Source organism: Melozone crissalis, unplaced genomic scaffold (assembly GCF_028551555.1).
Source record: "Melozone crissalis strain CALT ecotype California unplaced genomic scaffold, PUWL_Pcris_2 ptg000012l_1, whole genome shotgun sequence".
Taxonomy (NCBI): Eukaryota; Metazoa; Chordata; class Aves; order Passeriformes; family Passerellidae; genus Melozone; species Melozone crissalis.
In genome coordinates, this window is record NW_026535790.1 from 519953 (window position 1) to 660891 (window position 140939).

The 140939-nt window shown below is 49.7% G+C and overlaps 4 protein-coding genes across 8 annotated transcripts; all 4 read right to left on the minus strand.

Moving 5' to 3' along the window:
- Positions 1-6537: 6537 nt before the first annotated feature.
- CUNH8orf33 (chromosome unknown C8orf33 homolog) lies at positions 6538-14639 on the minus strand. 3 transcript variants are annotated; one of them, XM_054270960.1, is made up of 6 exons: positions 14556-14639; positions 10626-10760; positions 9755-10437; positions 8198-8288; positions 7941-8087; positions 6538-7817 (listed from the first exon to the last, which is right to left on the minus strand). In XM_054270960.1, the coding sequence occupies exons 1-6, from the start codon at positions 14569-14571 to the stop codon at positions 7627-7629; spliced, it is 1263 nt and encodes a 420-aa protein (XP_054126935.1). In that variant the 5' UTR covers positions 14572-14639; the 3' UTR covers positions 6538-7626. The 3 variants fall into 3 exon arrangements, with proteins under 3 accessions (XP_054126935.1, XP_054126934.1, XP_054126933.1); XM_054270959.1 differs by lacking the exon at positions 14556-14639 and adding an exon at positions 13204-13877 and having other exon boundaries at positions 8198-8285; XM_054270958.1 differs by lacking the exon at positions 14556-14639 and adding an exon at positions 13204-13877.
- Positions 14640-16002: 1363 nt separating this feature from the next.
- Positions 16003-23235, minus strand: AMDHD2 (amidohydrolase domain containing 2). The gene is made up of 11 exons (XM_054270961.1): positions 22939-23235; positions 22223-22359; positions 21402-21541; positions 21012-21066; positions 20403-20615; positions 19293-19381; positions 18185-18329; positions 17826-17933; positions 17064-17132; positions 16533-16634; positions 16003-16129 (listed from the first exon to the last, which is right to left on the minus strand). Exons 1-11 carry the CDS (start codon positions 23019-23021, stop codon positions 16041-16043), a joined length of 1230 nt encoding a protein of 409 aa, XP_054126936.1. The 5' UTR covers positions 23022-23235; the 3' UTR covers positions 16003-16040.
- A 5645-nt stretch (positions 23236-28880) lies between these two features.
- On the minus strand, positions 28881-39782 carry ATP6V0C (ATPase H+ transporting V0 subunit c). Its single transcript, XM_054271246.1, has 3 exons — positions 39499-39782; positions 30775-30958; positions 28881-29711 (listed from the first exon to the last, which is right to left on the minus strand). Exons 1-3 carry the CDS (start codon positions 39572-39574, stop codon positions 29507-29509), a joined length of 465 nt encoding a protein of 154 aa, XP_054127221.1. The 5' UTR covers positions 39575-39782; the 3' UTR covers positions 28881-29506.
- An 18745-nt stretch (positions 39783-58527) lies between these two features.
- TBC1D24 (TBC1 domain family member 24) lies at positions 58528-93727 on the minus strand. 3 transcript variants are annotated; one of them, XM_054271244.1, is made up of 9 exons: positions 93696-93727; positions 81741-81871; positions 78300-79334; positions 74081-74098; positions 69578-69736; positions 68627-68690; positions 64704-64799; positions 62599-62830; positions 58528-60939 (listed from the first exon to the last, which is right to left on the minus strand). In XM_054271244.1, exons 3-9 carry the CDS (start codon positions 79256-79258, stop codon positions 60785-60787), a joined length of 1683 nt encoding a protein of 560 aa, XP_054127219.1. In that variant the 5' UTR covers positions 79259-79334; positions 81741-81871; positions 93696-93727; the 3' UTR covers positions 58528-60784. The 3 variants fall into 3 exon arrangements, with proteins under 3 accessions (XP_054127219.1, XP_054127218.1, XP_054127220.1); XM_054271243.1 differs by having other exon boundaries at positions 81635-81871; XM_054271245.1 differs by lacking the exon at positions 74081-74098 and having other exon boundaries at positions 81635-81871.
- Between the last annotated feature and the right edge of the window lie 47212 nt (positions 93728-140939).

A 140939-nucleotide genomic window follows, 5' to 3' on the forward strand; every position in this document is an offset into this window, starting at 1 on the left:
TCTGGGCAGGGCCAGGGGCTGCCCTGGATCCCTGTGGGTCTCTTCCAGCTCAGGATGTTCTACTGTACACAGATGAGAGGCACCCTGAAACACTCATGTGGCAGATGGATGATCTCTCCTGAGAGAAATGACACCTTTCAGGCAGGAAAGCTGCACAGGTGTAATGACAGACACCCTCTCTCTACAAACCTCTCTGCTTTGCAACACAACAGCTGCAGCACAGACCTCCCAGAGCAGTGGGATGCAGGGCTTGAGAGGATTACAGACACATCCCAACCGTATTAGCTCAGGCAATGTCATTTAAGGTGTCTGTCACTGCACCATGGCACCCACAGAGATTTAATCTCAGGACTGTTTTAGTCATCCAGGAGGTTTTCAGGGCCGATGATGGGCTGAGGAAGCAGACTGAATCAGGTGATGAACTGAAGGTGCAGAGGCTCTTGCAGCATAAAGAAAACACACAAAATCCACCAGGAATGCACTGCAGAAAGTTTGCTACTCTTGTCAGACCTGGAAAAGTGAGAAGGCCCAGTACTATGCAATAGAAGTGAACCTTGTGCAGATGAATAATCTTTTTTTCCCTCACAACTCTGTCCATTCTGCTGTGCTTACATGAATCTGTGCTGATACTGAAACATCACCATGAGGATTTCCATGGATACAACTCAAAGAAGCTGTGGCTGCCTCAAGTGTTCAAGGCCAGGTTGGATGGGGCTCAGAGCTACTTGGTTTAGTGGAAGGTGCTCCTGCCCATGGCAGGGGTTTGGAACAAGATGGGCTTTAAGGTCCCTTTCAACCCACACTATTCTGTCATTCTGTATTTGGGTTAAGGACAGCACTGGAGATTGCTGACCATGAAGCACTTCCAGCAGTCATGTTTGATCCATGTCAAACTCTGCATACACAATTACAGGCCCATCAGAGTTGGGCAAGCCACCATTAACTTACCCAGTGGGTATTTCGCAGTCCCTGATGACAGACACTCCAGGCATGCTTCTTCTGAACTCCAGTTCTTGCTGTGACAGCACACAGACCCTTTGGAAATGACTCCTGACTGCACAGACCTCCCGCTCCTGTGGGGCTCAAAGCTGGCCCTGTGGCTTTTCTAGATCCATGGCAATGTAAAGGTTCCACTCTTGCCTTGTCCCAGCAGGCACATGTGCTCTGCCACCCATAGCATGTCCTGCACTGTGGCTGGCAATCTATTTTTCCAGCATGTGGGAGGCCCATGCCTCCTTGCCATCTACCACCATTGCTTTCTTGTTGCTTCTGAAGCAACAAGAAAAAAAAAAACCTGAAAAATAACTCTGAGTAAATTTAATGAAGCAGGAAACTCTCTGAGTAAATTTATTTCCCAAATAATCTGCTTACTGCTCTATCACTCTTGCTGTGTGTGACAGACACCCATGTTATCCCTCCTGCACTTCTGAATCCGTTCATTTTTTCCTGTTTTGGCTCTAATGAGAGGACTGCCCAGTTTCCACAAGGACAGGCAGGAAGTGGGAAATGGGGGCGGGGGGAATCTAGAAAGGATTTTTAGATCATAAGGTATAGCAACAAATAGGAGTTCTTAAGAAAATATTAATTCTACCCGACTGGGCAAAAGCTTAGATGAGTCTAATGAATGACAAATAAAATCCCTGTCTGTCCCTGTCTGCAGGGAGGGCTCTGAGCAGGGACCAGCAATGGGACAAGAGGCAAAGGCAGACACTGATGCACAGGAAGTTTCACCGGAACATGAGGAAGAACTTTCTGTGCACTGAGCAAGCACTGAAGAGGCTGCCCAGAGAGGGGATGGACTCTCCCTCACTGCAGATATTGCAGAACCATCTGGGTACAATCCTGTGCCATGTGCTCTGGGATGACCCTGCCTGAGCAGGGAGGTGGGACCAGCTGAGCCACTGGGGGCCCTTCAAACGTGACCTGTACTGTGATTTGTGTGTGAAAACTTCCTTTTTCTAAGCAAGTGAATGTCCCCTGAAGCTAGCTAGCACTAGATTAAACTGTGTGAAAAGTGATCACAGCACCTTTTCTCCCAGTCTGTATTCTGACATCTTTAACCACAGCAGAAAAATAAGCCAACACTGTTACTTTGCAACATGATCTATTTATGCAATGAAAAATCATTGCTATTTTTTTATCTGTAGCAGATCTAATAAAATAGAATCTTCTTCAGTAAATTAAACTGGCTGCTAAATAAATTTGAATTACCAAGTAAACTTGAATTACTCTTCCTGCCTATGTACTTCAAAAAACAGCCACATATTTTGTGTATCTGTCCCTCTACCTCCAACCAGCTGTACTAATTCCCTCAGATAGCTCAGGCAGCTCTGGAGGATTTAGGAAGTTACAACATCCTAGCTCACTGCAAAGGCTGTTCACATCTGTCTCTTGATTGCTTGGCAGGGCACCATTATTGACTGCAAGGTCTCCTCTGCACTGAAGGCTTCATGGTGGTGCTCCCACCTGGACCCAGGAGGTGTTCCATGACACACTGGCACTGGCACTAAGGGATCCATGTCTCAGGAATGAGGAATAGAAACAGCTGCTGGATAGGGAGAAAGTGGGAGAAACAGCTGCTGGCATAAAGTGCCACAGCCTCAGGGAGCTGCCATGAAAACTGTCAACTCAAGGGCAGAATCTGATGCATTGCAATGAAGCTAATAATAAAAATACAGAGGCCTGCATTGTTTCAGCCCCTAAAAAATGGCCTTGGTCAAGGCAAAGAGAATTTTGCAGGTTGCCTTTCATGTTTACAGAGTACACTGCATGATCATTGTGCACAGAAGAAAAATTCCTGAAATATTTCCTATGGCTCAGTACCTCTAGATAAAAGTCTGCAGAGCTCCTGTACTGTACTGGGCCAGACCCTTAGCTGGGAAAATTGGCAAAACACTGCTGTGTGAGGGGAAAGTGGGAGATTTGTAACAGCTGAAGAGCTGCACAATAATTTCCTGAAGTAAGAAATTATGCCTGTTTCTATGGGAAGCAGTAATTTACATAATAGCTACACACATGCATAGATGCCAATGCCAACAGTGACATCTTTCACGTGTAACATGTACACCACATGAGTCACAGAGCTCTCTCTGGAAGACTGTGTAATGTTGAAATCAGCAGGACAAAAATAGGAATGCATTACCTCCAAAATGAGATGCCTTCCTCCCACCTCTTCCCTCTCTGTGTTTCATCAGGATTCACTGTACCAGCCAGGATTAACCCCCTTAGCCAGGAGCTCTACCTTGGCTTGAGTCTGACAGTCATTTTAAGTCTCCTGCCTGAACTTTTGTGTAGCCTGACAGATGCTGAGTGTCCCACCTCCTTTCCTGAGTGTTCCTTAGTTTCTGACATAACATCAGCACTTCTGCAATGGAGGGACTTCTGATCATGGTGGCCATCCCTTTTTCTGGCTTCTGTGTCGAAGAAGACTTGGTTTAGCTTCTCCAGATACTTATCCAGCCCTTCTTGAATATACTCCAGGTGTTTGCCAACATTACTGGGGGAAGAAGAAGTGGATGGCAGGGACAGTTTGCTTTTCCTCTCTTTCCTGGCTTCTTCCACACCTGGGTTTTGTTTCATTAGAAGAAGCATGATGATAATGGGAGATACACAACCCAGACTTCTTCCATTATAGAGGTGACATATCAGGAGCTGCTCATGCCTGCTGATGTACTCACAGGGAAGAAGCCAAATGGACCAAACACTGCCAGTGGTCAGAACTCCCCAGCTGCCAGCATGCACAGGAGGACTGGTGTCAGCAATCAAACCACTGGGGATGCCACAGCTGGATTTTCTAAAGCAACATGTCTTACAAACCTTCCACAGTTCTAAAGATTAAAGCAGCAGAAACAGTGAGGAGCATAAAAATTTTAGGCAGCTTTCTAAAGATTTTAGAAAAATACAAGATCATCTGGCACAGTTCTCTATGGTCTTAAAACAGCATCTCTCCTCTTTTTTTTGTTATGGAGCTGTAAGTTAATTGATCTTTAATTCTCCTTCTGTTAGAATTTTCCAGTTTCCTGAAGTGGTAAGTTCTTCCTCTTTCTAATTCAAAGAAAAGCTAGGATTTCCCTCCCCAAATGAAGATAGTGTGTTATCCTTTAGGAGCGATTGGATGCTATGTCCACAGCCTCAGCATCTAGAAAATTGAAGTGAGACAAGGTAGCATCAGTCACCTGAAACACAGGATCAGATCAGCAGGACCAATGTTGGCTTCTTTCTGGTCTTGGGATCCCTCCTGGGATTCTGTAAATAATTCCAGCAGAACTCTGTAGAGATCCCTTGGAGATTCTTTGTGGGCTGTTCCTTGGTGACTCTGCCCCCTGGTTACTCAGAGATGGGCAGCCCAAGGACCAATAAATGCATTTCTACTGACCAAGCTCAGGAGAAGGGGTTGGACAAATGTCTGATTAGTGCCCAGTGCCCAGGGTAGCAGCTAAAGTGCCAGCAGGGACAGGGCCAGCCTGTGGGGGCGGGCAGGCCATGCCCTGAAGGCCGGGTCTGCCTGGAATGGAATTGTATTTCCTAAGCTTTCCTTGGGGGATCTGTTTACACAGGAGGGTGCAGAGCCTAAAAGGAGCAGAGATCACACCCAGATTTCTGCTGCCTCTGTGTTCATTTTTGGTCTCACCCTGCCACAGAAATAACCCTAAAATTCTTCACTTTGTTCCCAAAAGTGAACCAATTCCCCAGTTTTGATGCAGTGAATGGTCTGAGACAAGTTACAGTGTCTCTGTAACCCTCTATTCTCTTTAGAAGCTGATCCCCAGCTTTTAGCTCTCCAAGACTGATGCTGTGAAGTAAGTTTTGCTCTAGAAGCCCTGTGGAACTTCCCATCCCCTTTTGCCTTGTCTTTAATTCATTCCTGAGCCCACAGCTGTCCTGGATACTTCTGTGAGCAGTTTGTTGCCTACAAGCCTGGGCCTGGCACTGCTGCTCTACATTTAGGTGGCCAGTCAGCAGAGAGATAGAGCATTCCCAGTCCAGTCACCCTGGTGGCACCAAACTCAAAAGTCATGCACAAAGCTGAGGAGAGGATGCAGAAACAGGCAGGTCAGAACTGAGATCAACTTTTTATCAAAACTGAGATACATTCCTTAAAGCAAGAACAGTGGGCCAGAGATGTCCAGGTAGATCAGAATATCTCCCTTCTCCCTCACTGCTATACATCATTAATGCCTTGGGGCATAGACCAAACCTCCAGCCACAGGAACTACAGTTACCAGTAGAGCAAAGCCCTGATCCAAACCTGACACTGCTCTAATAAGGGACATCGCTGAAACCACAAAGAGCACTGAAATCCTAAAGACAGAAACGCTAAAAAGGGGAAAACACAGCATTTAAAAAACATCATTAAGACTGCACTGTGGCCTCTCTAAAAGGGGAAAGGATGGATGGAGCAGCCATGGAATTTCCTAACTTCTAATATAATTGCTCGTTTCCTTTCAAACAAATACAATACAGCAAAGCTTAAAAGTGAAGTACAGACCACTGTAGTTTCAGACACCTTTTCAAGATACAATCACTAATGAAGTGACTTGAGCACATCTGTCAAAAACTCAGGAGGCATCACCCTGACTATAAAATCAGGGAGCAGACAGAAAAAGGTAAAATGCTTTGCCAAGATCCATGGCTGACTTGTGGAACCGAGCCGACACGACACTCAGGAACACCATGTATCACACTGATACATCACACAGACAGAAGTCCTCCAGTAAGGAAGGAACAGAAAAGGGAAAAGGAGCTGGTTTCACAGGTCAGCATTATTCAGACCTCTGGAAAACCAAAGGTGGTGTTCTCATATTAGAATGGAGTTTTCTCTGACCCCTTTGAAGATAACTGCTGGATCGGGTTACACCAAATGTCCACCTCACTGGTATCTTTAGTACAATTGTGAATGCCTAATGAACATGAGTAATTATGTAAGAATGCTTTCCAGAATACTTCTGCAGCAAGGGTTTTATAATATTTCAGCAGCTCTAGCTTTACCTGAGACATAACAAGGAGAAAAGTAACTATTTCCCAGACATCTCCTGCATAATCAGCCAGGGAAGCAAACAGCTGTAGCTCCAAGGTCATGTAGATGATGCTCTTGAATCTCAGTAAACAGCATGAAAACATGAAAAGCAAGACAAGGACATAGCTTTTTATATTAAATGTAAAATCCTGGAAATAAAAAAAAAAAATTGTCTAAGATGGTTCTATAATTCAAAGTAACAGCTGTGCTCCTTGGCAAATAAAGTGTGCCAATCTCGATTTCCAGTTTTCATCTATTGACTTACAAGAGACAAATTAATTTGTCCATGTTTCTCTTCATCATGTATATTACCTGTTTCTCCCCACCATATGTTACCCAGGTTCAGTTTCTTCTTATGCCCAGACAGAAATTCTTTAAAATATTCTTTTTAAATATTTACAATTTAAAGAAATAAAAAATTATTGTAGATGCAACTGCCTGCCATCAGAGCTTAGTAATAAAATTTAGTTTTTAGAGCCACAATCAGGTTTTTAGTCTTTCATAGCCAATGTTTTTCACCATCTCTCAGCATTCCCTGGAATCTGGCTGCACTCCCCATTTCCCACTTTTCACACAGGCTGACTGGACTATAAAAGGCAGGAAAGCACTGCTGCCTAGGGACACCTGATACCATGTAGCCTTTCACAGCATTTCTCTCCCTTCAGCATTTTATATGCCTGGTGGGAAGATCTTCTGCATGAACTTAAGCAAAGGGTTCAGTGACCCAAGCCTTACTGAGTGGAAACACACATTCAAAAAGCCAAAATTTAATACAAATCAAATGGAAGAGAGTCTTCAGGCTGTGACAGTTTATTTTATCACCACCCAAGGCTGGCATGCAGCTAATCTTCCTTCTGAGGCACTAGTGGTTGTAACTGAGCTACTAATAAAGTAAACTTTATTTAAGAGTTGATTGTACATCCTTCCTAGCTGTCCAGAACCTGGCTTCAGCAACAAAAAATTTCCCAGTTTTAATGGAAACAACTGCCCTTACATCTCTGGGCTGGATTAAATCATGATGTGCAGTTTTATTCTAGGTCTGTACCTGTCAATGAAAGAGATGAATGAGCAAAAATGGGTCTCACTTTCCCCCAAAGACCCCGAGCTCGTGCTCCTCCATGTCAGGGATGACACACTGCTGCTATTTGCTGGATGCCAGAAGCTGCATTCACACAGACTTGGGGAGTGGAAGCACTCAGCTATTCACTGCTCTGGATCTTGATTCCAAACCATTCCCTGCTGTATGCATTGCCACCTTGGCTGCTAGAAAGGCTCTGCTCTATTTAAAAGCAACGGGAGAAAGGGAAAAATCTCATGGTATAGAAGACAGATTCTACAGTTGATGTCAATTCTACAGAAAAGAAAGCAGATCCTTCCACACTGCTGAGCCCTTCAAAGGTGCCTTTCTCCAGTGTGAGCACAGAGGAGCACTTATGTAGGCTGAGTTTTGGGGTCATATGCATAGTAGGCAGATCTGATTTAAACTTCCAGATAAGGCACCCTGGAAGAAGATCCGGAGATTCACACATGACATTTCCTACTGCACAGCACCTTTCCACCATTCTTCAGTTTACAGGAGATCTGGCACAGTTTTAGTCAAAGTGACTTTTCTAGAAGAAATTAAAGTGAAATTCTTGGGGAGCTGTGAAATTGAATAAGCCTGTGTTAAGTGTCCTGTGTGACTCTGAAGAGGATTCTGCTGAACCTTGGCTCTTCCTGCAAGCTCCCAAGCACTTCCGGATGAACTGGCCATTCTTGTGGCTGCTTCCCTTCAACTCCACGATCCTGGCAGATTTTGCAGCTTAAAGAGGGGAGAAAAAATAAGAGACATTCAGTCATCTCATATAGTGAGGCCTCAGTCTGCAAAGCATAGGGCAGGATTGAAGCCCTTTCTTCTCCTTCTCAGCATGCAAAGTTCTCCTACCTGTTTCCATAAGCTTCAGCTCTCTGCACAGCTCCTCCTGCATCTTCTTCCTGTAGTCTCCAAACATGGCTCTCATGAGCTGACGCTTCTTCACCAGGGGAGCCTTGTCACTGCGCAGGGTCCTGATGGCCCTGAGAGCCTCCTCAGCTGCACCAAAGGAGAAACAACACACACGTTAGGGCTCCCTGCAGGCTCTGCCCCTGCCTTCCTGCCAATGCTGCCCCCAGGAGAGAACTCTTCTTTACTTCAACACTTACCCTGCTTTGGAGTGGGTTTCTGTGTCTTCAAGCCGAGTTCCAGCTGGTTCACACACCAGTCCACCTCTTTCCACAGCTGCTCATCTGACTGCTATCAACATGAGGCACATGAGCAAGAGGAGGTAAATCACCCAAAAATTACAGCAGCAGTTGCTACACAGGATGAAAGGGAACTCCATAAAGTCAGGACTAGTTGAAATATTATGTTCTGGCAATCACTTAATAGACTTCGTGACATTTTCCCTCTAGTGTTTTTCATCAGATAAACTAAAAGCACTGTGCAAATGTTTAGTTGCAACTCACTGTCTCTATCAGATGGATTTAATGTGTGGCTACTGCTCAGAAGGTGCTGTTTTCTGGAAAGCTATTCAGCTTTCAAAGAAACTTACAGCTGGGATAAATAAACATTAACAACAAAAAGCCCCTATCCTCAAACCTGCACAAAGTTTAAAAAAGCAAACAATGGGCAAAATCAGAAGCTGAGTCTTTCTTCTCAGCTCCTCTGTGCTTGCTCAGCCAGAAATGCATGAGGGACAAGGAAAATGAAGCCCATGGAGATGAAGGAAGCCAAGCGCCATTGAGCAAAGCTAACTCAGCAGTGGGACAGGGAAACAGGGCTGCACCCTGGGACTGAAGCAATTCTTAACTGTTATGTACATGTAAATACAAATGCCCTAACACTGTCTCCTTTTACCTACAACAGCCTCCTTCCAAAGGACTGGAAGGGCTTTACCTGACCTTCAACTCTTCCTATGTCTCTGGTGCTCAGCAGTGTTTATCGGTAGGACTGCAGGTGAAGCAGACTTTTGGATGAAATGTTCCAGAGGCAAATGAACACTCAGTGCAATTTCCTTGTAAAATAATAAGAAGAGGAAGGTTTTGTGCAATCTTGTGTTATAGTATGGATGAGCTGGCACTGTTTGTTAGTAAAACTTACACCAGTGCTGAAAAGTGAAATAAAATTAAGACCTTGACCGCAGCAGAATAGAAGACCTCAGGGTGTGCCTTAATGTTGTGTTTACACATAACCTGCAATTTCAGTTGATTTCTGGCCCATGCCCTACAGAGGAACCTTCTCAGAAGCACCCTTGAGCTCTACCACAGCTCCTTGGCTACACCAGGTGGCAGCTCTGTGCCTTGGCTTTGCTCCTTGTGCTACGAAAGCAATTCATCCTGCAATACACACACGAGCTACAGGGCCTGGCTCAGCACCCACAAGGCACCAGCTTGGCACAAACTAAAGACAGCTACCTCCATTTCCTGGTTTTATTTTCTTAAGAAAACATGGCATCCAGCTCCCCAGGATTAGCTGTCACAAGCCTAACCATGAAATCTTTCAGCACAAATCTGAAGGACCATTAACTTCCTTTGCTCTGGTCAGGTTCCTCAGCTGTGTAGCAGAGAAAGCAAACAGCTGCTGGAACATGTAAGCAGCAAATGTGGTCCTTCAGCTTCCATCTCAGGGCAGTATGCTAATTGTTCATCTGTGCAAAGAGATAAAGTGGCTCTCTAGCTCGAGGGTTTATAAATAATGGGATTCCATCAGCATTTAATTACCTGAGAGGTCTTCTCATCCTGATGGGAAGTATCTGTAATTTTACAGCTGCTAGGTTCCACCTTTGCCTTCCTGCTGGCCTCAGTTTCTTCTGTTTTGTTTTTACTGACAGGTGCTTTTTGCTTCTTCTTTTTTTTCTTCTTGGCAGCTCCACCTCCTGTTGATTTCTCTGTCATTGCCTCATCTGCAGGGGCTGTCTCTGTTTGGGGCATCTTTGATGTGACATGGCTTCTATCCTCTTTGGGTGCATTCCCTGTCACTTGAGTCACCTCAGGCTCCTGCAAGGCTGCAGCCTGTGGCAGACCTGCTGATTCAGCAGGCAGTGAAGAATCTGCTGTGTCCTCTGTATGTTGGCTCCCTGGAAGTAACTGAAGATGAGGACAGTCTTCATCTGGGATGGCAAAGTTGAAAGCAAACCTGGGTTCTTGTCCAGAGGCAGCAAACCTCAAGGGGCCATTCCAGTTCTCCTGCTTGGTGGCTCTGACATTGTTTTGTACCTGCTCAGCACCACTGTCACCCGGGTCAGCTTCTGGGTCGGTCTTGGAAAGTGGAAAATCAAATTGGAAGCTGCTGCCAGGTGATGTGAACAACTCAGGTTTTGCCTCAGGGGTTGGCTCAGACTGTTTCACACCATCTGCAGTCTGCCCCTTGCTTGGCTGTACTTCCACATCATCAGGGGTCATGCCTACAAAAGATAAAGAATATTGTTTCAATACTGGTGTTCCCAGTGAACCAATTTCCTACCATGGAGGTGCCACTGCAGCTTCCACTCTAAGGCACTGCCAGAGAGGTGACTCAATTAATGCTGCACCCTAAGAAATCTACAGAAAAGAACCAAATCTCACCATCCCCCGAGAGACAGCTGAAGCTCACCTTTCTCAATGCTCTTCTGACCCTCATCCATCTTGAGATGACAATCCCCAAACTCATTGCTCATCACTTGTTGCTTCTCTGTGAGAGGAGTTGCAGGGGAGTGCAGGACCTTGAAAATGTGCTGGGTCTCCTCTGCTGCACTCAGAAAACACCAAGAGAGACAAGAAGCAGTTTACAGTGGGCCTTAAAATCCACACAGTGGGATGCTGATGAGTGACTCTTCTCTTAATGTGCTCTGTGTTCACATCACCTCTAACTAATCCATAACTAGCATTCAATTGAAAGGGAACTCCAAGTGCTTCCAGAAGCTCAAATACTGTGAGATGTTCCTACAGAGAGGGAAAAAAATCTTAACTTATTACTGACAGTCGGACTCTTACACTGCAGTAAGTGCACTGCTAATGGCACAGAAGCTACAGAGGGCTTAGCAATCTTTCCTTCAAGAGAAGACAAATTCCAGAACCTAACTCAGTGTCTCTTCTCTGGAAAACTGGAAAAAATCTAAACAGAAGGCATACCCTGAAAAGCAGGACTCTTGCTCTTGCTTACAGACCAGCCTGAACACAAGAATCCAAAGCTTTTGTGTTAGAACAAATTCTCTAAAAAGAGTTGTTCTGTGACAGTGGTACCCAAGACCTCAACTTGGAAGCACTAAATATAGTCTTGCAGTGTTTGTCCCACTTATTTTAAGCCACTGAACAACTTGAGAGTGGTACTGCAGAATGGGAACATCCCACCTCTCCCAGCTGCAGCACCTGACCATCCTCTCAGGAAAGAACCTTCCCCTAATCCAGCCTAAAAATCACCCCCTAACACAGCTCCAGCCCTTGCCTGGGCCCTGTCCCTGGTCACAGAGCAGAGATCGGAGCTGCCCCTCAGGAGGAGCTGCAGCCCCAGTGAGCTCTGTGCTCCATCTCCTCTCCGCCAGCTGAACAGGCCAAGTGCCCTCAGCTGCTCCTCCTCTGGCTTCCCCTGGAGACCCTTCCCCACCTCACATCCCTCTCCTTGGACACTCCAACAGTCACAGACCCTTCTGATACTGTGGTGCCCAAAGTGCCCCCAGCCCTGGAGGTGAGGCTGCCCCAGGGCAGGGCAGGATGGGACAATCCCCTCCCTGTCTCAGGCAATGCCGTGGTGGGACAGAAGTGAGATGTACCTTCACAGCACCTGGTGTCAGGGTCCTGACTACAGCAACTCCTGTTTCAAGGGGTTTGGCTAGCTGCAATCCAGGCCAGTTACACAACAAGAGCTACAGAAAGCTCCAGGGAGCTGCTTCCCTCCTTCACCTGGGAGTTACTCTAAGCTGAGTACCTCATGCATACAGTGCTACAGCCAAACAACTCATTGATTCTGACCCTGAATTCCTGGCTAGATGCTGGATCAGCCTCCTCACCAGACTTCTCCAGCAACTGGGACTCCAGGCAGAGCCTGGGTACCATCAGCAGCACTGCTCAGCTCTCTTGGCTCACACACTGTGCAAAAGGGCTCTTTTCTGACCAGGGCACTGCTTCTGCTGTCTCCTTCCTGTGCTCAGCTCCTGCTTCCCCTCCAGGAGCTGCCTTCCCTGCTGCTGGGCACTGGGGACCAGTACAGGACACATTTCTAACAAAATGGTCAGATCACAGAATAGCTTGGGCAGAAACTTCACAGTTCATCCACTCCTGCCATGTCCAGGACACCTTCCACTATCCCAGGTTGCTCCAAGCCCTGCCCAGCCTGGCCTTGGGCACTGCCAGGGATCCAGGGGCAGCCACAGCTGCTCTGGGCACCCTGTGCCAGGGCCTGCCCACCCTGCCAGGGAACAATTCCTTCCTAGTATCTGATCTAAGCATTATCTCTGGCAGTGGAAGCCATTCCCCCTTGTCCTGTCCCTCTTTCCCTTGTCCCAAGTTCCTCTCCAGCTCTCCTGGAACCCCTTGAGGCACTGGAAGGGGCTCTGAAGTCTCCCCAGAGCTTTCTCTTCTCCAGGATAAACAATCACAACCCTCTCCCACAAGTCTTAATTCTTCCTGATGCTCAAGCACAAGGTGTAGGCACCTGTCAGTCACTGCTCCATCCTCAGGTGGACCAGCAAACCCTCACCTGAGCATCTTACACAGGGTTCACAGTGCTCTGCCAAGGTCAGGTACTGACCAGCAGCAGGACATGTGTCTGCAGCTCTACAAGATCAAACTATGACCTTATAGAATTTTATCTTCCGTGTAATTTTTCCCTGGAACAAGCTTCACAAAAATAAACCTACTGGTGTTTGAGGGCCAGCCATGCTGGCACAGTATTTCCTTAAGATGAAAAACAAAGGCAGAGCTGTAGCAGAACCAAACAAGTCATTATATGGGAAAAATAGAACATGACAAAGAATACAGAAAACAGGGAGAACAAACACTAAATGAAAGAAAGATAAAACTGCTTCCAGAAACACAGTCCTTAAAGCCCAATGTTGTCCTGTGTTTAGAACAAATCCCAAATAACAGAAGAACAGGGAATATAAAAGAGAGAAGAAACAGAAAAACATCCATATCTGCTAAATCACACCCAAGGCCAGAATAGGGGGGATGTGCACTGATAAAGAGGAACATACCTAGTTTGGGGTGCAGAGTGAGATGGAGATCTGCCTCCAGTTGTGAAATGCACCACTCCAGCTCCTCCTGAAACACACCTTGGGGAGCCTTGGACATCGTGTGGGGAAGGCAGAACGATTAGAAGCACAAAACTCTCACCTCCAAAACTGAGTTTTCTGAGGCCTCCCTTCTCACAGGAGGTCAGACCTGGCTTTACATTGGAAGTGCGCTGTGTAACAGTTCATTATACCATAAATCAACACAGCACAGGGACACATGTCCTGTGTGGAGAGCACCAAATGAGCCCTCTGCATTACAAAAATTACAGCTCTTACTAGCAAGAAACCCTACTACTCTCGGCAAGCCAGGACTTCCCACACATTTCTTTCTCATCTTTTTGTCCACCTGTCCCTTTTTAAAAGCCCCAAATGGAAGATTTCTCATTTTTTCCTGAAGCTCAGGCAATGGCATAATGTCTCCACAGCAGGAAATTTCCCTTTAGCACAGCTCTGGTAACACACAGAATTTGTCTTTAGCCTAAACACGAGCCCTTGAGGCCCCATGTGCTATCCTTCTACGCTGGCTGCCTCTTGAAAAGCAGGTGGAAGTTAAGGTTTGCAGCCCGCCTGGGACAAAGCACACTAAAACACGGGGAACGAAAAGAATGCTCAGGATAAGGAGACGAGCAGGGATTGCGAAAGGCACCAGAGCTGGAAAGGAGAACCTGCGGGAGCTCGGGCCCGGTGCGGTGAGAGGGGCTGGGCGCGGGCCGGGCCTTACCTGCTCCATGCCGCGCTCCCCGCGCCGCCGCCGGAGGAAGCGGCCCCAGCGCACCGCCCACCTCCGGTCACGGGCCTCGTGTGCGCCCCGGGAGCGGCCCCGCCCGGGCCGGCACCACCAGCTGGAGCTCGGGGCCCGCTCTGGGCCTCTCGGAGCCCCCCGGACGCTCCGCGGATCCTCCCCCGGCCGCGGGCTCAAGGCGGGCGGGTCGGGCCGTGCTCAGCGCTCCGGCCGCTCCCCGCGCTGCCGCCGCCGTTCCGTCCGAGCGCGCCGGGCCTCACGCCCCAGCGCCCACCTTGTTTGTGCCCCCTGCGCCTCCCTCCTGCTCCCCTGAGCCCCACACTGTGCCGGACACACGTGTGCCCACGGAGCGGGCCGCGGGGATCCGGCGGCGCCGCCTTCCCTGCGCCAAATCCCCGCAGGAGCGCCCACACCAGCCCCGGCCCCTCACAGGCCGGCCTGACGGAGGCCGTGCCAGCAAGCACCAGGGCAGGCAAAAAAGGTTAATACACACCTACTGGTACTGTCTATTCCCATTTCTGTTTTAGATTTCCTTTTGATTATTTAATTTTGTAAATAAAAAGTTAGACACCTTGTTTCATAGGCATTTTTCCCTATTGGATTGTTTCCAACAACAGCCAGCTGATCCCCGTGAGGTCAGTACTGTCACTGCACAGGGTGTGTTGTCTCTCAAATGTTCAAACCATGGAGGTTATAATTTTTCTTGACATTGGCAGTTGATGTTAGAAATTCTCCAAGGCTGACAAAGGGCTCTAAAGTGCTGGGGAATCACTTCGAAATGTTGCTGCTAAAGATTATAAAATGGTACTGGAAAAATAGGTACATTTCTGTCAATCCCAACGTGACTTCTGTCTGCCTTACAATCTCCACCCTCACTGAGACTTGGCTGTTGTCTGAGCCATCTCCTCATTACAAAAAACACCTCAGTGGTTTGAGCCTTAACCAAGGTTGTCTTGAGACTTTATCTCGAGGCTTATTCTGTAGGGTTGAAATTAGCCTCGGCCTTCATATACAAGTGTCCCAGCATCAGGAAAAAATCTGACAGTCAAGTACTGGAGAAGATAATGAGCACAAAATAATGAGTTATCATATCCATCTTGAAAGGCCAGAATCGCACTGCAGTTTTCCTCTCCCTCAGTGCCTGAGCTGGACTGAAGGCTTGTGAACCTGTCACCACCAGTCTGGCTGCATCTCCTAAAGCAAAGTTTCCCATCCATAGCCTGAGGAATGAACAAACCCATCAGGCGATGCAAAGGCTCTTCTTGGTATGGCTGGCACAGAGCCTGCAGAACCCATCCAGACAGAGCAAGGAGTGAAAGGAGCAGTTTTATGTGGTAGGACGCTGTTCATATCTCCAGCTCTGTAGACTCAATGCCCATGCAGGGTAAAGGCACAAAGGACCAGCAATGCCTTGGTATTCCTGGGTTTGATCTCTGCCCTGAGGATTCAGCCCCACAAGGACATTGAGCTGAATGACTGAGCGAGCTGTGGCAGCCTTGCTCTGAGGACTCACGACAGAAGGGCTGTCAGGAGATCCAAACATGATCCTCAGCTTCTGCTTACGCAACAGAAACCTTATCAAGGGAAGAGCTGCGAGCTGAGCTGGTGGAAGCTGATGTCTAACAAGTCATGGCTGCCTGGGAGCAAAGCAAACAGCAGGCAGAAGAATTGGAATGGCTTGAGCCTGCCTCAGGTGCAGAGCAGGTTTGTGTGTGCTGTATAAACTGTGCAAAGGCTGGGACAACTCCTCACTGCTGTCAGATGGTGACAGGAGCACCTGTCTGGGGGCAGGACAGCTGTACAGTCCTGTAGGTCACTCCAGGACTGGCATTCCTTGCCAGCACAGAGCTGCCTTCTTTCCCATCCCACCAACTGAGCACCAACAAATTTGCAGCAGGCATGGCTGTAACTGGAAGCTGGAAAATGCAGCTCTTTGGTATGAGGCTCCTTTGAGAGAGTTGCAGGAAAGAATTGGGAAAAAAAAAAACCAAAAGAGAGAAGTGGGGTGGTTGCCAGAGTGCCAGTGAGCCTTGGAGGGCACTGGGACAGCCCAGGGTCACATGCCCGACACATCCTGTCGCCAGACCTCCTCGCCAGCAATGTACGTGGCTTGCACATACAGGCTGTCATTCAGCATTAGGAAATCTGTGTGGGACAAGAGAGAAAGAAAGCAGCTGTCAGAATGGAGCTGCTGCAGTTGGCTGGGGAGAGCTGAGATCACTGGGGAAGGGTTTCTCCCCACCCCAGGATGGCACTGCAGTGCAATCCTGGCAATGGCAGCTCTGCTTTCTGCTCAGCTGAGATGTGGGGGGCACTCCAAAGGGTTTCCCAAACACCACCAGCATCCAAGGGAAAACCACTGGAGCAAAAGGGAAAAACCACTGGAGCAAAAGCCCAGAGCATATCCCAGGTGGAGCAAGTCTCCCTGCAGCTCCCACCAAAACAGGGCATGAGCATATGCTTACAAAGCAGCCCCTGCTTTGCTCCAGCACTGTGAGCCCTGACACCATTGTCTCCATACCAGTACGTGCTGTGCCCACACCAGTACCTGCATCGGAGTCATAATTCAGTGTCCCCTTTTTATGTTCAATCCCCAGGAGCTGAGCGGGATGCAGAGACGCCGCCTCCAACGCGGTCTCTACCGAGCACCCTTGGACAGAGAATTTGGGAGATGTTAGGGCAGCCAGAGCCCCACTGCCAGAGCAGCCCCAGTCCCCCTGGACAAGGCAACACCCAACCAGGCAGTTGATGGACCCAAGCTGGAACACCCTCAGCACAGCCAGCTGGAGCTGGGAAGGGACATATCCCTACAGGAGAGAGCAGGCATAGGAAAACTGAACACCTAGGGTATGGAGAAGAGAAAACCATGCACTTTTGTGAGGAAGAAGCAGGAGAGTTCACCTCTCATTAGTTCTATTAGTTCCCCCTCAAAAAGGGGGAACTGAGGGCACTGATCCCAGCCCTTACCATGTCTCAGGTGAGAGGGAACATTCCTGGTGAAATGGACACATCTGGCAAAAGCAAGACCTCCTCCTGTGTCAACATAGGGAGCAGCAACTTGTGGACAAGGCTCTCTTACCTGTGGCTTCTTGGAAGTGTCGCACACAAGTGTCCATGGTCGCCACGCTGCCACTCAGGGTCTTTGTGCCTGGGAAGGAACAGGATGGCACTGAGCAGCGCCCATAGCTCACAGCAAGCAGCAGGGCACTAGGGAAGCATAATGGGACGAGAAGTGCAGAAGTCCTGTGTTGCAGGAGGAGCAAGCTGAAGACCCTGCAGCCACTTCCTGCTGGAGCACAGGAACAGGTATGTGGGTGTTATCCCCAGCTCCACTATCAGACCAGCTGCACTGGGTGAAACCAGCTCACAACACAGGCATCTGCTGCCAGAGAAAGGGAATGGAGAAAGGAATGCTCCTTCACTGAAATACCGTCCCAGTCTTCATCTGCTTGGGAATGTGAAACTTAGGGAATTTAGCTAGCAGGAAGTAGTAGTGTTATAATGAAGAAAAGGGACAATAAATATCTCTAAGATTTCTCTGTCCTTACTAATGCCCTGAACCTCTAAGACCCTTGACACTGGGCAATGAAGCTTTCTTTCAAAGATGTTGCAGACAGCTATAACTGGCCAGATCCTCCATGAGGGTGGCACACTTCTCCTCTTTACCAGGAGTTTCATTATCCCCAAGGCCAAGTCACTGCAGATCCACCAGGCATCAAAACCCAAGCGGGTGGCACAAACGCTGCCACACACCGACAGGGACAGCAAGGTGTGCTCAGCTCCTCAGGAATGGTGCCAGTGGCAGCAGTCCCCAGCTCTTCAGCAGAGGGACAGCACTTACCTGCGATGTACGTGTTCAGCCCATCGATTTCCACTACCTGCTGACCCAGCGTGTGCCGACCCGGTGCCAGCCCCATGCCAGCGATTGCATCTGTCACCAGCACCAGCCCTGGGGAACAGAAGGAAAGGGGCCTTGTCAACACTGCTGCTGGTTCTGCTGCACCTCCAAGTACTGTGCTCTGTTGACCCTCCCAGAGAGGAACCAGGTGTCTCCAGCCACATCGCACCAAAGCGAGAGGACTGAGGGATGAGCACATGTGGCTGTGACCTTCCAGACAGCAATGGCAACACAAAGGTCTTCTGGGAGTTGGTACAGTGCTTGGAGTGGCTGGTAACAGTGTGGGGACTGCCATGGCTCACCTTTGGGGTGGGCTCGGTGGGCAATGCGCAGGGCAGCGGGGTTGGTGTGGATGCCATCAGAAATCATGCCATAGAAGACCCTCCGCCCAGCAGGAATCTTGTCACTTGTCAGCAGCCCCACAATGCCAGGGTCACGGTGGTGGAACTGCTCGAGGGGAGAAAGGGGACAAGCTGTGGAGGACCAGGACAACACTGGCTGAGACTTCACTTCAGGGGATGCAGTGCCATCTCTATCACAGTGCCTGGCAGCTTTACCAGGCAAACCTGGGCATGGCCGTGAATCACAGAATCACAGCTTGGTTTGAGTTGGAAGGGACCATAAAATTTATCTTGTTCCAAACCCTGCCATGGGCAGTGTCACTTTCCACTATTCCAGGGTGCTCCAAGCCCCATCCAACCTCACCTTAAATGCTTCCAGGGACAGGACAACCACAGCTCCTCTGGGTGCCAGGGTCTCAGTACCCCCACAGCCAAGAATTTCTTCCCAATATTCAGTCTAACCCTGCCCTCTGACAGTGGGAAAACATTCTTCCTTGTCCTGCCACTTCAGGCCTTTGTCCAAAATCCCTCTCCAGCTCTCCTGGAGCCCCTTTAGGCCCTGGCAGGGGCTTTGAGGTCTCTCTGGAGCCTTCTCTTCTCCAGGTGAGCACCCCCAGCTCTCCCAGCCTGGCTCCAGAGCAGAGGGACTCCAGCTCTTGGAGCACCTCTGTGGCCTCCTCTATACTCACTCCAGCAGCTCCACATCCTTCTGATGCTGGCTCCAGGGCTGGAGGCAGCTCTGCAGGTGGGGTCTCACCTGAGTGGGGTAGAATCCCCCCTTCCCTGCTGCTCACACACAGGAGGGGGTTCTGGGTGCACCCAGCAAGGGCATGTCCCGCTCTCACCCACCAACACTTCCTAGTCCTTCTCTGTGATGAACTTCAAGAGTCGCTACATCCTTGACTCTCTTTCAGATCCAGCAAAAGGAATGTGAAGCCAGAGGTTCAGTGCCAAAACTTCACTACAAAGCATGGTACAAAACCAGCTGGGGAGAACACAGACCCATGGGGAGCAGGAGAGAAAGCCCAAAAGCAGCCCTGGAGCAGGGCAAGTGCCTCTGGGGACTCACCGGCAGCATGGCATTGAAGAGGTGAGTGATGAAGGTTGCTCCGTGCTGCACAGCCTCCTCAGCCTGGGAGAGATTAGCCACTGAGTGACCTGGGAACACAGACCAACCCCTGATTCCTCTGCCCACCTTTCCACTGATTTCCCTATAGGAGCAAAGACACTCCATCACTGGACTATGCTTTTATGCCCACCCTGGCCTGAGGTCTCAGATGGTCTGGACATCTGTCTGTGACCTGGGGGGATTCTGGGAGTGGGTGTTTCACCTGAACTCCTTCAGTATTCACACCACAGCTGTCACAATGCTGCCTTGCTCACAGCATGCTGTCTTCAGGCTGAGTTTGTGGTCCAATGATACACCTTTCTGCTGGCCTCAGATACTTAAATGTTTTGTAGAGAATTATCAGAGGACACCCTCACAACAGTGGGAACTTTGCCAGGAAAACATATGGGAATCAAACTATCCAGAAAGAAACTTCTGTTTCCCCAACAGGACAGCAGCTCTGTGGGCTAACCTTGCCTTTCTGGAGTTCTTTATGTGGCTTTGGGATAAGAGATAGTCTGCTGTATGAATGCCCTTTTCACTTGAGGTTTAATTTAACCCTGAATAACTTCCTCCCTTTAAAAAAAAAAAATCTTCAATGCTCTGAGACAAAGAAGAGTTTGTAAAGCAAAGGAAAAGAAAAATGCAGCCAGTTTAAGTCAGAGGCCAGCCAGATGTTGGAGGGAGAGGTTCCTACACTACTGCTGGTTGAAAAACAGAGTTATCAAACCAACAGTAACCTTTGGAAAATGATTTCGCCTGTCTAAGGCCTAAAGCAGTGGAACTTCAGAGTTTGAACCTTCCACATCATCAAACCTCCACCTAAGACTGCTATTCTTCCCTGTGTTAGAACAGCACCTTGTGCTTACTGCAGGGGCTCCTAAGTCGATAGAAACTTGGGCCCTTGCCGCGACAGACTGACAGCATCAAGCGAGGTCCCCATTTGTGACAGGTCTGTCACATCCAGAATCCCACCCTGTGCAGTTGCATTGAGACAGTGTCAGAGACGCCACAGCCCCAAGGGAGGGGCGGCCAGAGCTCCCCCCACGCCCTGGGTGCCCCGGCCCTTACCCAGGGAGACGCAGATGCCCCGCTTGGTGAGCTCCCGGATCACCTCACTGCTCCTCCTCATTTCAGGGGCCAGGGTCACTATCTGCACGCAGTCCAGGGAGCCGTAGGTGGCAAGCAGGTCCTGGAAAGCGCCTGCCTCAAAGGTGCGGAGGCAGTGCTCCGGGTGGGCACCCTTCTTCTCCTTGCTGATGAACGGCCCTTCCAGGTGGGCTCCTGTCAAACAGGAACAAAGAACCGTGACCCTTCCTCCCCCTGCCAAGGACCAAGAAACCTGCTGTGTCTACTCTGCTCCAGTCACACCCTTGCCATTTTTCTGCAGCAAAACACATGTCAGGCGACTGTGAGCTCAGCACAGTGAGGATGCAGTGCTGGCCACTGGCCAAGCCAAGCCACCCCACTGCTCCAAGGGCTGGAGCAGTGTGTACAACAACAGAAAACACAATAAAAGCCAGGCATGGACTAAGGGACAAGGTGGGTCTGTGCCCACCTGTGCATCCCTCCCACTGAGGGTTCCAGCCCCTATTTGTGCTCTGTAACTTCTTTCACCTCAACCATGAACAAGATAATTGCCCATCTAGAGTAGCTCCACAGAGGGACAAATCCACTTACCCAGGACTCCTGCTCCATGGGCTCCACCATTTCTTACACTGATCTGAGGGAGAACCTAGAGAAAGGGGTTTGTCAGACATGGCAACACAGATACAGCCCCCCAGCCTCCAAATGTCAGGTCTGCAGGGAGATTTGTAGCTGGACCACTTGGGACCATCACAGCCCATAAAGGAAAGGCTGTCTCCAAGTCTTAATGTGCAGAGCTTGCTTGGGAGACGTGGCTGTCTCAGCATTCTAAAGGCTGAGGGCAAGAAACCCAGGGTAGAGTCCAGCTCCTCACGCCCATGGCTTCTCTGCCCTGGCAGCTATCCCAGTCTTGGCCTACCCACCTCCTGATACCAGCTTCAGTTCCTGATCACCCTGCAGATGGGAGAGGAGAAGGCTCCTTACCTGGTGGTACACAGATGGAGGAGAGGTCACCAGGGTGGGACAGAAAGAGGTCACTCCATGGGAGAGGATTTTCTGACTGACCAGGTCAATACCTGATTTGAAGTCATCTGTAGCCAGAGAGAAGTCCACCCCAAAGCCTCCTGCACCACAAACAAAACAGGGGTGAAACTGCTGCTTCCCCAGGAGTGTGCTCCACCCAGAAACACTGAAGAAAGACTTTGTGTGAGTGGAGGGAGATGTTCCATTTGTAGGGTGCTGACACAGAGGGCTCCACCAGCACTTCTGTCCTACATTCCAAGGTTCCACAAGTACAAATCTCTCCATCACTGCCCTGATTAAGTGCTCTTTCCCATAGCATCCAGTGTTTTGCAAGCATAACCTTTTTATTTTGATGCAGGGCAAAAATGTGACAATTCCCAGCCGAAAAGGGAACTGCCTACCAACTTTAGCTACCATAGAACAAGCCCCTCTTTCCTTCTGAACAGAGCTGTTGCTGTTAATTGTTATTGTTCCTTGCTCTATTGTTATTGAAGTCTTGCCCTCTCCTCCCACATCCTGGAAAGTGTAGGGCAGGGATCCTGCATGTGCAAGTGCAGGGTAAAATATAGATAAAAATGAGTTCAGAGGAAACCCTCACCTGGCCAAAGGGGATCACTTACACAATAGCAGCTACCATAGGCAAAATTGCTCTTTGTCATTGGTTGGGTGACTAACACCTCCCCTGAGCAACTGAAACGTGGCCATGGGCAGTGGGGCTGGGGGTCAGGGATGGACAAACCCGGGACGCCCCCAGTCTGTGAGTGCATGTAGCTTCACTGTACCATTGATCTGGACATCGATGAAACCTGGGGCGATGATGCTGTCCTTGCAGTCCAGCTGGACATCAGCAGAGCCCTTTTCGTCAAAGAAGAGCTTCTCTGGGTTGAGGATCTTCCCCTCTCGCACCCACAGGTCCTCCCTAGAGGGACAGTCACACACACCAAGCTCTGGTGCCATCTGCAGCACACGGAGCAGGTGGCTGTGCCCCAGCGATCCCGAGCAGAGTGCATCCCACCGGCAGCTCCAGCCACGGGCTCTGCGATGTCTGCCAGAGCACAGCGGCTCTTTCAGCTGGGACACAACGAGCAGCCCTCTCTGCCTGGCTCTGGCTCTACAAAACTCACAGGAGTGGGATTTTCATGGGCTGCCCCTCGGATGAGGTGGTGATGATGGCCAAAACACCAAGGGGCTGGCAGAAGAGGCAAAACAACAGGGACCGTACACCGCAGCCACCCCATCTCCCTCCAAACCCGGCAGAGGGGACACGGGACGGCAGAGCGCGGCAAGGGGAGCGCCAGTAGCCGGTGCACAAGGGGAGCTGGGACCGTCCCTCGGCACTGCAGGGCTCAGGTCAGCTCGGCAGCCTGTCCGGCAGCCCCACAGCCCTGGCACCCACAGACAACACGACACCCCCAGACAGCCCTGGTACCGCCGGCCATCTCGGTACCCCCGAGAGCCCCGGTACCCCCAGCCACTCTGGCGCCGCCGGTGCCCTCACCTCTGGAGCCGGTGCTCCCTCAGGATGCGGCAGTTGGTGAACTGCACGATGGGCGCGTCCGAGACGGATTTGTTGGACGGCATCGCGGGGCAGCGGGAGCCGGCGGCAAGCGCGAACCCCCTAGCGGCCGGCGCAGGGGGAAGGGACCGGGAGTGGCGAAGCAAAGCCAGGCCCCGGCTCCGGTGCGAGCGGCTGCCGCGGGACTGGACAGCCGGTGAGGGGCGGAGGCACCGGAGCACCGCCCCCGGGGCAGGCGGAGGGTGAGCTCCCGCCCCTGCCCGGCGCTCTGAGCCGACGCTGTGAGGAACAATCCCCACGGGGCCGGGCGGGCGGGCGCCGCCGCGGCACGCGAGGAGCGCCGGCCCGGGGCGCTGTCCCAGCCCGGGGCACCGGGGCCGGGGGCGTGGTCTGGGCGCGGCCTCGCCCCGCGGCACCGCCCACCCCCGGTCACCTGAGCGCGCTGGCACGTGCCGGGATTCCCCACCCACCCTGCGGCACGTGACCGGCCTCAGAGAGCCGCCATCACGGCAAGGGCGCCGCCATCTTGAGAAGGGCGGCGGCGGAAACCCTTCTCGTGAGACCCCATCGTGAACCCGTCATGAGATCCCATTGTGAGACCCCTCCCGGAACCCCCGTCATGGGATCCCATCGTGAGACCCCATCCTGAGCCCCCGTCATGGGATCCCATCGTGAAGCCATGCTGACACCCCATCCATCGTGAGACTCCATCCGGAGATCCCCATCCTAGACTCCATTTTGAGACCTCTGAGAACCCATCCTGAGACCTCCATCCCAAAATGCCCACAGTGACACCCTGGGGCCCCCAGCCTCTGTGTACCCGAGGGAAGCTGACAAGGCATGGTTCCACTCAGGTGATGTAGGCTCTAGCACTGCTGCTGAATCTCTCCTAGGAAAGAAAAGTGATGGGGGATGTAATTGTGTATGAATGTAATATCCCTGTCTGGCCTGGACTTGGATTTTTATTAGGTTTTGAGCCATGCTTATCATTCCATGATGTCAGTGCTTACCCATGCTACAAGCCGCTCCTATTGTCAGCAGGATGCTGGGGAAGGGGCCTGAAAGCAAGAGATGGGAATGATGCTGGTTGAGGCTGGGAAAACAATGTGCAGCACTGTTTTGGGAATTTGAGACTGGTTTTAGGCCACAGAGATGCTCCAAAAGCTGAACCCCTCTGCTCTAGAGCCAGGCTGAGAGAGCTGGGGGGTTCACCTGAAGAAGAGAAGGCTCCATGGAGCCCCTTCCAGGGCCTAAAGGGGCTCCAGGAGACCTGGGGAGGAACTGTAGACAGGGGCCTGGAGGGGCAGGACAAGGGGAATGGCTTCCCACTACCACAGGACAGGGTTAGATGGGATATTGGGAAGGAATTGTTTCCTGGGAGGGTGCTGAGGCCCTGGCACAGGGTGCCCAGAGCAGCTGTGGCTGCCCCTGGATCCCTGGAAGTGTCCAGGGCCAGGATTGACAGGGCTTGGAGCAACCTGGGATAGTGGAAAGTGTCCCTGCCCATGGCAAGGGGTGGAACTGGACGAGCTGTAAGGTTTTCCTCATGAAATTATGCACATCTGGGACACCCAGCACTGTATTGCTGGGAACGATTTTTAGCTTCATACAGGTGGAGGAGACCCCAAAATCAGAAGTTGAGAAGATGAATTCTAAAAACAGCGCTCAGCCCTGCTTATCTGTCTGTGAAGAAGAAAGGGCCCATCCAAGCTGTTAAATCGAATTTGGATGTCAGAAGGCGTGTATAGCACCCAAACTGCCTGTGGCCAAACAGGTCCCTTCCCCAGGAACACACAAGTTGACAGGGCTGTGACAGTGACTCGAGCTGGCAGTGGAAGAGACACTGAGGTAAAGGCAAACACCGACTGCAGAGATAGGAACACCCACCATAAATATCCTGCCTTTGAGCCCACCTGGAGCAGTGACAGAGCTTCACCTCAGAACCCTTCAGCCACACAGATCCTCAGGCTGCCAGTCCCAAGCCTGGATTAGTGCTGAGAGCTCCTGTCTGTGCTGCTGGGAGAAGAGAACAGCCTGTGCCAAGCAACGGGCATCTGCTCCTGGAGGCTGCAGGTATATCACCCAGCCCAGCTTATGGCATGTTCTGCTACAGTCTGAATCCTTTGGATGTTCTCCCTTTATTTCTCAGCATTAAATTAGCCCTGTCTTGCATTGCCAATACTGCACACTCCCCTAAGAATAATTCCATGTTCTTTCTCTCCACTGCCCCAGTAACAGGCAGAAGGAATCACAGGCTGTAGTTTTGCTTGCATTTTCTTTAGCAAACGTGGTTTTTTTTCTTCAGGTTGAGTTATTTTTAATCTGGCTCAATTCCCAAATCAGGTTCACCGCCTGGCAGCAAGAGCAGTTGTACCTGTGCACTTGGGAGGAGCTGGGAGCACATGGAGCAGCTGCAGGAGCAGGGCAGGGGCCAGCACTGCTGCTGCATGAGGGCTTCTTGAAATATGGCCTTGTCTTCTGATTTTCACAGGCATTCACAAAGATGTGTAAGAAATTGTCCCAAGGCACACAGGAGCCATGGAGGCTGCTTAGAGCAAACTGCCAGTGCTGGGAATATACATGATTTCCCAAGATTTGTCCTCAGCCTACCTCATCAGACAGCCATTAGAAGAGAGTGGCTGAATTCACTCTCTGCCACTCAAGTCACCCTCTTCCCCTCTGCCAAAAGCAAAGGAAGAAAGCACAGGTGTAACAGCACAGACAGGACAGTTCAAAGTGCCAGAAAAGGCTCTGGAACTTACACAGTCCCTGCTATCCCCTTGATGAATCCTGAAGAGCCAAACCTGATCCTGTGTTGAGGGCAGCCTGTCCCTCAGCAAAAGGAAAACGGGAAAGACACGCCACCAGTTCTCCAGGAGCTGCACCTGCCCAGCTTGTCAGGGGTCTGTAGGTACCTTATGGGTACAGTGTGGGTGCCAAAAGCCTCGGCCCCTAAATACTGTAAGGTCAGGGCAGGATTTTTCCCTGTGTACTTTTGTGTTGTGACACAAGAACCAGCTTGGCTGAAAACCACTGATACAAGTTGCAAAGCTGTGTCTCTCAGGAGCTCACTGAAGAAAAAAATAACAGCATCTATTAGCTTTAACAGGAACAAAAATGGAGAAGCATTTTGGGACAAAATCCTTTGACCGTGAAACAGAAAATTCCCATTTCAGGGCAAGTGGCATTGCAAAGATGTGCTCTGGGTTTAATTTAATCATGTCAAGAGAAAAAGATAGTTAATAGCTGTAAAACTAAGGCCAGAGGTTGCAAGTCCTGTGCATCAGAGACAAGTAACTCTCGCCTGAGCACAGTGATGGTTTGGACAGTACAGCCAGCTGGAAACATCAGAATGCCCTACAATCAGTATCCCGTGGCCAGCCTGGGAAAGAAACAAGGTTTGCTGAGAGCTGCAGTCATTAGCTCTGCTGTTACTCTGTAATTAAAAACAGCAACTTCATTTCTGGGATCAGCTTCTCATAACAAGGTCTTTATTTCTCCAAAGCTTTTCTTTTCCAGGTTACTATGCTTCTCTGAAGCCACATCTCCCCAGGAACGCCAATCTCTGAGCAATCAGAGATAAAATGCTGGTACTGAAAAATGCTTCTCCAACAGCAGCGAAAACAAAAATTGCTGCCTTTGGAAAAAAACAAACAAAAAACAGTGTGAAAGGGTTAACAAAGAACAAGGTCAGCAGGCTCTGTGGAGGCATTGTCTGTGCTGGCAGCTCTGGCATCTGGTCCTGAACCTCCCAGAGCCTGCACTGACTGCGGCTGGCCCTGTCCCTGTGGTGCTGCTGCTGCAGAGGCCCCGCTCCTCTCCTCTCCTCTCCGCAGGGCTGACTCACTGCAGCGCTCCCAGCCACGCACGGAACACAAAGGCACCATGGCTGTGCCGGCACTGCCACCCCCTTCCCCTCCTCCAAACCTCCACCGAGCCAATCCCTGCCAGCTGGGACTGCCCTCTGATCTGCCGTGCTCCTGGCAGTAAAAGACTTTCAAAAACCCCAAAGGTCCCTCATCTTCTTAATGCCGCGAGTCACTTGAGAAACGTGCTGATGCAATAGAACCAGCAAAGGGCTTGAAATGGGAGTTTCCAGCCGGGAGTCATCACAGAGGATTCAGAGCATCACATGTCATGGCTGAGGCACTACAGACTAATGTTAATCTGACTCTGGGTGTATTTACAGGTACTTGGCACAAAGTGATCCTCCCCCAATCCATGCTCACCCCAGCTCTATTCTTCTTGCATGGGTACATTAATGACTAAGGTTTCACGTTCTAAGGCATGAAGCAAAATGCCATTGAAAGGATTTTCCCTGCACTGGTTCTGGTCCTATTAACTGCCTCTACATGATGCCACCAACTTACAAGGGACCTTAAGGTACCTTGGAACTGGGGGGCTTTCAATTGCTTATTGCTTTTGAGATGAGAGCACTTACCTGCTCTCTTAAATGCAAGACTGGCAGTAGGGTCCCCTTACAGAAGCTAGAACCAAATGTTAAGCATATTTGCAACCCCAGACAGGGCCCTCTCCTATCCTTTCACACAATTTGACTTGCCAAATTCAATTCCTCTCAGTAGAACTGCAGGCTGGATGTAGCATCCTCTCCAGAGCCCGGGATTGGGATTCAGCCCTCAGCTGCAAGTTGTCACACTGCACCAGGAAAGCTCCCTCTGCAGTCAGTGTGAGACAATCAACCTACAGATTCCATAAACATTTATGACCCCTGGGGAAAGCCTAATTTCAGAGATTTAGTCTACTTTTGCTGATGAAAGGAATGACTGAAACCATTCAGGTCGGGAATGTCTCCTTCTACCATCCACTGCTTCAGCAGGCATGCAGGATTTTCCTTCAGTCAGCTTACACCTTTGTACAGCCCCACCACCATCTCACACTGCCACAAAGCAAAGCACTGCCCAAGCAAAACCAGCCCACTGAGAGGTGACTGCATAGAGATCAGTGTTCTAGCAAACAGCAAAAAATAAGCCCAGTCTTTGTAAATAATTACTGCTGACCCTGATGGGACAAGCAGCTCATAGCTAAAGTCTCCTGAATGCCCAGAGTGTGCACACAGTGGCCCCAGGCCTGGGCTGGGCAGCACCCTTGCCAGGTTAGAAGCTCCAAACAGCTTCAGTGAATTCCTTCTGTTCTGGCCACAGCTCTTCACGGTACTTGCACCCCTCACTGGACAGGCACCTTGGTGAAACACATACATGTATTTTCATTCCCACCCAGGTGAAACATCCCTCCAAATACATCAGCTTGGTTTGATGCCAAAGGCACTGCTAGCACCAGGTGTCTGAGAAGTAACATTTTGGCTTTGCCACTGAAAGGGTCCAACATGTATTTCCCATATAAGCTTGGCAGTACTCAAATCCTCTGGCCAGAGGAGGCTGCTCCAGCATTCAGCAGCTGCAGCACCAGAATCTCCCAGCTCAAATGGTCCTGTGATTTATAAGATAAAAATACAAGTTCTTGACTGAAGCCATTTTGTTGATGAGACTATTGTTGAGGTACTTCAGAGGCAATTACTATTCACAGTACAGCTTCCAAGCAGCTCAGCTTCTGCAGGGCCAGCACAAGGACAGGCTGCTTGTTTCCTGACAAGGCAGCTCCTCTACAGGCTGCAGCCTGCACGTCTCTCCCTGGCCCTTGGCACAGGCTGCAGCTCCCTGACCCCTGGTCACAGAGCACCACACTGAGCCAGGTGAGATCAGGGTGAGCACAGCCCTGCATCCCTGCTCACCAGGAATACGGCCCATGGCAGCAGCTGGGAACCACAGTGCCACAGCCCAGGAGAGCTGGCAGCATCACTGGCATGCTGCCCAGTCACTTCGGGAACCTGCATGCCTCAAGAGACCTCACCCTTCCCAAAGGAGCAGCAACAGCTGGAAATCAGAGCCAGGGACTCGTTACAGCAATGTAGTGAGGAAGTTTTATTTGGAAACATGGTAGAAGTTTGTAACCCAACACTGGGTGCACGACTGATGCCGGAGCATACGCAGTTACTATTGAAACACGGGAGTGTTTCGGACAATTGCTGTAATAAAACACAAAATTCTCATACTCCAATACCAGGACACTACAGCAATCTTTAGAATCAAAATTACATCCAAGGAATTCTCTGCACTTACAATTTACCCCACAGTGTAATCTACCTATATATAAGATTAATATATATAGCATGGGAAATTGAAAATCCTTGCTCCATAGATGTATGAACATGTCAAGTCTTTTATAAATAAACATCCAGTGAAGAGAAAAAATTACATTTCTAGTTCATATTTATACATAAAATACTAACAGCAATGGGTGGAAAATTGCACACGGGCCACCCCAAGCCATGCAGCAGGCCTGGAGCAACCCATCCAAGTTAATATTGAAGTACACACAGGACAGACGAGTCACTAACATATATTGCGCATTTACAAGAGATCAACTACCAAATTGGGACAACTGTACACATTGGAGAAACCATTTTCATTCTGGAGCTTTTTTTTTTGTTAAACGTAGATTTGTTACATCTCTTTACATCATACCGCAACATTTACTTCGTGGAGAGGATAAGGGCAACAATGAGGCCATACAGACCCAAGACTTCAGCAAAGATCAAAATGAGGATCATCCCCACAAATAACCTGGGCTGCTGTGCTGTGCCCCGGACACCTGCATCGCCCACGATGCCAATGGCAAAGCCAGCAGCCAGACCGCTGAGACCCACGCTCAAGCCAGCGCCCAGCTGAAGGAAGCTCCTGTGGGACAGAGATGGAACAGTTTCAGTGGCAAGGAACAAGACACCCAGTCCTAAGCCCCTAATTCTTTCAACAAGCCCAATGTGTCTCAAAGCAATGCTTACTGACACTCCTAACTCTGATGCTTAAAAGATAGGCAGCAGTGAAGGATCTTCACCTGATGTTCATGTGAACATCGTGGCTCATACACAGAACTGAGTTACTGGGTTCATCTGGCCACCAGCAGGCTCAGTATGCTGTGAGAACAGCACTTGCAGCAATGCCTGTCCCACAGTACTTTGCAGCCTGTTAGTAGCTGCTCATCTCCAACCTTCAGCCACAGCACATTCAGGTGTCTTGCACTGCAGAAGCTGGGCAGGAATGGTCTGTTTTTCCAAGAAGGAGAGCATCCTGTGGAGCAGTCCCTACCAGTGTCTGCTCACCTGGTAATTGCAAAGGACCATTTGTATCTGCTGTTTTAGACCATGTCTTGTTAGGCCAAGCACTCTGCTCACAGGTACAGCCTGTACAGCAACACAGATACGTGTCACTTCAGCAGCATTGTTTAATTCCAAGAGGGCTCAATCACACCAGTTCCAGCTGTTTTCAGAAGCCAAGAGCAGACTAAATTTCAGACTGTAGCTGCTAGAGGCCCGAGGTATAGCTCAAGGATTGACTTACCACAGCAAAAGCAATATTAATTATTTACTTGCATCTCCCAGGCAACAGCAGATCTGTTTAGAGAGTTTTGGAAACACCTGTGCATGCAGGTCTGGAGTCTGGCATCATGACACAAGCTCTGCCTCCTCTCCCAGTGCTGCCTGTACATGGTTGCTTCCAAGCCACAGCCCCACCATATGAGCAGTGGGACACCCAATTGATCTGTGACAGCCAGTACAGCCAACTCCACTGGGGCTGAGGCATCTGACAGGACAGCTGGAACCCAGCCCATGCTCTAAAGCCTAGCCAAGCACATTGAGCACTGCCAGCCCTTCCAGGGGCCTTGAGCCAAAACCACCCCCACACAGAGCATCAAACAGTGACAGGACAGTCTGAAACAGAACTGCCAGATGCAGCAACTTACTTGAATAGCGTGATTTCAGGTGAGAGGGCATTGGCAATGAGCACTGCCACTACAAGGCCGTAGATCGCTATAATACCCGCCATGACCACAGGGATGATGGACTTCATGATCAGCTCAGGCCTCATGACAGACATGGCTGCAATACCTGTGCCACTCTTTGCTGTTCCATATGCAGCTCCCAAGGCTGGAAGAGAAAAAAAATGCATTACACATATCCCCAGATACCATTTCTTTCACTAGGCTGCAGTTAGAACAGCTAAGTCAGCACAAGGAAGGATTGTGCAAAACTAACACAGTCACATGACAGCCAGGAATACTCCCCTAAGGGATGAGGAAGTGACCTACCCAGAGTCCTACTCCAAAAAGGATTAAGAGGTGCTGTTCAAACACAACTGATAGCAGAATATCTTCCCAGGCCAGCTTCACAGTGGGGCACACCCCCAGCAGCCATCCATGCCCCTCCTTGGGGCCAAAATCCAAAGTCCCAAAGGGAACTCCAGTGTTTGTGTCCTCCCAGAGCCCACACTGCAAGGCTCAACAAAGCACATCTGTTTACCCCAGCAGAACACAGCTGAGAGCTGGGCCACCTGAACCGAGCTCAGCTGCACAGATCTCCTCTGTGGGGCCCATTCTCCCACAAAACCCATTTGCCTATGCTTTGGCCCTGGAGTTAAATGTGCCATTGCAGCATCAGACACACTGAGAGAGAAATCAACTCAAATATTACTGCTCCACATCATTCATTGGAGAAAGGCTCTGGCACATGGAGAGTGTGACCTCACCTATGAAGGATTCTGGTCTGAACACTTGCCAATCCAGCCACTGGACTTGTAGTTTATAGAGGACCACAACCACCTTACACCTAAGGTTTCCTCATCATCTCTGTCAACACTTGAGCATGCAGAGACCTACACAGGATGATGGGTTTATCACCTGCACCAGAGACCTGGAAGAGGCCAAAGCACTATCCCTAAGTAACTTCTGCCTTGAAAACTTGGTATAAGGCTCACAGAAACTTCCTCAAATACATCGTTCTTTGATTCTGCAGTACTTGAAAAGACATCATTCCTTTCAGCCTTACTGGGGAGTACTCTGGAACTCCACAGCTTCCTACTGTATTCACCATCATCCAGAGATGATATGCATGTCAACTGCCAGCCAGGAATAAGTCCCTGAAGCAGCAGAGACAGGCATATGGAAGGGCAGGCAGTCTCCTTTTCTGACACCATCAAGATTGCCCTCAGAGGTCAATCCTATTAGGCAAGAAAATGTTCTTGCATCTGTTCTAAAACACTGCTGGAGTCCACTTAAACTGTGGGCATGTAACGTCTTTGTACTGTTCTGAGACCTAAAGTTACATCTGCTCCACCCACAGAAAACCAAGGTTTCTCCAAGGGAGAGCTGCTTGTTCCACAAAGATGTGTCACTGCCTTACACCAGTATTAGAGCTTGAGATTGTGCACCTTGTCCTGAAGAGTTGCTGGGAGGTATTTGGGTACATGCTTCCCTGCTTCTCACTCAGCACCCCCATAAAGCCCATATTTAGTGTAGTCATCATCCTGGCTTGGCACTAGAACCCCACACCATTCATACAAGCAGCACCACTGCACTAACACAAGGTTCATTCTCAGAAGGAAGTTCAGTTTTAGTTACAAAACCCTGAAGGGAAAGTCTCATTAACTACCAATTTGTTCTGTGCTAGCAAAGCTCTTGAACCTTGACTGGCACCAAGTGATGTAAAGGGCTATTTTGGGCTACTCAGAACTAGAACCCAACTTAGGAAGCTTGAGCCAGGAGCAACTTCAGGCTGCAAATATCACATGAACCTGGATATTAGCACATGGACCTAATCAGCCATTTCAGTGATGGCTCTGTTTAGGGTGTAGCTCTTAGGAACTCTAGAAAGAAATCACTGACTTGAACCAGAAAACCTTTTTGTTGGACAAAGCACCTTCTAAGAGCTGGAACTAAGCCTGAATCCTGGTTCCACTGTCTACTCTGTGTACAGAATTTAGCAGAAACCACTTCTCCTGTCTGCAATCTTTTACAAACCTCTCAAAAAATGCAGAGGCTTATGAGGGAAGTTCACTATTTAAAGTTTTATCACTTCCTCCAAAAGCATGAAGCTACTTGGGGGTGTTGCAATTAATGCAGTGATGGATTAGAGAAGGTGATTTTGTAACCCCACTTACAAGAAAGTCAGCTTGCTCAAGCTTTTGTGGAGGGGCAGTGCAGCACGAGTTTGTCAGCTCCCAGTTAAAATCCCAGAAGAGGCCAGATCTTATGCCTTGAATTTGTTTTAAATACAGTTTGAAAGAAAGCCTATCTTTACCAGTCTTCACATGACAGTCTTAGATGTCACTGAAACTCTACTGAACTCCCACTGGTGGCCACACAGAGCTTCAGAGCTTGGCACATCTGCTCCCAAGGAAGCCTTCACCACCACCCCACCCAAGAGACATCTCCAGCACCTTACAAGGCGGCTTTACTAGTCTGGCAAGTAGTCCTTGCATCTTTGACATTATCACAGTATTACAGGGAAGGTGGCAAAGACAATACCTGCTTCCCACCATGCCTCCAAGTGGCACAGCCACTCAGTTTTGGGCTACAGACACCCTGGCCAATGTTCCTCCACACCTTCACCTCTACCTTGCAGCAGCTCTAAAACAACTGAAGCACATATAACTCATATGCTACATTTAAATATCTCTGATCAATTGGAAGGATGTGTTTTCCAAAATCTTGCTAAACAGAGTTTGAGGAGAGCTCTGTGGCAGACACTGGAAATGGGGCAAGAGCTGTACCTCTGCTACACACCAGGACTCTGGGTTTCTGTGTCAGCTCATCCAGCTCCTTCACCTCTAACATACAGGCCAAGCAAGCTCCAAACACTACCTTTAAAGAGGCAGACCTGTCAAAACATTTACCTGGCAGGTCAAAAAGCGCTTCACCTATCTAGTTCACCAGAGACAGAATCCATGCTGGTCTCTAACCAGGAATTGTGCCATTTAGAAGTTCAATGATGTTACAATACAGAGAAATCGCAATGCACATCACTCAAGACCACCTACTCCCACTAATCCTTGTTTCAGAGGTTAACCCCCTTGTGAAATACCTGATTTACTCCTTGAACTCACAGCCCAGAGTTGATTTATGTACTGCTCCTGGGGGCAAAATGCCCTCCCCTCTGGGCTGAGGGTATGCTGCCTGGCACCTCCCCCTATCTGTCCCTTTGACAGTGCTAGCAGAGAGGGTGGGGCTGCGCAGCTCCAGGATCAAGTATGAACCAGACAGGCTCTTGCCAGATAGGCTGCAGTGCCAAAGACTGAAGCCTGGTTGTACTCTTGCCACTGCCACAGCTCCACAGGGCTCCGCCCGCATCCTGCTCGTCAGATCAAGGGCAGTCCCAGCATCACAACCAACTGCTCCAGCTCCAGCAGGTGACTGTGCTCACTCAGGGCACACATCAAGAAGAGAAACCTTGCAATTAAATCAGATGCAAGTCACTCCCTTGATACAGAAGGAGGCTGTGAGGAGCCTTCCAAGTTCAGAGATCTAGTAGCACAGATCCAGTTTCACCAGTTGATATACTCACCCAGGCTCAGAACCAGCCACATGCACTCCAGCAGCATTTGGCCCATTCAAGGCCAGGGATTCCTCCCACATCCCACCATGGTGAACCAGATTTCCACACTGCATGTGAGAGATTTGCAGAGCACTAACATGCAGAACTTGCCTGCATGAGAAGTGAGCTAGTAAAAAAAGCCACTTTCCAATTAGGATACCACTGGTTACTATCACAGCAAGCATGAAGGACCATTTGGGATGAGCACTTACATCTGGAGCCTTTTAAAACTAATCATTATCAAATGGGCTGCCCTCTGCAGTAGGCAGGCTTCCCTGGGAGCAGACAGGCACCAATTCACCAACATCTATTCATCCCTGAGCAGGCTCTTCTTAAAAGGCTGGAGAAATGTTCAAGGTGACATCCAGGTGAAGCACAGTCCTTGCTCTGCCATAGCAGAAACCTGGACACTTCCAAAGAAACAGGCTGCTTCCCACAGGCTGGCCCTGCCCCCTCCCACCCCACCACACTCAACAGCTCCACCTCAAGTTACAGTAATGGATACTTCTGGAAAAAACCTGCTGCTCTGCCCAGGTGCAGCTGCACAGAACAGACCAGCTTCCTTAGGGGAATTGCACTGGAGCCTATGCAAATTCTCATCACACTGGCTGAAGCCTGTTCCCCGATGAAAACCCCAGGAGTAAACAGTGAAGCTGCTCTACAGGAAGCTGTAAGCTCAGAACCCTTTAGTGAGTCACCTGTTTCAGGATTAGGGATAACTTTTTGTTCTTCCATAATGTAATGAAAGGCTGCTAACACTGTCAGCTTACTGCATTATCAAAATTCTCCAAGACTGGCAGGCCTTTTAGTCTTGGGTCAATACATCTGAGAACTTAAAAAACCACCAGCTCCTTGAGACATTGCTGTAATAGCAGCAGTTCAAGGAAAAGAAAGGATCTGCCAGCCAACTGTCCAAGAGCTGCTTCAACTGGCACTCTGGATTGTCACACAGAGCTCTTTGATTTTTTAAGTATGGTAAAGCACTTGGCCTTGGAGCACAGGCTTGTCCTGCAAGCTGCAAAGCCCACCCAGACACTCAATACATATCTTTATCATCAAAGAGGCTCCCTCACAACACCTTCAAGAGGACCCACTTCACAAACCAGGTGACCAGTGTACTCCAGGTACCGACTGGCAGAGCAGTGTGTTGCACCCCTTAGCAAGACCCCTTTCTAACCAGCAGGTCTCAGGGGAGCTCAGAACACTCAGCAGCACCCACAGCTCTGCTGCCCCATTGCTGTGGCACGGGACAGCCCCTGCCTACACCCAGCAGACACTCCTGTGGCCACAGCAGCCTGACCCAGAGCCTCTGAAGGAAGTGAGTGCAGCCAGTTACGCTTCACTGGAGAAGCACACACTGCTGTAAACCACTGCTTCAAGGAGCACCCAACAGACTGCTCAGGCTGGGATGCTGTTCACTTTGCAACATCTGTGCACAACCAGTCAGGCTCTGGAGATGGAAGAGGCCAGTTCTAGGAAGGAAAAAAGCTGACCAAGAGGTCCTGAGGCAGCTGCTCCCACCACAGGGGAAACACCTGCAGGCTGTGTAGTGACTCCAGGGTGAGAGGGATCCATCAGGAAGCCACAGTACAAACTGCAGCACAGCTGCTTAAGCCATGTTCTGCAGAGCCAATGGTTTATAATGATGATCCATCTCATTCTCAGTGTTCCCAAGACTGGCATTTACTGAGAGGAAATGCTGCCCTTGTTGAGACGCCTTCCCTCATTCTTAAGCAGTAGAAACATCGCCTACCTCACTTCTGTTACAGCTCTGAGGTCTCAGCCATCCACTGCTTTACCTGCTGTAAAGGACAAAAGCTTAAGCTAATCTCTACTGCAGACAGTCTGGTAGTTCACACACCTGCCCACATCACATTTGGAGCAGAAAATTACCTTGAGCTGCACTCCATCTTATTTTTACCTGCAAGCAGCTCTCCTGTTCCACCTCCCCACCTCTCAGACAGTATTTTGAGAAGCACAGGTGCCAATTGCCTTTGAGGATGCAAGCTGTTTACAGTCATGATGTCTTCCAGAATCAGACTGTGCAGGGCTGTCAGCTGCACCAAACTACATGTTCTGAGCCAGCTATTTCACCATGGAGGTCCCTTAAAAGCCAACCAACTGCTATGAGATCTAAAGCCTTAATTTAAAACAAAAGTACTATTTCCCTGCAGCAAAAAAAGGACTAATTCAACACTGGTGGCTAAAGTTCTCTTCAAGAAGAATCTTCCAGCTGCTTGGCAGTGCAGCAGGTATTGAAGGCACTGAATGCCCAGCTGGAGTTCAGGCCTAAGGACAACTCTGCTCAGCATGGAGCTGTCACACTTGTGACAGCTTTGCACAGAGCACCAGCACACACACAACCAGACAGCTCTGCCCAACACCACACTTGTCCATTCTGGTGTGCTCATATCACATGAAAAAGCTACAATAACTTAATCACTCAACAGTACCTGACCCACCCCATGGGAAATAAGGAACTGCAGCAGTGAGAACAAGTTGTAATCTGCAAATAACCAGACAGGCTCAAAGATGGCCAAGGTCACAGCAGCCTGCTCTTGTCTCTGGCTGACCAGAACAAGTTCTGCTATCTATTTACCATCAGCAAGTAGTGCTCACACAGCACATAGGACTGCTCCAAGTCACTTGTTTTCACATCAAACCACCCTGGACAGTATAGAACCTGAACATGTTTACTAGAAACATATCTTGGAACTACAAGCTCCACAAGAATGTGATCTTTAGATATAGCATGAGTCAGATATGATTCACTGCACTAATTAACACGGATCCAGGACAATTTTAGAGTTTTAACTGCTTGTCCAGATTTAGCTCCTTACTTCAAAATCAGGGTTTTTTTAACAACTACCATCAGAACATGCTGTGATGCAACATGCCTGTTACAAAAGCTACATAACTGCAAGTTTCAGTTTATCCTCTGTTGACACCTCTGCCTTATTGCCTTAAAAATACAAACTGCTTCACTGAACAGCCACACCTAAGAAATAATTTCCCATCACCACTATCTATAACCTGTTGTCCAGCACCTGAACCCATCCCTGGCCCTGGCAAGAGCACCTGCATGGCTCAGACCTGCTGGTATTACAACATCAGAGGTCAGGATAGACCTCTGAACTCATTGAATCCAGGCAGACTAGACAGATTCTGCATCAAGGACCTCTCACAAAACAGCTGCAACACCACAGACACCAAGCCTTCATCAACAGAGCTCATGCACTGACTTTGCATTCTCCTACCCAAACCTTCCCCCTGCAATCCCACAGCACCATGCTGTCATGCTGCAGCTTCTAGGAAAGGCTTCTCTGCTGGTTCAGACACGCCAGCACCACTCCAAACTCGTGTTAAAGAGCTGACTCAAGTCTGCATCCCTCACTGATGTTTCAGCTGAAGCACACTCACACGTCACTAACATGGTGTCTAAAGCCACACAGCCATGTTCTTTTGCTTCCAAAAGCCATTCTGCAAGAGGAAATCAGCAACTCCTTCCTTGGAAGGAAAGCTCATTATTTAGGACCATTTTGCAAAATGCAGTGAACCATTGACTATTTTTTCCCAACAAGTAACTAGGTCTTAGTTTCTTCCTCCATTATCTTCAGTAGCCAAGAGGCAGGTAGGTCAGCAGTCCCAACTCTGGTTCCTGTGGCATTTCAACCACTGACTTTCAGGAAAATTTTTACCTGTCAAGAGTGAGTACAGTGTCTGAAATGCAAGGTGGCAGGCCACTGGCTGCCCTCAGCATCAACATCTGCATCCCACCACCATGTACGAATTAAACACACCTAACCAAGCTTTTGTTTTATCAAAAATGTAAGTCACAAACATGGCTGGTGTGGAACCAGTCCATGGTGCCCACACCAGCATGGCTAGACAGCTTCATCTCAAGCACCAATTTTAATTCACTGTCCACTTGGCTCTCTGCATGATTTCACCTCCCACATGCATCAATTAAGAGCAGCTTCCCAAAATCCATCCTGCAGACCCAGCCACCATCCTAGAGGCCATATTAACACAATGGGATCCCAAGCACCTCAACAGCACTTAGGCAGCTTGAGCTACGACCAATTCAGGACTAGAAGGGAGCCAAAGACCACTATGTTCACGTCTGTGGAGACATGGGCTAAGGCTTCAGAAAGGAAAGCTAGATTGGTTCCTAATTGTTTTATGCCTAATTATTGTGATACCTGCATTTGGAAAAAAAACAGCTGAAGCCTTCCCATGTTAGATTCAAAAGGGAACAGCAGGTCTGCCCCCACCAAAGAGCAGCAAACGCTGTGCAGGAACAGCAGTCACCTTCTGTAGTTTAACGAGGCTCTGAGAGACAACGTGTTAAAGGATGGCATTTCTGGTGCAAACCAGCATTTACAGCCCCTACATCTGAGCTCCTTCAGTGGGGAGAGCAGTGCCGCAGGATGACCCAATTTACACCGCACTGAGCTCGCTGCCTGGAGACGCAGAGGGAGGGCCATGGAGCGGGGCTTCCCCGTGCCCGGCATCCCCGTTCCACGGGGCAGCTCGGAGCCCGTCCATCGCCTGCAGGGGCATTAACGTCTCCAAGGCGGCCTGCCCGCCAAACGACCGCACATTTATGTTTAATCCCGTTAAAAACCGGTCTTGCGTTATCCGGGGAATGGTTTAGACACCACGTCCGAGTCACAGTGGGAGAAGCGCCGCCGCCGCGGAGGCCGGGGGAGGCAGAGCCGGCGGAGGCAGATCCGGGGACTCCGCGGGCAGCCGGTGCCGGGGTACGACCCCCCCCAGCCCCGGGGGGACCCCGGCCCGCAGCTGCCCGGGGGAAAGGGGGGGGCGGCCCGGGCGGCACCGCCGCAGTCACGTGGCCTCGGGGGCTCCGCCGGCGGTGACGTCACCGGCACGGACCCTCCGCTGCCCCCGAGAGCCCGGATGGAGCGGGGGAGGGGGTGGGGGGGCGCCCCCAGGCCCCAAGAATCCCAGCCCCTGCCGGCGAGGGCGCCCCGCCGGGGCAGGGGAGCGACGGGGAAAAAGAAGCCGCTTCCCCCACACCGCGCTCCCCCTCCTCCCCACCCTCCCCCCGGCCCCTCCCGTTGCCGGTCGGTGCTCACCGCTGAAGACCATGGCGGCCGAAGCGCCCATCACGGCGAAGAAGGAGGCGTACTCGGGGCTGGCGCCGGAGGACATGGCTGCGCGAGCCGGGCCGGGCCGAGGCGCCGCTAGAGTCGGAGAGCGAGAGGGCGGGGGAAAGGCGGAAAGCTCCGCCGCGGCGCCGGTCCTCGGCGGGCAATGCTCGGCCACAAAATGGCGGGGGAGCGGGCGGGGCAGAGGGAGCCGGGGCGGGGGCGCAGGGAGGGCGGCGGCGGGTCCCGGGGCGCGGAAGCTCCGTCCCGGCAGGAGTGGCGGCGGCGCGCGCGCTGCGCCCTAAATACGGCCTCCGCAGGACAAAATGGCGGCGGCCCGCCCGTCACGTGATCGCACCCACCGCCCCCGCCCGCCCCGCCCTCGGCGCACACCACGCGCGCGGCAGGGGGGACGCCCGCTCGCGCGCTCCTCACTGCTCCTCCCCGCGCCCCGATCCCGGTTCCGCGGCGCGGCCGCCGGTGAGGTCAGCGGCATCCGGGCTCCCCCGCCCGTCCTCAGGTCGCAGCGGCGGCGCTGGCTGCCCCGCTCTGATGCCCTCCTCTCGTTCCCCCCTCTGCGCCGCCTGGTTGAGCCCGTCCTGCCCGACGGCCGCGGTCCGCTGAGCGTGATTCAGCTCTCATTAGCATAAGGGGCGTGCCCCGTCACGGCCCCGCCCACGCGGCGGCGGCCTTGCCTCGGGCCGGTGATGTTCGAATCGTGTCCGTGTGTCCTGTCCCCCTGTCCTGTCCTCCTGTCTGGTCTGTGTGTCGTGTCCCTGCAGCACCGCCCGGGCCGTGTCCCGTCATCTGACCCCAGGGCGCGGCTCCTGCCGCGGATCCCCATGTCCGTGTTCCGGTGCCGCATCCCCCACTGTGCGTCCCGTCGCCATGTGCCGTGACCCTGGTGCCATGTCCCGTGTCCCATGTGCCGTGACGCCGGTGCCATGTCCCGTGTCCCATGTGCCACCTGCCCTGTGCCTTGCCTGCGTGCTGTGCCCCCTTTCCTGTCCGGCCCTGTAGCCTGAGCTGTGCTCACCTCTTGTGAGCCTTCCACGAGGCATCAGCTGTGCCCGTGGGGCAGTGCTGGCCTGGGCTCCCCTCTAGGGCCTTCCAGCCCCTGCACTCCACATCTTCCAAGGGTCCAGTACCAGCAGCATCTGTTGGAGTTCTACTGCCGTCCCATCCATCGATCCTGCTCCCTTGGATGTGACAACCAGCCCCTGGCCCATCCTTTTCCCCAGGCTGGAGGTGAGCGGGTGGGCTGGGTCTGAACCACGGTATCGTCCCTCCATAGGCTCTGCCACCTACTCTCTCCTGCAGGCGCTCCCCTGAGCCAAACCCATCCCAAACCATCGCAGAGGGAGGCTCCTACAACCCATCCTGGAAGGGTGACTCATGCCATTCTGTTGCCCAGGGTTTGGGGGGTCATTAACAGTTCCTGCTGCCACAAATCTGGCTGAGCTTTCCGTGTCCCAAAACACCAGGTCTCTCAATTACTCAAGGGCCACCTGCCTTTTCCCCTGTGTTGCCACTTTTCTGGCCCCCTCAGCCTTGGTAGAGCCCACAGGGAGGCTGAGGACAGGATTTACTTTGGCAAATTCCTTGCTGCTGCTTGAGCACAAAGGGTCCTGGCACTTCAGTGGGCAGAGGTGGCTGGCATGTGCTGGGGACTGGCAGCAGGGCATGCTGGTTCTGAGGGGGAGACTGTCACCAAGTCTTCATGGGGACATCCAGCACATACATGGCCCATGGCAGAGGTTGGCTGGAGGCACAAAGAGAGCAGTGGGCTGGGAGTCAGCCACGGAGGTGGAGCCTGTCCTGAGCCCTGGCAGAGGTGGCTGCAGGGGCTGTGCATCCCATCTGGGAGCACACTGCCACTGTCACCACCACCACTGCCATCAGCACTGCCACCATCATAACCACCACCAGCACCACAATCATCATCACTGCCACCACCAGCACCACTCCCCCCATTGCTGCTTTTCTACAGTGGGACATGAACTTTTTCAGTGTGGTCATCGTTGTCATCGCTCTGTGGTGGTGGCTGTCACTGCTAGCAGTGTTTCCAGCAGCTCAAATTTAACCTTTCACTGTCACAGGACAATCCCTGCCTCTCGGCTCCAGAGCAATTGGTCACTGAGTGCATTTCTCACACCTTGGGCCACTGGCAGCATGAGCAGTGTGCTCACCAGATTTGGGCTGGTGAGGGGAGGTGGGGCTGGGCCTGTGGTGCCTCACGCCACCCTGGTGCTCAGGTCTGTGCCCTCCTGGGCTGGGTCTGGCCGTGCTGCCACCAGCCCTCACCTGGAGTGGGCATCTCTGCCAGCACTGTGCCTGGCCTGGCTGCAGTGAGGGGGCCTTGCAAGGGGCAGAGCCCAAAGAGAGTGCCGTGGGCATCCTGGCTGGCAGGGATGAGCCCAGATCGCCGCCCCACGGAATTTATCTGTGGGTGATGGCTGCTGTCGTGTTGTTGGGCAAGAGCCTCAAAGCCCCAGGGACACCAAGAGACTGGAGCAACACCAGCAACAATATTTGGAGCAACACCAGCAACAATATAGGGCCCAGGGTGGTTTTACGGGCCCCTAAGGGCTGCTCTTCCCCCTGTGCCTGTCCCGGGGGGCAGCCCTGGCGGCCGTGGAGCGGCTCCGTGCCCGCGGCGCTGCCGCCGCCTCCTGCCGTGCCCCTCCGGCCGGCGCTGCCGCCGATCAGCCGGGCCCATCCCCGCCGATCACCGGCCACATCCCCGCCGATCAGCCGGCCCCATCCCCGCCCCAGCTGCCAGCGAGCTCCGTCCCGGCCCACAAAGAGCCTCCTGTGGCCGGGCGCTCCCGAGTGGCGGCGGCGGTGCCGCTCTGGGGTGCCGCGTCTCCGCTGAGGCCGAGCAGCAGCGGCGCCCCAGGGCCGAGCTCCCTCCCTCCCCCCTTAGGAGCTGCCGGGAGTCTCCCTGCCCCCGCGTCATGCTGAGCCAAGCCCTCCTCTCCTTCCTTCTCCGCCTCCCATGCTCTTCATTCGGGACTCCTTCAATGTCTCCGGGTCTCAGTTCTCCAGCACTAAAGGTCCAATAAATTGTTTGGGTTTCACCTGAAATTGCTGATTCACAGCGAGGATATTTTTTAAGCTCTTGGCAACAAAATTTCCTTTCAAAACATGGCATTTTACATTTTCCCTGCGGCATGTATTTATTCAGCCTCCTCCTACCCGGGTGGAGCCGTGGAGGTCATGGTGGAGTCAGTGTGGTTCCCCCTGCACATGGGTTTGCACAGAGGGGAGCTCTGGGTGCTGGAAATGAGAGCATCCCCCTCCTTTCACCCATCCGGGGGTGCCCAGCCCTCCTCACTCTCTCCACACCCCCTGGGCTGCCCAGGCCGATGGATGTGTGTGCCAGGCACATCTCATCCTGAGATGCCCGTGAAGCCACGCTGGTGGCCCGGGTGATGGTGGAGTGAGGCGACACAGGGATGCACAAAGCCCACGTGGGCCAGAGGAAGGGAAGGACTCACTGGATACCGGTGACAACAGCACGTGTGACCTCTCTGGGCTCCCTGTCATGCCTGGTGTGTTGAGCAGGTCCCCAAGAGTAACTGGAGTCCTTCCCAGAGCAGGGCTGTTGGAAAGCACCGTGGCATTCCCAGCGCCAGCAGCATGGCAGCTGCAGGTCCGGCAGCGATGGTGCCCTTGGCTGGGGGCTCTCAGTCAAACCTGGCCCTGTTCTGGCCCGGTGGTTGCTGCACACAGCCAGCCCTCCCCGGGATGTCACTGCCCCCTGCCACCCCTCAGCAAGGACACCAAGGCTCTCAGGCCAGTTCTGCTTCTGCCTTGTGGAGCTGCGGGGGTATTTCTTCCTCAGGGAAGGGGCAATGGGAGGAGGAACAAAATTCAATGCAAACTGGGAGGTGAACACAACATCAAAGGCAGAGGGCCAGAGCGTGGATGCAGAAGAACCCAAATGAATTCCTGTTCCCACAGCAACCAGCTCTCACCCCCTCGCCAGGCGCTCGCCAGGCTGGCACCAACACGCCCACGCTCACCAGAGGGACGTGAGGGTGGCACCTCCAGAGCTGCCTTTTCTTTCTCATTCACCCCATGGCATGGCATGGCACCACACCACACCCAGCCTGAGAGGGATTTTGGGTTGCCCGTTCCCATGCCAAGGAAGGAGCAGAGGATGAAGTGGGCTTTCCAGCAGGTGCAGGGGAGAGGTGCCACCACCTTTTGGGGGATATTTTCTGAGTGGCCTCGTGGCAGATGACTTTCCTGCTGCCCTGGGCCTTGTCTGTGCATGGACCAAACACCCTGGAGAGCAATTTCAGAGAGCTCCAGCTTCTGTCAGCTGCTTCCAGTGAGCAGGAGCTGGACACTGTCTGCTCCATGCTACATATGGGACTCCAGGGCTGCTGACCTGCCCTGATCCAGCTGGTTTTTGGCAAGTTGGAGAGTTGTTTAGCAGGGGATCTATTTCTAAAAGCCATGGCAATGCTGGTGGTTTTGCCCATGTCATGAAGCAAGGTGGAAGGCATCTGTGCAGCCAGCTGGGAGCCCCCTGCCCCTGCAGGACAGCTCTGGGTACAGAGATGCCAGCGTGGAATTGCATTGTTGCAGGACAGACAGGGAATGCTCTGCCCCCCGGGTACCATGAGAGAATTTGTGTTAAGGTGTTAAAAATGCATCTCAGTTCAGGACAAGCCCAGGTGGGCTTTCGGTCTGGAGGTCTGATGGACACAGTGGAGCTGAGCTGGTGCAGGGATTGGAGACGAGAAATGCAGGTCTGGCAGTGGGTGCATTGCTCAGGGCCTCGGCAGCAAGCGCTGGGCAGCCACAGAGCAAAGCCTGTGGAGCATTTCCTCATTCAGTGCCTTCTGCAGTGTCCCACCGAAACCACAAGGCAGGAGTCACGGCCCTGGGGCCCGGCTGCTCCTCCCTCCCCAGCTCAGGACTTTGGGCCATTTGCAAAAGGAGTTTCTCTTGCTCTGTTTGGGTCTTAGTTAACTGATGCCCACCCTGAGTTGTTAATTCTTTCCTGGGATTTCCCTGGTGCTGGACTTCCAGATGAGGCAATCAGGGGCCTCCCATCCCATCCCATCCCATCCCATCCCATCCCATCCCATCCCATCATCCCCATCTGCCCTGATCTCTTTCCCTTCTCATCTTTTTGTCCAGGACTTCCCTACCCTATGCACACCCTCTGATCTTCCTCTTTTCCACACCACGCTTCTGTGTGAGTGCAGCTGGGAAAATATCTGTGTTCCTACAGTTTCTTCAGCTCCTGGGAATGGTGTGGAGAGAAGCTGGGGTTTTTCTGCCATCCTTTTCCTGAAATGCCCTATCCAGGACTGCACACTGCGTGGGGCTGGTCCTCATCCTTCTTTCCACAGGGGATCCATGCTGGCTCCCAGCACTCAGCTGGCAGTGGGGATCAGCCCAGGCTTCCCACAAGGAGGTTCTGCCCATGATTTGAAAATAGCATTTATTTGCTCTGGGTTACCATAGTTACTGGTGGAAGACATGTGGCTCCTGCTGTTGGGTTGGGACATTCTCTCCATTATGGCATCACTGTCTAGTTCCACCTTCACACATGGAAAAGGCAGGAATTTCTTGGGCATTGGGTGGGCTCTGCATGGGATATCCCCTTCCCCTTTGGCACCCTTCAGCAAGCCACTGGCTGTACCTGTGGTGCTGTTGGGGATTTTCGGTCCCCAGTCCCAGGGTTTCCCAGCACACAGCCTGTCCCTACACTGCATCTGAGAGCTCTTGGAAGCAGACACTGAGACCCAGCACACCAACCTCCCACCCTTGGCTTTTGGGCAGCTGGTTTGCAAATGGGGGCCTGGAACAGCTGACATATCCTGGAGAGGCAGCTTTGGAGGCATGGGTGAGATGGGCAGGCAGCGTGGGAGGGATGCTGGGTGGCTGGGAGCCACACGTGGGCTGTGCTCCAGGAATCCCTGCAGAGACACCAGAGAGGCACAAGCCCCGTGCTCGGGTCAGCCTGCACTGCAGCCCGCCAGCCACGGCTTTTTCTTGCCAGAGGCTTGGGAGTGCAGGCACTATTTGTTATCTTCCCACAGCCATGGCAGACATCACCCCACAGAGACAGCCTGGAGCTAGCCTGGAACGCCACTGGGACTCTCCTGTCTGTGGATCTTCTCCTGCTGCCCTGGTGTCACTGAAACTGTGGGAAAAACAAAAACCCTCCAACAATATAGTAGGAGTTCTTGTAGAATATCTGTACTGTATAAGTGGCCTTGCCCCGATCCTAGTTGTTCTAAATGGGCTGCAGCTGTGATGTCCCTAATTGGGTGGCAGCTGTGGCTAGTGAAGATAACTGGGATAAAAGGGGGTGGGTTGGCAGTCAGGGAGAGCTTTGGAGGAGCCCTGATGAAGAAGCAGGAACAGCACTGCTGTGAAGAGCTGTGTGTGAGAAAACCACCCAGAAGGTGTGGGACTCTAGAAATATGATAACAACACAACATTTTTATGTTAGACAGTCAAGGCATTATTTCGTTATCTGGCCAGGATGTACCACAGAAATAATCTCATCTACGTATTGCCTGGGTATGCAGAGAGAATAATTCCATGACACATTCTTTTACAAGGTTTTCCCCAAAATTTATATAGTCAAAACCCATAGAGATGCACTGTTTTGAAGTTCTTTGGTCCAGAGTTGAGTAACCCCCAGTATTCAGTTTCCCACTGGATCCCAATCTCCTCACCTCTGATGTTAATTAGATCTTCATTCTTTGATTTTTCATAACTCCTTTCCAGAGGAGATGTCTGGGGTAGGTGTTGGTAGATGGCTGCTGATGTTCCCCTGATGGCCTTTTGTCGTTCTGGGTATCTATGGGCTACTCCAAGTCCATCAGGCCTCATCTAGAGAAACAATGACCTGGAAAGAAAGCTTCAGTTCCCTTCCCCAGGGCAAAGGTGAACAAACCTGGCTAAAGTTATATAAAATATTTTTTAAACTGGTATGTTTTCCAACACTGGGAGCTGCCCTGGGAACATGGGGAGAGGAGCACATTGGGGACGGGATGTGGCAGGCCAAATCCAGGCCCAGGGTGCCACAATCTTTTTGAGGATGGAGCTGCTGGCAGATGCTGAGAATAGGCAGCCACAGGGCACCAAGGAAGGGAAGCACGATTTTGGGTCATTGCACTCAGTTTTGGGGAGAAAATCCAGGTTGGTGAGGGCAGAATCTTTCTGCTGGCGGGGTGGGAGCTGCTTCAGAACCATGTGCTGTGCTGCTCCTGAGCTGGGATAGTGCCACGGCTCTGCCCTCGCAACCTGCTGCTTCTCTGTGCTGCCAGCTCTCCCTTGGCCTGTGGCCCTGGCAGGTAGGGAGGCAGATAAGCCTTGGCTGGCAGAACAGCACCTTCCTGCAGAGCTGCTGGGCACGAGGAGCTGAGGAACCGCTGCTGTGCGATGCACCAGGGCTGGAGTCTCTTCTCCCCTCCCTGCCTGGCTCAGCACATATCAGAGTCCTCACTACCAATTGGCAAATTAAATCCAACCCCTCTGTGTGGTATTCACGTATTCTTTGAACAGAGAGAGACACAATTCTCTCTCCCAGGGTTTTTCTTGGGAAAGGCAGTGAGAAAGCTCAAAGAGAGAAGAGAAAACAATTCTTATCTCTACTTGCTGCTCCTGTTTGGCACATGTGGAATGTGTTATGGAGATTGTTTACCGAAAGGGATTTGTTAATTGGACTCTGGTGATGGTTGTTTTGACTGATTGACCAATTAGGTCAAAACTGTGTTGTCACTGTCTGTAAGGGGTCACAGGTTTTTCTTTAGTACCTCAGTAGTATGATATAGTATCAGTATAGTGTAGTATAATACAGGATAGCTATAACAGAGCAGTTGTTCAGCCTTCTGAATCATGGAGTCTTTGCACGTTATTTCCTGGCTGGGGGTTGTCCTGCATCGACACCTCCGCCACTTCCCAAGTGTTCCTACACAGCTGCTGTGCTTGTGCTCCTCCTGCCTTGGCTCCTGCACTCTGACAGAGCATCACCTCTGGCTTGCTGTGCCTGCCGGCCTCTCCTCCAGGTTCCCATGCCTATGGACCCCTCAAGAGCTAGAGATGAAACTGAGATGGTGTTGGTGCCAGTGGCAGCTGTCTGGGAGCCCCTGGAGCTCCTGTCCTCTGCAGTTCATGGATGCAGTGTTAGCCCCCCGCACTCTCCTCCTGCACACATTCTCCATTGGGCTTGATTCATACACTTGGAGAAGGATATTTTTGACTGGGCAAAGAAATTTGCCAAAACAGGGTCAGATTGTCCGCAGCAATTGTTCTGTTCATGGGTTGGGGTGACCAGTTTTTCTGCAGAGGTATTTCTGGGTGTGGGTGCTGGCAGTGCCCCAGTCTCACTCTGCTGCTCAGGGGGACCACGGGAGCTGTGCTCCGACCCCTGGCAGCCCCCATTAGTTCACAGTGGGGCAGGGCACCCCACGGCCTCACCTCCCTGCCCCACTATTGGACAAAGGATGTGGCAGCCAGTGCCTTTCCTGGCCGTGTCCCTGCTGCCCAGGACACTCAACCTAAAATATTGCGAGTGAGCCGACTTAACCAGCACTCAGTTACTACTTTGTTTGAGGAAAGACAAACTGAAAGGCAGAAGGAAAGTGTTATTCCCCTCTCAGAGTGTTGTTCCTTTGCTCAGTTTGCTGGGGAAAATCGCTCCTGGAGCTGCTGTTGAGCAAAAAGGCACGAGACCTTTTTATTTTAAGCATAATTTTTGTGTTTCCGGGGTTTAGTGTCTCCCTTGCGGGCAGTTCCTCTCCTCCAACCCCCTCTGTGGAACGAGAGGACAGTTGGCTGATCATGGGGACCAGGTGACATCTGCTTGTACGAGCCCCGCCCGGGCAGGCAGCCTGGTGCCCACCGGCAGCTGCAGGGACCAGAGCCTGTTTCCCAAAAGCATGAGCACCTCCTCTGGAACGAGCAAGCTGGGAAGGATCCAGACTACCAGAAAGCAGAAAAAGCTGCGTCAGTGAGAGGGAGTTTCTGTTCCTCTTGGGTTGGAAGAAATGCTCACCCACACCCAAAATCCATATCCTGAGACCGGGCACGCTGGTCTGAGCTCTCAGGGTCTGCCCTGTCTCTGGCTTCATGTGCTGCCTTCTCCCCCAGGCCTCTGGAGACCAAAGTGCTGGTGCCTGCAGCCAGGGACATACCCAGCCCCAGGAGACAGAGACGGCATTTTAGAACTGCCTTGGCAGGATGAAGAAGAAAAAACCACAGATTTCAACACCAGCCCAGCCCCAGGGGCTGGGATTTGTCTCACTGCAAAGGGGGCTGAGCCCTGAATGTCTCTGGCTGCAGGCAGCAAAAGTGGGGGCTGGATGCACTGTGGGACCTCAGTCTGCGGCTGCTTCACCTCTCTCCTGTGTGCCAGAGCCTGACTGGGATTTCTTCTGCCCAAGCTCATCATTGACCATGGGTGTGGCATCCAACACCTCCTTTGAAGGAAGCTCCATCATGCCTAGTCAAAGATGGCCTTATTCAGACCTGTTGTAGCAAAGAGAACACACCACAGGGAAATTCAGAGACCCCCAAAGGCTCCAGTTCAAGTTTCCAGTAGAGTGGGGGGCAGCTGGTTACCTGCAGGTTCCTGCTGGCCACTTACACTTGTGTCAAAGGTGCACCCCAGGCCTCAGCCCATGACCACCACTGCTGGCAGGAGGTGTGCTGCCCTTGGGGCTGAAATACCCGAGAGAGATGATATTTGATAGGAGAAATTACTGTGTGCCATGGACCTGTTCATGTCAATGACACCAAAGCAGAAGATCTGGATAATGACCCCAGGGTTTCCAAAGCCCAGTCCTCTGTTTTCTAGTGCCTTTTAGGCTGCCCATCTGTCTTGTTCTCGGCTCTTTTAATGGCCTGGAAAGGCTCGGGATGGCCTTGGGGCAGCCCGCGCTCCAAAGGACGAAAGGAGTCTTCAGGTTTTTCGGTCTTCAGTGTTGTTTATGAATTCTTATCTACAATATTTTCTCCCGGTCCGACAGAGGTCCGCACAGCATGTCAGCCATGAGCACACTGAGAGCCCTCGGGGCGGTCACTTATCTTTATACCAAAACCTACATGTAAGATATTTACCTATTCTCCCCAATACCTTTCACCCTTATTGACAAGTGCACATTCAGTAAGAACCAATCTCAAAGTGCCACCACCACCACAGAAGATGGATGACAAGAAGAAGGACAGGACACACCCTAATTCCTCCATCTTTTTCCCTAGAACCCCCCTGTACTGAGATTCTAAAACCTGTGTTTCACACTATAATTAACGTATCCCTTCACCATTTATCCCCGTGTGATCCTCCCATCCTCATACAGATGTCGTCTCCCATGCAGGATCAAAGTCCAGCCACCAGACACTTCTGGCAACATTCCAGGACCCCTGAGCCCCCCAAGGGTTGTCTCAGTGACTCTGCACATCAGGACTGTTGTGCTGAGTTCCCACACCCATCCATCATGAAATTGTTTAGGTTGGAAAAGGCAGCCAAGATCCTTGAATTCAAGCATTACTCTAGCTTGGCCAAGGCTACCATTAAACCTTGTCCCCAGATACTCCAAGCCTACTTGTTTCCTGAACACTTTCAGGAATAGCAATTCCATCACTACCTGAGCAACTCTGCCAGTGCCAAACCACCCTTTCCATGGAGTAATTTTCCCTAATACCCAATCTGAACATCCTTATAGGTGGCCATTGAATCTTAGTATGTATTGTATAGATAGCCTTTGAGCCATAGAAAATCTATGTATTGTATAAGTGGCCTTGTCCTGATCCTAGTTGTCCTTAATTGGGTGGCAGCTGTGGCCAGTGAAGATAACTGGGATAAAAGGGGGTGGGCTGGCAGTCAGGGAGAGCCTTGGAGGAGCTCTGATGAAGAAGCAGGAACAACGCTGCTGTGAAGAGCTGTGTGTGAGAAAACCACCCAGAAGGTGTGGGACTCTAGAAATGTGATAACAACAATGTGATAACAACACATCCCTTGGCGCAACTTAAGGTTGTTCCCTCTCCTCCTGTCCCTGTTCCCTGGGAGCAGAGCCCGACCCCCCCAGCTGTCCCCTCCTGTCAGGAGCTGTGCAGAGTCACAAGGTCCCCCCTGAGCCTCCTTTGCTCCAGGCTGAGCCCCTTCCCAGCTCCCTCAGCCCCTCCTGGTGCTCCAGCCCCTCCCCAGCTCTGTTCCCTGCCCTGGACAGCCTCCAGCCCCTCCATGTCTGTCTTGTCATGAGGACCCAGAACTGATCCCAGCACTGACCCCAGCACTGGAGGTGCCCCAGCAGTGCCCAGCACAGGGATGGTCACTGCCCTGGGGCTGTGGCCACACCATGGCTGGTACAGGCCAGGTGCCACTGGCTACTCTTGACCACAGGCAGCTGTCATGGGCTCTGCAGGCATTGCCTACTGCAGAGACAGCTTCAGTCTGGGCTCCTTGCTGGGGCAGAGCTGCACTAATCACTGAGTTTTGCAGAAGACACAGCCAAGATGGCAAAGTTCAGTGGCTGCAGATGAAAAGGGCAAGAGCATTTGCAGATGACAAAAGATCATACAGGGATGTTGGTTCAGAAAAGGGGAAGAGGGAGAGGAGACTGAGTGGAAAGATGTGGGGGAGATATGAAAACAATTGGTTCCTCTTTCTACCATATCGCCTAAGTACAGCATAGAAATTAAAGGGCAGCATATGTTGAACAGATTAAAAGAAGCTGATTTTATATATTTTATTTCTTAGTTCAGAAAGTTTGTGCATTCTTCAGGAAGCCAGAGGTAAGGACAGACATGGCACGAAGCCCAGGGAACAATAAAAGTGACAAATAAAACAATAAAAGCACTGTGTTTCCCAGCACTGCTTCAAGGGTTTAAAAAAACAAGAGGTTTTACAGTGAGCACAAAAGCAGCTCTGTGACTCCTTTTGGGAAAGGAGGAAATACCAGCACCTTTAGGCCCTGACGGAAACTGGAGACAGTGGGATGAGTGCAGCCACACAATGTCCTCACAGCCTGGTCCTGCACTGGACTCTCCCCTTCCAAACACTCTCCTCTCCCTGGAGTGAGAAAGCAGCTGGGCGCTCTTGGTGTGTGTGGGAAAGGGAGGACACCTCCCTGCAATACGCAGGAACCGTGTTTAGATTGCAGCCCCATATCTAAGATCAGGACAGGGAGCCTCCACCAAGCCAAGCATCTCAACCAAATCTCAGTTTGGTCCATCTTCCCTCCAGGATACACAAGGCTCTGTCCTCACCCATCCCTCACACTCAGCTGGCTCCAGGCTGGCTGAGCCCAGAGGCGAGGCATGGCCTGCACAGTCTCAGGCCTTTTCAAGGAACAGCCGTTTCTTCCACACACAGATTTTTTCCCATCAGCTGACACAAGTCAGGATCACAAGGGGAAGCTGAGCTCAGGAACAGCTGGTTATTTCAGAACGCCTGTACATGTGTATTAGTAATATCTGCTGAGGCACTGGCTCACTGGAACAGCCACGGCTTGTTCCCTGGGCACTGCTCATCCCTGTGGTCCAGCCCTCCCTCCCCACTTCCATGCTTGCAGGGAAACTTCCCAGTGCTGCAGCAGCCCTTGGATGGAGATCTCTGCATCTCACTGGGAGCTGCAGGCTCCGAGCTCCTGGCTGGGTGGGAGGCAGCAGCTCCATGTGCTGGATCTCACCAGGCAGCCCTGGGGATGGCACAGCCGGCAGGAAGGGCAGTGCGGAACGTTTGGGATTGGGATATGGGGATTGTTGGCCCCCAGGGGCTTTCACGACAGATCCATCCGTGGTGGCTTTGGTGACGGTGAGGGACCAGCAGTAGGGAGGATGGGCTCAGGACAAGCCCCTTTGGAGAACACCAGGGTTGTTTGGGGCCAGGGCAGGGGGCTCCACAGGGGACAGTGGCTGGCTCCAGGCATCAAGGGGGACCTGTTGGATAATCCCCATTTCTGCAGCCTTGGGAAAAGGGAGACCCTGATCCCATGCATAAGGAGGGACAGAACTGGTCCCACAGCCTTGACCAGGGGAACCGGCATTGCTGTGGCAGTGCCTGGGGCCACAAGAGCTCACTGTTGGACATGACTGCTCCTGCCCAGAGCAGTGTGTTTCTGCAGAAAACGGCCCAGAAATTCAAAACTTCCCCATTTTCCCTCTACCATGTGCTTGCAGGGCAGCTCTCCTGCCTGGAGGGGTATGTTCATCATGTGCCTTTCATCATCTCTGGCAAGTGGCTTTTCACACGGATTCACATCCCCGGATTTCACATCAATGCCCTTCTGAAAACCTCCCAGGCTGGAGGCACACAGAGCCTGGGAAGGACAAGGACCTTGAGCAGCCATCTCCCAGGCTCTTGTAACCTCTAGTTCTCCTCTTCAGTAGGGTTTAAATATTAACCCCCTAAAAACATCCCCTGCCTGAGAAAACCAGTGTGAAGGCAGGCCTGGAGCTGACTGGAGCGTACCCTTGTTGTGTGTACAAGGAAACACAGATCCAGCGCCGGTGAGCAGGCTCCGGCTGCCTGAGGGACGGACCACGGCAAAGGTCACGAGCAAATCAGGCCAAAAGCTTCTGCCTGGCGTGCATTTGTGCTGGTTTACAGGATAAGAGCCTGCCCTTCCTCTTTTGGGCAGCTCTGGACCCTCTTCTTTGTAAACATCTCTCAGGACAGCCCAGGAGCTGGGACTGGATCTGACCCAGAGGGAGGTTGCTGTGACCCAGGGAATAGGCTGGAGCAAACATCTGCTCCCATAGTAGCACATTTCCCTCCTAAATATGAGCTAGAAATGCTCCCCAAGAGACTGGTCTGAGCTGGAGGCGTCTCCAACATTGTGAGAGGGTTGAGCACAAGGCAGGCAGCTGGTCTGGAGAGGTGCTCCCACACCTCCTTTGAAAGCCCCAAGTTGCCCCTGCCTCCACCCCAAGGCTCTGTTAAACACATTAATAAGATTTCCTCAGTGAATCAGTTATTCCTCCTGTGGTTTCCACTTCTGCAATTTCAAAAATCTGTTCATGAGTCTGTTATTGCTCATTAGGGAAGAAAGCCATCCTGAGGAGACCCACATGCTGAGGAATTCTGGGAGCTATGGCTCAGCAGTCCTTGAGCTGAACTGCTGAGTTCAGCTTCTCAGCTGGAGTCAACCCTGGGGCACAACCCATGGTGGGCTGTGAGGAAAGCCATGACTCTGGGAAATACTTTGTCCCACAAGAGCACAGCATCCTGCAGGAGCTGTGGCTGGTGCTCTGGAGTGCAAAAAAAGCTTAATGAACTTGAGAGAGAGGTTGTGCTGTTCATTGGGCAGATCCTTACAGAAGCATCCATAATTATTTCTGTGAGCTGTGGAACTGCTGAAATCCATTCTCCTCTGGCTTTGTCTGAAGGGTGGGTGACTGGGGGGCATTCTGCTCCCCAGCAGGGCTCCAGCCCCACCACAGCCAAGCAGTGCTGGAATTCACTGCCTGGTTCTGTGGAACAGGCAGCCAAACCTGGGGAAATTCAGATCTCTGAGACATTGCTGCCTCTTTCCCCAACAACTTGGTCTGAGTGGGGCCATGGGGGAGTCCTGCAGCATTTTGGCTGTGGAGGCAGTGAGGAAGCTGCCTCCACTGCTGTGCTGTGCCCAAGGGTTATCCTGCTGTCCAGCTGAGGGTACAGAGACACAGCTGGTCCTGGGGGTGCCAAGGGCTGAGGCAGATGTACCCCTTGTGCCAGCTGGCTGCTAGAACCCAGACTGCAGGGCAGCACAGTCCAGCAGGAGCCGCACAGCCACTGGCTTTGTGCTGCTGGAGCTGGCAGGGCTAACCTCAGGCAGGTGTGATTTGCCATGCAGGGAGTCCATGGACAAGATACTGGCCTGGATGTATATAGTAGGAGTCTTAGTAAAATCTATGTATTGTATAAGTGGCCTTGCCCCGATCCTAGTTGTTCTAAATGGGCTGCAGCTGTGATGTCCCTAATTGGGTGGCAGCTGTGGCTAGTGAAGATAACTGGGATAAAAGGGGGTGGGCTGGCTGGTCAGGGAGAGCCTTGGAGGAGCCCTGATGAAGAAGCAGGAACAGCACTGCTGTGAAGAGCTGTGTGTGAGAAAACCACCCAGAAGGTGTGGGACTCTAGAAATATGATAACAACAATAGAAGATAGGACAGCTGAGAGCTGTGGCAGCCTGAGAGTTTGGACTCTAGAAATATAGCAACAATATGAATACAACAGATGTACACCTAGACCCAGCTCACCAGTGATAGCTTGTGGAGTTTCAGCCCTAAGCCTCCCTTGAACAAAACTGGACAAGTTGTTGCTCTGCAGGATTCACAGTGAGCAGCCAACCTTGTTTGAGTTGTGGTCTTTCTTAGGCTTGAATTAAGAGGATCATCAAGCTGAGTGCCAAGAATGGTGTACTCAGACCCCTGCAGCAGGTAAGAATGCAAAAGGAAAAAAAATGTTCTAGGAGAGAAATTGGTCAAGAGCTTCTGAGAGTGAGGAAGCAAAAATGGGTCTTCACATAAACCCAGCGAAGTTTAAGGAGGAGGATTTCAGCACGAGGAGGATGTTTAAGGAAGAAGAACAGACTGTGCCCCAGCCACTGCCGGTGGGAGAGTTCTGGCTGCAGCCAGTGCTGCTCTGGAATGCTCACAGATCAAAAATGTGTAAATTTATGGGACACAGGATCCAGCCTCACACAGACTGGGAGGATGGGGTACTGATCACTGCCTTGCTGGGCTTGCACTTTTCCCCATGGGATTCCAGACCTGGCTCCTTCATCTCATGGCTGAGGGATCGGGAGGACGAGCCCAGTCAGAAACCCTTCAGTCAATGACATGTGGAGGGCACAGCTGTAACTCTGGAGGACATTTAACCATGGAAAGGGAGGTGACTCACCATGGGGCCATGGACTGAAGCTGTGTCAGCACTGGGAGGTGCATCCCCCGGTTCAGGACAGTGCCAGCAGTCCTGGGGCCTTATCTACCCTTGCCCAGCAGCAGGCTTGCAAAGCAGGAACAAACAGGCTCCACTTTTCCCCAGCTGAATTCTGTACCCAGCTCCACCCACGAGCTGTTTGTGTGGTCATCAGTCGGCAGCAGCCTGTCCCACCAGAGTACAGACAAGGAGTGGAGCCACGACCCTCCCAGAGGCTCAGGCACAGCCCAAAGCAGTGCTTGGGAAGGGCAATAGCAGGGCAGAGCTGAAAACACCCAGTTTTCAGAGGGGCTTGAAAAGGCAGAAAACCCTCTAATTTGCTGCCAGAGGCAACGTTGTGCCACAGCTGGTTATAAAACATCTTTCAAGGAAGCAGGTATCTCTGAGACATTTACATAAAAGCCTGTACAGAAAATCTAGAAAAAAAAAAAGCACAACTGACAAACATCAGGCTCTTCTCACACTATGGCAGCACAGCAAGACACAGCACAGCCTTCCTTTCCCACTTCAGGCTCCTGTAGCTGCTACCACCCCTGAGACACCATCCCGGACCTTGCCACCTCTGTGCTTTCTGGGCAGGACACCAGGCTTCTGCTGCCTGATGCAATCAAGCACATTCCCCTCTCAGGTCTCAGTCACTGGGTTTACGGCAGCTGCAAGGTCCCAAAACAGCTGCCTGAGCTACTCAGCTCCTTACTATCCCTGACTTACACCTTCCTGCTGCTAAGCACCTTCATGATTAAGTTTACAGATTTCAGGGGAGTTGTAAAATTCTGTTTTATGGTATTTAAGGCTCAGGTCACCTTTGGAAACCATGCAAAGAAAGCTCTTTAATATTGCGAGGATAGATCTACTGGTGATGGAGGCACAGGACCAGGCTGAGAGGAACCTCTAGTGGCCACGGGCTTCCTGTGCAGCAAACCTCCTGGCATGGTAGAGCTGTCTGGAGAATTAATCCACTGGGAATTGCTTCTGCCAGCTCAGCAATCCCTTTTCCACACTGCACTGCCTTAAACCACAGCTCTGCTCTTGGAAATGTACAGCAGCACGAGGTGGACAGATTTGGGTATGAGGTAGATATAAGGGGGTGGGACTATTTTTGAGGGGAAATACCCAAATCCCTTTGGCCTGACAGCAGTTTGTTTAAACCCCCAAATTTCGTGGAATTCCACTTTTTTCATTTACATCCTTGGCCACCCCATGGTCTGATTGCAACTTACAGGTGCTGGTGGCCAGAGGACACCCCTAACCTCCATTTTAAACCTAGGCTGGGCTGGAGCAAACCATGCTCTCTGGCCCTGCAAAGGGAAGAAGGCTCACGTCAGAATTGGCTGTCTAGAGACTTCAGAGTCAGTCTGACACCTGATCTCAGGGGAAGTCTTGTAAGATCTGAAATGATCAGGAACCATGATGTCACCACCAGACCACAGTGAAAGCCTTGTCAGAGAACACACATTCCAGGGTTTGTCTTGGTTTCAGGGTGCCTTTTGCTATGAGCCCTACAGGAAGGAAAAGACAACAATAAAGGACAAAGCCAGCAGCCTCCACAGTCAAATACCTTTAATACCCAAGATTCTGCACAGTGACAAAAATACCATTGACATAGGGCATGATTCCAATATAGGGTAGAAAACCAACTCGGCAGCACATCGCCACTCATCTGAAGAAAACATCACCCCAAATAGTACACACATTCATTCTGACTCTGAATAGTCTGAAATCCATGACAGAGAGCTGCAGAACAGCCAGGTGCCCACGCCTCAGCTGTACCCAACAGCCTGACTCAGTGCCACTGGCAGGAACCGAGCTCTCGCAGTGCCACAGCTGTGGGTCAGCTCCTGACTGTGGCATCAGTGTCCCCATGGGCACAGGAGATTATGCTCCACAGAAAATGAGGATGGATTTCCAAGGGCAAAGGTGCACAATTTCAATACACACACATGAAGAGCAGTTCATAGATCTGCACGTGTCACCCCTCTGTGGCTCACCACAGATCTCTATTGGCATGGTTTAACTCTTCAAAGAACAGTACTGGCCCCCACTCCATTTTGACTTCAGATATGTCATCAGAGAGGAAAGGAGAATTTTTCCCTTCCCTTGGCTGATTTGTCTCTATTAACAGGAGGCTGATTAACATGCTGCATCAGAAAAAGGAGTGTGGCAAAGTGCAGGAGCTGCAGGAAAGACATCTCAGGTGCAGTGAAGTCTGTCCAGCCTGCCTGCAGCTGGATACAGTTGCCATGGTCTGCAAACAGTTTGGTTGCCATTTACAGTGAAGTCAGGTTTCTGATGTCAGGAGTTTCTAATATTTTCTGCCTTCAAGGAATATGACAAAGCAAAAAGCAGCTTTCCAGGAAAGCACAGATGCTCTCACAGAACTGTGGCAACCCCAGCTTGCAGGTCCCAGCCCAAGCCCATCCCATAACTCTGGCACTCTTGCTGCTGCCAGATCACAAACAGGATCACAAACAGGGATTACAGCCTACATCAACAGGTGTGCAGAGCTGCAACTAACAACTGATTGAAGCACTTGATGGTTGGAGTACTTGAGATAACTCCACTTTCTGATAAGGTGTCCATTGTAGCCATTGTCTTCAAAAGCAGCCTATGGCCTCCATCTCAAGAGTTTTGCATGAAACAAAGGGTCTGAACTTAGATATACAGTTAGTCAGCAACAACTTAACTAAACAGACAGGAGAAATGCCTCTCTGCTACTGGAAAGACAACCAAGTCAAAATGCTGCTCTTCTAAGGTGTCTCACAAGCACACGAGGAATGATGGATGAGGACTTGCACGTGACAAGGAATATCCATTTTTACTGAACACAAGGATTGTGTGAAGTTGCTGCAGCACTGTAGAACTGCTCTCCCTGGGTTATTGCTGCTTCTTGCTCATCCAGGCTACTCCAGTTCAAACCACACAGACCAGTCCCACATGGTGGCTGTGGCAGGGCAGTACTTCACCAAGCCAAACCAGTCCCAGGCCTGCTCCTTGGATCCTCACACTGATATCCTATGATGAGTTTCTGAGGAACCAGGAGTTATTTCAGATTCTAAACACCCAAATCTTGGTGCTCTGTGCACCAAGAACAGAGCAGGGAAAGAACATGTTTCTGAGGAATGTTTCTTAGGTATGGCTTAAGATAAGGTTTTGACATAGTTGCACCCAGCAGGGATGGGAGCGAGGAAATCCCATCACACTGCCAGATGCAGCCAAGTTTTTGCAGATAAAATTATTTGGAGTAGAACATTATACTCCCACAAATCCTACCAACACACAGCTCCAGGGAATTTCTGACAACAAGCTGGAAATTATTACTATTGTGTTTTTGAGTTGCTTTTTGTTCCCAAGGGCACCTCCTCAGACAAGCACAAAACAGGAGATGCAAACCAAACTGAAATCCCACCTACACTAAGTAGAATCTATGCTTTCTGAGTGATTTCTTTTGTCTGAGGAAGCTTGTGGGATACCTGCAAGGGCAAAGGGACATGGGTGGCTTGGAAAAATAGAAGGCAGCATCAGCCAGTGTTTGCAAAAAGCCAGATACGACTGAGTTCTTCCACATCAAAACATATCAGTATAACTGAATTACCTCTTGCAGTTCAATCAAGCCTATGGTAAACCTGGGGAAAGACAACTGGGCAGAACTCACTGTGTGGGAAGGAGAAAGGGAGGCCCAATGCTGACCCTCAGACAGGGTGAGAGAATCCAATTGCAAATACAAATGGTGCAAAAGACATCTTAAACTGTTCTGCACATAGGCTAATTTTTCAAAGAGTTACTTTGACAAAACTTCAAAATGGCACCTTAAAAAGCAAATCTTATTTTTGCCAAGTTTATTCACATACTCTGCAAGAGGCAACTCTTTCCCAAGCCATGAGGTGCTGTCATGGCTGGCAAGCTGGACAAGCCAGCATGACCAAAAGCTCACCTCAGACCTCTGAATATGAATGTGACCTTGTCCAACCTAGCTTTTAACATTATTAAATTTTTTTCTTTTAATGAACTTCAAGCTTAAGTAGCAATAACATTAAGTAAAAATCTCACTCTACAGCAATTTTTTAGATTGAACTGTTTAGAAAATCAGCAATTTCTCTTTCCCTTCATTTTCCCTGTTGTGATAAATCTTACTAGTGAGTTACTCACTGAAGCTCTGAGCATCCTGTTGTATACTGTGGACTACTCACTGATGTTTATGTATTTGTGCTTCATGTGGGAGAATTTCCACAACAGATAGTGCAATTTTTGGATAAAGACTCCGGGGAACTGTCTCCAGACACAGGGCATGCCTGCAGAGAATGCAGGAATGCTCAAGAATGAGCAAAGCCTCTTTTCATCGCCCAAACCCTACCAGAACATACAGGAAGAAAACTGTTAGCTTCTCAGGAGGGATCTCATCACTGGGAAGACATCTGGAGAAACAGTGTTGCCTCTAGTTCTCCTGAGGAATCCATTCACTCCCAGATTTGCCTCCTGCCTTCCTTTCTTTACTTGGGGGGACAGGATTAAGTTCCCACTATCACCAGGTCTAATTCCCCAAACACACAGAGATATCAGCACAGTCATTTTCAGATTTAAAGCTCCATTTCAGTTCCCAGGAAAGATGAGGAAATGAACACTTCTGAGCACTGCAGATACTCTCTGGCTTTCAGCTGCCTGACACAGGGAGTCACTCAGAAGTCATCATACTGATATGGAATAGGAATGTAAACAAAATCAAGACTTGGACATATCACTGTCCAGCCTGGATGCCTTTCTCAGAGGCAGACTGCTCTAACATATGCAACTGGAACATGTCAAAGGTTTTGGTACAAGAAGATCAGCAATCACGGTTCTGGTGTGAATGAAAAGCTTCATAACTTAATGGTACTGATTTGTCTATACAACATCTGCTCATAGGAGGGCAGCACTTTTATGAACTACTCTTCTATGTCAGATCTGAGGTCACCAGTGCTCCCTGTGAGGAGACATTTGATATTCCTGGCTCAGGCCAGCTACTGGTGCCAGTGGCTCAGAGCTCTGCAGCACAGCTCAGCCAGGGCTGTGCCTCTGAGGAACTGTGGACTCAAACCTATCCCATGATTAGGGCCTGTATCCATCTAGCATGGCTCTGAATTCATCACATTTTCATTTTTACCAACAGTCCCTGAATACAGATCTCTAGAGGTAAAGGGACAAACACTTAACCAGATACATTACTTCACCTTGATCTGTCTTAAATAAAGTAAGAGTAAACAATTAGGCCTGCATCCAAGTGCACCACTTAGGAATGACTCACAGCACTGAGCCCAGCAGAAAGGATGTTCTAACTTAGCTCCTGTATCGGAATGTACCTTGGACAACTGAAAAACTAGCTGATCAATGATAGTCACATCAACCATTCATGGTGTCCCTGAAGCCCCACACTTCCAGGATGGAGATCTGGAAGCTTTCAGAACACAGTGGCTGGTTATTGAAAGTGTTGCAGTGGCTGGTTCTCCCGTGGTTCAGATCTGCATCAAGGTACAGAGCCTGGCCATCACCACCTCCTGGGAAGAGACAGAGACAGGGTAAGGATATCTCCACATTTCTTGGCATGGCAAACAGCTGTACAAATAATTTAGTGCTTTTCCCATTGGGAATAACTGGAAGCCCTCAGTAATGTCTGCTTGCTGTCTTCAGATGTAACAGTATAGGATCAGATGTAGAGGCTTTTAATGATAATATCAGAACTGAATGATTTCTTTCAATGGTGATAAAGAAAAGTAATGCAACTCAACAAGAAGAAAAACTACCCGCATTTGAGATTTGTATTTCAGTGCTGGAGGATATCAGAAGCTACAACTTCAAATTTTTCTCCATTAAAGGAAAACCAAATAATTCTGTTAGTAGTCAAAAATCAAAGCTGGGAGAAGAACAAGATCAGTAAGTAACAGCACTGGCTTGGTCTTCAAAATAATTATAAACCATGTACGTGTTAAAAGCATTTTGGTTATCTGTGGGTCTATGTCAAGGTTCACAGAGCTTTCAGTCAGAAAACGCAGAGAAGTGAAATAAAGTTAGACAGAAATATGTTAGGAGAACAAAAAGGAAGATTCCCTATTGCTTATTGGGCAACCATCAAAGAACAGTTACTAAAGCCATCTGAAGAATCAAAAGGATGGGAATTCTGGTCCACAGCTGGAGCTGTGTACAACACTCACTTCCATGTATCTCCTACCCAAGCCTGTATATCATAGTGTAGCATACAGTAAATAGAAGTGACTCCCTTACCTAAAGCTGGTAGAAAGAGCTGGTGGGACACATCACACTCAACACCTCCCTGAAAGGAGGGTGGAACCTGATGGGGGTCGGGCTCTGCTCCCCAAGGACCACGTGACAGGACAAGAGGAAAATGCCTCAACCACCAGGGAATATTTAGGTAGGATATTGGGAAAATTTCTGCACTGAAAGGGTGGTCAGGCACTTAAACAGGCTACCCAGGGCAGTGGTGGAGTCACCATCCCTGGAAATGTTCAAAAGCCATGTAGAAGCGGCACTTGGGGATATGGGTTAGTGGTGGCCTTGGCAGTGCTGAGGAAATGGCTGGACTCGATGGTCTTAGAGGGCTTTTCCAACCTAAACAATTCCATGATTGTATGATTAGAGCACATGCTGCCAAGTGGGAAACCAGCCAACACTTGACATTACAGAGGAAATTATAGGCCAGTTGCTCTCCTAACAAGTGTCAAGTAAAGACTTTTGGGAAAATGACAACTATGATTTTAGATCTGTTCCTTGTAAATCCCATTTAAGTGACAACCTTACTAAGAAGATTTTTGCCAAAGTCAGCAGCACCACAGATCCAATAAAGTTCCCGGAGAATTAACATGTTTTATAGCTGACTCTGTGTTTCAAAAACCTTGATGAAAAAGTAAGGTCCTTTTTGAGAATTACTTCTCATTGTGAATTAGGCAGTATGAAGTAATGGTATACTTAAAGCCACGAGTTACTCTCTTCTCTAAAATGCTTGTATGCAGTTTTTCCCACAGAAAATCTGGGTTGAGAAATGATGTCAGGTTTTGGGCAATTTTATCTCTACCTGTGGTGATACCGAAATAGATAAAGGGGTCAGGCACCATGTTTCCATGGTACATGTTTACCATCTATCTAAGGTGGACAGGAAGAGATGGGGTAGGATCTGTGCTTGAATTCTCACACGGACTCACCTACAATGATGCACTCACTGCTGCCAGCCATGAACATGGAGGCTGTTTTGGAAGGCAAGTTGAAGTGCCTGGCTGCTAAGAAGGGAGAAAGGCGATCTGAAGGATCTGAGGGAATGCTGCTGGAGGAAAGGGTGGCAGAAGCTGGCTGGGCATGGTTTTCTGTCTCTGATCCAGAGGCTAGTTCTGGGTGTTTTATGATCACCCACTCGTAGCGTTCCACTTCTGGCTGCAGCTGCAGAGGCAGAAAAGGGCAGAGCTGACATTAGTGCACGCACACTACACAGAGTTCTGCTCAGAAAAGAACATTCCAGCACCTCAGCCTCCACCTGCACAGTCAGCAGTAAAGCTTGGCTCAATCCTTCTTTTAGGCCAGATGTTATCCTTGATTCCTTTGCTTTTTAGGTGGTTGAAGAAATGATGCAATAACTCCTGCGTTACCTTACTACATCTCTCTTCTCTAGATCATCTTTCTCTACAACTGCATGAAAGGAGGGTGGAGTCCATTGGGGTAAAGCTCGGCTCCCAGTTAACAAGAGACAGACAAGAGGAAATGGCTGCAAGTTGTGCCTGGGAAGGTTTAAATATTATGAAAATTTCTGCACTGAAATGGTTGTCAGGCACAGGCACAGGCTGCCCAGGGAAGGGGTAGAGTGACTATCTGTGTCAGTTTTGCACACCCTGGTTCTTGATAGTGGGGAGGCCACAGAGGTGGCTTCTGTGAGAAGCTGCTGGAAGTTTCCACCATGCCCAGCAGAGCCAATCCCTGATGTCTCTGAAGATGGACATGCTGCTGGCCAAGGCTGGGCCAGTTAGAAATGGAGGTAACACCTCTGTGATAACCAAGGAGGGGGAAGGAGGCGCTCCAGGTGCTGGAGCTGAGATTCCTCTGCAGGCCGTGGTGAAGCAGATTGTTCCCTGCAGCCTGTGGGGATCCACGGGGGATGCAGAGATCCACCCACAGCCCGTGGGGTCCATGGGGATGCAGATCCACCCACAGCCTGTGGGGGTCCATGGGGATGCAGATCCACCCACAGCCTGTGGGGGTCTGTGGGGATGCAGAGATCCACCCACAGCCTGTGGGGGTCCATGGGGATGCAGAGATCCACCCACAGCCCGTGGGGTCCATGGGGATGCAGATCCACCCACAGCCCGTGTGGGAGGTGCCCAGGCCAGAGCAGGGGGGTACTGGTGGAGGCTGTGAGCCCCTTGCAGACCTGGTGGAGAGAGGGGGCCCTTGCTTCCAGGCTGGAGCAGCCTGTCCTTGGAGGAGTGCACCCCGTGGAAGAGTGACCCACGCTGCAGCAGCTTGGGGAGCACTGTGTGTCTGTGGGAGGGGCTCATGTTGCAGAGGGCTGCAGGGAGCTGCTGCTTGGAACCACAGGGATTGGAACCACACTGCAGAAGTTCATGGAGAACTGACTCATGTGGGAGGGACCCCACAGCATTGCAGGGGAAGGACCCCTCTCCCTGAGCAGTGGAAGAAAACCTGGGCTGATGAACTGACCAAACCCTCCAGGCCCTGTCTCGTTGCACTGTTGGCGGGAAGGAGGGAGGGGTTGGGGGAAAAGGTGTTTTTAAGGGCTTAATTTACTTCTAATTTTCCTGCTCTGGTCTTGTTAATTATAAATTCACTCTATATCTCTAAGTTGAGCCTGTTTTGCCTTTGGAGTGTTTTTTCCCAGTCCTTAACTCATGGACCCTTTGTTAAATTTTCTCTCCTCTGCCCAGCTGTAGCAGGAGAGGGTGAGTGAGCAGATTTCATGGGTGCCTGGCATTTAGTCAGTGTCAAACCACAACACCATCCTTAGAAGTGTTCAAAAAATGTGTGGATGTGGCACTTGGGGACATAGTTTACTCATGAACATGATAGTATTTCTGGGTTGGCAATTGGACTTCATGATCCTAAAGGTCTTTTTCAACTTTGATGATTCTATGATCTTTTTAGAAAATGTTTTGTGCAAGGGGAGAAAAAGAGTCACCACAAAACTTAAAAGTAAAATTTTTGCTCCACATAATCCAGCCTCTTGAAGTGGAAGGGAGGTGATAGCTAAGCAGTACAGTTGTTCTGTCTTGGTACTGGGCAGCAACAACACAATTTTACTCACCCTAAACACAAAGCACTCCCCTGTTCCAAAGAAACTCAGCTTGTTCCCTCCTCGCCGGCGCTCACTCCAGTCAGTGGACAGGTAAGCCCCACAGACCTGGCACAGACAGCACAGTCAGGCTTCCCATTGAAGAAGAAAGTGTGCTAAACCCACTGATACTGACATTTCAGAGAGCAAAACTGCAGGCTTTACTTCAGTTTGAGTTTCAGAGTTTCTACACCAGTGGATTAAAGCAGCACAAGCACTTATATCTAAAGACAGATTTAAGCTGCTTTAAAGCTGTTGGTTACCTCTAAATCCCAAGAGTGTCACAGATTATTTCATACCTCTGATGCCTGAGAAATTTTCTAAACACAATTTTCTAACACAACCTCAGGCACCAAAATATAGATCACTCCAGGCCTGTACAGCCTGACTCCTACTCACTCACTCTGGCAATCACAGCAGCAGAGCTGTCCCAAGTTACAGTATGAGCAGCTCTGCCTGAACACTTTTTAGTCAAACAGTGGCCTTGGTGGCTTTCTTACATTTCAAAGTACAGGTTAAAGCCAGCTCAGCTAAGCAAATGCTGAACTAGCTCAGATATTTAGGGCATCCACTCAAACCACATGGGGGCCTCTAGTCTCCAATAAAGAGAAGCACCCTTTGAGGGCTGAGCTGGTCTCTGCAGTCTTGTGTTTGCACTAGAAGCTTTTGCTACCAGCAACACACATCACTGCCATGTGCACACAGAGGAAACAATGAAGCTCCAAAAGTGGGATGAAGGCATCTGTGCTTATCCCCCCCTAGAAATCAGAAAAACAATTATGATTATGCAGAATTGTTCTACGGTACATTTGCTGTTTGGCCTCCACAAGCATTACAAGCAGAGCTCCTAGGACAAAATTACTGAAGATCAGATTTCTTTTATATAGATAAATCTGTATTTAGATTTAAATGTAAATTCAGATTTAGAATTAAATGTAAATGATCCAGAAGTCCATTTGATGTGATATGCCTGATGGGTATGAGAGGCAGAAAATCAGACGGCAAATTTCCCTCATTCTAAAAGTTTACCATAGACATACGAATAAAGGATGAACAACCCTTTGCAAAACCCCTCCAAATCCATAAGCATGAAAAAAAATCCAAATTTTTCTCCTAGTTTTTGTTTGTTTGTTTGTTTGTTTTGGCTAATATATGGTTTTTTGAGGGGTAAGAAACAAACCATCCTATAAAAAACAGAATCCCTTACAAAGCCAGACTTTTGACAGGTTCCAAAACAGGAAGCAAAAGAATTGTTCCCTCCTCTACCCTTCAGACACCAGGGGCATTCCATAAGCCACTGGCATCTCAACCCAGGCCTGAATGGATATAAACCACATGCAGAACTATGAAATGGCCTGGAGGGTGAGCATTGTGTAGATGTAAGTAAGAGTAGAAATGGGCCTGTTCATGGACAGCCATCCTGCAGAGATATAGTAACTGCAGATGAGGAGAAGGCAGAGGGGCTTAACACCTTCTTTGCCTCAGTCTTTAGTGGGGAGGTGGCTTGTCCCCAGGACAGCTGTGCTCCTGGGCTGGTAGATGGGGTCAGGGAGCAGAATGGGCCCCCTGTTATCCAGGAGGAGGCAGTCAGAGAACTGCTGAGCTGCTTGGATGTTCATAAATCCCTGGGAGCAGATGGGATCCACCCTAGGGTGATGAGGGAGCTGGCAGATGAGTTTGCCAAGCTGCTCTCCATCATTTACCAACAGTCCTGGGTCACTGGTGAGGTTCCAGATGACTGGAAGCTGCCCAGTGTGATGCCCATTCACAACAAGGGTGGGAAGGAGGATTCTGGTAACTAGTACCTCAGTACCCAGTAAGGTAATGGAACAGTTTATACTAAGTGTCACCACACAGCACTTACAGGATGGCCAGGCTAGCAGAGCCAGCCAGCAGGGGTTTAGGAGGAGTAGGGTGTGTCTGACCAACCTCACCTCCTTTTATGGCCAGGTGATCTGCCTGGTGGATGAGGGAAAGGCTGTGGATGTCGTACACCTGGACTCCAGCAAGGCCTTTGGCACTGTGTCCCACAGCGCACTCCTGGAGAAGCTGCAGCCCAGGGCTGGGACAGGAGCACTCTGTGCTGGGCTCAGAACTGGCCGCATGGCAGGGCCAGAGTGGTGGTGAGCAGTGCTGCATCCTGCTGGCAGCCAGGCACCAGGGGTGTCCCTCAGGGCCCTGTGCTGGGGCCAGCCCTGTTCAGTATCTTTATTGATGACATGGATGAGGGGATTGAGATTTTAATTGGTAAATCTGCAGACAACACTAAGCTGGGAGCGCGCATCCATCTGTCGGAAGGTAGGAGGGCTCTGCAGGGAGACCTGAACAGAGCCCACAGGGATGGGCAGAGTCCAGTAGGATGAAGTTTAATCAGCCCAAGTGCCCAGTCCTGCATTTTGGCCACAACAATCCCCTGCAATGTTTTAGTCTGGGCACGGTGTGACTGACAGTGCCCAGTGGAAAGGGACCTGGGGGTCCTGGTTGGCAGCCGGCTGAACGTGAGCCAGCACTGAGCCCTGGGCCAAGAAGGCCAACGGCTCCTGGCCTGGATCAGGAATGGATCATCCTGTACCAACAGCCTGTGGCAGGAATGCTGTGGCCAGCAGGAGCAGGGGGCTCATCCCCCCCTGTACTCAGCACTGGGGAGGCCACAGCTCGAGTGCTGGGTCCAGCTCTGGGCCCTCAGTTTGGGAAGGACATTGAGACGCTTGGGCACGTCCAGAGGGGGCAACGAGGCTGGAGAGGGGCTGGGAACACTGAAGCCTCTGAGGAACCACTGAGGGAGCTGGGGGTGCTCAGCCTGGAGAAAAGGAGACTCAGGGGTGACCTTATCACTCTCTACAGCTTCCTGAAAGGTGCCTGTGCTCAGCTGGGCTCTTTCTCCAGGCAGCACTGACAGAACCAGAGCACACAGTCTCAAGCTGCACCGAGGGAAATACAGGTTGGATATTAGGAAAAAGTTTTTTATGGAAAGAGTGAGAAAGTTCTGGAATGTTCTGCCCAGGGAGGTGGTGGAGTCACCATGCCTGGATATGTTTAAAAAAAGCCTGGACGTGGCACTGGGTGCCAGGGTTTGGTTGAGGTGTTGGGGTTGGGTTGGACTTGATGATCTTTGAGATCTCTCCCAACCCAGTAATTCTGTGTGATTCTATATAGACAGGAATAAAGACCAGAGTAATAAGCAGGAACAAAGGCTGCAGTAACAGCTTAATGTTAGATAAAGAATATTTAAAAGTCATGTACAGTGGCACAGACAACAACACCATTACAGGAAGTTCATGTGTGCCCTCCTTAGAAGGTTCTGGGAAGACTTCTTGGTTAGTTATTAATTTTTTAAACAAGCATGTTGCTGTTTTCACATTATGCTGTCCAATATTGTCACACACAGGAGCAGAAAAAAGGGACATGTGCACTCCTCCTCAGGTTCTCAGAGCTTTTTTGGCTTATTTTTTTCCCAATCAAGAATGAGATGAACTAAGGCTTTTGTTTTCACATCATGTAGTCCAACAGTATTCATACCATTTAAATTCTGCTACTTTCTTTCCTCATATCCTTGAGAAAATGAAAATGTCTTCTATGAATCATAACTTTAGCACAAATCCCACTCTGTCCCTCTGGTTCTGCATTTCAGTCTGTCCAAGAGCAAAATGAGTTACTTTAGTCCATCACCCCACACTATTTGCAAGAGAAAAAGCAGTTAACCAAGACCTGGTTTGCAAGGTCTGCCCAAGAACACAGTCCTATAACCAACAAATAGAATAATTTAAAGCATGGATTCTTAAAAAAACCAAGCCAAAGCTTGCTTATTCATTTTATTATAAACAGCTGTGTGTTGCAGCACAGCATTACAGACTGCCCAAACACCAATTTAATCACTTGTCTTTCGCCTCTCTCACCTCTTTCGCTGTTGTCTTGATGAGGAGCAGAGTTGGTTCGTGTCCCTCGCTGTGGGAATAGAACCTGAAGTGCAGAGCACAACAAAGTGAGCACTCCACTGCCACCAACTGCAGCTCCTTTCCTCCTCAACGTCAGGCACTGCCTCCTTCTCCAACTGGTGCCATGGCAAAAAACCACCTGAAGACTGAGAACATTCCTGCAAATACTTTATACAGTCCATGTAAATAATATAGCTGAGTGTAAGTGAATACTATCAAGCAGTTGCTCTCTACTCAGTCCCCTGTACAGTTTATGCTCTGAAAAATAACTAGAAGCTTACCTAGATGAACTGCAGCCTTTTACAGCATTTTGAATTGAAACAACCTAAAAGATTGTAAAAGCCTAGGACTGACGACCATGTTTGAAGGGCTTTAGGTCCTGAAGGAAATTAATTGAGATGCATTCTCTTTGCTTGCTTTTGCTCTTCCTCACAGGCATATAAGGCTGGGAAAGCAGGTCACTCCCTGCCTCAGTACCTGCGGATGTCAAAGTCATTATTAGGGGCTATAGGGTTATAGTGTTCCGTACCAGGTGCAAGGACAACTCACATCTAGTTTATCTCACTTAAAAAAAAACCCCAATCATTCATAGGTAATTTCCAGTTTCCAGTTCTCTTCTTCCTTGGGTCAGTATGAATGTGGTTATCTATCAAAAGTGCCTGCAGAATCTGTGAACAGATCCAAGTTTGACTTTTCCAATTGATCTTGAACAGTTTAAAATATTATGGCATAGGAAATATCCCAGTCAAATGCTGTAGGCAACAGGAATTTGTCACATTTATATTCCATCCTTAATGATATTCCTCAGATCAAATCCTGACTAAGCATGGGCTTTTTGTCAATCCAGCAAATACTTCCTCAGTTGCTCCTTTCTGCCCTACAGTAGAGAAGAGAGAGGAAGGTTTTCCTTACCTGCTCAGACTACAGCCATGTTCTAAGGTGGTGAAAAGCAGGAGGGGCTGGCAGAGTGCAAACCGCTCTGGGATCCAGGACCAGATATCCCGCATCTCCTTCACACTGACAATTTCTGATTTGAAGTTCTCAGCATGAACTGCCAAGTGCACATTCTGCCTGAGAAATACAACACAAAACACCAAGAAGCAATAATTTAACAAGTTTCAGATTACTGAACTGAAACATGAGAAGACAGCTGAATGCTAACAGACTCCAGGATATAAATTATTGGTCAAAGCTCCAGTCCACAGAGTTAGGTGGTCGTGACCTGGTGAAGGTAATAAACTACTGCAATTTAACATAATCCTCAGAGGCAGAGATCTGGCTTGACTGTATTTTCTATTCCTCTGTATGGCAGCTGTGGCCTGCACCTTTACACACAGAGGACAAAACACTGAGCCACTAAAAATTACCATGGCCTTATATTTGTTGTTTTTAATTCTCTCTGGCACTTGTGTTTAAGCACAGAGAACAGAATACCCAAATAAACAGACAGGATCTGAGAGGAAGGGGTAGCATTTTTTCTGCCTCTGAAGTCCTGCCCATATCGTGTGACTAGAGAATTCCTAAACCCCTCAGAAACTTTAGAGGAATCAGTATTACCAGGGTAAGCAATTTTAATCCAAGGCAAATATTTGAAGCTTTTGAGAAGTTCCACCTCTTGGAAACATATAATTACCAATGACTTCCACTTCATTATGAAACAAACATGTTCCTGGGATCATGGTTACAGATGGAGCCACTGGGAAGGAAATCCCTGTACCCCCCAGAAGGGTCTGATACAGTTAGGATTGATTCATGGCTTTTAAATAGGTAAAAGGTAACAATAATCACCATCTTAACCAGTCTTCATTTCTCAAATTAAACAAGCATGCAAACCTAGAGCATGGGGATTAAATGTTATTTGCTTCCAAGGTCTATGTTAAATGCTTAAAATGCAATGGAGACAGCCAAGGACACAGAATTTACACAACTCACTGAATTACTGGGCAGCCAGGTGTTAAATAAAGCTTTATTCGTTTGCTCTGCATGCAAGGGTTTGGGTGCAAGTATTTGCGTATTTCTGATGGGTTTTTTTGACAATTACACATTTCTTTTCTCTCAGTTTGATGATCATGAAGGGGCCCTCAGTATTGTACATTTGCATGGATCTGGATACCTTAGCTCACTCCCTAAAACATACAAAAGATATAAACTTTTTATTTTTCATGCTCATAGTACCAAAAACTCAGCAGCATTTGCAATGCAGAGCAGTGCCTGCTAGGAGACACTGGGAGCTGCTTTCTGGAATCCACTGTAGGCACCTTGGTGTCAGCATTTTCAATGAAGTGACTATTCATTACTGCTTATTTTAACCAAATGAATGAAATCAATCTTTGCATTGCTACCCTGCATTATTTAATGCAAGGAACTTCTGTGGGCAGCTATTAGGCAAGCTGTAATTATTTATGGGTTTTAATACTTACAGTATCACTGACTAGGGACATTATTTATACTTTTAAACACAGCAATCTGAGGCAAAGGAGAGATCCACTGAAACAAAGTAGGGACTAAGCCTTGAACCTCATGTTCAGAATCTTACTTCAGGTCCCATCGTCTGTGTCCTGGCAGGTCTGCAGCTAAAACTGACATCACTATGGAACAGAGCTGAGAGACTAAGACTTGGTTTCAGCTCAGCAGAAATTAAGATTTTTACTCCCTCCACATTTAAGGAATTAAAAAATATTCAGGGCAGTCAACTGTTTATTAGAATGAATTTCCAGGAGGAAAGCAATGGTGATAAATAGGCTAAGACTTAATAATACAGATTTAAATTTACATCTCAAGCAAGCCTCAGAATTATTTGTGTACCTGGTCTGTACATCTTTCACATTTCTGTGAACTGTTTGGGCAACTAAACTCCAGTTCTTTTTTCTACAAGGCTCTCACTCAGACTATCTTTGCTTTTGTACTTTTTCCTTCTCCTGGCTACTATAACCTGCTGATTTAAAGACTTTACTACCCAAACCCTTCTCGAAGCAGCATTCTGAACACATCTCTTTCAGTACTCTGTACCTTCCCACAACTCTTTAATGCAGCCAGAGTATCAGCTGTTCAAAGAGATCTTTCTGATTTACTAGAAAGAATTTACCACTGTATTAACCATTTAAAACTGTACCAGGCATACAGTTCCTGCCTTTTGACTATCACGGTAAATAATTTTCTATTTAATGGCACCATCTAGTTAAACCAAAGAACATGGTCAAAGAATGTGAAACAAAATGATGTGTTATCTCCCAGTAACAAATCCCAGCTGCAGATGGTTGAGACTGAAACCTGACCCTGTGTTGAGAAGTGGCCACATACAGCTTGCACCTATCAAACCAAACTCCGTGCTGCTGAGCAAAAATATAACTTTTCTGGGGGGAGTTCCAGATTGCAACTAGTTACAAGTATCCAATCTCTATTAATTGCAACTAGTTACAAGAATCTAACCTGTATTAATTCTCTTCATTTTTAACAGTATTTATCTAATGACACTGAAAATCATCTCCTTCACTTTGGTAGTTGCTTTTCAAAGCAGTAAATGAGTGAAAATGAACAGAACACAAGTGGGCTATGAAAAAACCCAAGTGTTTTGGCTTTTATTCACTGAGGAAAATTCAGTTTAGCCTTCACCACTCCACTCTTTTCTGGGTCATCTGTGAAAACATTGTAGTTTGAGAGACCAGTAAATTTGGACAGCATTAAAGTCTACCACTAGGACTGAACAAATTCAGAAGGTCTTACCCTGCATCAGTGTTTTCCTCAGTTACTGGGATTGCTATGACAACCTTCTCTTGATTGCTGATGTTAGAAAGACTTGTTCAACTGCTATTATTCCAAGGAATTAGATTTGAAAACCAGCACAATTACTGTTTAATAAAGCAGCATTTGCTAATTTAATAGGAATGTTGCTTTTGCAGCTATTATCATTAATACTATGTGCTTCAGAGACCTCAAAACTCCCAAAGGTAAAGCCAAGGTTGAGGACCTGCAGTGGCACCTGTCAAAGTGGATGTGCCCTATATTATTGAAAAAATAAAAAATCCCCAACTCCAAAGATTACTCACTGAATGGCACCTTCCTTCTCTACTCTGGCTTGGGTCAAATCTTACAGGAGATGCATTAACCTTGAAATCCATTATAATTTCAGTGAGGGCATAATTGTGTGGTAAAAGGAGATTTCTTTTTCAGTCATAAACAGCTATGTAAGTAATTTGTGATATATAAACCTGAAACTTAATCCTATGTCCAGATCAACGTCAACAGACATCCTGCTCTCCCTAAGTCCCCTCAAATCCAAACTGCTTCCTAGCATAAATCAAGGCTTTCTGCTGCTTTCAGAACAACCTAACTGCAAAAATAATACACAGATGCTGAAGATTTGCTTGACTGGGATTAACAGATTTTTGATTTATCAGAAGTAAAATCCTCAACACAGAAGTTATGGTATGAAACATGCTTTGCTAAGTCTCTTAAGGTGTTCTTTCAAACATGAAAACATGAGGAAGTTAACTCCAGCTTTGATTTTATAAATTAGTACAGATGTTAGTGTGCATCACTCACTAAAGTTAACTCAGGGCACCTGCAGCAAGGCCAGAGGATTCCCAAAGGCATGAATTTAAACCCAAACATCTCTGGTATTTAATACTCACAGGGCAGCCTTTCTCTTTCCAAGTTCTCTGCTTATCAGATATCACAATCCATTCACTGGGTTTCATTCTTTAAGATTTACTTTTCAGGCCAAGACTTGATAAATGACTTCATTAACCATTAATGCTCTACGGCTGAGTAACTCTGACCTCCTTGACACAGAAAAGGAGTCTTGTCTTGGCTCTAAAAAACCCCTACCTACTTAAAAGCAAATATAAACTACTGTGAATAGAGACAGGTCAGTTTTAGGAGTGTGCCTAGTTGGGGTCAGTCCAAAAATTTTCCAATTAACTGCAGAAAGCTTCCAAAGAAGATAAAAAGTTGACTCTATTTCACACCTAATGCAACAGCATATACCAGGTTTGGAGTTGGGATGATACCTAACAGCTCTTCTGAGCCGTTGAGATGTTTAAAAAAAATGACATTTTTTTCTTCCAGAGTAGAAAGGACCATTATTATAAAGGCCTTTTATAGCCATAACCATAATCCCAGCATGAACTTTCTCCATGTACAGTACTCTTTCCCACTCTGGAAAACACAGGTGTATTTATTGCTGTCTGAAGTGCTGTGCCCTTGGGCCCACTACCCCTTCTCTCACAGCTTTGCAGGTGCTATGAACTAACTTTGCAGGAGGGTATTCTGGAGATGTGGCACAGCAATCTGGTGCTCTGATTGCTGGCCTGCTTCTCCTGCCCAATGTTAGCAATATTGACCACCTTGGGAAAAACAACAAGCCAAAGACAGCAGGAATGAGCAAAGTGCAGAAACTCCAGTGTTTTAACCTACCTTTTGGGAGTTGCAAGACTGCATACAGGAGTGGTGCAGTGGAGATGGAATGGACAGAAGGAGAACATACAAAGAGAAAGACAAAAAAGATAGAAAAGATCAGTGACTTCCTACATCCATGACAAAGAGAGTGAAAGGAGCCTGGAGAGAAACAAAGCAAGGTTTGATTTGAGTCATCAAGCACTGAAAAATAATCAGACGGGTTAAAACATTTCTATTCTATTTTCTCCCTGTTTTGTTATGTGATGGGAAAATAAATCATCTTCTCCTTGCACAGGCCAAACACAAGTGGAGAAAAGAACTGACTGGCACCCCATGGAGCACTGGAGAACAGCTCACTTCTCCTGCACCTCCATCTGACCACACTGGGATCCAAACTGAGCCAAACCAAACTCCCAGCAGCCCTGTGCCTGGGGACATTGAGAAATTTCAGTGGCTTTACAAAGGTAGCCAAAAGAGGGTGAAAATGTTTCAGTGACAACTCTGCCTGGCATAGCAGTAACTACTGGCTTTATCTGGGCATATTACTGTATTTTGCCTTGAAAGCATCAATGTTGTGAGAATTTCCCTGCAACATTTAACACAGCAGGAGCTTTTGCAGCATCTGTGGTTGCTTGATGCATGTTTTCTTTTTCTCTGGTTTATTTAAATTATTTATTTATTTTTTTAATTTAAAGCTCTAATTCCAATTTAAACAATATACTCAAGGATATTGCAACTCTCCTTAACTTCCCAAAAGGAAGACACAATGGAGGAGTCAATATTTTGTTACAAGTTTCAAATACAAAGGTCTGAACTGCCTCTAGTGTGACAATCCAGTGGCTAAAGACTTTGAAATATTTGAGACTGACAGGAAAATACTGAAGCTGATTCTAAACCAAGCTGTGAGTCTAAAAAATTAACCCTTGGAAGAGACCAGGGGGAGCTTTACAGGTATGCAGACACATGAAGGAGGTTCAGCTAACATTTATGTCATCTTTTAGGCTGAAATGTACTGAGTATGTATTGCCATGCCATGGAATGGTAACTTTGCAACCACTGTAGCTAACTCAGCAACGCAGCTGGCTGGAAGATCCTACTACATCAGTGGAGATTTAGAGAAAGTGAGACTGTGTGTCTAGGACACCAAATTCCAGATACCACACTCACTGATCCAGGGGACTTTGAGAAGCCACCTCTCTTCAGAGGGCAGTTCATACAACTGTCCAACAGTTCTGAACTTGAGAGTTCAGAAATGGTTGGGAGAAGTTTTCTGCTGTCAGAAGCCTCTGGAAAAACAGAACATGTACTACTTACCTGCACATACATTTGCACTTGCCAAGATGCTATTTTTGTTCAGATTAATATATTGGTGCCTTTTCTATATCCATCAAGAGACCTTTCAGCTAAGCTTTTTATGAGTATGACTTTTACTGTCACATCAGTGCAGAATTTCATTTACTGGTTTCAGAGTTAGTTCTTCCTCCCCTTATTTCTGAGAAGGGCTTGTGATTTTGTAACAGTTTCTTGGATCTGTATAGTCACTCTTCCATGGTACTTTCAAAGTTATTTTTTCTAATAGTACATGAACCTGCCACAAAACAGGTCAACTCCTACCTGTGAGTACTACACTCTTGATTTCCAGGAGGCTTGCAGTTAAATTTATTTAAAAAGTAACCTGAAAATAAGACATATTTCTTCCTTGCTCTGTTAAAACAGCTCTGCAGTCAGGCACAATGTTCTCAGCTGTGACAGTGTCTTACACTAAAGAAACTGCTGAATTCACAGTACTGGGCAGCATCAAATTGACATTTCATACAAATAATATCATATTTAAGAATCAATTTCCACATTTCTTTGGGTATGTTTCTTCCAAGTAATTTATCAGTGCTGGTTTTATCATTGGAGCTGCTGAGAGCTTCCTCTGTGCCTGGTAAAACCAATCAGTGAGCGGTGTTGAATATTGGCTCTTAAACCACTAGAAAGCTGAACATGCCTCTGTGAACACCGATGTTACAAATGAAAAACGCCGGGAATTCTCTCTTTTTCTCTTTTGGCCTGGAGCAGGTCACAAGGGCAGCCCGGCCCCTCCCTGTCTCGGCTGGGCCGGGTGGGCTCTCCGTGGGGCCGGCCCCCCATCGGCTGCCGGCAGGGCCAGGGGAGGCCGCGGGGCCCAGGCCAGGGCTGGAGCATCTGCTGTGACTGAGCCCTGCCCCACCGCCAGCCCCGGCTGAGCTGGGCCCTGCCGGGCCCCGGCAACGGCCCCGGCCCGGCCCGGCCAAGGTTCTGCTGCCGTCGGGAGGAGAAGTCATGGCCCTCCGGCCGTGCTGCTGCTGTGCTCTGGCCTGGCTGCTGAGATCCTGGCCCTGGCCCAGCGCAGCGCGGCCCGGCCCGGCCCAGCCCAGCCCATCCCATCCCATCCCAGCCCGGCCCATCCCAGCCCGGCCCGGCCCATCCCAACCCGGCCCGGCCCAGCCCGGCCCGACCCGACCCGGCCCGGCCCGGCCCGGCCCGGCCCAGCACGGCCCAGCCCAGCCCGGCCCATCCCGGCCCGGCCCATCCCGGCCCGGCCCAGTCACAGTTCTGCCAGCCTCAGGTGAGCACCTGCAGGCCCCGGGTGAGACACTGACTCTTTCAGTGCACAGATGAGACTTGCAAACCTTCAGTCCTCCCTCAGATGAGAGGAAAGGACAGAGTGAGAACATGTAGAAGAACAACACAAAGACACCAAGGTCAGTGAAGAAAGAGTCAAGTCCCAGATGGGAGGGATGAGGAGATGCCTTGATCTTAGGGCTGAAATCCTCTTGTAAAGCTATGGAGAAGGATGTAATTGATACATCAGACTCCTTTTCCCTGGGACTCATTGAAAAATATGGGGAGATGAACCGTTCAAATTGTAGATATGAGCAAAGGCCTCCAAGCTACAGTAACCTGTGGCATTCACATTTTCTGGAAAAATTCCCTCGCCCAGGATTTTTCTCCTGAGAAACTGAGAAGCCTCAGAGAAAAAGGAAAACAATAATTATCTGATTTGCTTCTCCTGTGTTTTGCTCCTTTGGAATGTGTTTGGAGATTGTTGACCCACAGGTGATTGATTCATTGGTTTCTGCTGTGAGTTGTTTTCACTCTTTGGCCAATCAGGGCCAAGCTGTGTTGGGACTCTGGAAAGAGTCATGAGTTTTCATTATTATCTTTTTAGCCTTCTCTAAGTATCTTTTCTGTATGCTTTAGTATAATTTAGTATAGCATTCTTTAATATAATACAATAGTAAGCAGATGTTAAAGTAGCTATGATCCTATGAGAAGCTTGAACAGAGAGACAGGGAAAGAAGAAGAAGACCTCTGTTCCTAGAGATGAAGATGATCTCAGAGATAGATAAAGAAAACCTTTGCTCTTGAACAGCTCATCCTAAAAATAGTACACCATAAACACAGCTGTGGGAAAAGCTGTGAAAAATGGGAAGGACTTCACCATCGCAGATTTTCTGGGTGGCTGCTGTTCATGGAAATTAAAAGCCACGAGAGAACTGTTTTCTTGTGGAGAAGTCTCCATAAATTGACAAGAGGGACTCCTCTACCTAAGTGAACTGAAGAAAGACTATTCTAGAAGTGATAAACTGAATTGTTTCTGTATGTTGTGAGTGGGAAATAAAAGGTTGTAGGGGGGAAGATAAGTGTTCTAATGGTTTTATTCTGATTCTTATTATTCTTTCTTTTAGTTACTGTTAATAAAGCTTTCTTTACACCCTTTTGAAGCTCTGAGTCTTCTCTGCCTTCCTCCTAATCCTACCTCACAGCAGGAAATAAGTATATTATAGTGGGTGCACTAGCATTTAGCCAGCACTAGACACATTACATTAATTGGTGTGTTGGTCAGGAAATCTCAAACTGGCAAACCAAAACCACTACACCAACTTTGCTAAAATGCCTTTTAGTTTGGAAACTGCTTATGAAACACACTTTTGAGATATGATACTTGTAATTAATGTATACCCATATAAATTCATAATTGAGCAAACTACAAGAAACTTCTGTTCCTCTTGTATCATAGTACTTAATTTTAAGTTCCCATTACAATCCCAGCAACAGTTGATTTTGGAGCTGCTGAGTTTTTCTGCAGAGAAAGTGCATCAGCAGACACCAGCATGCACCAGTGGAACTTCCCCACCAGTCAGCCAGGACTGCTCCCCACACTGGGAAAATTCAGGAGATTGCTCAGGTTACCTGTGCTGAGCCCTACCTTTTCTGTTTGACCGTGATGCCCTTCTGCTGCAAAGCCTTCTCATTGGCCATCTGCAGGAGCTGGATCTCCTTCCGAGAGAACAGGCGGATAGCAAAGGCTTTTTCCAGCAGCCTCTCCGGGGACACCGACTTGGCGATATCCCTCACAAAGGCTCGGATGTCCTGCTGGATGCTGTCAGACTCCATGGGCTGCCCAGCTCTGACTTTGTGAAAGAATTTCAGAAGAGCCAGCGCAACACGATAGAGAACTTTGTACCCCTCCACCAGGAAGACGTCAAAGATGCGCGCAACGTACACCATGGGGAGCTCTCCGAAGAGCCACCGCTGCCAGTCTGAGTACACCTCCAGCACGTCCTCGGACACTGCCACCATCAGCTTGTGGGCTGCCTGGCAGTACTTGTTCACCAGGTCCCCGAAGGTCATGCAGGAGGACTCAAAGGCCAGGAAGGTCTGGTCGATGAGCCGCTTGGATGGGTCATTGCAGGCCAGGATGCGACAGACCTGCTCGAAGCACTCGGCCTCGTCCTTGCTGTAGTGCAGGAGCAGCGCGGTCACCGAGGGCAGCGCCGGGCAGAACGAGATGTCCGGGAACTGATTGGCGACGCACAGGATGATCTTCCTGACGGCCCCGACGCCCTCCGCGTTCAGGCAGTACGTGGGGATCAGGCTGTCGTCCACGAACTCTGGCAGGGGGAGGGAGCTGCTGTTGCGTTTTCCAACGATCTTCCCCACGATGTCCCGGTACACGTTTGCATCTGGGGTCACTGTACGGCATGGGATGTTGCTGATGAGTTTGTGGTACACTTTGGCTCTCAGAGAGTGGTTTTTGGCCCAATAGCCCTGCCGGGCGAGCTGCTTGAGCTCATGTAAGTCTGTGCAGGTGAGCTCTTTTGTGTCCTGGCTCTGGGCACTCACATCCATTTTGTCCCAGTCCACAAAGCGGCTGTACTCATCCATGGCTCCAGGAGAAGCAAATCACATAAATCATGAAAACTGAGACTTTAGTAAGTCATCGATGGACTCTTGGATTTTTCTGCAAAAGGGAAGTAAAAAACCAGACATCTGAGTAACAGATAATGTCTTATTTTCTTTATGAACCCAGACCTGTGCATACTTGTTCCTGCAATGGCAAAACTGTTTTCTAAAGTAAAGAAAGTTAAAGATGCCTTTTTATTTTTAAGCCAAACTTTTCTTCCATTCTGTCAGTAACTCCTACTGCAGTAATTGATCAAAGGCCAGCCAAGACGCTGATCCTGAGGACATCTCTCCAAGAAATTAATTTCCCTAACTGAAAGTCCAAGCTGAGGCATGGACCTTTACATTAACATCCTACTTAAGTGAACAGAAGACTCCCATTGCAAAAAAAATATTGAAAAGTATGTTCAATTTGCAATCTCTCTTTCCAATTCTCTGGGGAAGTATAAAGTGAAACTTATACTAGAAGGATGCAGTCTCATAGGTAGTGTATGCTGTTCTCAGACAGTGTGGCCACTGAGGAGATACACGGTGCTCCTACTAACCACAGCCACGTCCTCTAAGTAATTTCTTTGTAATAGCACTTGTGTGACCACATAGTCACCGAGATTAGCTTGTTAATCTGGTACAATTTTCTTCTTCCATTGGATAAGATTTCTTCATGGAAAGAGTGGTCAGACATTGGAACAGGCTGCCCAGGGAGGTGGTGGAATCACTGTCCCTCAACAATGTTCAAGAAGCATCCCTGGAAGCATTCAAGAAATGATGGGATGTAACACGTAGTGCTCTGATCTAGTTGACAAGGTGGTGATTGGTCAAAGGTTGTACTCAATCTTGGAGGTCTTTTCCAACTTTAATGACAGTGTGCAGCTGTACAGTCAGCCAGATCATTGCTAGTGCCAGAAGAGAGACTTGTGCAGGACAAGAACTCTGCTTCCAGACTGCAGCACAGGGTCAAGTCATTTTCAAACACCTTCATTAAAGCACTTAGATTTCCTAAGTGCTGCTCTGGATGCTGGCCATGCCCTGTGACAGGGACACACAACAGCTCTCCCATTGGAGATGCCACAGAAACCTTTGTGACAGCACCAGGAGCTGAAACATCAGGTTCTGGCCTCTAGTGCCTTGTGCCAGGTTTACCTGATCTACCTGCTGGCTCCAGGTTCAAACACACCTGTGTCTCAGCAGAGAGCATGGCTGTCACCACTAAAGCCTATATCCAAACCAGCTTTAATCAGCCAGTGCAAAGCCAGAAGGGGATGCACAATAACCTCCACTATTGCAGCAGCTCTGCTGAGTGCTGGAACCTCTGCCCATGTGCCCTCAGTGTCCAACTGAAGCTGCAAACACGGCTGTGGAAGCCGCACACTCTGCAAAGGCAGACAATCCCTATAAAATCCAACAGGCCCATAAAACTGTTCTGTCCAATTAAGATGTTACATAGCAAGGTTAAAGCAATGAAAATATTTACTGAAAGGCCTCCAAAGAACTCTTAGCCATTCCAGTATTGATAGACTGAAAAACACATAGAACTTGACCTTTATTGGCATGGTCTTCCATTCTGGAGGCCTTTGAGCCTATAAGGGAACTTCTAATGCCCTGGAAGAATCTGCCACAGGCTTTGAGAATGCCTCACTGCTTAGGGTGAGACAAAAAGGTTTTTTCCCATGGTGCTCTGCAGCACTATCCTAATTTACCTCAGTTTTCTATAGGTCATTGCCCTCTGCCCTGCCCTTGAAATGCCCCTGACCCCATACTTAACCCAGGACACTGCATTGCTTCGTTGTCTTCTGTCCCTGGACTCCTCCAGCATGACCCTACAATAAGCCTTGCTGGAACTCTATACAGACACCTTTTCCATCTTTTTTTGCTGACCTATCTGTGGTGTGAGTGTGGACTGAGGAACTGTCTGTGCCTGCCTGAGCAGCTTTCTCAGAAGATGCTTTCAGGAAGGTAGCAGCAAACACCATCAATTTTCCATGCTGCTACATTCCGTAAATCAGGTGCTTTAAAATTATTTGAAGCTCTTAAGGAAGATACACCATCAAGATGAGATCTCATCCTCATAGCTGCACCTTTGGAAAAGAAATCAAACATTTTGCCTGAAGCAGCCATAGCAGCCAATCCAGACAGTTCTAGATTCTGAGTGAATGCTAACCAGGGTATTTTGGAATCACATGCTGAAAGTCCCAAATTTAACTCCTCTTTTAAAAGTTTGGCAGCAGCATGCAGGAGCCTTTCAGAGAACGCTTTTGGATGGCTCTTCTCTACCATATTTAATTCAGGGCTTTTTTATAAAAAGAAGACTGGTTTTAGATCATCATTCTTACAGTGTAAGAGCGATACAGAAATGCTCACCATTTCTTTTTGTTGCATTCTTCCACATCTAAAGCCAATTCTCAGGCTGTAATTAAAGGAGGCAACACATAGTCCTGACTCCTGTTCTGAAAGTGAGATATCTTACAGGGTTCAGCTGTGGGGTCTCCGTGAGAGCTCAGCATGTGTTTCCTGCAGATCCGGTAACAGCAGGACACCCGTCCATCGCAGAGCCAATGTCAGCTCCAGGGAAGTAAACATTTTTCAGTAATTCTCCACCTGGGAATCACAGAAACATTCCTTTTTAATTCAAATCCTAAAATAACGTCCTTTTGTAGAAGAGAAATTTAATCCTACTTTGCAGTGGCAAAAGCATGGGAAGATGAACCATTCTGTTCCTGGACATTTCAGCATAGAAACTATCCCTGCCTTGTGCTCGCTGGTGTCTCCAGCATGCTACCTTCTGCCATCATCCCTTGGGAGCTCCTTAGATTTGTATTAGGGAGGGTTAAGTAAAATGTTCATCATGCAAGACAACTTCTAAGACGCCCAGATTCATTTTGGCTTTTTCTTTTTTCCCCTGTAAACCTTCTTCTCCTGTCTTATTTCTTAAGATACACAGGCATACTTAGAGGCTGCATCAAACAGACATTTTTCACTCTAGCAATTATTGCCCATTCCAGGAACTAATGACTTTCATTAATGTGTGCTCTTGAAGCTCATTGAAATCAGTGGCAGTCAGACTGCCAGAAGTTTTAATTTGAGCTCACACTTTGATACATTTTTTGGCTGGGATAAATCTGTGGGGTCTGCAAGTAGGTCTGGCTGCTTATACTTTTCACAGGTCTAGATGTTGCAATAAAAAGTGACAGCAAAGCAATTGGGCATTGTCAGGGCTGCCAGAGCATGACCAGCTCTTAACTGTGCTTGCAAAACCAACAGAACTTGTGTGCTCCAGTGTAATGGTGCATAGCTCCTGATACCTTGCCAGCAGCTACTGTAAGCCAGCAGGCCTCAGACAGGGAGGATTTACTTGCCACAGAAGAGCCCAAGAAATCTCAGGAAAATTCCAGCCAGCCTTCAAGTCCTCCTCAACCCTTTCTGAATTGTCCTCCCCCTCTCCTGTGAGGCAAGTTCTCTCTCTTCTGGTAAAGGGCAATGTTTAACTTTGGGCTGCTGGGAAGAGGAGACAGAAGATGTCACCCTCAGCAGTCAAGAGCCAGTGAGTCAGGGCTGTCTCCTGCCCACCCCTCCCACCACAAGGAAATGAGCAGGCAGTACAGACTTGTATTTGGAGGGAGGCTGGAGTTTCAGTTAGGGGTAAAACTAGAGGATGGCTGTGTGAGAGTGCAGTTGTGCCACAAAGTCCCATACTCACCTGAATTACCTTGCTTACCTCTCATATAAAGGAAGGTAAGACAGGCAGAAGAGAAAAAACCATTTCAGAATAAAATGTAGATATACAGATATGGCTATAGGCAGGCAGAGACTCATTTACTGCCTCTTATTGCAGCAAACCACTTTCCCTCCTGCTTTAGAGAAGTCAACATCATGTTATGGTAAATGTCCCCTAACTGGAGACAGGGACAACAGGATGGGTGAGTGCCTGAACAGCACAGAACTGAAATGCACTCCAGTATGAGTCGGCATAGAATGATAAGGGCATTGGATAAAGTAGCAAAAAGAAAAAAAAAAAAAAAAAAGGCATTATTTGTAACAACCATAGAAACACAGAACATTCTGGGTTGGAAGGGACTTTAAAGCTCATCTCATTCCACCCCTTGCCATGGGCAGGGACACCTTCCACTATGCCAGGCTGCTTGCTTCAAGCCCTGTCCAACCCTTCCATGGATCCAGGGGCAGCTACAGCTTCTCTGAGCAGCCACAAAACTTTCAAGTTCTGTACTAAGAGTAAGCAGTCATTATCCTTTCTAATCAGACTGACTTTAAAAAAAAGCAGGAATTAACATAGAAGAACAGAACCAGGAGAAAGAGCTTTCTTCTTAGTACCTACCCTGCAACTGTAGATTGTTAAATGTATTAGTTTTTAACTGAGCTCTTCAGATAAGTGCAATATAAAAAAAAAAAAAAAGGCAATACCCAAGTGAGAAGTAGAACCAGAAAAATGCATACTGAGGATCTGCCAACAATGGCTGCAGCACAGGCAAAAGCTTTTTCAAGATTAAGTTTAAACTCTGAAGCAGGCAAGCAACCATTACAATTTAAACTCAAGCAAAGACCACAGCAACCTGCATGATTTTAAGTCAGTGACTGAATTTTCAGGAAATATTTAGCTTGCTATTCTAGCCACATTTTCCATTTCATTCCCTTAGCTCTCCCCATTGTCTTTTGGCTGCTTTCAGAAGACTGCTGAAAACTGTCTGAATGTGTATAAAACACACAGCAGTGAAGCCAAGTGTGACAGGGAAATTCCCATACTGTCTACAAAGAAAATTCTAAGGAAGTGTTTAAAAAATATCAGAAAAAAAAGATTTGAATTATTACTTACTTTCAGTATGGGGAATATAAGCTTACAATTTTACTAAAGATAACATGGCTGAGGGGAAGTTCAACAATTTTATTATTTAGAATAATTATCTTATTATTAAAGGGGTTTGTTTGTTTTTTCTTTACAAATGCAGGAACTAGCAAACTGAAATATCTGAACTAAAACGAACTCAGAGGGCAATTATTTCTTTCAAAGTGAGAGCACATAAAATACTCTACAATAATGACATATTCACAGTCTAAACTTCTTAGAAATAATTCCAACTTTGGCTGAAGCCTCCAATTACATTATTTGATATTGCTTTTAATAAACATAAGAGAGTGTCCTAAAAACCCAAGCAATGATTAATCAGGAGATCCTGGTTCCCCATTCCATTTAGGTATTCTTGCAACTTTGTATTCTGAAAGTCTGCTTACAGCTTAAAAGATTATTAAAACGCTTATTTTAACCCAGTGTAGTTGCTCTATAACAGGAACTACCAAATTTGAAAATTACATTTTTCATCTCATGCATGAGCACTTACACCACCTTGGATTTAGCTCTTTGCTAAGTACAGATACAGTTAGGTACTGACAACCAACATTTTGGCAGACATTTTTTTAAGGTTCTAATAGAAAGCCATTTTTCCTTTTTGCTGCCCTTCAAATCAAGAGTAACATAATCCTCCAGACCTGCTGCGTATCCTTTGGTGTTTATATTTCTGACCAGTGTTGTAGGCATGGAAAAGACTCAAATTTATTCTTTTTCATAATCTTGTGCAACTAATCCAAGCAGAAGGCACATGAAGAGATAATGAGAACTGCTTCCTCAAGACTGCTTGCTACTAGTCCTTTTTCCAGTAAGAGGAAATTAACCCCAAAGTCTGAGATGAATTCCATTCTTGAGGGGTACTCAATCACCTCTGAGATGTTTGCTTCATAAAGAGAAGTCTGACAGAAGCACAAAGCAACTCAGCAAGGTAGTAATAACTGCAGAACAAAAGCCAAGTGGCAGGCAGCTTTTCTCTCCTGCCCCAGTAATTCAGTGCATCCTGCAGCTTTCCCAATGCTGGACTTACAGCAGCACCCTTGACATCCCTGCTACATGGATTTGGGAACAAGACTGGACATCACTGTTCCCCCTGCACCCAAACACCTCCTGATCACAAGTACTGTACAGCACCAACAGTAACTTTGCCTCCCCTCCCTGGTGCAGATGTGTCACAGACATCTTTTCATAAAAATCCTTTCTTTAGGATTTTTCCCTCTTCTGGAAAGCTGAGGCCCCAGAAAGAGAATGTAAACAATGGTTGTCTGCTGCTGTGGAATGTAACAGGTGCACCTGTGATTGGCCCATGTGCCATGTTTACAATTAAGGGCCAATCAAAGACCAAGCTCTCTCTGGGACAGAATCAAAGAGAGCTCTCTTGTTTATTCATTCCTATTCTATTCTTAGCATAGCAAGCTTCTGAACTTTTCTCTCTATTCCTTTTAGTATAGTCTTAATGTATTATATATCATGAAATAATAAATCCAGCCTTCTGATCATGGAGTCAAGATTCTCGTCTGTCTCTTCACCCCTGAGGAACCCTTGCAAGCCCGGTAACACAGATGCGTTTCAAAGCTTGAATTAAACACTCCATTTAGCATCAGAAAGCCACCATCTCATGTCATGCAGTGTTTGGGAGCAGTGGCTGCATTGTGCAGTGATGATCCCTTCCAGCAGAGTACACAGAGCTCGATGGATTGCTTTAACGCGGTTAAATGCAGTTCGATCTCTCTGTGCCCTGGGCACTCTGCACTCACAGGCTGGGTGCCACGATACAATTCCTGACAATGTTCTATTACAAGTTTAGCAATAGTGTGATAGCAAATTATTAGATGCTTCCTGCTGGGTTTTTGATATGCTTTAAGGACAAAGTCCTCTCAATTTCCCAAGTAACTGATAAAGACCTGATATCACAGCACTCTACAGGGCAAATACTTTTAGGCATTTAGATGATTTCTCTTGGGATATCATCACTGTGTATGAAGCACAGTAACAGAGTTTGTCCTAGAATCCCATGTGTTCTTTCTTAGGAACATACTATCACCCTCTTAAACAATCTAAATTATCTGTAATTAATTTGTTGTGCACTTCATTAAAGTTCAGACGCACATTCAGACCCAGCAGCTCCTTGCTGCTGGGCAGGTAAGTGATAATAGCATATATTTAGGAGAATGTGTATGCCATAGAATGATGGAACAGTTTGGGTCAGAAGAGACCTGAAAGATCATCTCATTCCACCCCCTGCCATAGACAAGGCCACCTTTCACTATCCCAAGTTGCTCCAAGCCCCGTCCAACCTGGCCTTGGACACTTCCAGTGATGGGGCAGCCACAGCCTCTCCTGGGACTCTGTGCCAGGGCCTCGCCATCCTCTGAGGAAAGAATTTCTTCCTAACATCTAATTTATATACATCTCATAGCTGCAAGCACTTATAAAGCATCCCCTCCTTCCCATCTCTGGGTTGGGATGACACAAGCACTTCTGATGTCCAGTCCCTGTGGGTGCTGTGAGCAGTAAGATACCAAAAAGGCACACACAGAACCAAACAAGATAAAAGTCTGGGGAAAACCACAACATATTGTTGTTGAAAAAATGCAAGAGGAAAGAAATAGTTAATGGCTCCACAAAGGTTCAAAAAGGCTAAAGAGCAGAGCATTGTAAGAGGATACTGGAGGCAAACGTTATCAAAGCCATAGATCAGTAGCTTTCTCTCCTGCCTACACCATAAAAACACTCAAGGAACAAACAGCAAAATTAAAGAGAGGGTAATTCCTACCTTTTTTCCCCTCCAGATGAAAACTGCTCTTAACTGCAAAACTATCTTACATGATGCATTAAAAATGATCCATTATAAAAAAGATATCTGCCAAAGTAGTGCAAAAAGATCAATACAATTTTCTGACTACATAGTCTGAGTTTTCCTTTTGGTCCTCCCAAACTGTAAGGCTGAAAAAAATCCTTCATGTTGCGCTAATTATTTGTCTTCCCTCGGTTGCAAAATCGGAAATAACTCCAAACATGTATCCCCTCAAAGCAACCTCTGACTCTGAACATACAATCTTTGGTCTTATTATTTTAACTTTCCCATAACACTTGTATCTTTCTCTGTTTGGAAGTACAGTCAACTACACAGAACCAAAGACAGTGTTGACTGTCAGTGATAAACCTGATATGGCATCAAATCCATAAACAATAATACAAATCCTTTTTCCCTCTCTGTTGCAGTGGATGCTGTCAGTTTGACATCTACCACCTTGAGACTCTTTTCCACTACATTTACTGGCAGAAAAACATATTTAAATATCTGTTGATGATATGTTCTCCTCTCAGACACAGTGACTGCATTGGTTTCTGTCAAACACTGATTTATTCCTTTCCTCTTATCTAAACCAGAGGGTGCAGGAACATGTACTTTACAGGGACATGCAGCCATGTGTTATTTCTTTTACATTTAGAGTTTCTTCAGGTCCAGAACAGCAGTTCACAGCATGAATGGAAACACAGGTATATTTTTACAAGCAGAAGACACAATCTGAGATACCAGGAAAGGGCTTCCCTAGGAGAGATGTTTGCCAAGAAGCCTTTCCCAGTGCATGGCAATATATTGTATATACACACAATATAAAAAATACACATGTCATTTTTAAAAACTAATGCTCAGAATAATTTTCCCCACAATAATTATACTTATCAAAAATACACCCACACAGATGACTGCTGGACATTCTCTCTTGAGAAAGGTTCAAAATATGAATGGTGCCACTTAAAGTCTGTTAAGGAAACCAGCCAACATCCCAATTCCCCATATCATCTTTAAAACAGAACAAAAAGACAGTTTAGTCAAAAAAAATCAAGTATCTGTGTGGATACTTAGCCAGTTTAATTCTTCTGGAAAATTAACTGATAATACATGTTGATACTGTTTAAGACCTCCTCAGTGCAACAACACATGAACATATAAAGCCTTGAGGGGCAGTGCTGGAGAGCTCAAGGGGTACCTAAATTGGGAAAGGTGTGGATGCAGCTGTAACCCTGGTGTGACAGAGCACACAAATCCTTAACCATGCTGAGCATATGGAAACCACTACACACACTTCTTGTTTGTGTGGTAAGCAAATGGAGATGTACACTTCATTCCTGCCAACAGTTATCCCCACAACGTTTTTATTCCAGGGGAGATCTGTGCTCCCATAACTTCAGGCAGCAGCTAAAAACAGGGAAGGGAAACCTTATTAGCTCAGAGTATTTCATGATTGTATACATTAAGTATAAGGGCACAGCAGTTTTCTCTTGGAAAGCAAAAGCCAATTTACAGTAAGATGAGCCTATAAAAAAGAGTTAAAGCTGTCATTTTAGTCAAAATTTCATTTTCTTGCAGCCCTGCAAAACCCTACAGATTTTTTCCTTTCTTCTGACCTTGCTCAGAAGAAAAGCTTCAATAATTTGGTATGCCCTGTAATGGACTACCCTTTCCTGAAACCAAGTGTAGATTACCCTACGCAGGGGAGATATTCAGACACCTACTACACTTTGCAAGCAAAGGAGACCCTAAGCTCATCCAAAAGCTCCACTTTGGGGAACTGGAACAACACATTGCTTTATCTTGGTACTTATTTCTGTCATCTTTCTAAACTTATGCTCGATTAAAATAATAGCAACAAACACTTCTGTGTGGCAGCAAAGGTACAGAAACAGCACCTTGTAATGAAAAACTGATGAGTATGAAATCCCACACTAGTCCTGCGTTACTTTGATTGTGATTTCAAAATCACAACAGACAGGTTGCCAAGTTTATAATCTTACTATTAGTGTATACTATACTGCTAATCTTCTAGTCTTTCTGTGGAGAGAACTTTGGGTGACTGGCCCTGTCATAGAGTTCAGAATCCAGGGCACAGGTTTTACAGGAAGGTTTGCTGTTGAGGGTGCTCTGTACCCATGTGCTCGCTCTGAGGAAACTTGAAGGCATTTAACACACCTGACACACTGTTGGGGAAGATGAAACAGGAAAGCCTTATAAATGTGATTGTCTGGCAAAAGATTTTGAGACTATAGAAACTATAAGTGAGATTGAAATGAAAGCAAGCTTTGAGATCCCTCAGTTACTGAACAACTGGAAAACAATGGTGTGGCTGCCGAAGGTAATCCCCTTTTGATGGAACAACACCCTCTGCTTGCAGACAGGCCCAAGGGTCAGAGTAGAAGAAGGGGCTCAAAAAGCAGTTTATAGGGTTTAAAAAGTAACACAGTATGGTGATGTAATGATTCTTATAGGCTGTATGTAAATGCTATAGGATTTTTATCTTGTACTAGATTGGTTAGTGAGAATTAGAATATTCAACACAGAAGAAGATTTGTATTGTAATGGGAACCTCACTCTCTTACCCTCTCACCCTCTCCCCCCCTCTCTTCTCTCAGCCTGCTCTGAGCTGTGGCTGCAGCTCCCAGCAGGGCCCTGCCCCCAGGCCCTTTGCAATAAACCCCAAGTTCCTGACCTGGCTGCAGAGATCTCTGTCTCCATCCCACAAGGCACCTGCTCCTCTCTCCAGTGGCACTGCCCCGGCCAAGGGGCTCCAAGTCTCTCACCTGGAGGATACAGGCATACTGAAATGTAAACCAGGAACAGAGTCCTGTCTCCACATCCAGGTTAGAAAACAAACATTTTCTTTATAAAATGAAGATATTACAGAACAAAACTATTAAACAAAAAGAATCCCAAAAGTCCTCTGCCACTCAGACTGAAGTGCTTTTATTAACCCTTATCTTAGAACTTGTGACTGTACGGATCTTCTTATAACTTACTCCCTTCTGTTTGGTCTGTTTGTGAGGTGAAAAATAACCTGTAAAAACTAGACTGTTTTTTCAACAGTGCACTGGGCAGCACTGATATGCATCAGGTGCACCACTGACCTCCACAGCTTAAAAAAAAAATTATCTGCATGCATAGCTTCAACCTTCATTCCTGAAACTGTGCTGTAGAAAACAAGGTGACAAACACCCTCACCAAAGAGAACAGCTAAATAACCACATTATTAAAGTGCTTGCAGCATCAACAACTCATTTCAGTCTCTAAAATCACAAGCAGGATTACTACTTGGGGCAGCTGTGTCAGAAATACTTTTAGCCCCCCCTATTCTCTACAGGATGTACAAAGTCCACATTAAATAGGCAATCTCTGGAAAGTGTCTCTCCTCCAGGGACTAATAGGTACTTGCTGCACAGGTACATGATTTTGGAATTCCAGCTCTGCAGTGTTTGGATCACCAGTTTTGAAACAAACCCAACAAACCCAACTACACTCTGATGATATGCAGTGCACTATGGGGTTAGAACAGCTGATTTGCTGAGAGTTGGTATCTGGCCCTTGTCCTATTAGGTAGAAAAATTCAAACTAATCTGAATGTTATTTTTCTTTTCAAAATGTTGACAGCCAGCACAGCAGATTTGGCAATAGCAGTACGAGTTTTCTGAAACACAGGCACTACACTTGTACTTGTGGAAGATTTATTTCTCCTTTGTTTTCCCCATAAAAAATAACAAAACAATGAAGTGTTGAATTTTGGCAGCTACACCTGAGTTACACTTATTTGACAACATAATCAGGAGAGGAAGAAAGGATTTTACACTGACAGAGAGTAAGTTTAGATTAGATTTTCAGAAGAAATTCTTTCCTGTGAGGGTGGTAAGGCCCTGGCAGACACAGAGAAGCTGGAATCCCTGCTCCTGGATCCCTGGAAGTGTCCAAGGCCAGGCTGGACGGGGCTTGGAGCAACCTGGGACAGTGGAAGGCATCCCTGGACATGGCAGGGGGTGTAACAAGATGGGCCTTAAGGGCTGTTCCAAGGCAAAGCACTCTGTGGTTCTGTGGTGATGTAGCTGCCTGCACCTCAAGCATCATTCAGCACACTCCTTAACACAGACATTGGCAGTCACCCAGATTTCTCCTGAGTCTCCTTCACAAGACACTGGGAATCAACAGCTCATGGTCTTTTGCAACATTTCTGAAAGTTCAGGCAATTGTTCTCTAACTGCAGAAGTTTAAGCAGGAGGAGAAACAATGAGTTCTGTTAAAGCCTAAGAGTATGAACACCGCAGATACAAGCACTTCCATTAACACCAGGGATTTTAAAACATTTGAGAACAGAACAGGACCTCACCAGCACATATCCCCACCAATACATGTGGACTCCAAGCCAGTCAATCATTAATTATAGTGCAATAAGATCTACTTTTGTATCAGGTGACTGGTCAAGTACCAAAGCAGGAAATAGCTCAAGAACACCATTTCTGCAACAAAACCTACTGCACCTCCATTCAATTGTGTCAGACTTTTGCAAATAAACCTGAAAATAAAGGCATCCCCAAACAAATTTGAGAAAAATTGTAGTTCTTTAGTCTTGATTCAAGGCTGTACAGACAGAATAAAAGGAGCTACTTTTCCTTCAGACCAGTAACACAGTTTATCAATTCTGAGTGGTAACACAGACTCATCTGTGCCTGAGCATGCAGCCACACAGCCCAGCAGCAGCAGTTCCAGCTGCCTCTCCAACCTGACAGGGAAGGCAGGGGGAGTTCTGCAGAGCCAGAAGAACAGCAAGGACCCAAGCTATGGCATGTTACCAATAACTGCTGTCACTGCCTGTATGTCTCTTCAGCACTAAAGCAAAGGCACAACCTAAACAAATGCCAGACAGTGCATACAACACAAGCCAACAATAATGCCTAAACAATGCAATATCAGACTGCAATAACCGTGGTGTTGGAGGTGGTGAGACACCCATGCAGGATGTACTGCTTTGCTTGCCTTAAATACACGGACAGTTATTTTAGTACAGGGATAGCTTCTTTTCCCATTTTTCTTTACAGTCCAAATAACAGGGGGATCAGAGGATGGAGGCCCTTAAAGATTTCCGATTAGCAGAACAAATAAGCAAATACAACCAAAGGGAGAAAACAAAGATCACAAAAATAAGGAGTGAGCTGGGAAGAGCAGAGGTACTTAAATATGTGATGGATCCACAAACAGCCTGCTAGAAACATTTACTTGGCAGCACTTAATCATTAACAACAAAAACCCCCAAAAGCCCCAAACAAACAAACAAACCCCACAGAAACAAAGAACAAAACAAAAACCACAAAACCCCCACCACCACTACCAAAAAATCTCAAACAAAACAAAACAACAACCCTCTCAAAACAAACAAACAACAAATAAACCAACCCAAAAAAAAACCAGGGAGAAAGCTGTTTTTCTTTGAGTTAAAATTTCTGGCCATGGGAACACCTGCAAACTTTCAAATATTAATGACACAAAAGACTTTCAGTACAAGGATTCCCAACAGCTAATTATTGTTCAATACTATCCACAGCTGTTTTGAAAAATACAAAGGATATAAGTATCAGGTATTGCTTGGAAGGAACAAAAAGTTACTATAAAATGTTGCTGGAATCCTTGAACTACAGTTATCATTGTTGTTCTTGAGTAACCACCTCGGAGAAGTCTTTTGCAACAGTCTAACAGCTAGTGATAACAGAGAGAAGGAAATTCCAACACCAGGGAATTCCCTGTTCTGGTAATACAGTGCCCTAGATATGATCCATGTTATTTCTATGCTCTGGGTACTCCTGTATGCTCTGAAAATCCTACTGGGATTTCCTCTAAGCCAGAAAAGCTTTCAGATGCTCCAGCTTCTTGTAGGAATTGGATATAAAAACACAAGGATTGAGATAATACAGTTAAAGGAGAAGGTCTCACTGTCCTCTCCTCACAAGCACCTGAGACGTGTCCTCCCTCCTGCTGCCCTGGGACCAGAATCAGCATCAGCTGCATCCACCCGGCCATTGCTCGCTTGCTCACAGGCCCAGAGAGGCTGGGGAGCATTTTGGCAGGTCCCAGCCAGCGCTCTAAATTTGGTGTTTGGTGGCTAACAGTGTGCCAGCCCAAATATTCCAGCAGCAATTTTCACTGAAGGATCGGCCGGAAAGACTAAGGTGAAAACAAACTCTCAACAAAATTCTACTTTCATTATAGAAATTTCAAAAACATTGAAGGCGGAGGCTGCAGAAGACAAGAGCTAGGCTTAGCGAGCTCTCCCTGCCGAGACTGCCCCGCTGCGGGGTGGGCTGGCAGCCTAGGCGTAAACTCTGCGCGCCGGGGGAGCCCCACCAGCGGGCAGAGGATCCTCAGGCACTGCCCGGCACCTGGGGCTCGCACAAGCCATTCGAACATCTTCCAGCCCCTCCACGCACCGAGCCAGCCCCAGGCGCAGCCCAGAGCCCCCAGCGCCCGGTCACCGACAGCCCCGGAGGTTCCGCCCTGGGTTCCGGAGCCCACGCCCAGACACAGCGGCCGGGCCGCGCCCGAGCCTCCCCCGCAGCTGCTGCTTGGTCTAGAGCACAGCCAGCGACCCGCGGCCCGGACACGGGGGCCTGACGAAGGCCAGTCTCGGAACCGGCCCCCTCCGGCTCCCTCCCGGCCCCTCGCTGGAGGATGCTGCCGCTATGCTACCGCCCGACACCGAGCTCCATGCCCCCTCGGTCGACTCCCGGAGCCGCGCTCGCCCTCACCGCTCTCCGCCGCTCCGGGCCGCGTCCGGCGGGACCGGGGGCGCGAGCGGCCCCGCGCCTGCGCAGAGGGCGCGGCAGCGGTGGGACGGGCGCGCGCACGCGGTCCAGCCGGGCCGGGGCAGGCGGGAGCGCGCGGAGCGTCTGCGGCCCTGGGGCCAAGCGGCGCTGTGGGGAGGGGCGGTGAGGGGTAGTGAGGAGTAGTGGGGACAGTGACGGGCTGTGAGGGGTGGTGGGGAGTAGTGAGGAGTAGTGGGGACAGTGACGGGCTGTGAGGGGTGGTGGGGGCTGTGAGGGACTGTGAGGGACTGTGACGGACTGTGACGGACTGTGAGGGGTGGTGGGGGCTGTGAGGGGCTGTGAGGGGTGGTGGGGGCTGTGAAGGGCTGTGAGGGGCTATGACGGACTGTGAGGGGCGGTGGGGGCCGTGGAAGGCTGATGGGAGCTGTGACGGACTGTGAGGGGCTGTGAGGGGTTGTGGGGGCCGTGAGGGGCTGACAGAGGGGTGGTGAGGGTGGCTGTGAGGGGCGATGGGAGCTTTGGAGGAACAGGAGGCTGTGAGGGGTCACAGGGAAGGACTGTGAGGGGAGTGCAGGCCAAAATTTAGGGAGTGTTAGGGGTGACGGGGACTGTGAGGAGTGATGGGGGGCAATGTGGGGCAGACACGGTGGTTGTGGCAGTGTTGTGATATGAGTGTAGAAATTTGGTGGAAAAGAAACCCCTTGTTAGCCAGCTGGTTATTAGTGATCAGAGAGGGTGAGGGTAGCTGGGCTTAAGCTCTTATTATAACTTGTTTGGTGCTATAAGTGGTTGCGTTCAATAGGAACTTCCATGAGCACAGGTTCTCAAACAGGGCATGTTCAACACTGAGTCTGGTAATGTTCAATAAGAACTTTCACCATCACAGATTCATGAATGGTGTGGTTTATTGAAGCAGCAGAAATGCAAGGGGGAATGGAAAGGGAGAATAACTGTAAGGTATTCTAATAAAGTATGCTTTAATTAGATTTTCAGAAGAAATTCTTTACTTAGAGGATGGTGAAGCCATGGCACAGCGTGCCCAGAGCAGCTGTGACTGCCCCTGGATCCCTGGCAGTGCCCAAGGCCAGGCTGGACAGGGCTTGGAGCAAGCTGGGACAGTGGAAGGTGTCCCTGCCCATGGCAGGGGATGGGACTGGATGAGCTCTAAAATCCCTTCCAACCCAAACCATTGTAAGATTCTATGAAATAATAGATTTGGAATTGCCCTAGATGGATGCACTAGCTGTGATAGAGTTCTAACAGTAGCAGTAGTATAGTGTTAGCTCAGGTAATAATAATCATAATCATTTTATGTAGAAGCTTACAATGAATGCTTGGGAGGAGGGAGAGGAGACTAGTAGCCCATCATCTGTTTCTGAGGTCCTTTTGGGTCTTCCTCCTAACTAGGTGAAATTTTTACCCTCCTTATATACACCCCAATCTTATCCCCCTCCTCCTTCTTCTCATATAGCCTGATCTAAGCAGAGAGCAATGTAATACTGTAATATATGTGAGATTAAGGTACTTAATGAAGGTAATTAGCATATGCAGGGTTTGTTGGTTTTTTTTTTTTTTTGTGGTTTTTGGTTTTTGTTTTTTTTTTTTGTTATGGTGTCCTTCGAAGTTCTGGTCATACAACTTTGTTCTCATTTGCTTCATTCTTCAGAGCGAGAGCAGGATCATTGCATCTCCACAGGACCTGCTCCTTCAGGGCCTTTCGCATTCACTGTAGGTATTGAGCCTCAGCCCTTGCTTGGCTCCTTGGTCATTATACTACAGAGAGCAGGGCTGTGTGAGGAGAACTTGGGCTGTGCTTCTGCCCTGGGGCCTGGGAAAGCTCAGCACAGATGTTAGAAACAATTGCTGCCTTAGGAAAGCTTTAAAATCTGACTATTGTGTTCAGTAACAATATGTTTTTGCAAAGCCTACAATGGCCAGGACAGAAATTGGTTCGTTTTAAGGATGAAGGATTTCCATAGTGTTTATTTGACTTGGCTTGGCAGCAATGCTCTGTTTACGACTGGATAAATAACTGCCACATTAAAGATTATTAACTAGCTATGCTTCAGTGGCCAATAAAGCACTAATCTTTTATATGGTGTTGTATATGTACACAGCTTGGTATGGCTGGATCTTGCCAAAGAGATAACAAATTCCTTACCTGGAAGTTTTACAATCTAAAGGAAACCACAAAGGACCACAAAGAAAGTACTAAACATGATAATGAAACATAAAATACACAGAGGACTTGGAGCCATTTGCAGCTGCATTTTAAGGGTCTTAAGAGAGTGTTTTATATTTACCTTAAAGCTCCTGAGCAGAGAGGCAAGATAAAATCCTAGGTTTGGGTTGGAAGGGACCTCAAAGCCCAGCCAGTCCCACCCTGTGCCGTGGGCAGGGACAGCTTCCATTAAACCAGATTGCTCCAAGCCCTGTCCAACCTGCTCTTGAACACTCCCAGGGATGGAGCAGCCACAGCCTCTCTGGGCAACCTGTGCCAGGGCCTCATCACCCTCACTGAGTAAACCTTCTCCTAATAGCTGGTCTGAATCTCCCTTCTTTCAGTTTAAAACCATCCCCCCTTTTCCTGTCACTCCAGGCCCCTCTGAAAAGCCTGTCCTCACCTTTCTTGCAGACCCCTGTTAAGTCCTGAAGACAGACACAGCAGCCACTATGCTGTGCCAATTGGTCAGTGGGGTCTTGGGCTGTGCTGTGCCCCTGCCTCTGCTGGTGGCCAGGCAGGGCAGTCCTGAGCCCCAAACTGGGGGAAGCAGTAAGCAGTCCTTGCAATGGGCTTCATTTAAGGCTTCCTTGTGCCTGGCTAATCTGCGGACAGCAATGGACTCGTGTCATGGAGCATGACAGCCACTTCCAGAAGCTGTGATGAGAAATCGTTTGTTTATCCAAATATAAATTGGAATAAAATACCTTATTTTATATTCACTTGTGTTTAATTCTGCGGGGCCCTAAAGGACATTCCACACATGTAAAGCATTATGTTCCTTGTGCTAAATGAAGCTGAGCTAGCAAGGAAAGCAGGTTTAAAAGAGGATGAAAGTAGATGGAGAGGTGTGAGGGCAGAGATAAGTGTGGGCAGTATTTTGTAGGAGGATGGAAAACTTTCATCTGTCTTCAGTATTTATAGATCTTTTCACTGTAATGTGTGAGATGTATTTTGCATACTTGGGCTCATGGTGCCCCTCTGAGGTAAAGCAGCACTGCTGTTCTCACCTCCCTCCCAGGAAACTGCAGCAGAGACAATGTGTCACATGGGGAAAAGGAAGCTGGGGATTGACAGGCTTTGGAAAAGCAGGAGCAGGCACAGGGAGAGGGACCAGACTCACAGAGTTTCTCTCCTGAAACATGAACCATTATTGGAGCTGAACATGCTGTTTAGCCAGACAGCTGTTCTCAGTGTTCTGAAAGTAGGAAGGCTCTCTCCGAACTTCTGTCCTCATGCTCAGTGGTGCCTTGTTGAGAGATAATTTAGGAGTATAATGGTGACTAAAGCCTCTGCATTGCCTGGTGTTTTTACCTAATTCTGGTACTCTGGGTGCAGTAGGGGGATAGAGTTCAAGGAGGCAGAGATAAGATAAAGGCACAGAGATAAGATCAATGTGGGGAAATCTTTCAGGAGAGGGTCCTGTGTGAATGCATGATAAAAGGAGACAGCAGTCTGTGGATTTATGGTGAAAATGGCAGATGATACAGTAGAATGGATGTGAAACTTTGGAGCCTGCGTGGCTGTATGAGTAATCTCCACCAACCTGTGTTCAGGCTGTTGGACTGTCTGTGGCTGTGAGAGGGTGAAGGCCTTGCTTGAGTAGCTGGCTGATGTCTGGTGGAAAACATGTTTGAATGCATCCACTCCTCTTCCTGGAGGAAGATGTTCATTGCTGGCAGCTTTACAGAAGCCAGGGAAAGCCAAGGCTCTCTAAGTCCTAAACCCTGCAGTCGTTCAAATAAAGAGAAAGACCTGGCTAGCCCCTGGGCATGGAGGGCAGTGAGTCTATGGAGGCTTTTGATGGATGAAAGAAGGATCTTTGTTTATATCTAACTACTTCCCAGAGGTTTGAAACACTTTCACATAGCGTGAAATAAAGTAGTTCTGCAAGTGCAGTGTTGGGTGAAGCCTGTGACCTTTGTGCTTGTGCCTTGATGGTGGCTTCTCTCTCTGTTCTCTGAAGAACAAGTGAGCTCACACTGAACCATTCCTTTATGTGGGAATGCTATTCCCCCTGAACATACATTTTCCAGAACCTACAGCAACAGAAATTTCTCTGCTACGTACAGTTGTATATCTCACATTTTCTTATTAAACCAGGTTGGAGCTACAGACTAGGCACGGGATGCAATGGACGCCTTTTGACAGAGGCAGTGGAGGGACTGGAAAGCTGGATTGGGAAATATGAAAGCAAGAAAAGAAAAGCAAGTGAGGAATGGCTAAGCAGATGAAATTATCCATCTCATGAGACCTATCCTCGTGTGTGTCCAACAGCCTTGGAGAGGAGATTTGCACTGGTAAGGTGGGCAGAGGAGCAGCTGGAGAATCATCAGAGAATGCCAGGAGGAACAGAAGGGTCTTAGGCCCAAACCTAAGCTGGGCTAGTAAGACAGTGGCTTTGCTGGTCCCGCAGCAATGGGATTTGCCCTGGGTTGCTTGCATGGGAAGCTGATAAGCCTCGGCAAAGTCTGACCTCCTGTGGGTAAAACTGGGAATTACTATGGGATAATTAAGCAAATCTTTTTCCTATCACCTGCCAGCATCTTAATGAGAGATTTGCTCAGTGGTGTGGATCACTTCTCTTCCACTTCCAGCAGTCAGATGTGGTTCTTCCCCTCTAGATGAGCTGCTGATGTTACTCCTGGCAATGAAGGCGAGGCCGATGGTCCCAAAACTGGGAGAGTGCTGGTGGATTTTTTAATGACACAAAAGGAATGTGGTCACGAAGGCAGCCAAGCATTTCCCTGTCACTGCAACAAGAACTCCGTGGACACTGTGTTTTCCATTTGGTTGGATGGGTTGCAGCCAGCTTTCCCTGTTTCTTTGTCCCTTCCCCACATATGGCAGCTCCTGCCTTTTAGGGGTGACATTAGTCACATTGTACCATGAAAGGTCATCTTCTGGCACTGGGCGATCCTCTTGGTGTGGAGAGGGGATTTGTGAGAAAGGAATTAGCAGTTTCCCTTTAGGATTACTTTAATCCCCCTCCTCCATGAGGAGGCTGCAGGGATGTGTAGTACATTCCCAGCATATTACACCAGGTATTCCAGAATGGGATGTTGCTTGTTAGGATCCAGCTTTGGCTGCAGGTGCTGCTGTGGTGTTCCACACCTGCAAGGATCCAGTCCACAGAGATTCTTCTGGCTATTGGGCACCTTCAGAGCACTCTTACCCACTCCTGACTCTGGAGGACGAGAGTTCATTGCAGAAGGATATTGCACATGACAGTTTTCCTCCCCCTGTATGATGCCTGCCTGATGACCTGTGGGATCTTAGGGAATGACTCATAATCCAAGGGCTTTTCCTGGGAAAGTGGCTCTGAAGGAGTTTGATTTATTCCAAGTGCAGGTGTATCTTATAAGCACCACGGACTGTTGGTCAGTCACATGCTACAGACATGGATAGATAACTAAACATTACTTAATTTATGCCCTGCACTGTCTGTGATGTTGGCTTGATCCTTTCTTTCCCCTGCACTCTGCCCCACCAGCTCAAACACAGCACTGCCTTTTTGCAGGAGGCTCATTGCCTTTCATCAGGCAAAGCAGGAACTTTTTTTTGGAACTGGCACCCTCATGGTATTGTGCTTCTGTCTGGGCTGCTGGCTCTGGGTCTTCAGGGTCTCTGGTGCATTTACCTCATAGTGTGATTGAGCAGCAGCAGTGAGGGACCTGCAGAGCTCACAGCCAAGGTGGCTGGACAAGTAAGTTCAAAACCAGGCTGTGATCCCATGGATCTGCTTTTTAGTGACCTGAGAATAGGCTGAAACTCCCTGGGTGAAGGATTAGAGTATAGTGCCCAGATAGCCTCTGCCTGGAGAGGGATCCTGTCTGTCCCAGCCAAACAGCCAGGGCAGGCTTAGCTCTCAAGGGGGCTTTACACCAAAATCCATGGCACTGGGTGCTCTCAGACCTGCCTGTGTTCTCCTCTAAGGCAAAGCAGAACCTTCAATTAGTGTTTCCAGAAGGTGTGAAATAGAGCTGGAGGAAAAGCAGGCTTGGTGGTGCTCTGGCCCAGGCCTGGTCCTTGCAGCCTTCGTACCTGTGCTGGAGCATGAATTGCTACTCTGTGCTGGTGCCCCTCACCCCTCTGCAACTCTGTTTTCATTAGTGTGTGCTCTTTGGTTAAGGACCCTTCTCACTTCCAGCTGAACAAACACTTTCCATCGCGTGTAAAATCCAGCTTGGTGCTAATAGGCGTCTCCCCCACCTTCCTCCCTCCCCTTTACCACCTTTTCTGCAGTTGGCAGGACAAAAAAGTGTCGCTATTACCTGACTTATTATCAGCACGGGACTGTAATTTATGACATATGCTTGGTAGAGTGCCATGCTGAAAACATTTATGGCCCTCTTTGAGTCTTGCGGGGTGGTGGGGAGGGCAATGGCTGTGGAGGGGAAGCCAGTTGTTCCACCCATGCAAAATACAGCACAGTCCAAAAGCTTCCTCTGCCTTCTGACAGCAGCACTGTGGGCAGTAGGCTCAGCACCCTGCTCTGATGTCAGTGGGTTGAGACACCAGTGCCCAGAACAGATGCAAGATTTTTCTCTCCTTAGGAAACACACAGTTTCTCCCTTGGGAAATTTATTGAATTCCCTATCTTTATTGCTTTTAGTCCTGTACAAACTTACCCCTCAGGCAGGATCTCAGAACCTGCCTTCCTTGTGTTCTTCATACAAGTGTCACCTGTTCTTTTCTCCCCTGGCTACAAGTCCGTGTTCTCTCTTGGGAGGGTCTGCAGCAGCTGCCCTATCTGCAGCAGGTCAAGCACAGGAGCTGTGAAAGGCAGGCATTACAGCAGCACAGCTGCCCTCCAGCAACCAGATTCACGCTCTGTCTGAAGGAAACAACCTGATCATTTGGTTCTCCATGTCTGGATTTGAGCTGAAAGTGTGGTGTGGAGAGAAGGGGGCAAAGGAATTGTCATTGCTGTAGGTGGGCAAGATTTGAATAGCAATATAAAGGGCAAGGGAAAGTCGTGGCAGCAGTGACTTTTTTCAGTGACTGAAGAGAGACTTAAGAGAAATGAGACTTTATATCCCACTCTTGAGATGAGTGATATCAAAATTTGGCATGGGAAAGAGTTTTTTACACTGGGCTATTTGCTGATAACTGAAAAGTTAATGTTGACTGTTGGGCTCCTCTCAGGAAAACACCATTGCTCATATTTCAGAGGTATTTGGAGCTTGGCTGTCTGGTCTGTCCACTTGTTGTGTTTCAAAGGATGGGAGTAGAGATCATCCAAAACATTTCCCAGTTTCAGGAGCACACTTTCCCTGAAGCTGCTCAGTTAGAAGGAACATTTGCTTGGCCTGCAGTGAGGCGGGCTCTCTGTACACTGTGGGGAAGGATCACATGGCAGTTTGTCCTCTTTCTTTGGTTCAGGCTTTGCCAGCTTCTGGGTGAGAAGTAGGTCTCTGCAGCCCTCTGCTTCAAAAGTGCCATGTGTGCATTCAGGTAAAGGAGACGTTCTGGCTGGGCTCAAGTCCTGGATGCTCTCTGCTGCTTGCTGTTTGAAGGTTTGCAAGATAAAGCCTTGAGAGCTGGGTGACATAAGATGTGTGAAGCCCACAATGCCAAGCTAATGCTGCTTCCAGAGTCATCATCTCTAGCTGCTGTTATTTCTGGATGTCTTGTCCAAAGGGTCTCAAGGCTGAAGGTTTGGTCTGGGAGAATGCCTTGAGCTGGAGTTGCTTCATTCCTACTGTGGTTGGACAGAATGTGTGTTTTGGATGGCATTTATTTCCCCAAACAGCAGCTATGTAGAAGTTTGCCATCTGGTGTAATTTTGTCCTCTGAGTTCCATCTGTCCTGTGCAGTGGGGAGAGACTGAAGCCTCCCGTGAGTGAATCAGCTCATTTTGTCTTAAGCACTATTAGGTGGAGCAGGTTGCTCTGGAGCTGGTTCTGCTTTTTCTCACTGGAGCTTAGATATTTAGGTGCCAAACTGGGTGCTAAAATCAGAGATGAAAACCCTCACTTTCACTTTTTGTGTGAGGGAGGGCTGGTGAGAAGCTCACATTGTCTATGGGGTCTGAGCCACCTTTAAGTCTTGTTCTGTTGACTGAGTCCCATAACAGACACCCCATAACCAGGTCAAATCTCTGCCTAGAGCCGAGAAAGAGCCCCCCTTTCTCAGATGGTGAGAAGCAGATGGATGATGCTGGATCCTGCTGAAAATGGGGAAGAACCACACTTGAAAGGTTTCTCAGTGTCCTGCAGAGTGAAAGCAGTTTAGCTGACAATAAACCTCTGCTGGGTGCAAGATTATTCAATGGGGAAAGGTGGGGGGAAATGGCAAAAAATGGCAACCTGTCTTAAGAGAGTTCACTGTATATGCACCTGATAAAAATCATAACTTGGGATTGGCTTTCTTCTCTGCTTTCTTGGCTTTTGGCATGCGTAGCCAAGCTCTGGCAGGCAGGGCAAATTTCCTTCTCCCTAGGGTAATTAAAAAAGACCATTTCCCCATTTAAAGAGTGGGAGGGAGGTGAGGATGGAAAGGGGAGCTGAGCCAGGCAGTGGGCAGGCCCTGCCCACACTGCTGCATGAGTTAGCAGAGCCATGGCTCTCCCACCCCCACCACTTTTCATGGCGTTAGGCACGTGGGATTGAGGGGGGCTGGATGGGTATGAAAGCAAACACACATCTGGAAGTTCCTCCAGTTAATTGGGCAATTATTCATACCATTCTTGCTGGAAGCAGCCTGCTACTGCTGAGCCAAAACCAACAACAACAGACTGTGGGCATACTTCATCCCTGCTTGGAGCGGGAGGCTCGTGTGGCAAGGTGGGGCTGCAGAGGGCAGGTTAAGCAGTGAGCCCACTGCTCCTGGGCTGCTCTGCTTGGCTATAGAGGTGTGTGGGGAAGCCCTGGAGACCCTGATGTGGTGAGATGCTTTCTAAGCACTTGCTTCACAGTGCATGTGGGCCCCAGGTGGGGAGGGGGAAGCTGCTGCTCTGGAGCAGCATAAGAACCCAAGTCAACCTGTGTTGGGTTTTATTAGGAGCTTGGCAGACTGTGGTGTTGGTGAAGGTAGTCCAGGCCTAGCTATGCTCTGTAGCACTTTACTCCTCATAAATAATGGATTCACTGCCATTTCTGCCCAGCTCCCACCTGAGTGAGGCTCTGGCAGCTCATGTTCACCTTTTCCATCCCTCCTCCTTTACCTTTCTCACATCCTTGGTTCCTTCTTAGTCTGACAGCAGTGTCTCTGGATGTCCCCATTCCCTGCCTATTTTCTGGCACAGATGCTGTGTAGGTGAAGTTCTGAGGGAATGCAGAGCTAGATGGCCTTGTTCATTCCCCAGGATTTGCCTGTGGGATGGAAGCTGGGAGTGACCACCTCAGTCTGAGTGGCTTTCCCTATGACAGAGTTGACAGACCTCAGCAGATCCTCAGGGAAATGATGTTCAGGAGTACCCTGACGCCATCTGCCTTGAAGAGTTGTCTCTCCTCCTTCTCATCTCTATATCTGGTGGGATCACTTCTGAGGCTGAATTCTCTGGGATTGCATATCAGTGTGACAGACCAGATCTTGAAAGCGTTTCCCTGGAACTGTTGCTGACTGCTCTTTGAGGGCTTTGCCATTCCCTCCCTGCTGCCAAAGCCCACAGGAAGCCTTCCCCTTCCAGCAGAATCTCTTGATTGATAAAAACAATCCCCTTCTCTCAAACCGTGCCTGCTGCACAAGCTGGGGGTGCTGCATTTGGCCCATCTGCTTCCCACTTTGCCTGAGAGCACATCTCTGGCACTGGGAGTCTTTGTGGCAGCCTCAGAAGTGCACGCTGTGCTGGGCTCCACCAGCATAATTGGAGCCAGCTCCAGCCAAGCCCAGCTGGGATGTGAAAGGAGAAGAATTCCCGTGGTTCCTTCTTCCTTGTCTTTTTCCCTCTGCCACGAGATGGGTCTTCTCTAAAGAAGAAATTTATTGCCATTAACTCAAGATCTTCCTTAGGATAACATAAATCAGACAGACAGTTTGGCTCCAGGACGAACGTGCAAACGTAAGCAAGGCTGGAGTGGGTCACGCCATGGAGCCGTTGAGTACAGCGTTTTCTCCACAGCATCACTGGAGTAAGTGCTGTAGGAAAAGGCTGGAAACAATGCATGCATGGCATGTGCTATCTTGCCTCTTCTCTGATGGTCCATGGATGTGGTGAAATGTTTATCTAGTGGGTGATCAGCAAATATTTTGTATATTTGTTTGTCCATTTTTGAAGTGTCTTAGATGGTGCTAACTCAGAAAGGCTTGGGGATGTAAAGTTCTCTGCATGAGCTTTAGTAGTGGTCTACAAAAGTACTGTGAGGACATCTGAGCATCAAAAAACACTGTAGAGAGGGGAGCATGATTCCCAGTTTTACAGGAGGGAGTGAAGAATTTAAATGACTTATCCAAAATATCAGTGGGAATCCTTAACAGAGTGTGGTGTTGAAACCAGATTCTCAGACTCCTGTGACTGTTCAGCTTTCCTCTTTGATAATCACCCACACAGAGATCTAAGTTAGGATTGGAACTTACCCTCGAGCTAATGCAGAAATAAACCTAACTGAAGGGAAAGCCTTCCTTACTGTCCAGCTGGATGACTGTACTGTAGAAGGAAGACATTGCCAGGTGAGAGAGGCCAACCAACAAAACCTGCTTTGTCAAGGATTAGGAAATGGAAACATTGCTGAGGGTCCAGCTGAGGAAATACGATTCTGAAGGTGCTCAGAAAATCAAGATTTGTGGTGGAAAACCGTTTCAGGGAACAGGAGAGAGTTAGGGACAGGATCTGCTGTTCAGCCAGAAGGGAGAGGGTAGAGCCGCCAGCCATGTGAAAGGGATAGGAAAGGTAGGAGGGTATGTGGAGCTGGGCACTGAAATGGAGCAGCTGAGATACAAGCACCAAGGGACAGTTCTCGCTCTCACTGAAGGGAATGGACTGACTCCCATTGACGTCAATGAGGGCTGAACTGGGACCCTTGCGAGAAATATATTGAACACAGACAAATCCAGCAAAGTCAAAACAGATGATGCAGGCTGCTTAATACAGTCACAGGGAGCTGATTGCGAAATCTCCTAACAAGGCAGTTCTGTCAAGCAGCCATCCAAGCCCAGTAGGCTCCGGCCTAGGAGAGGAACATGGGAGGCAGTGGTCCTGGAGAAGGCATACCTAAGATGGAAAGCTGAAATGGCGTGGTTGCGTCCTCACCGTGCTTCAGCATATCCCCACTTGCCACCTTGTTTGTGTGACCTTCTCAGCTATCTTACTGTATTCCAGGTGCTTTTTCCTGAGCTTCCCCTGTCCCACCAATGAAGCTGTTCTGAAGCTGGAGATGTGGACAGACTGGACAAGTTGTCAGAGAATACACTGCTGTACCTCAGCTGGCAGTGGGTGGCAGCTGAGTGTGCACACGCCTAATCCATGGCACATGCAAGTCAGTTCAACTTAGCCAACGTGACAGAACCGCACTAAGCTGGCTGAAGTGACCTTATTTGCACGGACTAAGCAAATGCACATGGACTGTAACGCTGACACGCAGTAACCGCTTACCGCGTGATAGCCGGTTCCTGTGCTTGCGCTCAGCCTCTGACTCATCACCCCAAACTCTTCCCTTGCTGTGCTTCCCAGTCCCTTGTTCCAGGTTCCCAGTGCCTGGTTTCCTCTGCGTCAGGGACGTCTGTGATCCTACCGCAGCCCCGTGTCTGTCCAGGGAGTAGTTTTGGCAACTCTCCTGCTCTGCTCCATGGAGTCTCAATGATCTGCTCCAGATTCAGGCTCTCCCAGTCCTCTTCTGAGGGTACTAAGCCAGCCAGCTCCCTATGGGACCCCAGGTCATGGCTCCCCTCACTCCACAAACCCTTTTCAGCCCAGCAGGCCTCCTTGGGCACCAAGACCTGCATCTCCTCCATCTTTACTTTTGTTCCCCACTTGGAGAAAGCAGAGAGTCCAGATATGGCTCTACCCTTAGAGAGCAAGAAGATGTGTAGCACTCTAGTGAGGTCAGTGGAGAGATCTTGGCTGTATCTTCTCTATGGCACAGTGAGAATTTGGAAAAGTTGATGGAGTTGAAAGGAGAGGGCAAGATGAAGTTACTAGTGTGGAATATGAAGCTGAAAATATAAGGAGCTGAGTTTCTGGATGCTCCTGAGGATGTCTCATCCTTGACCAAGCACCAGTTCAGGCTGAAGAGCAGAGACTTCAGTGAAGCCACACTTACTCTACACCATGTTGAAACAGAATTCAGTCTATAAAGATCCATTTCCCCTACACCTGGAGTTGTACTACAGTAGTAGCTGTGTTATGAAAAAAGGGACAGATCTAAATTAACTGATTTGTAAGTAGAAAATTCAAAGGAATGGGAGCAGAAGTGGAGACAGGAGAGCGCAGGAATGGAGACAGGCAGGGGGCATTGTTGCTCTTAAAATAGTCCTATACTGTATGCACAGTTTAGATGTTTTGGGAAGAGTGGAATTTCACTTTTGATTCTGCATGGATAGACTGGACTGAAACTTTACCTTCCTTTTCACCCTGGACCCACTGAAATAGCGGGATCTTGTACAAGGACCAGCTTCCTTGATGTGCAAGTTTGGTGGGGAATCCGAGAATGTACACAGGGACAGGTTATCTGCAGTGGGCATTGAGGCATTGACTCAACTTTCAGGAATGAAGTGAGCAAAGCCAAAGTGCTGGGGCCAGCAGACAAGAAAGACACCAAGAGGGGCCTCTTTCCACTGTGCCAGATGCAAAGTAAAGGCTACGGAAAAGTGTGGACTTGCTGTATGCTGGGGCAGAGGATCTAGAAACAAAGGGCATGAAAAAGGCAAATATTCAACACCTTTTTGATACTGGTACCCATAATGTTTAATGCCCTTTTTAATGGCTTAGAGTGCACTCTCAGCGAGATTAGGGACAACCAGTTGATATCCCCGAGGGTACAGCTGGTGGTCAAAGGGCACTTCACAAGCTGTCCTCTATCCTGTGCTGTGATAGGCATTTCAGCGCTGATGGCCTGGCATTTTCTGCTCCCTGCACTGCTTGTTTGTTTCTTGCTTCCGTTTCAGGTAGCTCTCTTTTTTTGAAGATGGTGGGAAAACATTCCTTCTCTAAGTAAGCAGCTGAAGGGACTGTGTTAGACTAGTCACACCTCAGTGAGTTAATTTGCACTGTGAGCCATAGTTTTATGTTTGTGGGTTCTGTGGGCCATAGTTTTGTGTTTGTGGGTTTCCCACAGTTACAGTAGGACCAGGATGTATTCACAGCATTGTTACATGTAAGCTGCTGCATCAGCCTAATGCACTTCTGCCAAGGGCTTGCCTCTGTGCAGTGAGGTGGGAAAGGACCTGGATATGAGAGGAGGTGTGGGCTTGAAGGAGCCCTGCTCCATGTTAGTTCTGCAGCCACAGCCTGGCACAGAGCTTCTTCCCTCTCCATGCAAACTGGCACATGGGAACTGTGTCCTCAGAGAGGAGCAACCTGAGTGGTTCACCCTGTGTGGTGAGGTGAAGGTGTTTCTGGAAGCACACAGGAAAGCAGCAGCATAACTATCTCCTTAGCTGGGCCCAGCTGTACACCAGTATAGGCAATACTGTGTCTTCTGGAGTGTATCTGGAACAGCCTCCTCCATCAATGTTCCTACTTTTCCTTATTCATGAGCATATCATAAAGTGAGGTGTTATTATTAATAAGACTCATTTTTCTCTCTCCCGCATCTTTTTTTAGCAAACACTGCTCCTCTCCACGTTCCACAACTCTTTACCTCCCCTGGATATCTGCATGGGTATGTTTATTGATATGACAGCATGCAGCAGTCAGCGCTGCCAAAGTCAATGTGTCTTGTGTCTGTGGAGGATAGGCTGAGGCTGTCAGCTTTGTGTCTCCAGAGAGAAACCAAGACTGTTTGTTGATTTTGCTTTTAGCTGGTGTTAGATAAACAGTGAAATTGTATTATTTTTGTGCTTCTTCCTATGACCAGCTTAAGCACTGTAGTGGGCACATCAGTCACTGACATCAATTGTTTCCCCTGGATTTTGTTCTGAGTGTTTGGTGAAGCTTGGAGAAAAAACACCATTATCTTTGAAACTCATCTGGAAGGGTGGGAAAATCATGACCCTTATGCTGTTCTGGGGCCTAGCCGTGGTTGATGCTGCCTGACATTTTGGGGTGCTGGTCTCACAAGGTGGGGGGCTGCTTCTGCCCATCAGATACAGGTGTTCTCAGTCATTCTATTTATCAATGTTAAAATTCCTGTTTTATGGTGTTGACATCCTCTGTGCAAAACCAGAGGCAGAAAGCCTGAGCAGCCTATTCAAGAAAACCTTACCTCCCAGGACTTTCTTTTCTCTGGTGGATCCTCTAGTGTTCTGGAAAGTGTGAGTCCTGCCTAAAGATTCTGCATGAGTAGGTGTTTGGGGAAACTCTGTGTACTCTTTTCTGGTGTCTGATAGAAGCTGAGCTCTCACAGCAGCTTTCTGCTCCTCCTGTGCAACTGGTAAAGAGAGGAATCCCATGGCACAGGTCGAGTCAGAGCATTGGCTTCTTGATGGCTCAGTCTGATTGGGTGAAATTTGCTGATGGATTCTGAGCTGTTGGGGATGGATGGACAAACACAAACAGCATGATTGCTTAACTTTTATTTCCATTGGAAACCAGGCTGAAGGAGTCAGCTCCACTATTCCCTAGGGAGTTGCTCGTGACCAAAAACATTGCAGAGGTCATACTTCCTGGTACCTGCGTGGGATCTTTTGTTGGGGTAAACTCATTCTGTGCCTTTGGAACCAGATGACAGATCCTGATATGCAGCAGCTGGCCTGGAATGGCAGATCCTGCTGCACCAGGATTTCAAGGAACAGGCAACCAGAGGAGAAAACTGGGCGAAGAAATGCCTGGTCTTGGGCTTCTGCCAACAGAGAGCAAGACCCACTGACACAGTAGGGACACAGAAGTAAGACCAGTCATCTTCTCAGGTGCTGGGGCCTTTTAAAGTGAGTATGCTGGCCCTGGTAGAGTGGGCTTCTCCAGAAAGATCCTTCCCACTGGACTTCAGCAAGCAGGAGGATGAAGATGTTGGGAGAGGTGACTTGGGCAGTTTTTGGTCTGATTTTACTTAGAACTTGGGACTTTTGTTTGTGGTACAAATGTAAAAGTTGGAGCCCAGTCTCCCTCTACAGCACAGCAGAATCAGAGAATCTTAGAAACCCCTGAGTTGGAAGGGTCCTACAAGGATCATCAAGTCCAACTCCTGGCCCTGCACAGGACAACCTCAACAATCTCACCATGTGCCTGAGAGCCTTGTCCAAATATTTCTTGAACTCTGAGAAGCCTGGGAATGTGACCACTGCCTGGGGAATCTGTTCCAGGGCCCAGTCATCCAGGGGGTGAAGAACCTTTTCTTAGTGTTTGATCTAAACCTCCTCTGACAAAGCTTCATGCTTTGGTTCTACACCGTGTGTCAACAAATTATGCCTGATCAGCAGGATTAGAGCATGCCACAGTTTCTTTCCAGGCTTTATGTCCAGCTTTCCTTCCCACAAAACTCAGCAAGGGAGAGGGCAGGTTAAAGAGTTTGCAGCTGGTGTAAATGATGGTTTAGCACAGACAACATATTCTGAACCACAAAAATGGGGAGTGGAATTGCTGCTCTGATGTGATTCAAGGCTCTTTAAGAAGAACAAGGCTCTTTAAGAGATAAGGAGACCCAGGCAACCTATCCTTGGAAAGGTAAACAGAACAATACAAAGTTACTGTTATTGCTGAGTTAGGAAGAACAATTGCTGAGAGCAACAAAGGTGTTTCTAGACAAAGAACTGCAAACATTTTAAAAGGGAGCCAGAATAAAGAGACCATGAACAACTGGGCAGGCTGTGACCTCCTCTGAACCTGAAGGAGGAGCCTGGCAGAGCTCCCAGGCACATCATCTCCACATGTCTGATGCTCTGCAAACATCTGCCCGGCACCTTGAGGTCTTGCTAAAGGCAGTGGTGTAGCACTGTAAGTCTAGGACAGTGCCTGACAGCTCAGCTCCTGCTGCCTGGGCTGACTGACTTTGGCATTGAGGGGGATGGATGACTGTTATCCTGCTGTGGAGCTGTGATGTGATTTGATTCCCACAAAATACTGGTGCTGAAATATGTTTCTGGGTCCTGAAGTTTGGGTACAGCTGCTGTTTCTTTGGACTGTCTCACTTCTCAATCTTCATTACAGAAGTCCTCATGTCACATTGCAGCTGACTCCCTAACATAATACCCTTGGAGGCAGCAAAGATGAAGAGCTGAAAGACTTATGTTTACATTACAAAAAATACTCTTTCTGGCTTTTTGTTTTCTGTCATGGCCAATCACACTGCCAGTCTCCCTTTCCCAGTTCTTCTCATGGCACCTAGTGAGATTCTTGAGGTTGTCCTGTGCAGGGCCAAGAGCTGGTCTTGATGACCCTTGTGGCTCCCTTTCCAACTCATGGTAGTCTATGGTTCTGATTTCTCTACCCCTCTGTAACCATCCATTGCCCTTCTGCCCCACCCTTCATCTCCCCCCCTGCAGCCTCCCTGGTGCTGTGATGCCATGAGGGCAGATCTGCTGCCAGTGGTGGATGGAGATGGTTCGTGCCATGCCAGCTCTGTCTGTGGGCTCCTTGTGCAGTGCCTGGCTGAGTCTCTGCACGTTAGCTCTGTGCATTGCGGTCATGCAGCTCTTTGTGAAGCTCCTGGTTGCAGTATTCCATGCATTTCCCACTGAGTGCAGCACCCATGCAGTCATGGATGGCAGCTGGCAGCAATGTGCCAAGCAGAAACAACACATGAACATGTCAGCTCTGTCTTGTGGTGGTTGCCCCTGGGTGCTTCAGAATAGCCTGGCCCTGGAGCCATGTGTTTTCCATGTGGCTCCCTCTCCTCCCTGAGTGGGTGTACAAGGCAACCTCTGGAGGTGCCTTCCACCCTCAAACATTCTGTGCAGTAAGAATTCCCCCCTGCAGGGGAGGACGTTCCAGTATGGGGGTGGCATGGCACCTGGGGCCTGTAGGTGTGGGGTGATGCTCTCCTGCTGGGGCAGGTAGTCTTGTATTCAGACTCAAAGAGGAGAAGTGCAGTGAGTCTTGTACCAGGAAATGAGCTCAGGGAGCTGGGTACTCAAGTGATAAATTGCTGGAGTGTGTAGATGTGTGTCCTGTAGCCCTGTGGGGACCTGGCCTGGAGACCAGGAGCACTTTAGAAACAAGACAGCAAAGATTTGCCTAGGGTCCATGGAGCACAATCTCAAGAAACCAAATGTTTGCTTTCCTAATCCTGCTCCTCAGAGCCTTGGCTACCTGAGATGATAGTGTGTGTCTGTTATTTCAGTCAGGCAGGCTGAAACACCCAGAAATTATAAGGTTTTTCTGCAGAACCGACCTGAAAATCTTTCTTGGAGGCTGTATGTACACCAGCCTGCCATGGCAAAAGCTATCTATGTATGAAACCATTTTCCAGAAGAGTGGGAAACAGAGGTGCTGAGGTAAGTTGCAGGTTCTCCCTCTGAAAGCACTGTCCTTGCTGTGGATTCTATGCTGTGCTGGATGACAAAGTTTCATGGTATTTATCAGGATCCTTGCACACCTTGTCTCCCAAGGCCACTGTTGTAATCTGACCTCAGTTTCAGCATGCCTTCTGCTTCCCTGAGGATGTGCCTGAGCTGGCTCTTACATCCCCTGCAGTTGCTCTGAAATAGGTAGGGAAAGACTGTAAAAGGGGCAGAGAGGTTCACTGGACTGCTCCTTCCCACCCTCCAGATAATGCCACTGAGACTGCCTAGAATGTTTTGGTGCATGAACAAACTTCTGCAGCAAATGGCAGTGAGGTGAGTGATGCTGGAGGCCTCCTTTGTGATTTCAGGGCAGAGCAGAGGCACCCTTGGGGCTGAGCCTGCTATAGGCTAGCTCTCTGAGTATGCACCTGAAGGTGCATCCCCAGGGTAAGGACAGGATCCTTATGCTTTGCAAACCCTTTCTGTTTGTGGCTGAGGACACCCAGGATTGAAATAGAAGGACAGCATAATTATGTCATGTGGCGCCTGATGTTCACACTACATCATGACCTGACCCTGCCTGGAGTCTCTACCTGCAGGCAGAGGTTTCCCTTGGTCGCAGCAGCTCTGCTCTGTCTCAGATGCAGCTGACTGTGAGCAGGCTCCACCCAGGCCGTGCTTCCATCAACACCTCTGGCACTGGGGCTGCCCAGGGGAGCTGGCGTGGGACAAGCACACACAGCCAGGGGGTGTCTGCAGCCCTGCTCGCTGTCCATCCTGACATGGTGCCCTCACTTTTCTTCCCCCACTATGGCTCTGTTGTGAAACATTGACTGCCTTACACCAATGAGACAGCCAGGCTGCAAGAGACAGCAAAGGTTTTTTGTCTGGTCACACAGGGCTCAGGTTCCCCTGTGCTTACACACAGCATTATGAGCAGGACACGGGTACAGTGTCAAAAGATAAAGATGTAGGGATAGGAGAAATACTAGGAAGAAATGGCATCATCCCAGAGCAGAGAGAAGCAAAAAATTGTTACAGAGAAGACAGTGAGGAGCTGCTTCAGAGGAGCCTTCTGCTGAGCTCTGAGGCCTGGTGCTCCATAGGCCAAGTCCTCAGCCAGTGCACAGATGCAGGCATTGAACTGCACAGGGACATTGTGAGGTGGCTGTCCCCCAGACCTACACCCACAGCTGGGGACCTGCACCTTCTGAAAAATGTTCCTGCTGAGCTCTCGGAGACCCTCACAGCACACCTGGCCAGGGCTGGTCAGGACAGCCACAAAGATCCACCCTGGCATAGGAGCAGGGCCTCAGGAGGGAGCAGCATTTCAGCCACAGTGCTGGCAGTGGAGCCTGCCAGGGAATTACTGATGATTGTAGAACTAATCTGAGATGAAACACTTTGGATCAAGACCACAACCAAAAATATTTCGAGTTGGATCAAACTGATCCAAACAAATCTGTTTGTTTCCTGCTTTCCCAGCAGACAGTCAGTCTTAAAGGTCACAGAACTGAGAAATGTGGCTGGGCACAAGTGGATTTTCCTTTAGGAAAATTACAATGACAGCAAATTCCTGACCAGCTTTGCCCTAAGGGCAAAGAAGGGGGTGATTCACCTCTCCCAATTTTAGATGTCTTTGTGAGGAGCTGAGACATGGAGCCCTGGAACTCAGAGAGTTTTGCATCTCCAGCCAGCACAGAGGTCCCCACTCCCCAGGGGACCAAGGCCAGCAGAAATGATGGCTGGTCTCCTGCATATTCCTGCATGCTGACTGGAGGCTGCCCTCCAAACTGCTGACTTTTGGGAAGTGGGAGCCTTTCCAAGCCTTGGGGACTGTTGTTGACATGGCGTGAAGGTATGCAGACAGGTTGAGGCAGAAAGTGACATGAACAATCAGACTTATCCCTTCCGACAACTGCTTTTTTGATAACTGCCTGTATTGTTAGCCAGCGTCAGCCAGTGACTCAGAGATGGAAATGTGCAGGGACAGGCTTTGTAACTGTCCCAGCTGCTGGGTCCTCATTCTTTCCCAAAAGCACGGCCCTGATACCCCGATCCACACCCCTGTGGGCCCAGCTCTGGAGCAGCTGATGGTGGCAGGAGCAGCCTGAGGGCTGCTTTCCTTTGTGGGTGTCTCACTGCAGGCACTCACGTTGGAGTGAGAGCTGCTGGCTTCCACCTGAGTGCAGGTCACTGATTCAGCCCGAGGGCTCCCAGCTCTGTGCTGTGAACTCACCTCAGCATCCGGCTGATCCCCGAGGTGACCTCACCCACCGGGTTTTTCCGCAGGTGGGATTGCCCCCGGAGGCCGCAGAGCTTTGGGAGAGCGCAGCTTTGGTGCTGGCTGCTCCCGCATGGCTGCTGCAGCCGGCCGTGTGTGGTACCGTGCAGCTCCGGCCCCGTGCAGCTCCGCCCGGCGCGCTGGAGCGCGGCTGTCCCGGGCAGGTGTGCTGAGGGGCGGGCCCAGCACAGCCCCTCGGCAGCCAGGGATGCTGCTGCTGCTGGGGAAGCAGTGCAGAGGCCAGACGTGTGCGAGCAGCTGTGTGTGTGCACGTAGCGCTGTACACAGCAGCACCCTGGGGTACTTGGCCTGTGTTCCTTATCTCTGCTGCTGTCCTGTGTCGAACTGATGCAGGCTAGCTTCTAAACTAAGAATTTGCCCTTCAAAGTCGGTAATGTCACTTTAACTCACAGAGCACTTTTAAGATGCTCAGATGTATTTGGCAACTGTGGTTTTTTTAGTAGTAAAATTACAGCATATGATATTAAAAATCTGTTTTCATTGCTCTTGTTGGAAGGGCTGCCAAATGCAAATCCATTTAGATAAGTGAACTGGGTTTATAGACTTCCTTTTGCTGAGCCTATTAAACAGGTGACAAGCCAGGGCCTTGGAGTTTCTCTTCTTTTTCTCCCAGTGGGAGCTGGGTGCTGGATCAGGGGCATCAACAGCGAGTGTTCTGACCCTGCCCACTGCCCACTCAAGCAGGTGGGCAGAGCTGCCTGCCCAGTGCATGCTCAGTCCCACCTGGCCTGGAGCCAGCTGGGAATGGAAGGGAACAGACTGTTCAGTTTGTGAGTGGTTCAGCTGGAGGTGGCTCCTCTGGAGCCCCAGGAGGTGCCCCTGTGCCCTCACTGGGCTCTGCGGTGACACGACTGCACCAGGAGCTGCCTGCAGACTTGCTGGCAGAGAGCTTGGCTGCCACGGCCTGCAGAATGCCCTCCCTGCCACTGGGGCTGGTGTGCCCAGGGCCACAGCAGAGCCTGGGGCAGAGGAGAGGTGATCCCAAACCGCTACAGAGCTGGATAGAGCTGAGACCACTGAATGTTGCCTTTGATGGGTCCCTCCTATCCTGTTTCCCCCCTGAGACCCCAGTAGCTGCACTATCTGTGGAAGATGCCTGTGTTCTGACGAATTCCTCTCTCTGTCTCTGTGGCGGTTCATTGTGCACAGGTCTGGCACCTGGCTGCACACCTGAGGCACCTCTGTGCCCTGCAGAGGGGAACGGTGCCCTCGTGGGAAGGCTGTACGTGGTGGAGGTGCTGGCCAGGGTACTCCAAGCTTGCTGTCCATGTTCACACCCCTGCTGGTCTCCACACCTGACTTGCCTCTTCCTGTCACAATTTAGTCTTCAGGAAAATGCAGAATTTGTGTTCATGGACTGACTCTTGTTCTCCAAACAACTTCAACGGTGCCCACTGCACGTTCCAGTCTGCCCTGGCCTGAGGTACCTGTTCCCATTCCCAACCAGTTCCTGCATTTCTTACCTTCACTTCACCCCCTCATAACATCCCAGAGGCCACTCTTCTGGAAGTTCTTCCAGAAACCCAGTGATCCCTACCACAAACCCCTGATAAATGCAATTTCCCAGCCTAGTGCCATGGGAGCAATACCCTGCAAGGTCTGTAGGTGCAGCTCCTCAGGTGCTGGGCATCTGTGCTAGTGCAAGCCCACAACATGCAGAACATGTGCAGCATTAGCAGCATTGAGTCATCAGGATAATCCAGAACATTTATAGTTTTGTTTCGATCATCAAGACTCTTTTTTCCCAAATGATCTGATATCTTGGGTCTTTTCAATTGGGACTAGGAAGGGGGCTGAAGGAACATCATCTGATGTCGCCTGATGGAGCATGAGGTTGTCCAAGGCCAAGAATGTAGGGATGGCAGAACGGGACACAAGGGAGAGAGGGAGAAAACCTCTTTGGTGGCATGAGGTGTTCATTCTGTGTCTGCAGTGGCAGGCTGGGTACTGCTGGTGGGGTCAGGCTGCTTTACCTTGGGCCTCTTAGCAGGGATGTCCTGGTCCTCAGGGTCCTGAGGGAGGTGAGAGCTGCCCCTTTCCAGCATAATGTGTCCTTGCTGCCTGTCCTGCAGCCACCCAGCTACATCCACCTGGTACCTGGGGAGCAGCAGCTGCCCTGGCTGGTGCTTCCCACATGGAAGCACAGGAGGAGGGAAATGATTGGAATTCCCAGTGGCTTAGCTGGGAATAAGGCAAAAGTCTTTTGCTCAAACCACTCACTCAGCTTCTCTGGAGATGGGGAGATGTGCTCAAGGGGGACTTTGCTGTTTCAGCAGTTTCCAAGGAATCAGAGCTCTAGACATAACACAGCAGATGCACTGCTCTAAGCTGCACTTGCAAGACTGGTTGCTTAGAAAATGATAATGAGCTGAAGGGACGAGACAGCTGCTCCCTGGGGCAAAGCACAAGGATCTGTGCAGGGGAGAGGATGGTGAGACTCAAACCCTGACTCCAGCCCTTCTGCAGTCACAGGCAGGGTGAGGTACCCAGATGTTCCAGTGCCGGGTCTAACTGAGCAGTCAGAGCAGTTTAACGATTGACTGCGCACTGTATGCCACCATCACTGTATGTGCTCGGCCACGTGGCCTCCAGCAGGGCTGGCTGTGACACGAGGGGATGGCACAGCGCTCTCCAGCCCAGCAGACCTCCCTGCATCCTGTGGCTGGAGTTGGACACTTCTGCTCACACCTCGGGGTGCTTCCCCCCGCTAGCACCCAGAGGCGGGATCAGGCATCTGCCAGGACTGTCTCCTCCCCAGAAGCACATGGCAGCTCCACCGTCCTCTTCCTCCTGCTCCACTGCCTCCCTGCGATTCAGCTTTTGGAGCAGCTTATCTCTGTTTCCAGTGTGCAGGCCAAGCCAAGCTGTGCATGTTCCTTGTTTGTGAGTTGTTTCAGCCCTGCTCTGTGCCAGCTGTGGTGGGAGGCAGTGGCTGCCAGCTGAGCCCACAGCCACCACAAGGGTTGAACTTTGCTGAAGCTGAGATGTGTGGTGGCACAGCCGGCCCAGCCGAAGGTGGCTGTGGTGGCCGGAGGCACCAGCCCTGGAGGAAGGGCTGTTTGTTTACTTGGGGCTGTGGGTGAGCTGGCCCAAGTCTGTGGGGCATGGGCCGCAGCTGCAGTGTCTGGTGAGCAACTGAGAGAGGACGGAGTGTGCGAGGCACGGAGCTGTGGTTTCTGCAGGCAGAGGAGCTGGTGCACAGCTTTGGCAGTGTCTTGCAAAGAAGCAGCCCCTGGGTTTGGAAAGGAAGGAGGGGGAGAGTCCTATCTCTCTGTGGTGCAGCTGGAGAGCTTGTTTGTGTTTCCAGTGGCTGCTCTGGAGGTTGAGCTCATTTATGTTCCCTGTCTTGCTTCAAACTGGTAGAGCAGTGGCGGGAACCCAGTGGCTCCTCTCTCTTGCTCTGGAGCTAGGACATTCCTTACAGCTGCCACTCTTCTGGCTTGTCCCCAGCCCAGTAAGCCCAGTGGCTGGAGCTGTGTGGATGTCCTGCCTGCTCTACCATTCTAGAGCCCACACGGGATGGAGAAGCTGGCTGGTGATGTCACTCTAGCCCTAACCCTAACCCATCACCTCTCTGTGGCTGTCTGAAAAACCTGGCACATGCTCATTTTTTCCATTCCCCAGACAAAGCAAAGCACAGCCCATTGCCTGAGACTGCAGGGGTGCTGGGGTGGAGACACTGGGGAGATGCTGGCACCAAGCTGTTTGTCTCCCAGCAGACCAGTCTGTACCTCCTTCTGGCCTGGGCCATGCTGAGGAGGGTGGATGGAGGAGATGCTGCAGTGCAAGGAGCTGTGGAGCTCTTAGAAGGAGAGAGATATCTGTCCTGATGCTGTCACTGTGCAATAGGGACAGGGATGGACTTCTTCACCCTGCAGTAACCAGACCATGTGCTAGCAGGGTCTGACTGGTTGCCTGTGGTGGAGCACCCCAACTGGCTCCCTCCAGCAGACACGGATGTGCTCGGTGCTTAGATGGGGAGATGTAGTGCCTGCTGCTGCCCCTGTACCTAGGGAAAGCTGCTGGGATGGCTGCAGAGCCAGCACCCTTGGGGAGGTGAGGGGCTGGATGTCTGTGTCCTCTTTTGCATCTCTTTAACAAGGCATCCCCCATGTGGGATCCCATTCTCTCTGGACTGCACCTCCTCCTTCTCTTCTGGCTGTTGGATGCACAGGGGGTTGCTTACAGCCCTGCCAGGCTGGCAGTGAACTGGGAGGGCTCCAGCTGGCATGCCATGGCTAGCCCCAGGCTTGGCTGCCCCCTGACACAGGAACCCCAGTGGGAAAATTCCCACACAGGCAAGTCACAGGCAAGTCACAAGCAATCACAAATCAGGGCCAGGCTCTGTTCCCTCGCCCTCTCTTCCCAGTGTTGGGATATTTTTACAGTCACTGCTTGAATTCTGCCTTCTTTGAGAGCAGGGGCAGGGAAAGGGGGAGCCTGGAGACATCTCTGTCCTTTGGTGCATGGTCTGTGGTGAGGCAAGGTGTCCCCAATCTGCCAGTGCAGCCCTCAGCCCCATGACCAAGTTCTGTCCATGCTCAAGAGCTGCAGAGAGGAACCAGAGAAGAGCAGCCATGGAACACAGCTGGATTGGGACATGCCTGGACACCTCTTGGTGTTGAGTCTGGCAACCTCCTGCCAGTGGTGCTGCTGTGGTGGGATGGGCTGCAGCAGCCTCCCGGGATGAATTATCACCCTGCAGCTGCTGATGACAACAAGATCAGCATGGTTACGCTTCCCTGACAATCTCTTTATGCCAATTTCATGCCTCAGATCTACCCCAGATCTGCCCTTTTTCTATGGGGAGAATAGCACGCGAGGGGCTTCTCCTCCACCCCCAGACCCTGGCCTGCTGCCACCGCCTTCGGAGGCCGTGGCAAAGTCATGCCACACTTTAATTGCATCAATTAATTCCTGAATACCAGCCTTGCTATGGCATGGGGCAGGGCAGGGGGCCCAGGAGCGAGGAGCACAAACGGGCCGTTGTATTGTCCTCCCGTCTCATCGCCTGCCAGGTCCTGCTGGCCTGGCCCCATGCTCTGAAATACTTCAGCAGCCTCATGGCCTGCCCCAGGCACTTGGCTCTAGCTCCCCTCCAAACTGGATGCCCAGGATCCTTTCTGAAGACTCCTTGTGCCAGAAGAGAAAGAACTGGGAGCTGTGGAAGTCAGGGAGGGTCAGGGGCCCAGGGGAACGGGCAGTGTTGTGCCCATCCCTGGGGTTACACCAGGAGTGCCGTGGTCCATGGATGGGGGGCATTTCCCAGGGTGGGAGGTTGTCTCTTGGCAGGACAGCCAGAGGTTACGTTGCCCCCATGGCTCCATGAGGTGTTGCTTCGCCCCAGTTGAAATCAGTTGCAATGCCCGTGGCTGGAGAGCTGTCAGTGCCCAGAGGGCCATCCTGCTGCACAGTGCTTTAGGGAAGTTCATGTGTGAGCTGGCTCCCATGACTGTGCCCCCTGCTCCCAGATCCTGTCCTATGCTGACTCTTGGTTTTCCCAGGGGAGTGAAGCCCCTTCAGTGCCACCAGGCTGTGTGAGGCCTCCAGGGACATGGGGGATGGCCAAGAAATCCATGCTGGTGCCTGGGAGATCCAGTCCTCAGCCTGCTGTGAGCAGCCTGGGGAGCTCAGGGCATTTTGTCTCTCTGGGTCTTGTTTCTTGCAGTTGGAATGGTGGCATCATCCTAGCCCAGGGCCCCCTGACCAGGAGGGGTGTGCTAGTGGGTGCTGGGCAAGGGCCAGGGGCTTGATGAAGATGGGGAGGAAGGCACCTGAATGGTTGGTTGAGTTCCTGCAGGGTGCAAGCCCTGCAGCCACTGGAGCTGCTTTGCCTTGGGGCTTGGGATGTACCCTGCAGAGCCACCTGGGTGCCATCTGCCCTCTCCACCAGGAACCCCAGAGCCTGCATCCAGAAACACTAGAAAATCCTGGTTGGCCATTGCTATGTTCTTTTCTTGTTCAACATTTGCTGTCAGAAGAATTCCTCTGGTGGCTGCCCATCCCTGGAGCCCCCTGCCTGCTCTAGGGTAAGCTGGGCAGGGAGAACCCTCAGCCTCATGTCATGTGGCACTCAGGAACTCAATTTGCTTTCACCCCTTTTCCCTCTCCCTGGAGCTGAGGCCACACCTTGCCCACGTGCTCCTTTTTCTATATTTTATCCCCAGGGGTTGGATGGTTTTTAGCAACAAGCTGAGGCCGTGCTGGGGCAGGATGGGCTGAGCTGCCCACTGGATGCTGGTTCCTGGCCCCAGGCAGGGCAGGGTGGGCAGAGCTGCTCACTGGGAGCTGTTTTGGCTGCTTTGCTAAGGCATTGGCCGCTGCTGGCCCTGCTCCCAGCAGGAACATTTGGAGGCGGCAGTTCCATTCAGCCCATTGTCATACAATCTGCAGGAGCATTTTTGGGAGGGTTTTTACTCATCTGCTGGCATTTACCAGCCATAGGTCCTCCCACCCCACCAGGGGCTCAGCCCTGTGTTACCCCTCCACTAGCCCTGGGCTGCTGCTGTGCTCATGTGCCCGCCCTCAGAAGAGCAAGATGGCAAAGGATTAATGGGTATGGGAATGTCAAATGATCTTTGCATGGATTGCATGCAGCTGGACCACAGAAAAGAAGAGAAAGAGAAGAAAAGAAAAGAGAAAAAGGAAGAAGAAAATGAAAAAGGAAAAAAAAAAAAAAGGAAAGGGGGGAAGGGGAAAAGAAAAGAAGAAAAAAGAAAATAAAAATATAAGAAAAGAAAAAAAACCCATAATAATAATTAAAACAAGAAGGTGGAAAAAAATAGAAATAAGAAACAGGAGGGAAAGAAAACAAGGGAAAAAAAAAAGTAAAAAAACCCAGTGATCAAAGTTCCATGAGGAAACAGCCCTGGCCTATGTGGTGCTTTTGGCTTGGAGCAGTTCCCAATGGGATGATGTGCCTGTAGGGCTGTCTGGAGGAGAAAGCCAGGCTACACTCCTGCCTTTACATCCAGGCTTCTGCATGGATGAAGATTTTGGGATCAGGAATGGTCAGAGGGTGGAGCATTTATCCTGTGGGGAAAAGCTGAGAGGTTTGGTGTTGTTCAGCTGAGAGGACAGAAGGCTCTGGAGAGACCTTGGAGTCCATTCCAGTGTCTAAAGGCAGCTTGCAAAAAAGGTGGGACAAACAATTTAGCAGGGTTTGTAGGGATGGGACAAGGTGGGATGGCTTTAAATGAAAAGTGGGGAGATTTAGATTAGATGTTAGGAAGTAATTTTTTTTACAATAACAGTGGTGAAGCCCTGAACAGGTTTCCCAGAGGGCAATGTGTGAGCTCACACAGGGTGTGCAGGGCAGTGTGTGAGCTCACACAGAGTGTCAGGGCAGTGTGTGAGCTCACACGGGTGTGCAGGGCAGTGTGTGAGCTCACACAGAGTGTCAGGGCAGTGTGTGAGCTCACACAGATGTGCAGAGGGCAGTGTGTGAGCTCACACAGAGTGTCAGGGCAGTGTGTGAGCTCACACAGATGTGCAGAGGGCAGTGTGTGAGCTCACACAGAGTGTCAGGGCAGAGTGTGAGCTCACACAGGGTGTCAGGGCAGTGTGTGAGCTCACACAGATGTGCAGAGGGCAGTGTGTGAGCTCACACAGATGTGCAGAGGGCAGTGTGTGAGCTCACACAGATGTGCAGGGGGCAGTGTGTGAGCTCACACGGGTGTGCAGGGCAGTGTGTGAGCTCACACAGAGTGTCAGGGCAGTGTGTGAGCTCACACAGGGTGTGCAGGGCAGTGTGTGAGCTCACACAGAGTGTCAGGGCAGTGTGTGAGCTCACACAGGGGGTCAGGGCAGTGTGTGAGCTCACACGGGTGTGCAGGGCAGTGTGTGAGCTCACACAGAGTGTCAGGGCAGTGTGTGAGCTCACACAGAGTGTCAGGGCAGTGTGTGAGCTCACACAGAGTGTCAGGGCAGAGTGTGAGCTCACACAGATGTGCAGAGGGCAGTGTGTGAGCTCACACAGGGTGTCAGGGCAGAGTGTGAGCTCACACAAGTGTGCAGGGGGGAAGAGTGTGGGCCTGCACAAATGTTCCTGGATATGCAGCCCTTGGGCTGGAGTGTGCATGGGGCGTGTGGGATCCTACTTAGAGATGACAGGAAGATCTGGGTGTGACCTTGCACGTGTGTGTGCAGGTGTGCTTCTCCTGGGGAGACAGGAGCAAATGGAGCCCCAGGGCCTGAAATAAAAAGAGAGGATAATTTTTGCAGTGAAAGCATTCCCTTCACAGCAGAGGGCTGGAAAACAAATGGCTCTTCCAAAACAAATGGGGTTCGTCGGCCTCAGCATCGGCGAGAGCTGCCAAGAGGCTGCTGGGTGGGAAAGGCCATGTAAACATTGGTTTAATCCCTCTGCCCTCCCGCTGCTTGCAGTGATGCTCTATAACATCCCTGCCTCTTGCACCCCAAGGTGCTGCCAGGGAGCAGTCTGGGCACCGTGCCCCTCTCAGGTCCTCCCTGGCTTCCCCAGGCCTGCCTGCCCCGTGGCTGAGGTTCCTGGGGGGCTTCCATCCTCTGCCAGGACTCGCTCCCCCTTGGCTGCTGGAGCTGGGCATTTGTGCATCCAAGAGCAGACAGGAGGCTACACCTGGGGCTTCTCAAAGATGCAGAGAGGCAGTGAGAGGCAGGAGCTGCAATAAGGGAAATTCCCCACGAAGAGAGGGACAAATCATGAGGCCACTGTGAGTGTTCTCAAATACTGCAGTAGGGGCCTGGAGAGGACTGGAAATCTGACTTTGGTGACACTCAGATGGAGCGGGGTGGGAATCTATCCTTGGAGATACTTGCTGGGAGCAGCCCAGGAGCAGCCTGCTTGGAGCTGGCCCAAGAGGGAGCAGATTGCTTCATGAAGCTCCACCATCCACCCTGCCCTGGGAAGGTCCCTCCTGGAGTGGGGACTTGTGAGTGCCTCATGCTCACAAGCCAAAGCAGGGTAGCAATGGTGGGCATGGGGACTCTGCCACCCCTTCTGCCCCTACAGGAGCAATGACTCCAGGTGATGCATCCTCATGTGCCCGTGCTGCAAGGGAGTGAGTCTGCATGATAGTCTGCATCTGTGCCTGGCCCTCACGACCCAGAGACCACTCTGCCTCATCCTCCTCATCTTTATCCTCCTCCTCCTCCAGCATGTTTCTCCACAAAGGCCCTTTGGCATAGATGCCCACTATGCACTGTGATGTCTGATTCAATCTGAACCAGTGTCTTGCTCACCAGAACCACTGGAAACACCTGGGACAAGGTTCAGCAGCATCTGGCAAATGTAGAATCTGCTCAAAAAATGTTTATGAAGAGGAAAAAAATAGCAAAACCTTGAGGAACGAGAGAAGACAGGCAGCAACTCTGTGAGACCCTTGCTTTAGGAGCGGGAAGCAGGAAACATAAGGAGCCATTTATTTTAAGTAAACTATAAATATCAGACTACAACAAATTCATGTAAGAAAAGAAAAGTTGGTCTGAATCCAAAGATTTACAAAAGGTCTTGAGCAAACATGTGTGATTGAGTCTGGCAATGTGGTGTGTGCATGTGTGCTGGTGTGTGTGCTAATCAAGGGCTGCTGCACTGGATACAGCATCATCCCCCAAATTAAAAACAGGGCAAATTCAAAATGGAGACAAAAGCGTGTTGGAGTCTCATGGCGGATGATAAGATCAGTGGGTGGGAAGTGAGAGTGGAGCACATCCCTCTGAAAATGCCTGCTGCAGCTGGGAGCAGCTCTGTGCTGCCATGCCATGCTGCCATCCCCAGCACTGCCGGGGGAGAGCATCCTGAGTAGGTGGGGATGTGGAACTGGGGGACCTGCTGGACAGGGTGCTGTGGGGCTGCAGGTGCCCCTGGGGCCTGTGTCCTTCACTGCTGCTTCCTGCCAGGACTGGTGTGAGCTGTCAGGTCATCTCTGGGTTTGTACCACCACTGCTGACCTCTTTTCCAAGGCCCTGTGAGCTGTGACAAGCTGGGATGCAGCCACATCCTCATGGGAGCACCAGGGCATTCCCAGCCCCATCAGCTGCCTCCCTGGAATGTCTTGGAGAAGAAAGTGCCAAGAACAGTGTCTGGTGGATGCAGCTGCACCGGGATCTGCTGCAGCATGGGCAGGGCAGCCCTGCTAGGGAAGGGTTTGGGCAGAGCTTTTTGATCACCATAGAATCACAGAGTGGTTTGTGTTGGAAAGGACCTTAAAGTCCATCTCATTCTACCCCCTGCCATGGCAGAGACACCTTCCACCGTCCCAGGCTGCTCCCAGCCCTGCCCAGCCTGGCCTTGGGCACTGCCAGGGATGCAGGGGCAGCCACAGCTGCTCTGGGCACCCTGTGCCAGGGCCTGCCCACCCTCACAGGGAACAATTCCTCATTCCCAATATCCCATCCAGCCCTGCCCTCTGGCAGTGGGAGCCATTCCCTGGGTCCTATCACTGCATGCCCTTGCTAAAAGTCCCTCTCCAGCTCTCTTGTAGGCCTTCAGGTACTGATAGGCCCCATGTAGGTACAGGAGGGCCTCACTTAGGACTGATGTTTACAGAGTCACAAGATGATTGGCTTTAGCCACCAGTAAGTTTCCATCCTGGCCTGTATCCGAGTTGGAAGCTACAGGACATTTCTTCCAGTAACAATGGTACTGTTCCACTTGGGCTACGACTCATTTTTTCCAAAGATCTAGTAACAATGGTACCAATTCACTTGGGCTGTGATTCAGGTAAATGATTTACCAAGGCTAACAAGAATTACTGCTTTTCCTTTGTTCCCCATCTTGGTTGGGCAGCTGATGTTCCTGTTCCAGGCAGGATCATTCCCTCCAGTACCATGCAAGAGCTCCCGGTGCAGTCAGGGGACGCTTCACTGCCCAACTACCATCAAGGTTTATCAGGAACTTCTGGGACTGTAGAGCTGGCCTGAGGAGGGATGGGGGCAGGAAGCACGACCACAGGACCCATCCCAGGGAAATGCCACAAAACCAGCCTTTCTTGCCCCAAACTAAGTTTGTTGAGCTGTTCTTGAGTTGCAGAGCTTCTGCTTTTTCCAGCAGTCTTGGAGTTTGCTTGCACTCTATGAGTGCTGGTGACTCTGTGCTCATACTTGGGCATCTTTTGGCTGATCTGCCCCAGCTTTGTTTGGACCTGAGCCCTGCTTTAACCTCAGGCAGAGAATAAATCTGATGGGCATGAGATGCTGGCCCCCGCTGTGCTGCCAGGCTGATGACAGTGAACATATTGCTCTGCAAGTGGCGCCAGCTTTGTGTGGCTGCCCTTATCACAGCCAGCTGACACGTTTGCCCTTTTCTTTCTGTCTGTGTGAAGTATCGCCCCGGTCCCCAAGGGCCAGCCTGGCTTTCACTCATGAGCCACCACACGTGGTACTGCTGCCTGGGGCACCCCTGTCCCTTCTGCCTCCTGAGCTGGTGCTACAGGCAGTGGGGGGATGCCATCGGTGTACCCAGGGCCAGGCTGGGCTGCAAGTGGCTCTGCAGCACCCAATGCACCCACACCCCCCAGCAGGGCTGTGCTGGCACCCTGGCTGCAGCCACTCACTCCTCCTGACTGGCTGCCCTGGCCAGGGCTTGTGGGGCCATGTGCTGCTGCCGTGGGGCTGCTCCTGCTGCATGGCACTGGCTGTGCCAGGGTGGGTGTCCCACGCTGGGCAGCTGGTCACTGGATCTCAGTGGGACTTCGGGGTCCTTGTCCCGCTGTGCTGGGGGGTCCAACACCTCCTGCACCACCACGCTGGCTCTGCCCTCTTCTTGCTGGTCTAAGAGCACAGGTAGAGCTGGGCTGGAGCGGACCAAGGTGTCAGCTGGTGTGCCGCACCACACCATTCCACCACTTCTTACCCCACACTGTCCGCAGGAAGCTGCAAAGAGAGGTTTGACCTCCTGTGCTGCCTGTTTGATCCCTCAGGAGCCTCGCAGGACTGTGGCATGCTTGGAGCCAGATGTGTCTGCAGGATTACAAACAACCCAAGTAACAGATTACTGTGTCACCACTCCTTTGCTCTGTCTGCCACCAGCATTGTCTGACATCTCTGTGGTCACTGTGCTGTCCTCCAGCTGCCATCACTTGTCACCATCAGTCACACACACTATCCTCAGACTTGGCCATTAGGCAGATTAGCCATAATTAGTGCTGCCCGTCATCACTAATCACTATCTTCATTGTCAGTTTCAGCACCACCCAACGCCTACTATTCCCATTTATTAGGAGTGTGGTGGATTCTCCGGTGCGTGGCGTCTCTGATCTAAGATGAGATATCTTCTTTGAAGGGCACTGCTTGGTTTCAACATGTCCTGGAGACCTGGATCACTGAGCAGGTTCTTCCAGTGCTCCCGAGGCACTCAGCAGGTTTGTCCCTTCTTGGCCTTGGCAGCATCTGCTACCAGTCCCTGCTGGGTGATTGGATGCTGCAGGCTCTGTGATGAAATGAGACCCAGGCTGCTGAGTGCTGGGGTACCTGGGTGAGCCAAGGGGATGCTTACACAGCCAGGCTGCTCTGGTGCACCGCAGGTGGGGATCTCAGGGACTGAAGATAGGAGGACATGGTTCCAAACCAATCCCTCTTTGTAGTCCCAGCCCTCTCTACTCTCACAAGACTTCTGAGGCAGGAGCAGACACCTGGCAGGGTGGAGGGTGTGAGCAGGCTCTTGGCAGAGTGGACACTCAGGGTTGGTGTCCTGCTCTGAAATGTACTGAGTGGGAGCCCAAACCAGGGTGGCTGTAGTGCAGAGGGATGTTCTCCTTCCCTCCGGGCTGGCGGCTCTGGTCTGTGCTGTGCCCTGCCCTGTGTCCCCTGGTGCTGTGTCCCTCACATCCACCACAGCTGCTGTGCCAACAGCGATGCCTGCAGCACTTGTCTGGCACATGGCTTGTCCCAGCGAGGAGGGACCAGCTGCTGTGTGTTTAGGAGAGACACAGAAAATATTGGGGCAGGCTAAGGGGAAGGTCAAACAAACCATTTATTTTTAGGCAGAGCAGTCATATGTGAGTGTCTCTGTTTAGGAATCACATCCAGATGCTGAAATTAAACATCTGGGCTTCACCTCTGTGTTTTGTCTGCACCCCCCAAGCGTGGTGCAGCCTTTGGAACCATCTGCTGAGGAGTTATCACCTCGTTCATCAGCCGCCCCTCACCTCGGGCTGGGGCTCCCACATTCCCTCTAATGTGCTGGGAAGGGCTGGGAAGAGTCATGATTGCAGAGCCCCCGCTGCTGGTCACACTCTGCCTGTCCCCTGCTCCACCCCACAGGCTGCTCTGCAGCTGCCCCTGGTGCAATGTGTCTGAGGGCCTCAGTTCCACTGGGCAGCAACGTGGGAGCGTGTTCAGTAAAACTTGGAAGCAGGCCTTTCATGTCCTGGATGAGAGGAGATGAGATGAGATGAGATGAGATGAGATGAGATGAGATGAGATGAGATGAGGGCTTTTCACTCCAAGAAGGGCTGAGGGGCTGACAGAGGGTTTGCATAGCCCCTGGCAGTGGGATGGGCAGCTCTGAGCTGCCAGCCCAGTGCTCTCAGCCATCAGTCCTTTGGCAGAGGTCTCTGTGCTGGTTGTCTGCAACCCAGGCAGCTCAAATGCTGCTGGACATCTTGGCTGGCAGAAATAAATCCCTCAGAAGGAGGAGGTCCTCAAATCCTGCATGCAGCCTGTGCTGGAACAAAGCTGGCAGCGGGGCCAGAGTGCAGGGTAGCATGGGGAACGTGGCCAGGGTGAACCTCCCCCAGCTCAGCTCCAGCTGTTTCCTCTGGGCCGGAGGGTGTGATGCTGGTGGGTACAGCCCACTGCCAGTGGGGCAGGTTGCAGCAGGGCTATGCCATGGGCAGAAGCCAGAGGCTCTGAGGATGGCTCCAGAGATCTGTTTGCCCTGTAGCCGCTGAGTCCTCTCCATTTAGCAGGGCCCTGGTGAAGGTGGTTCCTAGAGAGGGTCCAGGGCTTGCAGCCCCTGTGACATTTGATCTGGCAAGGTTCAGGCTTGTTTACAGCATGAAGAAATGCTGGCTTGCTCAACCAGAGCCCTTGCATGCCTTGGGTGATCAAAACCATGCAGTGGCACTAGTGATGGGTGGGATGTGCATGGTGGTGTTTGAATCTCAGTCCTTATCACAAGATCAGAGAATCATAGAATCATAGAACATGCTGAATTAGAAGGGACCCATCAGGATCATTGAGTCCAACTCCAGGCTCTATGCAGAACATCCCTTGTCCAAACACTCCTTCAACTTAGACATGTTTGGAACTGTGACCACTTCCCTGTGAGTCTGTTCCAGCACCCTCTGGGTAAAAAAGCTTTTTCCTGATATCCAACCTAAACTTCCCCTCAGATGGAGATATTTCCTTGAGTCCTGTCACTGATCATGAGAGTGAAGGGATCAGAGCTGCCCCTGTGCTGCCTCTCAGGAGGATGTTGAAGAGCTCAAGGAGGTCTCCTCTCAGTCTCCTCCGTACTCAACACACCAAGTACCCTCAGCTGCTCCTCCTATGGCCTCTCCAGACCCTTCCCAATTCTTGTGACATCTTTTGTGCTCTCCAATGGCTTAATGTGTTTTTAATATTGCACATAGGACTTGAGGTGAGGCCACTCCAGTGCAAAGCAGGGTGGGACAATCTCCTCCCAGCCCGGCTGGCAATGCTGGACCTGGTACCCCCAGAACAAGGGTTTCCCTCTTGGCTCCAGGCCGCTGGTGACTCAGCTCCAACTGGCCCTTGACCAGGACCCCCAGGTCCTTTCTGCAGCTTCTCTCCAGCATCTCATTCCCCAGTCTCTGTACACAACCAGGACTGCCCTGTCTCAGGTACAGGATCTGGAACTTGCCTTTGCTAAATTCCACATGGTTGGTGATTGCCCATCTCTTATTTGTCAAGGTCTTCTGCAGGGCCTTTAAAAGAGTCAACAACTCCTCTCTATTTAGCGTTGTTGGTAAACTTTGTATTCCTTTAAGTCCTGCATCCAAGCCATTAATGAAGGTGTTGTAGAGAATTTAGTTGAGGATGGAGCCTTGCAGAACCCTATTAGTGACTAAACATCAGTCTGATGTCACCCCACTGACTGTCCCTCTTTGTGCCTGACCTGTGAGGCAGGTGTGAGCTGGACAGTTTGCCCAGAAGGATCCTGGCAGAGACTACATCGAAAACTCTGCTGAAGTCCAAAGTGATCACATCTAGTGGCTTTCCTGGATCAAGCAGCTGGGTTACCCTGCTTTAGAAGGAAATCAGGTTTGACAAGCAGGACTTTCTTCTCATGAAGCTGTGCTGGCTGTGATTGATGCCAGCATTGTCCTCCAGGTATTTTTCAATACTTCCCAGAATAATATTTTCCAGGATTTTACAGGGCACTGAAGCGAGACTGACAGGCGTGAACTTTCCAGGGTCCTCCTTCAGCACGAGGGAAACAGTCCTTGCACTGTGTAACCTCTGGAGCTGAATAAAAGAATATATTTTACTCAGGAGACAACAATCCCATGGGTTCTCTCCCGGGGTGGGATGGCAATCATAGTTGTCCCACCAAAACCAGGACCTGGCTGCTGTGACTTGGCCAACACAACCGGCCTGTGCTGCTGTGGAGGTCACTGCGGCTCTGGCTTGCTCTTCCTCTGCTCTTACAGGAAGACCCCCCAAAATCTGCAGCAGGCCTGGAGGCAAGGGATGCTGAAGTCTCACTCAGGTCTATTTACCACCCAGTTTCCAGGCTAGAACTGCATATTTGAACTGCAACAGTGAATGAGACCCTAAAGAAGGACAATGATCCAACCACGGTGACAGTCCTGCCTTCATACATCTCTTTCACTTGCAGAAACCCAAGGCACATTACAGCCTTGTACCAAGGACCTTCATCATCTCTGGGACTGACCATCAGATTGGGAATTTCAGCCTTTTCCTCTCTGGAGGTTAACCACAACTGCTTATTGGAGTAGATGGGGTTTGGATGCAGAGCTGGAAAAACAAAGCACAAAATCCCCCTTGGTTGGATAAACTCTTCAAAAGATTGATTACCATTTGGAAAGAGACTAAATGTCAAAAAGGTTGTTCATTTGGCATGCTTCATCTACAGATCTTTATGGTCCTCAGCACTCCTCTGTGGTCTGCCCAGCTCCAGCAGAGAAGAGGCTTGGTGCTGCTGCCCGAGGCCATGGCCATGAGGAGCAATCACAAACCTGGATGGGAAGGGCAACTTCACAACTTCATGCTTTCTGCTCCCCCAGAGTGTCAGGTGCATAAACATCAAAAAGCTTCCCCTCGTTTTGCTTCATTATTCTGCTGTGAAACTCTGTAAATGTCCTGGCACAGGTGGCCTTGGAGCACCTCCACTGCACAAGTCTGATCCAAGATAATAAAATAAAAACTTTGGTTCCTTGCAGCTGTTCTAAGAGGAAGGCAGCTGAAGCAGCAGAGCCCAGGATGCTGGAGTGGTCTCTAGTCCCAGCTCCTCTGCTCAGGACTGGGGTGGCCACTGGCTCTGGTATCCTGGACACGAGTCCCCATTCCTGTTTCCCCATGGCTGGCTCCCTGTGCAGATAGCTCTGCTCAGGGTGTGTCAGCTGTGGGTAATAAGCCAAGCTGACCTTGTTGGGCCAGCTCTGCAGAGTTCTTCATCCACCCTTTGTTTTCTTTTGTCTCCTGAACCCTGAGACTTCAGCCCCGGCTCTGCATGGAGAGGAGCTGCAGCTGCATGTGAGAATGGGGCCAACTCTTGCCTCCCTCTGTGGTGTGCTGGGATCAGGAATCAGCACAATTGGCTGATGCCCATCAATCTGTTCCATGCACTGTCCCTGCTGAGAGCTGCCTGTGCCCAGGCCATGCAGCAGGGTGGGTCTGGCTCTGGGCAGCAGCACGGTGCCCACAGGGGTGGCCACACATCCCAGCTCTGCCACTGGCACTCCTGGCCCCTGACCTGCAGCACGACTGCCTCTCCAAGAGTGTGTCCTGACATCGTGCTTCTGGCCACGTGTTCAGGCAGAGACACATTTGGAGATGATTAATTAGTAGAAAGGAAACAGGTCTAGAAATGAGGACCAGCTGCCAGCTGAACCAGGGAGCAGCGGTGAGTTTATTGCGAAGGCCAAAGGCTGTGAGCAGCAGCTTTGGAGGGTTTTGGGGATTCCTTGCAGCTAATTGCCATGTGACAAACCCTTCTTGTCTCTGCTAGCAGCCCCTGTGGGACAGAGACCAGCTTGTGGTGATCTGTGGTGCCTCAGCTGCAGCTTTTATTCAGAGTTAACCAACAGACAGGCTTGTTTTACACTGCGAGTTGACCATGTTTGATTCAAAAGAGGCATGAGAGAAATGTTGGTGTGTTAGTGGCTGTTGAAGGCGGTGATTTGGATGTCCCTAAGCTGACTACTCCTGGGAAGGTCTCATGTGAGTTCTTCTGGCAGAGCTGGACACATAGCTCCAGTCCTTTTGGTATAGCCTTGTGGGGTGTCTCTACCCCTGTGAACTCCCAACAAAATTATTCTTTTTTTGCCTTTTCTAAGCATTCTTTCTCAGTGAAGGACCCAACAAATTAGGAGATGGGGCACAAGGGAGGGATATTGGACAAGGCAGACCCTGCATGACAGCACCCTTGCTGAAGACTCCTGCCTTGTGCTGTCTGCTGGGGTTCAAGTTCAGGCTTGACTTCCAGACAGGTATTTTGGGGTCTCTTCTCTGTAAAAAATTATCCTTCCCTTGAGTATCTTCATTAAATATAGCCCCGTTGCCTCCATTTTCTTTTTCTGAGGTCACAATCTTCTGGATGCCCCAAATGTGCATGACTGTCCTTCCTTCCCTATCTTGTGCACCTCATGATTCCCACGTCTCCACCTCCTTGGTGGCTCAGCAAGGGCTGGGGGGAATGGCACCCGTGTTCAGCTCCAGTGCAGGGCCAGGCTGGGAGAGGGGACCGTGCTGGGACCAAGAGTCCCAGGCTGCAGCCCAGACACATCTATACATATCTGTGAGACATCTTCTCAGACCTCCTGGAAAGGCCCTGGCAGAAAGTGGCTGAAAATCAGGAGTTTCACCCTTGTGGAAACTGTGGTATTTCAGAAATCTTCCCCGAGCTGGAAGAAAAAAAAAAAAAAAGAAAAAAAAGAAGAGGGCACCAATGCTCAGTTCTGAAAACCTCATTTTCACTTCCCACATGCCAGCCCGTGCCCTTTGGAGCTGGTGGGGCATCACTTTTCCCCAGACCAAGCTTTGCAGGAGTTTTCATGTCAAGCTGATGTCAAACTGCTCAGGTTTGGTTAAACAAGCCTGAGGCTTGCTCTCTGGGAGAAAACCAGAACTGTCCTGGAGGGAAGACATTATTTTTGCAGAAGCTGTGGGTCCCATCAGAAAAGTGCTGATCACCAACAAGCAACTCTGCCCAGGTGTGGGCAGCTCTGCCCAGCCAAGGGCTCTCTGCTCTGAGCTCGGGGCAGAGCACTGTGCAGTTCAGGCACCTGTGGCTGGGTGGGAAGGACCACCTGAAGGTTGCTGATGGAGGGAACCAGAGTCCATGGTGGACACATGGAGAATCTTTCTCCTGCCACAACCCCAGAGCAAATGCTTACAAGTGGATGTCTGTGGGTAAGTGTGGTTGGAAGAGGGGAGCTCCCTGTCCTTCACCTCAGGTATGGGGTCTCACCAGGAGCCATGGCTGAGGCTCTCCATCCCCACAAGGCAGTGGGATGCCAAGCTGGAAAGGCACACAGAGGGACAGATGGGCAGGTGGGAGCAATCGGCACCCTGGCCAGGTCTAGCTTTTCTTTACTGAGAGGAACAAGAACGATGAAATGCCTCATTCCTTTATTTCCCTTGGGAGTGGCTTGGGCTGTTGCTAGGGCAGATCTGTGCAGCAGCTGATCTCCTCCTTGAGGTTGGAAACACGTAACTGTTTTCTGTGAAAAAAACATGAATTAATATCACAGGAGATGATGTTACCTGCAGCAAGGCCTGGCAGCACCAAATGTGAACCAGCATTTACCAGGCTGTCCACAGACACACCCAGCACCCTGCTTAGGGCTGATCATGACTCCTTTTTTTGGAGACATTTGGCCAGGGAAGTTGCTGGTGTGGTAGGGGATGGTCTCCCCATTTTGGGGGACATGGATCCTGTGGTTTCAGGCACCCTTGAGGGGGAGCATGCCTGGCCCAGGATATTTGGCTGCTGTCCTTGTGGGGCACCTGCTCTGGTTGCAGCAGGGCATTGCAAGAGATGCCCACGAGGGGCTGGGACGGTGGTGTGGGGTCTGGGGGGGCTCAGGTGCCCTGGGGTGGAGGGTGCTGTGCATGACCCTGAGCAGGGAGGAGCGAGTGATCCTCAGAGACAGGAGAGCAGCTGGAGACAGTCCTGTTGTGAACGTGGGAGGTCTCTGGGGGTGCCCTGCCTGGCCCCACAGCCGTGGGCAGGTGGGACATTGCCCCTCCAAGCTGCTCTCCTGGTTGCAAAGCCCTGGAGGCACTTTGCCCTGCCGGAGTGAGCCAGACCTGGCATGGGAGCAACAGGCAGGGCTCAGCTTCCCTGGGCTAGTCAGAGTGTACAACCACTGAGAGCATCCAAGAGGGCAGCATATTTGGGATGTCACATGGGTATCCCAAGTATTTTCCCTGCTTTATCCATTCTCTCCCCACGGGAGCCTGGCAGAGAGCTGAAATTCAGGGCTGCAGGGGCCACCCCACCACCCACCCTCTCTCATTCTCATTGCTTCTTGCCCTGGGCTGCTCTTCCCATGATCTGCCCTGACTGATCCTCTGCAAAGTTCAGCATCAGCCTGGGACCTGGAGCTGGGGGAGGGAATGGGGCCCCTACAGTGGGGCCTACATGGCCCTACAAGGCCTCTCTGTGGCCAGACTGCTGGTCCCAGCACTGCTGGGTCCTGATGGGCTAACAAGGGCTGCTGGCTGGCAGCCAGGCTTGGCCTCAGCCGGGACCACACCTGCACCTCTCAGTCTGGACTGGTGGGCAGAGCCTTGTGCTGCTGGGTGGTGCTGCTTCCAGCTGTGTGGCCTGGACCCATCCTGGTGCTGCCAGCTGGTTCTGGCCCTGCTGCACCAGCTCTGGCTGGCTGTGCCTTCATCCTTTTGGCAGCAGGGAAGGATGGGCTGCTGGCTCTGAGCTGACGCTCAGCTGCTGTGTTGGGGTGGTCTCTGCTGCCAGGGTGAGGACCAGGCATGTCTTCACCTTCAGGTTGGTCTAGGGGTGAAGTGTGGCTGCATCAAAACCGCAGTTGCTGAAGTTTCCAGCCAACATGGAAAACCCAAGCCCGTGTTTTAGAGGGGTGGGAAAAGAGCAGGTGGAAACACAAATGGGTGTTTATGAAAAGTTTTTGCAATGTGTCAGTTTTTAAGCCTGCAATGGCGTTCTGCTGGCTTTCTGATGGAGTTATGGTGGAAAGGTGTGGGCATGGCTGGTTCCAATGTGTGTCCATGGGAACATAATAATGGCTTGCCAGGTTTTAGATCAAGCTCCAATCCTAGAGGTAAGGCAGGAAGCCACCACCTAAGTGGCCCAGACCCTAAATCAGACCAGCTCTTCTTTAGGGGAAGGTGGAAGAGAGCTCACTTCAGTCACTCCTTTTTGGGCAGCCATGAATACAGGCAGGAGGTGAATTTCTGGAGAAGTGGCAGAGCTGCTCCTCATGGAATGTGGCACCACCTCACTGACCCCAGGGCCTTGCCCTGCTCCCCTCCTCATGTGGGAGTTGCACAGGGACGCTTTGGACCTAGAGCCATGAATCAAATGGATATCCTGGTTCATGGAGACATTTCCCCGTGCTAGGAAATATTCAGCACAGGGTGAAATGTCTCATGGTGCTCTCAGACCCAGTGATCTCTCACTTCAGTGGCTGCAGGAATCAGCCCCCTGCTCCGGAAGCAGAGCTGGCCTCAAACTCACTGCCACGGTGGCAGAGGTGGTGATGAGGAGGGGGTCCTTTCCTCAGCAGACTGCCACTTCTAAACCCATCTTCCTAACACAGACTGGCTTTGAAGGAAAGCTCCTGAGTATGCGTTTCATTAAGATTTAATAAAACGTTGCTTGGTCCTGAAGAACAAAATGATTATTAGACCCTTTATTGAGGATTAATAGCTATGTAATCAGCACGTATCTGGTTCCTACAGGCATCTATTACATAGCTTCTAAACCTCAGTGAATATGTTTCTAATTGGCTTTTAAGAACATGCTGTTGCTTTATTAAACCCTAATTAAATGCATATTGGGTGAAGTCCATTCAGAAGTGGTTATTGTGAACTACTTGTCATTACCTAATATGTGCAGCCTAATGGGCCTTCAGCTTATTTGCTCTGTTAATTATTGGATTTTATGGCCTTTGTTTGGGCTTTGTTTTTGCAAACTGGGTTGCATATGTTGTTTTCTTCCCTTTTTAAAGCCTTTCCAAGAAATGGGTGCTGCTGGACTGGCAATGGGTTTGAAGACCAGAGCAGATTGGGAGAGACTCTTCCCAATCTACAGATTTTTTTAGGATGCTCATGTGTCTTCTGCTTGTATTGGGCTCAACCCTGGTGGAACGTAAGTCTTCAGGATGGGCTGAGGGTTTCAGGATGGGCTCCAGCTTGGGCGATTGTGGGGCCACCTTGGGGCTTGAGCAAAAGGCCTTTACCAGTCTCAGCTGCAGCTTCCACATGGGACCTGACAAACCCTCCAGCCTTGTCTGTATCCATTTCCAGCCAGGAATACCTATATCCATTTCCTTCCAGTACTAGGTGGAGCAGCCACACCAGCCACCAGCAGCCTCATTCTTGGCTTGTCTTGGTGCCTGCAAAATGAGGGTGCAGGTTCTGCCTTCACACAGTCTCTGAGCTCCATCAGGCATCTGTAACATGTCTGCAAGGCTCTTTCCCAAAACTCTGTGAGCATAAATTGTAAGACACCCAAACCTAGGGGATGTGTAGGAGGTTGGAGTACAGACTCTGGCTGAAGAGCAGAACAAGGGATGCTGATGTGGTGTTTTAGCAGAAAAGAAGTGCTGCATGCGTGGTCCGTCAGCAAAATGCTAATGGGAGGATGCAGTGCTGAGCAGTATGGCATGTCTGAGCTCTGGGAAATCGCATGGATTTCTGTTTGAAACCTATTTTCTTTATTTTTTTTTCTGCCAGTTTCAGAACACATCCTTTCATCAGAATCAGGACAGGCAAAAATGGTTCTGTTTGCCAAAATTGAGGGTTATTATCATCATCATCATCCTCATTATTGTTATTTTATTTTTATTTTTAAATTTATTTTTATTTTTTTAATTTTAATTTTAATTTTAATTTTAATTTTAATTTTATTTTATTTTTTAATTTTAATTTTTATTTTATTTTTATTTTATTTTTATTTTTATTTTTATTTTTATTTTTATTTTTATTTTTATTTTTATTTTTATTTTTATTTTACTTTTATTTTTATTTTTATTTTATTTTTACTTTTATTTTTATTTTTATAATTATTTTGGGAGAGGTAGGAATTTTCCATTGTTGAAGAATTTCCGAAGTCCCCGGAGTCTCTCAGGGGGAGGACTAGCCCAGCATGCGGTCCCTGTCCCTGTCCCTGCTCTGCTGCCCCGCTCTCCAGTGAGTCCGAGCGCATTCTGAGCTCCGGTTGCTCCCCGGCAGAGCCGCGATGTCCCGGGGCCCATGGGCGGCATTCGGGGTGTGTGTGCTCCGCGGTGGCTGGGCCAGGCTGCCCGAGGGTCCGAGGGAAAGCGGCTCATCCTGGGCTCCTCTGCCGAGCCGCGGTGGCTGCCGGAGCCTCGTGCCCCATGGCGCTGTCCCACGTGCTGTCACCCCTGTCCCTGCTCCGACGCCCCGCACGGGGCTCAGCTCCGCTCCCAGCCGCAGGCTGCCCTGGCCAGGCAGAGCCCTCGGCCCCCGGGGCTGGCTCTGGTGAAAGTCTGTGCCCCTGACAGCCGCCTCTTGATCCTCAGCTTCCTGCCACTCCGGATGCTCTGACTCACGGAGAATGAGCACCTCGCCCGAACTTTCACCTCCAACTTGAACCACCCCCAAGTCAAACTTGCCAACGCTTGAAACGTTCAGTGAGCCCCCCTCCCCCTATATTTTTTTAGGTTTTCCAACCTTTGTACTTTCTGCATCCCTGTTGGAAGCAAGGGTGCCAAAATACTTCGCAAAAGGCTGTTCTTGCAGCGCTTCCCAGACCTTCCCTCACTAGGAAATGCCGGAAACCGTGGGAGCAAGCCTGCTCGCTGGAGAGTCTCGGCGCAGGTTTTGCAGACCCTGGAGATCTGGAGAAGCTTGAACTTCCCCAGGCATGAACCTCCCTCCAAAGCCAACAGGAACTCGGAAACTTTGGGGCCTCTTTGGTTTTTCTCCTCTCCAGACCTTGGATCTTTCAACTTAACCTTTGTGTTATATTTATATGTTGCGTGAATATGCTCTTATTTTTCTAATTAGGGTCACAAATTCCTCATTAAAACTGCCTGCAGGCCAGGGTTTGTCTTGCTTAACTTAAGGCCAAATCAGAGAGGTATCCAGGCTTGGAGCTGCATCTCCTTACCCTCCTTCAGAGCCAATGGGCAAAGAAAATGATCCAGACCTTGGAGGCAGCTCTCCTGGGAAAAAGGTTCCCCTTTTCTGTGGCAAAAGAGGGAGAATACACAGCTGAATGAAGTAGCATGGAAGGCTTTTAAAGGCATCATCAAGAGAAGCCAAAGAGAACCTCCTCCTCTCCTCCTGCCTGAGCTTCAGTGGGGATGAAGATCCATGTGCTCTGCAGAGACAATTTGGTCTGAAATTTAAGAGCAATGAACCATTTGTTTGTTCATTAAACATTTCCCAATGACTTTGCTGCTGGCTATTTTATTTCAATGGGCTTCCCATTCCTCTAGCTTTATCAAGATTTCCTCCTTTTTCCTAGAAAATGCATGGGAAAGGGGAAAGGAGAATGTTTACTATCCTGTGGAAATAGCATTTGATTTCTTCTGGCCCTGTGTGGGGAAAGAGGGAAAAATTCACAGCAAAGCTGAAAATGAAAAATTTTCACTTTGAAATGTCCCTAAAAATAAAAGAAGCGGCACTTTTGGCAAATCCTCTTGGCCACAATTTCCTTTTGTTCCATTTGCATCCATGGAGACAAGTCTCAGGGGGGATTCCTGCTGACTGAATCACAGAATCACAGAATTACTGGGTTGGAAGAGACCTCAAAGATCATCGAGTCCAACCCAACCCCAACACCTCAACCAAACCCTGGCACCCAGTGCCACATCCAGGCTTTTTTTAAACATATCCAGGCATGGTGACTCCACCACCTCCCTGGGCAGAACATTCCAGAACTTTCTCACTCTTTCCATAAAAAACTTTTTCCTAATATCCAACCTGTATTTCCCTCGGTGCAGCTTGAGACTGTGTGCTCTGGTTCTGTCAGTGCTGCCTGGAGAAAGAGCCCAGCTGAGCACAGGCACCTTTCAGGAAGCTGTAGAGAGTGATAAGGTCACCCCTGAGTCTCCTTTTCTCCAGGCTGAGCACCCCCAGCTCCCTCAGTGGTTCCTCAGAGGCTTCAGTGTTCCCAGCCCCTCTCCAGCCTCGTTGCCCCCTCTGGACGTGCCCAAGCGTCTCAATGTCCTTCCCAAACTGAGGGCCCAGAGCTGGACCCAGCACTCGAGCTGTGGCCTCCCCAGTGCTGAGTACAGGGGGAGGATGAGCTCCCTGCTCCTGCTGGCCACAGCATTCCTGCCACAGGCTGTTGGTACAGGATGATCCATTCCTGATCCAGGCCAGGAGCCGTTGGCCTTCTTGGCCCAGGGCTCAGTGCTGGCTCACGTTCAGCCGGCTGCCAACCAGGACCCCCAGGTCCCTTTCCACTGGGCACTGTCAGTCACACCGTGCCCAGACTAAAACATTGCAGGGGATTGTTGTGGCCAAAATGCAGGACTGGGCACTTGGGCTGATTAAACTTCATCCTACTGGACTCTGCCCATCCCTGTGGGCTCTGTTCAGGTCTCCCTGCAGAGCCCTCCTACCTTCCGACAGATGGACGCGCGCTCCCAGCTTAGTGTTGTCTGCAGATTTACCAATTAAAATCTCAATCCCCTCATCCATGTCATCAGTAAAGATACTGAACAGGGCTGGCCCCAGCACAGGGCCCTGAGGGACACCCCTGGTGCCTGGCTGCCAGCAGGATGCAGCACTGCTCACCACCACTCTGGCCCTGCCATGCAGCCAGTTCTGAGCCCAGCACAGAGTGCTCCTGTCCCAGCCCTGGGCTGCAGCTTCTCCAGGAGTGCGCTGTGGGACACAGTGCCAAAGGCCTTGCTGGAGTCCAGGTGTACAACATCCACAGCCTTTCCCTCATCCACCAGGCAGATCACCTGGCCATAAAAGGAGGTGAGGTTGGTCAGACACGCCCTACCCCTCCTAAACCCCTGCTGGCTGGCTCTGCTAGCCTGGCCATCCTGTAAGTGCTGTGTGGTGACACTTAGTATAAACTGTTCCATTACCTTACTGTATACTGAGGTCAAACTGACTAGCCTATAGTTACCAGGATCCTCCTTCCCACCCTTGCTGTGAATGGGCATCACAAGGGCTGGAGCCCTGTTTTGGTTTGTTCCTGTTCCAGTGGAAGCAGTGGGGCTGGGGCACAGGCCAGTGAGCCCTGAGCACCCTACTGCTGCCCCAGGACCATCACCTGCCCACCACAGAGCTTCAGTCTGTGCCAGGTTGGGCTGCCTGGCCTTGGCTGTCAGGCAGGGTGGGCACCTGGACACATCCTCAGCTGCACCAGCCATGTCCACCTGAGCATGGCTGCAGGTAGAGCAGTGAGAGGAGAGAGGCACTGGCCCAGCTCTCTCCATCACCTACTCCTCAAATGGCTGGATCCTGCCCGGCTCTCATGACCATGTGTACACATCCGTGATGGCCTAGGGCTTGAGCAGCGCTGTCCCTGCAGCTTCCTTGGAGCTCCTCTCCCAGGGGTGGGATGTGCCTGGCTCTGTGTGCCACCCCTCGGGGCACTGCCAGCAGTGCCAACAGCGTGGCCGGGGCCGTCACTGCAGGTGGGAAGGCGAGGGCAGGTCGGGTCACTCACAGAGTGATCACCTGAGCAGAGGCCTGGGCTGGGAGCAGCAGCAGGAGGTGTGTGGCCATGGCACCTGGAGTGAGGGCAGAGAAGCCCTGAGCCTGGCTGTGCTGGGAGGAGCCCAGTGGTGGCACACTGGGGGCATGGCCTCTGGCTCACCAGCTTACCTTTTCTGTAGCTTCTCTTGACCTTTGCCTGTGGCCAGCGATGTCCGTGCTATGTCCCTCTGGTGCCCACATCCCTCTGCTGACCCTATAGGTTGCCACATGACTCTGGGGGTCCCACCATGGAGGGGATCTGGATCCATTTGTTTTCCTTCCTCCCTTGACATTCCCCTTGGCCATGGATCAGCTGGCGGGACCCAGCAAGTCTTGCAGCAAAGATGAGCAAAAAAAAAAAAATCTCCTTATGCCTGTAAAAGGAAGAAGGAGAGCATGGCAGAGACAGGCCGTCTGATACAGCTCCACTTTCTGCTGTGGAGGCGGGAAGCCTTTCGGGCAGGATTTATTTTGTATAGTCTTCCATGCAAACTGGATCCCCCTCCCCTCCTGGCCCTGCCCGGCCTTAAATCATATCCTTTGTAATGACATTTCGTGCTTGTGTGGCGCCTCGCTTCTGAGCATCCCCAAGTGCTCTGTAAACTGATGTCTCGGAGCCTGCCAGGAGGCCACAGCAGCACCCCTGCACTCCCCTGCCACCAAGGGAAAGTGAGAAACCCTTCCCACACCTTACCTGGATGCCTGACCATGCCTGCAGTGGTGCTGCAGCCTGCTCTGCATTCCTCTTGACTGCCCTCCCACCCCAGCCACCTCCCCGGAGATCTCTTCCCTTCTGGAGTGCTCAGGGTGAGGTGCTCAGGGATGAGCAGCTCCAGTCTAAGTTGATGAGATGCTGCCCTGCAGGCTGGCACATGGCCTGCAGCCTCGCTTCCCACCTGGAAAGTCCCTGCCAGGGAATCAACATAGCTGTCCCCCATCATCAGAGCTGCAGGGTCAACCATAAGCCACCCTCTGTGTCCTCAGACCCCCTTTTTGGTGAGGAATGGATTTCTCTGGTGCACTGTGCCCTGGAGCAAGGGGGGGTGTTAACTGCATGGAAGTCTTGCTTGCTGAATCCAAATAATACAGCATTTCAGATTCCCTCTTCCCTGTTCAAGCCCTTGGCTGTCATCAGGTCCTCCTTAGTCCTGTCCAGAGGTTTCTCCATAGTGGCAAGGTCCCAGGAGATGCAGTGGTT

What these genes read in the sequence shown, in the direction of transcription:
- CUNH8orf33 (XM_054270958.1), bottom strand. Translation starts at nt 13,300, where the DNA reads ATGTCCAAGGCTCCCCAAGGTGTGTTTCAGGAGGAGCTGGAGTGGTGC. An exon ending in AGGATGAGAAGACCTCTCAG is followed by an intron (nt 8,289 to 9,754) that starts GTAATTAAATGC and finishes TCATGTTGATAG; the next exon opens with CAGTCAGATGAGCAGCTGTG. An exon ending in GCTGAAGCTTATGGAAACAG is followed by an intron (nt 7,818 to 7,940) that starts GTAGGAGAACTT and finishes CCCCTCTTTAAG; the next exon opens with CTGCAAAATCTGCCAGGATC.
- AMDHD2 (XM_054270961.1), bottom strand. Translation starts at nt 23,021, where the DNA reads ATGCCGTCCAACAAATCCGTCTCGGACGCGCCCATCGTGCAGTTCACC. An exon ending in GGGCATCTGCGTCTCCCTGG is followed by an intron (nt 19,382 to 20,402) that starts GTAAGGGCCGGG and finishes CTGTGTTCCCAG; the next exon opens with GTCACTCAGTGGCTAATCTC. An exon ending in CCACCGAGCCCACCCCAAAG is followed by an intron (nt 17,934 to 18,184) that starts GTGAGCCATGGC and finishes TCTGTTCCCCAG; the next exon opens with GGCTGGTGCTGGTGACAGAT.
- ATP6V0C (XM_054271246.1), bottom strand. Translation starts at nt 39,574, where the DNA reads ATGTCCTCCGGCGCCAGCCCCGAGTACGCCTCCTTCTTCGCCGTGATG. An exon ending in GGCCGCCATGGTCTTCAGCG is followed by an intron (nt 30,959 to 39,498) that starts GTGAGCACCGAC and finishes TTTCTCTTCCAG; the next exon opens with CCTTGGGAGCTGCATATGGA. An exon ending in CCTGAAATCACGCTATTCAA is followed by an intron (nt 29,712 to 30,774) that starts GTAAGTTGCTGC and finishes TCTGTCCCACAG; the next exon opens with GAGCTTCCTTCAGCTGGGCG.
- TBC1D24 (XM_054271244.1), bottom strand. Translation starts at nt 79,258, where the DNA reads ATGGATGAGTACAGCCGCTTTGTGGACTGGGACAAAATGGATGTGAGT. An exon ending in CATGGCTGTAGTCTGAGCAG is followed by an intron (nt 68,691 to 69,577) that starts GTAAGGAAAACC and finishes TCTGCACTTCAG; the next exon opens with GTTCTATTCCCACAGCGAGG. An exon ending in CAGTGAGTGCATCATTGTAG is followed by an intron (nt 60,940 to 62,598) that starts GTGAGTCCGTGT and finishes GTCTCTTCCCAG; the next exon opens with GAGGTGGTGATGGCCAGGCT.